The 144,179-nt window shown below is 41.1% G+C and overlaps 2 protein-coding genes and 1 long non-coding RNA gene across 6 annotated transcripts; 2 read left to right on the top strand and 1 right to left on the bottom strand.

The window, feature by feature from the left end:
* Positions 1 to 1,079: 1,079 nt before the first annotated feature.
* RAMAC (RNA guanine-7 methyltransferase activating subunit) lies at positions 1,080 to 4,802 on the bottom strand. Of its 3 annotated transcripts, none has more exons than XM_037910712.2 (3): positions 4,626 to 4,802; positions 3,139 to 3,314; positions 1,080 to 1,477 (listed from the first exon to the last, which is right to left on the bottom strand). In XM_037910712.2, the coding sequence occupies exons 2-3, from the start codon at positions 3,303 to 3,305 to the stop codon at positions 1,285 to 1,287; spliced, it is 360 nt and encodes a 119-aa protein (XP_037766640.1). In that variant the 5' UTR covers positions 3,306 to 3,314; positions 4,626 to 4,802; the 3' UTR covers positions 1,080 to 1,284. The 3 variants fall into 3 exon arrangements, with proteins under 3 accessions (XP_037766640.1, XP_037766639.1, XP_043380390.1); XM_037910711.2 differs by having other exon boundaries at positions 3,139 to 3,342; positions 4,626 to 4,687; XM_043524455.1 differs by lacking the exon at positions 4,626 to 4,802 and adding an exon at positions 3,964 to 4,117.
* Positions 4,803 to 4,924: 122 nt separating this feature from the next.
* LOC122462156 lies at positions 4,925 to 21,933 on the top strand. The gene is made up of 3 exons (XR_006284541.1): positions 4,925 to 5,018; positions 18,706 to 18,834; positions 21,710 to 21,933. It is a non-coding gene; the product is annotated as an uncharacterized LOC122462156 (long non-coding RNA).
* A 13,578-nt stretch (positions 21,934 to 35,511) lies between these two features.
* Positions 35,512 to 142,027, top strand: HOMER2 (homer scaffold protein 2). 2 transcript variants are annotated; one of them, XM_043524454.1, is made up of 9 exons: positions 35,512 to 35,639; positions 80,394 to 80,550; positions 107,773 to 107,904; positions 116,979 to 117,071; positions 121,519 to 121,658; positions 125,381 to 125,537; positions 128,474 to 128,584; positions 134,429 to 134,509; positions 140,746 to 142,027. In XM_043524454.1, the coding sequence occupies exons 3-9, from the start codon at positions 107,803 to 107,805 to the stop codon at positions 140,932 to 140,934; spliced, it is 873 nt and encodes a 290-aa protein (XP_043380389.1). In that variant the 5' UTR covers positions 35,512 to 35,639; positions 80,394 to 80,550; positions 107,773 to 107,802; the 3' UTR covers positions 140,935 to 142,027. The 2 variants fall into 2 exon arrangements, with proteins under 2 accessions (XP_043380389.1, XP_037766638.1); XM_037910710.2 differs by having other exon boundaries at positions 35,561 to 36,060.
* Positions 142,028 to 144,179: the final 2,152 nt, after the last annotated feature.

The following is a 144,179-nucleotide window of genomic DNA, read 5'->3' as shown; positions in this document are numbered from 1 at the left end:
CAGTTCTGCAGAAAAGGACCTAGGAGTTCCAATGGACGAGAAGCTGGATATGAGTCAACAGTGTGCTGTTGTTGCCAAGAAGGCCAATGGCATTTTGGGCTGTATAAGAAGGGGTATTGCCAGCAGATCGAGGGACGTGATCGTTCCTCTCTATTCGACATTGGTGAGGCCTCATCTGGAGTACTGTGTCCAGTTTTGGGCCCCACACTACAAGAAGGATGTGAAAAAATTGGAAAACGTCCAGCGGAGGGCAACAAAAATGATTAGGGGACTGGAACACATGACTTATGAGGAGAGGCTGAGGGAACTGGGATTGTTTAGTCTGAGGAAGAGAAAAATGAGGAGGGATTTGATAGCTGCTTTCAACTACCTGAAAGGGGGTTCCAAAGAGGATGGATCTAGACTGTTCTCAGTGGTAGCAGATGACAGAACGAGGAGTAATGGTCTCAAGTTGCAGTGGGGGAGGTTTAGGTTGGATATTAGGAAAAACTTTTTCACTAGGAGGGTGGTGAAACACTAAAATGTGTTACCTAGGGAGGTAGTGGAATCTCCTTCCTTAGACGTTTTTAAGGTCAGGCTTGACAAAGCCCTGGCTGGGATGATTTATTTGGGGATTGGTCCTGCTTTGAGCAGGGGGTTGGACTGGATGACCTCCTTAGGTCCCTACAACCCTGATATTCTATGATTAGTTAAAACACAGACAGCAATGTCTTTCTTGAACTTTCATGAACTCCAGCAGCCTCAGCTAGCTCCGTAGGAATAGTAGTTCAAAAACAAATCCCACCCAGATTGCATGCTTTTCTTCCATTATGGATGACCACAATAAGCAACACTCCTCGCAAGCAAGGGACACAATTTGCATCAGAATTTCAAGAACACCCTGGCATGTATGCATAGAGTCACTGAATGTGCTTCAGAGACAAAGCAAACTTGTTTCCCTGAACTATTGATTTTTTTCTAGATATAATATAGTGGGATAATGTCAGGGACAGGGTGGGGGAAAACAATGTTCTAATATGCACCTAGCAAAAAAGAATTGGAGGGAGAAACTTAATCATGTTGTCTGTGGGCTCACTAGAGATTGTTTATAGAATTTTATTACTCACAACAAAGGTCACATCTGTGTTAATTTGCATTACAAAAATGACATCAACAGGCTCTCTAAAACCAATATCCATTACCTAGAGTTACATAGAAAATACAAGAAAATTGAGCAAAACAAAACTCAAAATCTGGCATTCAAGTTAAATGGTTTTAGTGGATACTTAACAGCAAAATATCATATTAATAGCGGCCGTAATGAGGCCTTGGATTGTAGGAGTTGTAGCCATATTCATACTGGGGGTAGTAAGACTGTCCTTGTCTGTGCTGTTGGTAGCTGTTACCCCAGCTTCTTCCTGGCCACTGATTAGATCTATTACCACCTTGCCAGTCGTGCCTGTCACCTCTGCCTCTAAACTGCCTGCCATCTTGAAACCTGTAATAAAAAGAAATTTGTATAAACACCAGCTCTGAGATTTTAAAGAGGGAAGGTTTTGAACTCTTTCACAAACAAACTATTTTAGTGTATTCCTAAAATCTGGCTCCAGTTATTTAAACACACAAACAACTGCTAATCCTTTTTTAGGGCAAAATACATGTCAAAGATGTGATTATTCAAATCTATTCTCGGACCCAAGATAGGTCAACTACTTACTGCTACGCAACAAACTACTGGCTCTCTTACAAGGGAAAAAATTTCAGCCTTTGCACAAACCATTCAAAATGAAATAAAAGGAATGAATTACTAAAATTTAGCTTAGAGACTAACAAATTTATTTGAGCATAAGCTTTCGTGAGCTACAGCTTACTTCATCGGATGCATGCAGTGGAAAATACAGTGGGGAGATTTTATATACACAGAAAAAATGAAACAATGGGTGTTACCATACACACTGTTCTCTGTGTATATAAAATCTCCCCACTGTATTTTCCACTGCATGCATCCGATGAAGTGAGCTGTAGCTCACGAAAGCTTATGCTCAAATAAATTTGTTAGTCTTTAAGGTGCCACAAGTCCTCCTTTTCTTTTTGCAGATACAGACTAACATGGCTGCTACTCTTAAACCTAAAATTTAGCTTAAAAATTCACATAATAAATTCGTAAAACAGATTTTTAAAGAATAACTTCCTCAACAGTCATCATTTTTGGTAAATTGTAATTTACAACTTAAGTGTGATGTTACTGACAAGTTTGTAGAATGATGAAAATGTTGGAATTGTTTATTTTTAGAAGAACAAAGCCCCAACCCAGAAAGCACTTACACACCTTCTTAACTTTATGCATATGAGAAAATTCTATTTGTGTGTCTAAGTGTTTGCAGGCCTGGAGCCTAAGTAACTTAATATGAAATCCAGTCCCAGCAATACTAAAAAGAAAAAAAAAATTGCTTGGGCATGAAATGCAGGCATATTTCTTTTTTCAGTTCCAGAAATCAAGTGTCCGTATCCAAGAGTAAGGGAGCAACACTCCCAGCCTGGAGAAAAACAATATAATTCAAAACAGTTTTGGTAGGCATATAATATGATCTTCCAGTGCACTTGTGAGAGGGAGATATATTCTATGGTCCTTACAAATAGACAAAAGAAATGCAATCTAGCCTAGTCACAATATGTCAAATGTTATCTGGGTTGCAAATTATATTTTTTGCTAGTTGTACATTAAAAGAGTCATCATGTCACTCTGCTACTTGGCAGAGTCAGTTTTGTGTTGACAGTTATGCTTCCAAAGACAAGCTGTTTGTGGTTTAGCAGACAAACCTCTGATCTTTCCCCTTTAAAAAAAAAAATCAGTTCATGGCCAAGCAGCAATGGGCCCCAAGGGCAATGATTTAAGTGGTTCCAGCTCATTCTTTAGAGAATAGCAGTTTGCTTCATACTCTTCTATCGAATGAAAAAACAGTCAGTATTAATTTAGAGAAATCCTGTCTTTTACCCTGGAGAGAGGTGAATTTCTTTCAAATCAAGAAACCTACCAAATAACGGGGAGCATACAGCAAACCTACTTCTCTTTATTCTAAAGCCTACAAACATTTTAGAGTGCTAGCTATGACATCAATATGTGTTTGTGAAACTAACAAAGATTTAAAAAATCAGTACCGATCTCTATTTCTTTGGTTACCACCAGATCTGTTTTTCCATTCTTCTACTAGAGGAGGTGGATCTGCTGGGTGTTTTAAATACTCTTGATATTCCTCATCTCCTGATGTGAATCGATGAGAAAACATCTCTTCATAATTCAGAGGAACTTCGAGCGAGGAAGTCATTCTGAAATACTATTAGCATAAAATACAGTTGCAGCAGCTTAAAAAAAAAGACATGAAAAGGACAGCTACCAAATCCACTTAGTGAAAATTGAGGTAATGAAGTGTTACATTTTAAATTATTAGTTACGTATTGGACTGACAATCCTGATACTGTCTTAACTATTCTGTAAATGAAGTACTAACTAATTTCCTTTCACTGCCTCAACTTTGTACTGGACCACTTCTAAAACAGAAAAAGTACTCCTGTCTCCATGTGTTTACAATCTTTGACACCTACAGTGGGATTGCCACCAGATAGTCAAAATGTAATGGGAGGTTTTTGAGAGACACCTGTCTACTAGAAACTGAACTGAAACCATCAACTTATTACACTTCAGACACCTAACAGAGACAGGTTTCAGAGTAACAGCCGTGTTAGTCTGTATTCGCAAAAAGAAAAGGAGTACTTGTGGCACCTTAGAGACTAACCAATTTATTTGAGCATAAGCTTTCGTGAGCTACAGCTCACTTCATCGTATGCATCCGATGAAGTGAGCTGTAGCTCACGAAAGCTTTTGCTCAAATAAACTGGTTAGTCTCTAAGGTGCCACAAGTACTCCTTTTCTTTTTGCTAACAGAGACAGCTATTATAAGCAATTATGTTTAGGTCACTTCTGACCTGGGCTGTATTACAATCAGTCAAATAAAGGCCTCACATTTCCCTCTGAGGGCCACTTGGGAACAACTGGTGGACAGGCATCAGTGTGTGACCTGCCCACAGCAAGGGAGATTTGTTTTGGGTGGGGGGAGGTGGGGGGAGGACAGGAGTCAAGCTGAGAGACAGACAGCAATGCACAGGGCATATAAACTAACAGTAGAGCTCTGGGCACTGGTAGACACCCCCCCACTCCAGCCGCACGCAGAGGCCCCCCCCGCCATCTCTCCAGTCCCCATAGACACAGCCCCTCCGTCCCCACACACAGCCCCCCACCCCCTCCAGTCCCAGACACAACCCCCCACCCCTACAATCCCCACAGACACAGCCCCTCCAACTCCACACACAGCGCCCAGCCCTTCCACAGCCCCCCTGCCCCGATAGGCACCGTTCCCCCCGCCCTTCCACAGCCCCCCGCCCCCTCCAGCCCCAGACACAGGCCCGGCCTCCTCCAGTCCCCACAGACACCCCCTCCAACGCCACACATATCCCCCCGCCCTTCCACAGCCCCCGCCCCCTCCAGTCCCCATAGACACAGCCTCCCGCCCTTCCACAGCCCCCATAGACGCCGCATGCCCCCCCACCCCCCAAGCCTCCTCCCCCTCGCACAGCGTCCCCCACCTCACCCAGAGCCCGCAGCAGCCACAGTCCAAAGCCTTCCCGCAGCACAAGCCCTTCCTCTTCCGGGCCCCGGCCTCGCCCCCTCGGCTTCCAGCTTCCGCCGCCGCCGCCTTGGTGGGAGGGGGCGCCGCAGAAGCGCGGCGGGGGCGGGGGCTGTGACCCCTAAGGAGCGCTGGGCTCAGGGGCCGGGCCGGGCCGAACGGGGGCGCGAGGCTGGGCAGAGCAGCGTTCTCCCGGGGCTGGGCCTCTGCGCCCCGCGCCGGCGCGCGATGTGCCCCTAGCAAGGCGTGCACAGAAGCGTAGGTCATTCAAGGAAGGTTAAAAGGCCCCTGGTTCGGGACACAGCCCAAGCCCCGTCTCTAGTTCCTAGCGTCCTTAGTCTGCAAACACCTGTGCAGGTGAGTGGGAGAGAGAGGTGGCGCAGTGCTAACGTGCATGGAGTTACTGACGGGCATAAGTGTTTGCAGTTGCTAAAGACTTTCTTTGCCATTTGAGGTCTTGATTATTATTCAGTCAGGGCACCTAAGCTAGATCAGCATCTGCCTCTGCTGTGCTTTACCTCCCGGGATAAATCTTTCTTAGAGACACAGAACTACTTAGTTGTTTACTCTTCCTCTAGATCTCTAGGATGTGGAATTTCTCATGCCAGTTCAACCAAGTGTGTTTCCGGCATGAGAAGGCTAGAACTGATGTGAGCAACTTTACATACTCTTCAGGAAAAGTAGTTTTCGCTGTCCGAGCTCACTGAGTACTGTACATGCAACCTCCTCTGTATTTTAATGTATGGCTTTTATTTAGTGTAGGAATCAGTATGCTTCTTACATCAGTGTAGCATTAGTGTGTGTGCTTCTCTTCTGTAAAATAGTAACAATGTTCTAAACAAAAAGCAATGCATAAGAAGATGCCAGTATTTTTCAACTCTGCTTTGTAGTTCTCTAGGCTGAGAATTTTTGAGGCTAACCCTTTTTAGTATCTCAAATTACACCAAAGGACATTCATTACTATTCAGAGAATTAATACATATTTGAGGCTAAGGTGGGATGAAGTGACTTATGTAAAGTCTAGAGGAAAATACTGCAATATTCATTGTCTTGACATGTTTTGAAATCGCACTAAGTGAAGGGGGAAAAATAACTGGAGCCAACTCCTGCAAACAGTTATGCCCTTGATCATAGTTGTTACCCACACAAGGAGTCCTATTGAAGTTAATGGGACTCTGCGTGGGAGTAACTACTCACAGGAGTAACTTTACAGAATTGGGAGATAGCCCCCAATCTTGCAAAGATTTATATATGTGTTGCACTTTATACATTATGGGCCTGATCTGAAACCCCATGAAGTACAAGTAGGAATCAGAGAGATGTGAGTTTTTTCAGGGACTATTAAAGTATATTTTATTTAAAGGGTAATATAAAATACTTGAGCTTTAACAGAAGAACAATATTCAAATTGATAAAATTCACACAGCACACTTTATGCTTACTTATACCAGTTCTGTCTAACTGCATATCTTTAAAAAGTTGATCGCTTTGCTCAGTCCTACAGAGTTCAAAGGCAACTTGATTGCTTTATATATAAAAGTTTTTGAAATTGTGTGAAGTGTGATTCCTGTTTTATGACTAATTTTGTGTTAGTACAGAAGGGTCTCTTCTTTGTGTTGTGTATACGGTCCTGCTTTAGCAAGTTACTTGCACAACAACCTAAAGTTGAGCATTGTGAGTAGCTGCATTGACTTCAGTGTACTTAAAGTTAGACACCTGCTTAAGTACCTTCCTGAATTGCGTCCTAAATGCATAAATATTTCAGGCAGAGAGTTAAGCCTTCTCTTATTGACTAGCTGCAGTTCAAGTAAAGTTATTATTACTAATTTATGAACTGCCATAAATTGACACTGGACTGTACAACAGTAGGTCACTGCCATAATGATCATCGCTTCCTGTCCCTAAGGGTTTGCAGTGTAGTGGTCTGATTTTGCTCCCATCTTTTAAGCATGTGATTTAATTGAGACTGTAAGACACAAGAAATTGTGTCCGTTTCACTGTTTTCCACGTCATTCTGACCATTACAATACACTAACTCTTAGAGCATTTTCAGTGCTTATTATTAGTCATAATTCTTGAGTCCAGATTTTCCCCCCCCCCCCGTCTCACACTCCATATGATAAAGTGTGGGGTTTTTTTTCTAGGACCCCATTAGAAAAAAAGCAATGATTTTTATAAGTTCATAGACCCACGAGTCTTATACTTGACACTTTTCTTTATTGCTCACACACAGTAGTAAAGCACAAAAATTCATAGTAACATAAAGCACTTTAAAAAGTCTTCAGCGACAATGATATTGCCTCCTACCCTCCAGAAAGATCAGTAGTAAAACTGTTCATGGTTTGATGTAAACAGAAATATCACATGTTGCTGTCCTGCATGCACCAAAGAAGGATTTTGCTCTCAGTCACAGAATAAAATGGATGAGCAGGATCCACATAGCCTACTGCAAATATCTTAGTCTGGGGTCTCTGGTTCTAAGCAAGGTGAATTTTCATTTGAATCTGAAAGATTATATCCTTACTATAGTGGCTGCCCTTTTAAATGGGCAGAAATCACTGAGGCTTTTATTTCCTCTCTGTACATCTTTCACTTGAACCAAGGGATATTATAGCTACAAGTATAAACAGAGGACATTTTGTGTAGAAAAATCGTAAGATGGTCTTTAACAAAAAAGCAAAGAGATTATTTTCTTCTTATAGGCCCTTAGAAGGTGTTCAGTGGTAATTGAGGGCTTTCATTAAAGTGCAATGACTTACCTTGATATAGAACTTTTTATCACATAGGATCCTAAAGCAGTTTACCAACGACGATCCCAGTCCAGCAAAACACTTAAGCGCATGCTTAATTTTGAGAACATATGTATGTAGTTCCTTTGAAGTGAATGGAATCGTTCACATATTTAAAGTTAGGCATGTGCTTACTGCTTTCCTGGGTCATAGCCTATGGACCCATCCTACAAGAAGCCCTATTTGGGTGGACCCTATTGACTTCAGAGGGGCTCTGCATGCAAGGTCAGGGTATAGAGACAACATTCTGCATGGAATAACATGCAGCCAGAGTATAGTTAGCAGGTTTGCACAAGGTAAAAGTCAAAGCCCTGTACTGGAGTCACAGTCTTTGCCTGCCTCTGAAGTATAGCCTCCTCCTGGGTAAAACATGGCAACTGCATAAGAGCAGAGGGAAAGAAAAGAATACCTAATCCAAATGAAATTACTGGGGGAATTGTTGATATTGTAGTCAGAATATAAATACCCAAATTAGAGTTTAGCCAGGACACCCTGATTAACTTGAAGACATGGACTTCACAGATGATCTTGCTCTCCTATCACATACCCCACACCATATACAAGAAAAAACAACTGGACTTAACATATTCAGCCAGCAAATTGGACTGAAAATCAATCGCGGTAAAACGGATATCAAGACCTTTAATATTGCCTCACCATCACCAGTAGGGATAGAGGATCATGTTCTCACCAATGTAGAAACATTCACATACTTAGGCAGCACCATCAGCCAGGAAGGTGGAGCAAGCCAGGACATCCAGAACAAAATCAATAAAGCCAGTAACACCTTCAGGAGTTTAAATACAGACTGGAAATAATCAAAATACAACACCAAAACCAAACTCAGGATTTATCAGAGATGTGTACTTTCAGCAGTACTTTATAGTGCAGAATGCTGGAGACTGACCAAGTATGAGATGTCCAAACTGTCTTCATTCCATAGAAGCTGCCTCAGAAAAATCCTCCGTATCTTTTGGCCCAGAACAATCTCAAACCAAGATCTATTCACACAGTGCAGCCAAGAAGATATGAACATCATCATTACCAGGAGGCGTTGGAGATGGATTGGCCATGTGCTTTGGAAGGAAACTGATTCCATCACCGGAATAGCAATAAGATGGACACCTGAAGGCAAGTGAAAACGAGGCTGCCTAAAAACAACAAACCTGGGGCACAGTTGGGGAACCATTGAAAAACTTGTCAGAAACAGACAGGAGTGGAGGAGCTTCATCGCTGCCCTAAATGCTAGAGGTGTAATGGGTACTAACTAACTCTGATTAACCCATCTCCACACAGGAGAAAACATACAGATGATGGGATAGATCAGGATAGCACCAATATTTTAACACTTTATGTTGTATGTAGTTGGGCATTTGTGGTTGAATCTGCGCTTCATGTGGTCTTGTTCTTCAGGCTACAAGAATCCATGAGACTGGACATAGCTGATGTGATCAAGGTGGCAGCAGGCACCTTAGAAGTACCTTAGATAAATACACGATACTGATGCTCAAGCTGAACATAGACAAGGTTTAAGGGCCATATTTTAAAGGTATCTAGGTGCCTATACATGTTGACTGGCATTTTTAAAATCATGAAGGTGCCTAACTCAATGGAAGTTAGATACCTAGGCACTTTTCCAAATCTAACTAGGCATCTGTCTGCATCTTGAGGTGTCTAAATACCTTTAAAAATCTGACCCTAAAGTGTTTTCAGTATCAGGCCCTTGGCAATTCTCTTTCCATTCCTGCTACTGCCTTCTTCACTGTAGTTGTCTCTAAATAGCCTGTATGTTCTCTTTCTACAATCAACCTCACCTAATCAGCAATACTGATTCTTGTACTACTGTTGGATCATATTAAAGAAGTTCCGTATTAAAATCACAAATGAGTTTGATTCCCCATAGTTTAAATTCCAGGGTATTACTAATTAAGAGATCTCTTGGTTTTTGGTACTGTTTCTCTCCCTCTAGGTGTGAAACTTTCAAGCTGCTAATTGCGTTAGTACATTCTAAGACAGAGTCTGTTCTCAAAGCAATTCACACAGAGAGAGACTCAAAGCAATACTCTGTAACAACAGAAACAGCACCCAGAGACTCCCCGCCCTTTTGTTGTATTAACAATTGTGATTAAAATAGAGATAGAGGATGTATGTGGATGGATGCTTGGTGTGGATAATAACTGAATGATCAGGGAGGTGCTAGCCAGAATCCAGTGTCCATCGGCTGAAGGAGGCGTCAAGTGGAAATAACCAGAGGACCCCCGGAGGGCAGACTGGAATCCACCCAACAGCCTCAAGAATGGGAGAACCAAAGAACAAGATAACATCAAGCAGCACAGAGCCGTCAGGAATGTGCTATCTGCTGATTGATTCAGCAACAGCATGATGAAGCAATTCCCATAGACTGGCATAGGAAGAAATTCCTATAAAAATGGACTCTAGAAAGCGAGAACTTTGGGGTCTGATTCTACAAACCAACTTCCAGGAGAATCAGATGAGCATCTGACAAGGCCCTGCTCCCTCCTCATGTCCAGGCCACCTGGCCAGAGGCTTGGCATGAGCAGCTCTAAGGCTGGTAACAACCTTGCAGAACCTCTGTGTGTGTGTGTGTATGAGTGAATGTGTGAAAAAATATGAGATTGAATGGAATGTTATAACTATAACTAACTGCTTACTATGATTCTTTCTGTATTCACAATAAATGTGGTATTTTGCCTTTTCCTCTTTAATAAGATCCTGCTGGTTTTTAATTTATTGGTACAACACTACCATGTGACAAAGCTCCCATCATTCCTGACTATTCTTCGAATTAATTTTAGCACATCAAATAGTAATAATGTTATTCTCTTCTAAACTTTAACTAAGAACTCTTCCCTTCAGTCCATCTGTGCTTAATGAACTCTTACAGAAAGGTGTTAAATGCCCTTTGACTAAACAGAGGAACATACACTGTAAAAAAAATTAATAGTTTAGTTTATCCGGAAAATAATGGGGAGGGAAAATATTTCATAGAATGCCTAGTGTTGTTAACTCTTGCTATTTTATCATGAGTCTTATAATATCTGGTGATCCTCTTAAAGGCCCAGCTTCTGGAATCATGTGATTTCATGAGAATTTCAGTTTTCATTTAAAAGAAAAACTAAGTTTTTAACTCTCATGCTCATGGAGAAAATCTTGAAAATGTGACCTAAGTCTGACGTGATGGCTCAAAAATTAAGAGGCAAATAAAAAGAACCTGAAATTTGACTGAAAATGTTATTTGTTTAAAATCTCATAATTGTTATGCCAATCTCATAAGTTTTGGGGACCTGGCTCATGATTTGGAACAATTGGGATGGTTAGGACAGTCATTTTAATGAAATGTTGACATGGTACCAGGAAAAAGGAAATTGCAATTTTTGTATATTTCTTTAACTTCCAACAGGAGGAGTCCTTTTAATCAAGGCTCATAGGTACTCTGAGAAATCAACTAAAGCAGTGTTTCCCAAACTTGGGATGCCGCTTGTTCAGGGAAAGCCCCTGGTGGGCCGGGCCGGTTTGTTTCCCTGCCGCGTCCGCAGGTTCAGCCGATCGCGGCTCCCACTGTCCGTGGTTTGCCACTGCAGGCCAATGGGGGCTGTGGGAAGTGGCGCGGGCCAAGGGATGTACTGGCCGCCGCTTCCAGCAGCTCCCATTGGCCTGGAGCAGCGAACCGCGGCCACTGGGAGCCGTGATCGGCAGAACCTGTGGACGCGGCAGGGAAACAAACTGGCCCGGCCCACCAGGGGCTTTCCCTGAACAAGTGGCATCCCAAGTTTGGGAAACACTGAACTAAAGAATTAACACGACTTGCAATTGTGTCCGCTCTGACCAAAGGAGAATTTGCTTATATATGGGCAAAGTCTATGCAGGCAGAGAGTCCTCCAAGGAGAGCATCATAGATCATGTTGGTATGAGAAGGAGAAAGAAAAAGCATTTTCTTCTATCAAACATTACTTTATCGTAAGTTTATTTATTATGAAAACTAAGATATCCTCTTGCTTTCCAAATCTTTTCACAGATTTCATGTTAGTTGTTTGAATGCTTTCATTTTCTTTTTCTCTGTTGTAGTCTATCTGATATTAAAAGTTTTCTCTTTTTTGTAAAATCAAAAATGGACTGCTCAATTTATTTTACTGTGGGAAAGGGTAGTGTCTGACATGTTAAAGAGAGCATGACCTTGTGCTCTGGCCAGAGGCGGGTAAAAGAGGTGGGAGTGACAACTTCTTGCTGATTATGAGCTGAGTTTCTTCACATGAGATACCATAAGAAGACCAGAGGGCACCTCAGTGAATGTAAATGACAATAAGTTATTGGTTAGCATCACACAGTGACAATGAAAGACAGCAGTAGTAAGGCTATTTTGTAGCCCAATACCATAAAAATATTCAGAATTGTATTCTTTCTTTAGAGCCTTCTGCACTTACAAAATTGGTTCTCATTGTTGGATGTTATTCCCTTGGCTAGAGAGGATCTTTGCCTGGATGATTCTCATTTAAGTAACAAGAAAAGCTGAGATATGGCAGATGTTACTGACAGATGTGTTAAAGTCTGTGTAGTAATTCTATCAGATCGCTACATTGTCTCTGTGTGTTTAAAAATGTTCTTTCCTCACCTCCATGTGAGATTGTAATGTGGAGCACCCAAAGGAACAGAATGCACGATTCCCATCAACTATGCTCAGCACAAGAATATTTCTAAAAGAGCACTTCCTTCCCTTAACAATGGCCTTTTAGACGTTAATTGCCTTTAAAAAAGCTGCCTTTATAGTAAAAAATACACACATGCGCACACACACGCAAAGCAATTCCTGATGTCAGCTTTTGTTACAAAGTACCCATTTAGACTTTTGAGGGGACTGATTCCTCTTACACTAGCTTTACACCGGTATAATTCTTGACTTGCAGTGAAGTTACTCCTGATTTACACTGATTTGAGAGAAGGATAAGTCCCTTCAGCTTCAGAAGTGCTTTTTTCTTTATCAGTCTTTTCTCAAATACCATCATGAAATTATATTTCTAGCATCTTGTTTCTGGTACTATTGCAGGGGTGGCCTTTCCTTGCTGTCAGTTTTTTATGAATATCACCAAAGTGTTACTGCCATGTCTAATTTTCACCTTTAAGATGACTAAGCCAACTGTGCCCTCCTGGTTCTTTCAGAATGATTCATTTTTATTATTTTTTGCTTTCTAAGACAGTAATTACATACTGCAGCACACTGTCTTATTTTTTCTAAATATTATAGTGCCAGTTTAATCTCTGACGTAATATCAGTGGTTTCAGTGGAGTTACACTACAGTTGAATTTGCTCCTATGAGACTTTTCCAAATGTTAAATTCTTTCCTCATCATTACTCAGTGGAGCCGTGAAGACAAGGGCAAGAAGATGGGTCTTTGACAGAAAGAACTTAGTTCAAACAGCATCCCTGCTCCATATGTTGCTCATTTGAGAGGGAGGTAGATTAGATCCAGTGCTGATATGCACGCTGTGTCTGAAGGATAAGAAAAAGCATTCACCATAGCGTATCTGGTGCACACTTCATGAAACAGATAGATATAACAACGAGGAGTCCTTGTGGCACCTTAAGACTAACAGATTTATTTGGGTGTAAGCTTTCATGGGCTAGAACCTACTTCATCAGTTGCATGGAGTGGAAAATACAGGAGCAGGTATAAATACATGAAAAGATGGGAGTTGCCTTACCAAATGTGAGGTCAGTCTAATGAGACAATTCAATTAACAGTAGGATACCAAGGGAGGAAAAATAACTTTTGTAGTGGTAATGAGAGTGGCCCATTTCAAACAGTTGACAAGAAGGTGTGAGTAACAGTAGGGGGAACTTAGGTTTAGGTTTTGTAATGACCCAACCATTCCCAGTCTTAATTCAGGCCTAATGTGATGGTGTCCAGTTTACAAGTTAATTCCAGTTCTGCAGTTTCACATTGGAGTCTGTTTTTGAAGTTTTTTTGTTGAAGAATTGCCACTTTTAGGTCTGTTATTGAGTGACCAGGAAGATTGAAGTGCTCTCCTACTGGTTTTTGAATATTATAATTCCTGGTGTCAGATTTGTGTGCATTTATTCTTTTATGTTGATAGTCCAAATGAAACTGAGTGGGAGAAGCATTCAGATATTCATGTAAGTATTATGCAGAATTGTTTGAAAGTTAGGAAATGAGGTAGCATGTCCACAAACCAGACTTACCAGATTTGTCAGAGATTTGCTCAAGTTCCAAAAATCAAAATCCAGTTGCAGATTAGATTTCAGGAAACCCAAAGTTTTTTGGATGATCATGATATTGGATCAGCCCATTATAAAGATAGAAGACTTTTGAAAGGTATCTGGATTCAGATTTTGTTCTTGCCCAATATTTGGTTTTATTTGGAGTGTTGATTTTAGTTTGGGCTTGTCGGTAATGTTCATATCCAATCTAATAATCTGCCAGCTCTGTTAGAATATGGAAATACTGACATTTCTGTTAGAGCCAGATTGATAGTTTCAATCTGCATATAATGTGAGTATTTAGAGAAAATCCTCCCATATACTTTAAGAAGGCTGCTGGTATTTGAATGAGAAACTGAGTGGGAGGGCTCATGAGCCCAGTTCTGTGGCTCTCCAGGTACGCCTCAGACTACAGCCATGAGCCAGCAGCTTGCTAATACTAACAGGGAGTGTGGACTGGTGGACCGTAGCTCACCAGAGGCACCACCCACAACACTGCCAATCATAGGCGACACCCAGCCTCTCCAGTTGGCTCAGGCTCACTATTTAAGCCAGAAGGAGGCACAGGAAGTTGTCTGAGAAATTAGTTGAGTTCCTGGATGGCTGCCACATTGGACCCTGCCTTCTCACCTGACTCCTTATTCCTCCTGTCCTGTCCTGATCTAGATTCCTGCCTTGTTCCAGATCTCTGCATTTATGCCCCACCCCTGGCTACTGACTCTGGCTCCAACCTTTGGCTTGATTCCTGACTGTGTCTCTGACCCTTGGCTCTGACTCTGTCTCCCTCTTTGATCTCTACTTCCTAGCTTCTGCTCTGACCACTAGGCCTGACCAGCAATGTCCTGGCCTATGTCACTCAGATCCTAACACAAGCTTCTACTTACCTGTTTTGGAATATAGGAACTCTCAGATGATGATAATTATACTTTATATTATCATAATTTTCATACATCATAAAGGACTTCACCTACATTAAATGAATTTATTAAACCTGAAAGCAGAACTGAGAGTGGTTAAAGTGATTTTCCCAGCAACACAGTGAACCGATGGCAGGGCCAGGAATATATAACCCACGAGACCTGGGTTCCAGTCCTCTACTCTTACGGCCAGACTATACTCCCTGTGGCATGACAGAGGACTAGCTGCCATGTGCACTTGAATTTAGCTGCATTTGTCTTACTTTTAAAGTAAAATTTTAAGTTGTTATTCTCACTTTGGTATTTTAATGTCCCAGCAACAGTTATTTATATTCCATTTCTTTTTGTGTCAGCTGAAATTACATTTGCTTAATAAACAGGATCATTCATAAATGTCTGTCCTTGTTCCTAGTTCAGATACATTAGAAATTTATGTACTGGACATCAATCAGTTCCCTCAGACACAGAGCTTGAATATCAATCACTTAAGAGGACGTCCAGATCGCCCAGTTTACCCTCAGATTTTCACTCCACTGCTTAAAAACATTTTTTATCCACCAAAGCGTTGATCTGAGGATTCAAATGTTGGATTTGACCATTGTATTAAGGGACCCCCTATTTGAAAATAGGCCCTACAGCTAGATGAGTAGCAAGATTAGTTATGAGCCTGCTCCAAACTGATATAGGCTCTAACCCCACCAAATACTTAATCACATGCTTAAGTTGAAGACAATGAGACTTGAGCACATTCTTAAGAGTTTAACTGAATCAAGGCCTTAAATGGGCGTAGAATTGGAATCAACATTTGCTTGAATAAAGCTGCCTACACTAACAAGTAAACATCACCTTCTCCAGCAGACTTTATTGGCAAATACTGTAAGCATAAGAATTTACCAGCTTCTTTTTGCTCTTCCCTCTGTATGCATTTGAGGGAGACTTCCTGAGCATTTCCACGGAGTCCTTCTAATTTTATAAAAATAATAAAAGGGCTGAAGTTGACCTGGTGTAGCTAAGGAGAGCTAAGTGTCTTCTGAATCTGAAGTAACACCATTAAAAAAAATATCGTGTTTGTATTACAGTACTCTCCAGAGGCACCAATCAGGACTGAGACCTCTCTGTGTTAGGGATTATATAAACATATCGACTGAGCTGCAGAGAAGCCTGTGAGGCTTCCATTGGACTGCAGATCATCACTTCTAACAGAACCTAGGTATTTTGTACTAAGTAGAGCACTAAGTTTGTAAAAAGATGTAACTTTACATTTGAGCACAAGCAGTGAAGTCCTGATGGAGCTGACTTCATTAAAAAACAAGCAGACAAAAGTGCACGCACACACAAAATCTAAATGCTGGAGTTTTGGTGATGCTTTGAGTGTGATTGCTCCTTTGGATTACGCTGTAGCTGCTTATTCTAAAAATAATACAGGAACTTTTATCTTAAATGCTGCTTTGGGAGTATTGCAAACTTCCTGAGTAAACACTTCAGTTAGAAAGCAAATCTCAGCGCACTAGCATCTACAGCATATTACAAAGAAAAGACTTTGCCAACCTGAACAATGAAGCAAGATTCTAATTAAATTGGAAAAAATGTTATAAACTAGTTATAAATTTTATTTAAGGATCTCAGTTACTAAAAAAATGACCAAGATCTCACCGTTCCTGTCAGATGAGAAAAGTTACTGTCAGATCTTACAAGCTACATGTTGGGAGTGAAATTCTTGGCCCTCTTGAAGTCAATGGGAGTTTTGACATTTATTTCAGTGGAGTCGGGAATTCCCTCTGGCACTGGACTTGGATAAGAGCACAGAACAATTAGGTGTTGCTGGAAGTGATGTTGGTGATTCAGCCGTGAAATGATACAACAGCATGGTGTGAGCAGATGCTTTACTGCTAGCAGTGTCATTTTTCCAATTGGAGAGAAAAAAACAAGGTCTTGACCATTTATGGTTATTAAAGATCCATGGCACATTTTGTAAAAGTGCAGCCGTTAATCCTGGTGTCCTGGCCAGATTCTATTTTGCGTAATTCCACTCTGGCTATCAGCATTCCCTCTATTGTTTCCATTGGCTATGGTATTTGCCACCACATTCTGTTCTAAACTGTTGTGTTCATGTGTATTTTGGAACGGTGATATTTTTCAGAGGCAGATACTTTGCAGAGGTGGGTGAAGTGATCTCTATATATCCCTTATCTGTCTCACAGGAATGACATGAGGCTTAATTAATTATGGGTGAAGCCTGATCCTGTTGAAGTCAATGGGATTTTTTTCCATTGGCATCAGTGGGAGCAGGATTGCCCCTGCATATGTGTAAAACGTTCATTCTGTGATGAGAGGTATAGTGCTGCAGTGTTACCATGTCAACATACCATCTATGACAGGGGCATCCAAACCACGGTTTATGAGCCACATGGGGCTCTTTTACAGTTATAGTGCAGCTCGCGCCCAGCCCACGCCTCCATTCTCCGTCGAAGCCCTGAGTCACAGCAGGCGCCTCCCACAGGGTTGAAGCCCCGAGACACTCCTCCCTGCAGGTCAGAAGCCCCTAAACCCACCACCCTGCTGCAAGGCAGAAACCCCGAGCCACAGGAGGTGTGCCCAGCTCTCGAACTTCTGAAGATTATCGTATGTGGCTCAGAGGGTCAGTAAGTTTGGCCACCCACTCCTGGTCTTTGACTTTGTGCAAGTGGGTGTATAATTAGAATTTCTTTAGCTAGACACTACATTGCACCCTAGAGGATTTTTTCCCCAAAGTATTTGATAAATATTTGTCACAGGGCCCAGGACAATCAGTGAGGAAATCAGAGATCTTGGAATCAAGCTTTAAAGAACTGATGTTGATTGGACTACTGTTTTGGCTTTGCATGTGTTATGCATTCAAATAATGATTCGTGTTGCAGTTTAAGGGTCTACTACTGACCTTGTCTCATTGAAGTTGATGCTGTCGGATCATATCCGAGAAGCTAAATTCTCTGCTGGTGTAACTCTTAACATCATTGAAGTAACACCAACAGAAACTTTGGCCTTACATATTTTCAGAAAGCTCAATAGTAAACAATTATGGCTGTCAGGCTTGTTCTCTTAGATTAAGTAAAGGTGAATCCCTCTGGGAAAAAAAAATATTTGGAAAACAACCAGATCCTCTAACTCTGACAGACTTTGGCTAGATATGTGAGGAGAATATAATATACTCCTTGCTTACTACTTCTGTCACATGCCATTTATGACTTGTGATATACCACTTGAGATTTTAGATCTGCTGACATGAGGGTACAAGTTATATCCTTGAAACAGAGATTTTAAAGGGTGGTCTAGCTTCTTCCATACACACTTAGAAAAAAATGATCCTGTAGTATTTTGGGGAAAAAATGCTAGCCAGACGGACATAGCAATAGGAGGGAAAAGCCAGGCAGCCACCAGATGGACAGAAGAGCTGGAATGAACATTCTTAAAGGTGAGTCTTAGTAAAGGTTAGTCTATTCCTGGGGGAAAAAATATCAAATTAAACTTACAAAAATGTCAGTTGATACAATAATCAGATACCCTATATTTTTATATAATTTTCCCTTAAAGAAGAATGTGACATTCATGCCTTATAAAATAAAGTCATGTTACTCTCACCCTTGTAAGTATCTAAGAAAGATTTTCAGTAAATGTGTCTGAATATTTCTCCATTGAATAAGGATTAATTTAAAGCCAAAAAGTTGAAATGTTGTTAAATTTATATTGTTCTATAGAATTGTATATATCTTTTGCCAATGTTGGTCATAAAGAGAAGTTTAACTAGTTGATTAAAAATTCAGTTGTACTGAGAAGAAATCGTAGAAAAAAGCAAAAGCCGTATTCTCCTTTTCTTACTTATTGTTTATTCGAGACCAAAAATTTTCTGGTACACTGATGTAAATCTGGAGGAATACTAAATGGAAAAGTAAATAGAGTTACTCCAGATTTATGTGAGTGTAAATATGCAGACTCAATGGGAGTTTTGCCTGAGTGAGGAGTGCTAGATATGAGCCTAATATATGAATTGCCTCTTTGAACAAAGGCAGCTTTTGAGTGGCACATTCAGCATTCTAAAAACAGCTCTTCTATTCTCTCTTTTAAAGGGGAAGCCCTCAAGTTTTGCTGCCCATTCTGGGAAAGGGCTACTAGAGCTGAGATACCCTGAGCCAACTGAAATTCAGCCCTCACACCTCATGCAATCCAACTGGCTTCACTTGGCTTGCATGGTAGAGGTAAGTTAGCATCAAATTTGGCCTGCTTAATGCAGAGTATGACTCCATCTCTGGCTATTACAATGACCCAATAAACTAGTTATTGCCTGGTGTTAAAAGAAAAACATTGTCCCATGATTGACTGGGCGCACTGACTATGGCAGGGGCGGCCAACCTGAGCCTGAGAATGAGCTAGAATTTACCAATGTACATTGCCAAAGAGCCACAGTAATATGTCAGCAGCCCCCACATCCGCTCCCCAGCCCTCAGTGCCTCCTGCCTGCCGGCAACCCCCACCAATCAGCACCTACTCTCCCCTCCCCCTGCAATCAGCTGTTTCACATGCGCAGGAGGCTATGGGCGGGAGGAGTGAGGGCATAGAAGGCTCAGGGGGCAGGTGCCTTGGGGGAAGGGGTGGAGTGGGGGCAGGGCTTGGGGCAGAGGGGGTTGAGCAGCGAGCACCCTCTAGCACATTGGAAAGTTAGCATCTATAGCTCCAGCCCCGGAATCCATGTCTAGGTAAGGAGCTGCATGTTAACCTCTGAAGAGCCGCATGTGGCTCAGGAACCAGAGGGTTGGCCACCCCTGGACTATGAGATTCTTATGATGCCATAAACTTGCACTTCTGTCCAGCAGAAAAAAAACCACAGATACAGGGCTTCTGAAGAATGGAAGATATATTCTAGAATATTTATTCTAATTCTATTCTGTTCTCGAATTTCTAGAATATGTGTCCTTTTGTGTATGTAATTTAATGTTTTATTGAGTTTTTGAAACTTTTTTTTATATAGTCAGCAGAAAAAGAATAGAAAACCCATAACAATCTAGAAATCTAGGAGAGGATAAAACCATCCTATTGGACAATAATGCATATAATTTTTCCACATTAGAGGAAGGGAGAAGACAGGAGCAAGATATGGGAAACAAGACAGCAGGAAACTAATGAGGAAGAAAAGCATGACTATGTGGAACTTCACAAGTTCTTCTCATTGCTTGTATGGTAGCCTCATATTTACTAGACCATTGTACCAGTCCTCCATGTTTTGAGACTATTATTTATTTATTATTATTTAGGAATGAGGACAGATATAGTGGTAGCACCTAGAAGCCAACTATGTTGAGGCCCACTGTGCTAGGTGTGATACAATACATACAGGGACAGACCCCGTCCCAAAGCACTTACAATCTAAAAGACAAGACATAACAGATAGGTGGAGACAACTCTTTTGGATTTCTCTCTTTATAAAGCTAGAAACTTAGCCATAAACGTTGCTTGAAGTATCCAAAGTTTCTATTCCATGAGGCCCATTTTTACTTATGTTAGTCCCAGTGGGTACCCTTCAACCTGTGAACATGACCCGTGTGAGGCTGATTCACCATTTGAGTTTTACTGGTGTGTGATTACCAGTGCTTATCAACACTATTTTTATACTGGTCTGACTCCATTGACTTTGAGGGAATAATGTCAACTTAAAACTGGTGTGGCAGCATAGTCAGTCTATCCAAGGCTTCAAAATATGATTGGGACATAACTGGTGCATTGGCCCTGTGCTGGGATGAATTTCAGCCAGTAGGAACATCTCAGATCTTAACAATATATTTGTATGCAAAATGAAATTGACTATAATAACGTACATCCTTCAAAAAGCCCTTTTACTTTGGGGGATAATGTTAATCAAGGAGCCTAAGGTCTTCCTGGAAAGCCAGCATTTATCATCACTTTTTGCACCTATTTTATATAAGCAGGATGGGTTCTTGTACAATCTAAAGCTTTTGCTGGATCTAACATAGGACTCTGATCCTGTTCCCACTGATTTCAGTGAGAATCTTTCTATTGATTTCAGTGGGAGTTGGATCGGATCTTCAATGCTGATCCATAGCTGATGGCTTAGGGTTGTGTCCTATGGTATTACATTGTGAAGTGTATGGATGTTCCAGGGTCAGCCTCCCAAAGAAACCGTGAGTCAGCTAAGTTCTCTTCAGAAAGTTTCATAAGATATTAATACATGACCTCTGCTGACCTGTCTTATTTTTCTCTCTCTCTTAAAATGTGAGTAAGCACAATGGGGCCAAAATGATGCTCAGTCAGACGCTTCAGCTGCAAACATATCCAGAAAGCAGCTCTTGGACATTTGCAGAAGACTTAATGACTTTGAATCTTGTACATCTGCAAGTGATTTAATGACATTGTGGTGGATTAATTGTGACAAAGTAATAATTCCCTCTCCCTTCCCAGTTTTTTCAAAAGTATGGGTTTATTCTGAATACAAAGTATGTAATTTCCCCATAAAACAGAAGCATGAAATTTAAATTTGGTGGTTAGGTATGTGACCCTACTTGTCTAATAGCTACAACAGCAGGAAACTGGGCATGAGAATGCCTATAATAAATGAATCCTAAATAGCAAAAGATGGGGCTGAGATATAATAGTTTTTGTTCAATATGAACCCATGTGGAGAGGTTACTTGGTTTTCTGACATCAAAATATTGCTTGCATCTGAAGAAATGAGTAATATTATGTGCCTGAATTAGGAAAGCAAAAACTTCCTTTGTACATAGGGAGATAATTGTCTCTGTGTGTGTGTGAGAGAGAGAGAGAAAGAAAGAAAGAAATGTTCCTTTTGGTAGGTTCTCACACTGTCCAGGTCTCTAATGGGCAGGTTGTGAGATCCACATTGCTCTGCTTTTATGAGCAGTTCGAGCAGGTTTCCTTTTATAGACAGGTTACCATTCCTCCCCTCCGCCCGTCAATTGTCTTCTCCCTTGTTTAGCTGTTTCTTCCTCCCCCAGATTCAGGTGGGATGTTTTGGGAAGTTCTTGGCACCACTCGCCCTTTGAGAAGTGGGAGAAATTTAGAGTTGCTCCAGCTAAACTAATTTTGATAACCCATATCCAGGCAGGGTGATTATCTTTTGGAAAGACTTTTCCACTTCAGGAAGGAGCCCTTGATAAGAAGCAAAAGCTCCAAATATTCCTGGCGTTCTGCCACAGATAGGCTGTCCAGGACATTATAGTCACCCAGAGAAAGAGAGAGAGAGGAAGGAAGGCAGAGCTCTCACCTCCACCACCTGAGATTGCAGCCATCTGGGAGGAACTGGAAGTGGAGCTGCTCCTTCCCCCAAAAAAGTAAGTCATATTCAGACCCTACTGTGACCATCATTCTATGTGATTTTTTTTGGGGGGGGGTGGGGGGGAACAAAAACACAGGCAAAAGTAGTCCCAAATTTGTAATATACAGGACAAATACCAGCCTTTACAGGGGCTTGTCAGGAATTTGAATACTGAGACTTGCAGATTTGAAATGAAAATCATACCACTAGGCAACAAGCCACTTTCAGGTGACTGGGTGAGCACCATTTCACATGACTTTTGAAAAAAACACAGGCAAAACTAGTGCAAAAATTGTAAGTCTACAGCAACAAACCAGACGTGTGAAGACTTGTCTGGGATTTGGAACAGGACCTGCTCAAACCTGAAACAAGAATCATACCCCTAGACCAACAAACCATATTTGAATGCAGTGCAACAACCATTCCATGCTATTTTTTGAAAAACGAGCAGGCAAAGGTAGCCCAAAAATGTAAAGGTAGAGGACAAAATCAGGCTTTTGCAAGGGCTTGTTTGGGATTTGAACCCAGGACCTCTCATGCTGTTCAGACAGAAGGACAGACAGTCACAATGGTATTACAGTTTGGTACATGGGGCACCTGTGTTGGTATAGCAGAGAGCAGGGGAGTCCACTGAGAACTCGACTCCTGGTAGCACTGGCTTGTGCACCATGTGGGCAAGAGAGAGGGGAGTCTCCCCAGCTGAGGGAGAGACAGGATCTGCAGAGACCAGAAAAGGGTCCCTGACGGGACTGGAATTTGCCCCACTCCTCCCCCAATAAATAGATGAACTGGAGCTACTGATTATTAGGTCTGTTTTTCTAGGTATTATGATTCCCAGATATCTGACTTAGTTATTAGGCCATTGGAATTCCCATCTAATAAAAATATACTTCAGCATTCTCCTAGAAATTAGGGGAATATCAGATTTGTCTCAATTAGTTTTAAATCCTGACACTGCTCCAAATACCTGTAAAGAAATTGTGAGGGGATCGATCTTACCAGATATCATTGTTCTGCATTCACACTGATGGATTTTTATTTCAGTTATATATATATGTTATATGTATGTATAGGTGGGCATGAGGCGCCATAGGCAGGGACTCAGGCAATATAAAGTATACATAAGAAGAAACCACCTCTGTTGCATGACACAGCTTGGGGAAAAATATTTGAGAAGAGGCTACTTGTTCTGATGGATGACTTGGGTCCTGTGCATAGTTTTAGACAGGATTCAAAGTAAATAGTGAACCCATATTTCTCCAAGCCAAAGAAAGGGAAATCCTAGCCCACCTTATTGAGTGCTTCTTCGGCATCAACTGATTTACTTATGAATGGGTCAACAGAGTCTTGGTATAGAATCATCAGAGCAGTGAGGTTGGAGGTAGGTTGCTTGAATTGTATATGTTGTCGACAAATCACTCTTGGTTAGGGTGACTGATATTAAGCAGAGTAATTTCTAGCCTTCATGACAAGACTTTTGCCCGTGTCTTGCAGGATCATCTGGCTTTAATAAGACAATAATCAGGGCCATTTAGAACATAGGAAGAAGTTCTCTTCTAGTGTTTGCTTCTGCTAATCATCTTAAGTAATAAAAAGAGTCTACTTGGTCTACACATGTTTGGTAAAATTCAGCAAGGAAGCTATCTAAGGCAAGGACTTTGAGGTTTTGTGCTATGAATAGCATCTTTGTCTTCAGTATCAAAGGATGGCTCTAAAACTTCTTTTGATACTATGTTCATAAATTTAGCGAAGGAGCAGGTTGAAGAGGGAAGTCAGATGTATGGTTCCCTACATAATTTTTTAAAATGAGTGCTTATCTGTTGGTGACGAGTGTAAAGTATTTCTATTATTTGATTGTGATGCTTGTATCTTTATTGTGCTTTTGTCTATAAGATAACTTTCCTGCTTTTCCCCACTTTCTCATTATGACTGGTGAAGTCTAAATAGTGAAAATTCTGCTTCGGCTGCATGTAACTTATTGGCTTCGTAACTATTATTAATTGGTTGTAGTTTAGCAGGGGATGGACTCAAGAAATTGTTTAAGTCAAAGGCTTTAATGTTATCTGAACAAGGTATAAGGTCAGCTGGGTAGGGTTCTTAAAACTATTTTTTATTGGAAGCATAAAATATTATTCTGCCTCTCGAACCAGTCTTCATTGCTTCCCATCAGACCGCCTGAGAGGGGCGTGTAGGAGCATGAGTCATCAAACAAAAATCAAGCCCTTCTTCAAAGAATGGTGAATAGCATGGATCCCATAGTAAGGCAGTACTTAACCTTACAAATTGGAGTTATTCCTCTGCATGGAGGGTATTAACGTCCAAGACAGTATTTAACCTTACAAACAGGAGTTATTCCTCTGCATGGAGGGTATTAACGTCCAAGGCAGTATTTAACCTTACAAACAGGAGTTATTCCTATGCATGGAGGCTATTAACCTCCAGATATTCCCGAACTTGATGACTTTCCCCTCTTGGACAGTCTGAGAAGCCAAAAATGGCTTCTCAGACTGTCCAAGAGGGGAGAGTCATCTTTTCATGCTGAGGGTCCAGTCACATCCCCATTGACTTTAATCTGAGCTGTTGGATGCTGACTACCTTTGAAAAACAGGCAGGTGTCTCAATATGGATTTTTAAAGCCGACATTGAAAATCCTGGTCATCGTCTCATTTTCCCATGGCACTTCGCATGCATCACCTAATCCTGCAGGGAATCCATTCAGGAGTTGATACAGACTGGTCCCTTAATGGAGGGTTCCAGGTGCCACTGCCTACAAGGAAAAACATGTTAGCACTGCCAGAGAGTCTGGAGATAGCTACAGGAGCCAGTACAAAGGCACAGGGCCTTGAGGTAGAGGGTTCTGGCCCTTAATGAATCCATGGGAATGCCATTCTTTTTCTGTGAGGGAGGCAGGGAGGAAAGTGGGGTCAAAGTCCACCTCCACTTGTGGAAGAACTGGAAAGAAACTCTGCAGGGAGAACCTAACAGAAAATGTTTTGCACCAGCATGGGTGCGTGATATAAATCATCCCCACAAATCAGCCATCTGAAGAGTGTTGGAGGATAAAAGTGCGTAACTTTGGATCCCTTACCCAGTAAGTACTGTAGCGTACACTTGAGCAAATTAATGGCCTTTAAAAAACTGACTGACTGCTCAAAGCTGTGGACCAAAATGTGACTGAAACTGGGGTTTGGCCATCACTCTCTCTGAACATCTCAATGTTAACAAAAAATTAAAAGATTACTTGACTATTTAATTAAATATTAATATTTGATATCAATTAGACAATGCCTAATGCAGCACGGAGTCCAGTGCAGCCAACACAACAGAATTTTAAATGCCAGTCTCTCTTGGTTGCTTGGAAATGTAACCCAACTTTGGTATTATTTTAGAGATTATTTTTTGAATCTAAAATTCTGTGTGATGAAAGAGATGGGTATTTAAACAGATGTCTGCAATTTTTTAAGAAATAGAGACTGAGTTACAGATGGTGATGAGGTCTGAGAATTAAAAACATTTGAGTTACATGAAAATTTACATGTGAGAAAAATGTTTTATTGAAATGAATGATCCTGAAATTCATGTGTTTGAAAATTAAGCTGCTTGTACCAAAAATGTGAACATCTTTCTCTTTCCATAGTATTCTCTATCTCATTATTTCATTAAATCTTTGTGACTTTAAGACTTCACTGAAGTCTTTATTTCAGTAAGGCTTTTGATATAGTCTCACATGAACCTCCTCATAAACAAACTACGGAAATACAACCTAGATGGAGCTACTATAAGGTGGGTGCATAGCTTCCCAGAGAGTAGTTATCAGTGGTTCAGAGTCAAGCTGGAAGGGCATATCAAGTGGGGTTCCTCAGGGATCGGTTCTGGGTCCGGTTCTGTTCAGTATCTTCATCAATGATTTAGATAATGGCATAGAGAGTACACTTATAAAGTTTGTGGATGATACCAAGCTGGGAAGGGTTGCAAGTGCTTTGGAGGATAGGATTAAAATTCAAAATGATCTGGACAAACTGGAGAATTGGTCTGAAGTAAATAGGATGAAATTCAATAAAGACAAATGCAAAGTACTCCACTTAGGAAAAAACAATCAGTTGCACACATACAAAATGGGAAATGACTGCCTAAGGTGGAGTACTGTGGAAGGGGATCTGGGGGTCATAGTGTATCACAAGCTAAAAATGAGTGAATGAACAGTGTAACTCTATTGCGAAAAAGCAAACATAATTCTGGGATGTATTAGCAGGAGTGTTGTAAACAAGACATCAGAAGTAATTCTTCCACTCCACTTCACTCCATACTGCTTAGGCCTCAACTGGAGTATTGTGTCCAGTTCTGTGCACCACATTTCAGGAAATGTGGACAAATTTGAGAAAATCCAGAGAAGAGCAAGAAAATTATTAAAAGTCTAGAAAACATGACTTATGAGGGAAGATTGAAAAAATTTAGTTTGTTTAGTCTGGAGAAGAGAAGACTGAGAGGGGACATAACAGTTTTCAAGTATTTAAAAGGTTGTTACAAGGAGGAGGGAGAAAAATTGTTCTCCTTAACGTCTGAGGATAGGACAAGAAGCAATGGGCTTCTTGCAGTAAGGGCAGTTTATGTTGGACATTAACATTAGGAAAAACTTCCTAACTACCAGGGTAGTTAAGCACTGGAATAAATTGTCTAGGGAGGTTGTGGAATCTCCATCACTGGAGATTTTAAAGAGCAAGTTAGACAAACACCTGTCAGGGATGGTCTAGATAATACTTAGTCCTGCCTTGAGTGCAGGGGACTGGACTAGATGACTTCCTGAGGTCCAGTCCAGTCCTATGATTCTATTTGTAGCCATGGCTCTGGCACCATCACAGTCACTCCACAATACTAGGGGTCTGTTTACAATACAGAACATCAGAATATATTGGCTGTTACATTTTGATTTTGACTTATAATACAGTTTGTTCTGACAGGGCCAAAAATGTGATCTCAACTAAGTTAAAAAGAAAACTATACTACACCAGCTGAAGAGCTAGTGTCTAACTCTGCCCTAACTTATATTGGTGTAAATCAGAAATACTTCCTCTAAAGTAAATGGAGTCACAGGATTATACAATTGAGATGAATCAGAATGGAACTCAAAATGCTAACTGTAACCTTTTTGGGGGGTGGGGGTGGAGGGGCCATTTCTGTGGATTTGAAAATAAAGTAACCAAAATAAACTTAGAGTAAAAATGCTGACAGCTTAAAAATGACACATGAAAATATAAAATGTGAAATAATTCATGTTCGGGGGGAAAAAATTGAACTACTCATACACCTTACAGGGTTCTAAATTAAGTGTATCAACTCAGGAGAAGTACCTGGGCATTCTTGCGGACAGCTCAATGAAGACCTCTGCTCAACGTGAAGTAGTTGTCAAAAAAGCAAGCAAGATGTTAGGAAGCATAAGGAACAGATGGAGAATAATATGGATAATATTATAATGCCATTACATAGATCAGTGTTGCAACCTCATCTGACATACAGTGTGCAGTACTAGTCACCCTATCTCAAAAAGAATGTTGCAGAATTAGAGTTCAGAGAAGGGTGACAAGAATGAGTAGGGGCATGGACAATCTCTCATATGAAGAGAGATTAAAAAGGTTGGGATTGTTTACCTCAGAAAGGAGACTATGGGTAAAGTGGAGATATGATAAAAGAATATAAAATAATGAATGGTATAGAGAAGATAGATGAGGAGCTTCTGTTCTCAACACACAAGAACAAGGGGACATTCAATTAAATTAAAAGGTGGAAAATTCAAAACTGGTAAAAGGAAATACCTTTACACAACATACGATTAGACTGTGGAACTCACTGCCACATTATGTTGTTGAGACCAAGTATTTAGCAATATTCAAAGAGGAACTGGACATTTATATGGATCAAAAACTCTAGTGTTATAATAGTTAATGCGAATGATTTTTTTGAGGAAGGTTATTAGATCTCACGTATCAGGTTTCAAATTAATCTCTGATGATTAGGGATTAGGATGAGACATTCATGGAGGCAGATTATCCCACATCTACCTACTGTGGTGTTTTTTGCACCTTCCTCTGAAGGTGCCACTGCCAGACACAGAATACTGGACTAATTGGACCATGGATCTGAGGCATTATGGCAATTCCTGTGTTACGAAAGAAATAATAGGAGCTGCATGAGTCATTTCAAATGCAAAGCACTCAGACTAACCCTTGAATCAAAATCCTCTGGGAGCAACATCTGAACATGGACCAAGTAATTTGGTAAACACTATGTACTTTCAAATGATACTTCAGATGTTGAACAAACAAAGAGCTGAATTTGATAGCTAATATATTTATTACTACCCTTGCATGGAGGCTCCTCAGGATAGCCAAGGACAGGAGTGCATTGACTCCCCTGTTTTTGAGTCAAATACAATAGTATCTTTAAAAATAGGTTCAGAGCATGTCTTTGCCTATTGGTTTTGCCTACTCACTTTCGGATGCCAACAGCCTTCTCTGCTGTCTTTGGAAAGTAGCATAACAGTAACATTGATACACAACAAATTTTTCATTGTACAGAGCTTATAAAGAAGAAATGACTTGACAAGAAGCTCGGAAACTCTCTCTCTGACCTCATCTATCTGTACTGTAGTGCACCCATCTCTGGCATATGAGCATAAACCGCATGCAGAGTGAGACAGTCAAGTTCAGGGCACAATGCTTTGTCTAAGTAGGGGACCGCTTTTTAAAATGCTCTTTATTGATTTTTTCAGCACCAGGAACAATGTATTGTAGAACTGTTTATATGTAGATATATTGCACATTTAGTATGCTTTGCTTATTCTCATTTTGTCAGGAATCTTGATCAGAAGAACTGGTCCTTTTCCCCCAACCTTCCCCAAATGTTCAAATAGTAAAACTTAAGCAATGTTCATGTTATCTTAAAAGAGGATAAATTTCATAGAGATAAAAACTCTATTTGAAAATATTGTATCTGGCGTTTCTGTAGCATCTTTTTTAAAGTAAAACAGTAGAGAAAATTGTGGCAATCCAGTTTCAGACTTACTAGGTTCAGCATGTACTCTATGATATGATTTAGTCTGGATTTCTATCAGGCCAAAGTATGGAGAATGCCTGGAAGACCTGTATTGAATTGTTTATTAATGCTGACAGCTGCTCTCTGACTATACTAGAATTATTAGATATTTTGGCAGTCTCTAACACTGTACTGTGTAGTTTCACTCCAGGGTTTAAAGACCTGTGTTGGACAATCTGGCATTATTCTGGCTTTACTGGATTATTTTGTGTGTGTGTGTGTGTGTCTTTTTTTGTTTTGAAGAACTCACTTTTTTTTGGTCATAGATTTTCCTTCATTGCAAATGCATAGGGCCCCAGGGGGTGACTGCAGTTCTTTATATTTACATAAAACTGCTTTGAGCTGATATTTGCATATTTGTACATTTTCCAACATTATCTTTTGAACAGAGCTGGAAACCACTTTGTGGTAGCACTCTGAATCAGGAAACGCCTGGTGCCAGATGATTTTATACAAAAGATAAGATCTGAAGAATAATGAAAGAATCTCCTCAATTAATAATCAATCTCTACTCCAGGGTCCCTGAACTCTGACAAAAAAAGATTAGATTAAATTTCACAACACAATTAGTCTTTAATTTGCTCTTTTAAGGATGACCTGCAAAGGGCTTTTAAGAAACAGGGTTTTTATTTATTTATTTATTTTATTTTATTTTCCTTTTATAGTAGGCCTGAATAATTGGTTTGTTTTTTAAAGTGGGGTGGTTTTTTTCCTGCTTGTTTTTACCTTAGAAATCTCCGGGATGTCAGGTCTGGTTTTCTCTGCTTTTGCTATCGGACTCATTGAAGGTCTCAGCTGTTTAGTGTGAGCTCTGACGTTTTAATTGAAAGCACAAGACTGTTGAATCTTTAACAAATACATCCTTTGTCCAAAATATTTATTAGTCATTGGATTAAATAAATATTAACAAAACCAATCATAAACCAAAGTGTTTAAAACTATCTGATTTAAAATCCTTTCCTTTCTCAGTTGCTTAGCTTTCAGTCTTTTGTTTCTTGTGATGTACTAATTTAACTTGTTCTCCAGTCACCAAAGAATCTTCTAGGGGAGACAAGAACTCAAGTTTCTGACATAAAACACAAGAACTCCTCACCAAAACCTTTTTGACTAAATCTTTCAGGCCATATTTATACATCATAAATAAGGTTGGTTATTTATCATCACAAAAAATCAGAAAAGGCATGGGTCTTGACATGGTGAAAAATACAAATCTTATAACTCTAGTTTTTAAAAAAAGTGAAAGCACACAATATTTTATTTAATATTAAGTTGTTTGTCTTGGGAAATAATGAGAACATTTGTCACCAAACAAATACGTAAATAGATTAAAAAGACTTAACAGCACCTTTTATGGCATAAAAATATACATGTGAAGTAAAATAAAATAAAGCTAAACAGTAAAATATGGCAATAGCGAAAGCTAAACAAAAAGGAGAGTAAAACAAAGAGAGGTAGGAAGGGATGAGCCATCTTTGAGCTCTGTGGAATGCAGACTGACTACATATACTTATTTTTGCTAGGACAGTCTTGTGCGAAGGACATATTTATCTTGGTTTACAGGAATCAGGAATAATATATTTTACAGGCTCCCAGGAACAGTAGTTACTTTACTTTCCATTTGCAGATACACTGATAGAATGAATTTGTTTCACAGGTTGGATAGTGCAGGGGGCTTCTCCACTTTTCAGCACTTGGAGTTTTCTTGAATCTTGCCACAGTAGTAAAGGACTCTCTTATGAATAATATATCATGACTGAATTATCTCCATCCTGTATAGGAGCTATGTCAGAAGAGAAATTTTGTGTCCTATGTGAAAGCTGAGGAACTAATTAATTATGACAGCAGATTTATAGTCCTTATTCCAAGAGATCCCAAAGTGCTTTAAGAACTATGGGCCCAATTCTGCAGACTCCTCCTCATGTGAGTAGTCTTTACTCATGAAAACAATTTGTCAATGGAACTTCATGTAGTTAAGGTCTATTCAGATGAGTAAAGGGATGCAGGATTGGGCCCTATATAGAGAAATTATTTAATTCAGCACTGAAATGTAGCCACCTCTAGGTTAAACATTTCAGGTGAAATCCAAGCCCCACTGCAATAAATGGGAGTTTTGCCATTTACTTCAATAAAGCCAGGATTTCACTCTGTGTGTTTTACAGGGCAAAGTTACAATATGACAGTTTAGGACAGGAAAGCAAGAATATTTTATCCAATTAGAATGATAGAAGGACTTTCAGGGAAAGATAATGCAATATCCCAAACTTAAATTTGGCCAGAATGCTGGAGTTAATTTCCCCTCTCAAGCAATATGTGTCATCGGATCTTTGAAAAGTCAGAACCACAGTTTTATATCTCTTCCAAAAGAGGAGTCTGAACTCTTACCACAAATAAAGCTTCATAGTGGGGGAGATCTCCCCAAACCCAGTAATATACAGTACACTTGCTACCATTATGGTGACTTGTAATGGCCCGGGCCAATCGGGGCCGGGGGGCAGGAGGGCCATTTGGCCTGGGCCTCAAGCTCAAAGGGGGCCTCAAATTTAGACACTTGTTAATTATTTGGCATTTGATAAGTTTCGCAACTTGTTTTTATGTGCATCCCTATCGGACCAAAATGTGACACGCTCTCTCATCTTAGAGCTGCAAATTTAAGCAAATAAGAGATGTGATTTGGTAAAAGACATAATATTTTTGTTAACTGATATAGATTTTGCCACATTCAAGAGTTAAAAATGTTCATAAATATTAATAAAAATATATTGGTTCTGATGGCACAAGATTAGACCGTGATGAACACAAGATTAGACCGTGTCCTCTCAGATCAGCTGATTATATAAACAAACCACTACTAGTGGCTGGTGCTGGATCAAGTGTGTGTTGAAAAGTAGAGAATTGTTACATTTTCGTGTCTTTATAGTTTTACATCTAGTTGATTAAGGAATTATTTATGTGTGAGAATTCCTCATTATTATCTTCATATGGTAGCTAAAAGAGGTGACTGGTTGGTAGGTTGAGCCCTAGGTTGGTAGCTTGGCCATCATCATCGGCTTTCATAGTCTATAGGCCCAGATTCAAGGTGAAAATTTGTGAGGACAATCTTGTACGGTGAGTTTCGTGAGGACACACAAATTTGAAATTTTTGGACGTTATCCCTCTGTCTGTATCTGTGTCTGTGTTTACTATGTATATGTCATCCCTTTGTCTTCAGCTCAGCCTGTTATATTATACCTTGTGTGCTTGAGGTTTGATTCAGTGATAAGGATAATAACTAGTCTGACTGTTTCATTTTGTGTTCTTAATTTGTTTTAAGTCTTTCCAGCATTTGTGTACCATTCAGCATTTATGTACATATATACAGTAGAAGATTTCAAGTGTAGATAAGCTACTTATTTACAGTAGAATATTTCAAGTGTGGATAGGCTACATATTTACTTTAGAACATTTCAGGTGTAAATAGGCTATTTATTTACAGTAGAGCATTTCAAGTGTGGATAAGCTACTTATTTACAGCAGAACATTTCAAGCTGTAAAGGCTACTTATTAACACTAGAACATTTTAAACTGTGGATATGCTACTTATTTACAGCATAACATTTCAAATATGGTTGGCTACATGTTGTGTATTTTTGTCAGTGTGCCTGCATCAGTGGCTTCAGGTGAACTCACCTTCAATGTGTTGAAGCAAGTGAAGAACTATCACCGTTCAACTATGGGACAAGAGCATTTGAATGGGCTCGCAATCCTTAATATCAACTGTGATATTGCACGAAAACTAGAATTTTCCTCAATAATTAGTGCATTTGCACAGAAAAAGGCTAGAAAAGCATTTTTTAAATAAAAAACATTCAAATTATGACTCACTCTTTTTTTGGTGCCTTATTTTGTTTTCATGTGTAGTCATTTTTTATTTTTATTATGGCTGGGGCCTCAAAAGCTGGAAATGGCCCAAGCCTCTCTGGACCTCTGAGAGGGCTTGGCAGTGGCTGCCCTTTTGGCTAACACACCAGGAATTCTCTACAGATTGGCACCTGTAACACACACTTACCAGTCAGTTATATTGTCACACCCATCCCTTTGCTAAATTTGCTTGTGTGGCCTTAACATTTTTTACTGTAGTGCAGTAGTACCAGCTTCACACCTTATATTGTATTAGATGACAGGTTAGAAAAGGTGATAATTTTACATTAAGACAAATGCAATTCCAGTTTCCTTTTAATAGTGAAACACATAAAGCCTTACTCTAATAAATCTGAATTCCATTGGAAATCTGTAAAAGTTCCCATTAAGCCACTTATATCAGTAGCCCATAAAGTGTAACTGTTCACTGAAACAAACTCTTTGAATAGGGAGGGTGTATGACTGCATTGCTTCTATCATCTGCAGGATTGTTCAGGGCAGGAGGGATATGAGTTGAAGGTTTAAAAAATAAATTGTGAGACAAGAATCTCAAACCTAACCTTGAACTGTGGTGAAAGCTGAATACCAAGATGAATTTAAAAAGTCTAATACTGTCTTCTTGATTACCAGGAGGAACTAGAGGGTTTCTTTTAATCTGAGATTGGGAATGAAGAGAAAAAGAGGGAGTGCAGAAAAGGAGATAGGACGTTTTTAGGCTTTAGCTGTCAAATAAAGAGGTGTATGGCTTTCCTGTTAAATCTCCTTCAAGCAAGTTTAGTATCTGGCCCTTGCAAACTGGTAAAACACAATTTAAAATCTACTGTAGTACATTTGGCTGTCATTATAACAAATCTCATGACAGTGAGAAAATCCTTTGGAGTACAGCCGTCCTGAAGTTTAGAATGATACAGCTGCTTATCTTCATGACATTTTTAAAATTTGCTCTTAAATTTTTTAAAAATGTCCTTTTCCATTTTTTTGAATGCTGGAAATGTCTTACAAAGAGGCTTATACGGCTGTAATTCCATCACAGGGTTTTAATGACATTAATAAATGACTCAAGTTTCACTTGAGTGGTTTATGATATCACTAGTACCCCTAGATGGAATGTCAGCCTTGTTTTGTACAGTTGAGACATTGTTCCTTATGTCATTGGCTAAATTTTTCTTCTTTGCTTGGTTTCTAGTTAATGCCAGATCGGCATTTACAATACAGCTATCATATAGAGTACCAAACCAAGTAAATTTAAATAATTTATCCACAGCTCCAATCTTTAGGTTTTGGGGTTTTTTTAAAAAATATAAATTAATGTTCAGTAATAAAATGTTGAAGGTAGTCATTCTTGACAACAGTGTATATCTAAGTTGTCCAATCAATTGTAATTTTGAATGAGAGGGGAAGTTAAAACACAATTGTCACATTGTTTCCCCAGCATAACAACAATGTATGTGTGGAACACAGTGACAAAAAATGGAAGTGGGATAAACAGAGAAAATTAGCTTCAGAACATATTTGCAAACTTACATTTGCAAAGTGAACGTATATTTATGGAATTCATAGACAGTAGTGTGTTTATGTGGTGATGGGGAGGCAAGTACTGGAGAACAGAAGTCACATTATGGTCACAGAAAGACAGACACAGGTAATTAAAGTATCTAGCATAATATAATTAGTAAATGGTAATTCAAGCAGGGTTGTGTATTTTTGGGACTGTCTTGATTTTAACAAGGTGATTGTGTGTCTCACAAGCCATCTCAAAGCTGTTTCAGGGCCTGCAAAAGATCATCATATTGTGATTTTGCATCTTGATGACAGTTTGGCACAATTTCATCAGACTATATTATGAAATGACAGTCAAACTCACAACAGTAGCACTCTGAAAGGACAAATATAGAGAGGAAGGGACTGACACAGCTAGAGCTGTGCAAAACTCGGAAAGACTGGGAGTCAACACTGTTAGTGGGACTCCAGAAACCTGGAGCCAAGTGGAAATAAGTGCAATTGGATGAAGGATCATGAAGGATCAATTTGGACCATGGTATCAGCTCTTGTCACTCACTGACTAATTAATAAGCACTTAGCCTATATGTACTTTAGCTGCCCCATCTGTGAGAATAGTTTTCACAGCTCAAACCACATTCCCTGAATTTAGAGACCAACCTGCGTGCTTAGAGATGGAGCTGAAACTTCCCCAAAATCTGTGGTGTTTGGTTGCAGGAGTTTGGTGTGTCTGTTGGTACAGCTGGTGGAAAGGCCACAACGTTCAGAACCAGAGGGAACCGTTCCCAAACCTTGGGGTGCACGGATCCGAGTGTGTGTGTGTGTGTGTGGGAGCAGGTGGCATTCGCGGAGGCTCCAAACCCTGGGGTCAGAGATCGGGGTTGGCTCATATGGCGGAGCTGGCGTGTGGGGCTGCAGAGTGGATCTCTCCCAGAGTCTTGGGGTGCTGGGGCCACGGGTGGGCCTAGGCGGATCTCCGCCTGGGCTCCCCCCACAAAGCTCGGCTCTGGAGTCGATTTGCCCTGGTTTCCTTTGATCCAAGCCCACGTCCGCCAGGCACTAAGCGGGCAGGGTGAGGACTCAGGGGAGGGGCACGTTTGGCGGCAGGGGGCGCCTGAGGGGAGGGGGAGTCCGGCCGAGTCCCGGGGAAGGCGCCGTGCCCAGCCGCTGCCGGGGGAGCGCGGGCAGCAGCGTGTGGCCCTGCCAGTGGGAGGCGGCTGCGCGAAGCAGGTGGGGACTCGCCGCCGCCTTCCCTGGCTCGGCGGTGCGAGGGAGCTCCCGGGAGAACCCCCCAGCTCCCGCCTCCTGCCCGGCGCGGAGTCTGCGGGAGGCTGGTCGCTGCCCCCGCCGCTGGGAGAGGAGGTTATGTAAGGGGAGGAGGAGGAGGAGGAGCAGGAGCAGGACGGCTGCCGCCGCCGAGCGGGCACAGGGAGAAGCCGCCACCGCCGCCCGCCCGGCTCTCGGGAGAGTCGCTGCTGCTGCCGCCGGGGCCGGCCCGGGATGCGCAGGAGCTGAGCGCGCTAGCAGCCGGCGGCCGCATGTGCGAAGTTGGGACTCGCCCCGCGCCCGCCGGGGACAGAGGCGAGAACCCCGGGGGCCCGGCGGGGCTGCAGGCTGCGGGCGCCGCTGGGGACAAGTACCGAGACATGGGGTGAGTGTCCCCGGGAGCCCACGGCCGCTGCCTTCCCTCCCGCCCCGGGGGCTCAGGTCTGGCTCTCCCCAGCTGCCGCCGCTTCGCCGCCGGGTCTCTAGCGAGCCGCTTGGGGCTCGGCGGGGGGGGCGTGTTGAACTTGCAGCCCGGGGCGCGGCCAGACCCGGCTGCCGGGTCCCGCGGGGCGCTGTACTGCCTCGGGCAGTTTGTATCCGGGGCTCCTGCGCCTGGCTCCGAGCCGCCACCCTGCCCGGCTAACCCGGGGGCAGCGCTGTTCCGAGCTCCTCTCCAGCTGGGGGGCTGAGTCACTCCACGGCACTGGGCAGCTGGAGGGGGCTCGCCAGGGATGGAGCCCGGCTCTGCCACGGACAGTGCCGTTTGCACCCGCGGGGCTGGAGAGGAGCGTGGAGCGAGGGCTAGGGGAGCTTGCCCGGCTCGGACGGGACTCGGGTGCCAGCTGAACGAGCGGGGAAAGGCGCAGCTCGGCAAACGCTAGAGCGAGCGGAGGAGCCCAGCAGTGGGAGACTGAGTGGGGCTGGGTGGAGCGCAAGCAGGTCCCGAGTACTTTGTGCGCTCTGGCTTCGGGGTTTGGTGGTTGTGGCTGAAGTAGCGCAGCAAAGATTAATTTCTGGCTGTTGGATGGCTGGTGGATTTAACCTGGTCCGGGGGCGTTTACACTAGTCTTAGGACTAGGCTTGAGTCGTGGTTTCTTTTTGGTTCCTGTCTTGTTAGTTATATTGGTTAAGGTTCTCGAGGCCTTCGTATGAGAGTTCCTAATTAAAATGTATGTGCAGTGTGGTTGTTGCCCTGTTGCTCCCAGGATACGAGTCTTTCTCTGTTCTTTTGTTTGTTACGTTTTAAGACTATTTTTTTTAAAAAAAGCCTTTTAGTTCAGTAAAACACGTTCATGAAGTGCTTTGAGATCCTCAGATGTGCAAATTATTATTATTCAGTTTAATGTTTTTAAACGTAGTTAATTGATTTTCATGCTGTAGTGGCAAAATAGGATCTTGTACAAATAATATGGATAACCAAAAAATAAGCATAAATGTAAGAAAGGGGGCAGCGTTTTTTAAAATGTGAAGATAAAACAAGCTTTGCTGTTAGCTGTAGAATAAAACTTGAAGTGTGCAGAAATGTCCTTGTAGCAGATAAACACGGAGGTATGATTTAAATGGCTAAAATGACTGAACAAGTGCCTCAGATACAATGTGAAAGATTCCAGTCTTGAAATGAGTAATCTGTTCATGTGTATAAACTCACTTAAAAGCAGAGGATTTCTTTTCAGTGACTCTGTGTTGTAATTCAGTCAGAGCACTGAGTCACCGAAAGCACGCAATAAACTTATCCAAACGTTATTGTTTGTTATATTTAGATAATTGTTTCTGAAAGTTTTCTCTGTTTAAATGTACAAGATTTTGGTCTGAGAACATGCCCCACTGGACAATTCAGTTTGCTAGTTCAGAGAAACTAATAGTACTTTTTTTTCATATCTTGTAATTTGAACAAGAGGGGAGAAGGTGAATACTGTGGTTTAAGGAATTTGTAAACTAAAACCTTAGAAAACGAGAATTTTTTTTTTTTAAAAAAAAGCATATATTTTCAGTGTGAACTATGGATAGACTTGAAATCTTCTTAACAAGCCTGGAAGGTGGTATGCTGGGGGGATTCCAAAACCCACACATCATTTAATTTGCTGTATTTACTGTATGTTCTCTTACATCTTTCCTCTTCTCACCCCCATGTGGTGAGGGATCGTTCTTTAATTTCTCAGTTTACTTATGCCATTTTGTAACTATGCAAGCTCCCACTACAGAATTTATTACAGTATCTCTGAAGTGGCATAATTTGTAACAGTTATATTAAAGGTAAATTATATAAACATGAACAATTTAAAAATGCAATGAATGTGCCTAATTTTGATGTAGAGAACTTTCGGAAAGAAGGTGGGAGGAGGAAATAGGTATGGGGTGATATAAGTGGATATTGACCAGCATGCCACACCAGAACATCTCTGATGGGCTCATAAGTTTCTTCATTAAATAAGCATTCATTTAAAAACAAGATAGCATCTTGCCTTTCAAATTTATAAAAATAAGTTTCAGAATATGAACTGATGCAATGAGACATCACAGATGGACAGAAAAATGGGTCTGAAGAACTGCCCCATTCATCTCAATTGGGTGGCCAAACAATATTTTCAGTGTCATCCTTGTTAACTAACTAGCAGAATATTTTTAGCTATTCTGGGATGAGAGCTTGAATAGAAATTAGAAAAACATCTTTTTAAAAAAACAGTCTGACCTGGAAACATGGAAGTCCTACTCCACAGAAATCTATTCTTTAAAAGTTCCAAAGGATTTGAAGTCCACTGATCCACTTGCAGAGTCCTATTTGTACTTCTTGTGTATTTATGATATTACCTAGGCTATTTTGCTTTAGGCAAGCCTGTGGAAGAAAACAGTCTTCACTCTTAGGTTGGAAGCAACAAAATCAGAGACAACTTTATTCGAGTAATTGCAAGGGAAGAATACAGCTGACAGAGAGCTGTGTCAGTTTCTCCAAAATACAAGCAATATCACACAAGCATTTATACTCTTTTGTGGCATGCATTAATTGAAAACATGCACATTTTGTTTATATTATATCCTGTCTAATCCAGCATTTTCTCACTTTCATTTCTCAAAACATTGTTATCTCAAGGCAAGGTCACACTGACTCTGCGCTGCTGTTTTCCCACCTGCTTCTGACTTGAGCCCTGCTTCTACAGGTCCCATGCTATTAGGCTAAGACTTAGCATAACAGTTGCTCTGTTTCTAACAAATTAAAATGGCTGCACTTAAACCCTCTCTTTCTTTCCTGTTTCCAGCATGCCCTCAGAGTTTCCAAATCTCTCTATCTGTTGCCTGCCTGGGCCTGATCCTTTTTTTTTTCTTGCTGAACGGTTCTTTCCATGGGCACCAACTTGTCCCACTACCAATTAGCAAGGAGAGTGGACTTCTCAACTAGCCCCCACCCCTCCTAGTCTCTTCTTTTAAACATTCTCACTCACTAGGGCTACCCAAGTCCTACCCCGTGAGGCTTGTCACCTGGACAGAACGCACGGCCAATTGGCATTTTAACTATTCAGTTTCCTCTTATGGCAGACACACTGCTGTTACAGGTTTCAGAGTAACAGCCGTGTTAGTCTGTATTCGCAAAAAGAAAAGGAGTACTTGTGGCACCTTAGAGACTAACCAATTTATTTGAGCATAAGCTTTCATGAGCTACAGCTCACTTCATCGGATGCATACTGTGGAAAATACAGAAGATGTTTTTATACACACAAATCATGCAAAAATGGGTGTTTATCACTACAAAAGGTTTTCTCTCCCCCCCCCCCCACTCTCTTGCTGGTAATAGCATATGTAAAGTGATCACTCTCCTTACAATGTTACAGCGTATGCTGAGCACAAATGGTTAAATTTTGACAAGTCTCTGAAGGACTGGTACTTGCTCAGTCAGTACTTCCAGGTGGGTGTGTTCCGCTTTTTCTGCCTGGAAGTCCTGTCTCAAGGCTTGCAACTTGTCCTGGGTGTAGGTTTGAGTTGCTGGCTGGTTCATAATCTATGCTTTTAATTGCTCAATTCTAGCTGTCAGATACACATCTCTTTCCTTATCCCCAACTCCTATTTGTACCCCAGGCATGCTACGGCTAAGGTCGTATGCACCAAGAATTATATGCATGGAGCGAGACTCCCCGAGTCCTCCCCTCCATCACCCTGGACTTCTACAACCAGGAGTACACCCATTTGCACTCTATCACCACCGACAGGGGTGGAGAGAAGAATGCTAAACCCCTCTCCGGTTCTCAGACCTACTGCGGCTGAGAGTGGGGCTCACCTTTAATCATGCAATTCTTAACATGTAATACCAACTGTGCCAAACAAAGCAAATGTGAAATATCAAGGGTAAAATAGATAGATGGTGTGCACTCTGCAGGGTTCTCCCACTCCTCAATTTTCCACTAAAACTGTGACAGATTTTCATTACCAATCTGCCTGTGCCTTAGTTGATCAGGCTAAGACCACAGGATCGTAGGGCGGAGATGAAGAGAACACACCATGTGACTGAATTTAAAGCATTAATTAATGAAATAACAGCAAAGAATATTGGGAATGCTCCCTCATCACTCAAGGGAAGAAAAAACATTAATGTTAAACCCTGACCCCCTTTTATACTCACAAACATGCTTCCTGGGCTTGCCAGGCCCGGGGGTAGGAGAGACAGAGAGAGATGGACGGGAGGTTATTCTGTGCACAGACTGTCCAGAGATACGCTGTAAAAATTTCCAACTTGCTTCCGCTCTTGGGAGGTATTTCAGTCCAGGCCGGCTGCCTGTGGCTTCTTCAGCATCCCCAAACCACACCGGCTCCAGGGTTGCAAAGGCAGACTGTTGGGTCTCACCGGGTGGCCAACCTTCGCAAATGTAATCTCAGTCCTGCAACTTATTTGCCTTTGTTTTACCTCTGTCTATATTTTCTTCACAGCCAGCTGGGGCTGAAAGCAGTGTTTTTGTGCTTGGCATGGTCTGTGTCGATTCTTGACCTTGAATGCAAAGCAGCTTTCTCCTTATCTCTAGGCCAAGCTAACTTTTCAAATTAACCCATTCCATTCCCTCCTGGACTTCAGCCTTCACTTATTGGGAATATAAAGAAGTCGAAGGGGTTAACAAAATAGTTTGGGTAGGGAGGCATCCAGATGCTTTACATTTTGTTTTAAATCCTGCATTTGAGTTTTAATTTTGCCTGGGAGTCCTTCAGACTCCACACTCGAGACTCATGGAGTCTCTTTATGGCTTTCTCTGAGGTGTATGATTTTATCTAAATCAAAGGTACCTTCTAGTGGGAATTATTTAGATGGATCATCACGTGTGTAAAAATTCCAATTTTCTAAATCCCTACAAATCCTAGAACTATAATACACATACATATAATAAGCAGGTGTGCCATTCAGTGGCGCAGGAACAGTCTTAAACTAACCCCCACCCATTTTCCAATCACACAGGAGTGCCCTGTCCACTGAGGTAGCGGCTCATGAAGCTAAAATTATCACACCACCTCCTATTTTCCACTCGGGTCACTCACACAGGAGAGGTTTATCAAGGATGTCCACGACCTTCCTACACCCCCTTTTGCAAAGAGTGTCGGCTTGTCTCAGAGAGAACAACACCACTTACTCCGATTGCTTTCGGTGAGATGGTCAGACCAGTCAGTGGCTCATAACCTGCCTTCAGGCGGGGAGGAGAGAGAGAGGAAAGATATCAAGGAAACGGACATGGACTGTCCGAGGACAGGATAGGGTCACGCAACCCTAGACTCAGACAGGCCCCTTGCCGGTCATGCCATGCAGTCAGCCTTCCTTGGTCAGGACCTTTTACCTGTCCACTAGGTGCAGTCACAGGGCTTGCATTAGAGACATCTCCAGTCACGAGCTTGTGGGCTTCGCAGAGAGCTCTGGGTGTCTTCCTATGACCCTCATTCACTCTCTCTCACACCCAAGGCCTCTGTTCCTTCATACCACAATGCATCAGTTTTTTGTTTTGCTTTTGGGGTTTTTTTTTTTTTTTTTTTAACCTGAGGACATCACCACAACCCCTCCGTCCGGACTGAATACACCTGTGTTCTAATCTGAGGGCGTCACCACAACCCCTCAACTCACGTATGTCTGCCCTAAGCCACACATTGGCTTACCCTGGTTACCACATAACATTGGCTTTTTTTTTGGTTCCTGCCAGTGTATAATTATTTATTTATGTACTAAGTATGATGTACTGTGCTTTGTGACTAAAACTGTATAACAACCCCATCATATTATTACCAAGGGAATATTACTGCTTTTATTGTTGTTTAGTTTAGGATTATGTTGTTGTTGTAAAAGACGTAATAATAACAGTTTTCATGTCCATACTAACCATGCATTGTCATTGCATCCAATCAAAACCCATGAGGTTGAAGCATCTGATGCAGAGTCTGCAATACAAGGTTTAATGAAAATGGAGGTTTAAGATTGATAGTTGTGCTGGAAGCACAACACGGGGGAGTGTGGAAGTGGAAAAAAGCGCAGACATCTTATTCTTCTAGGAAGAGCAAGAGTCAGGCTAATAATGTGAGACTTCCAGGCAGGGCCTGGGTGAGTGGAAAAGAACTGTAAGAGAGGTTGCTTTGACCTTGTGTTAGATAAGAATGGAACGCAGACTATAGCAAGAACTGCTGAGAAAAGTAAGATATCAGGAAGGAATATGTATAAACAAAATGCAGTTGTTGATCATTACTGGATGTGACAAAAGGTATAAATGCTAGCCTTAATTGTTTATCTTTTGGGAGACCTGCCATTGTGCACTCTCCCCTTTTGCAATTGCTTGAGAATAAACTGCCTCTGACATGTTGCAACCAACCTAAGAGCGAAGACTGAGTTTATTCTTCCACAAGCCTACGTAAATACAAGGTGACTTCACCAGTGTGCCTGATTCTCCACCCATTTTTACACCAATGCAACTCAGTTTACACCAGTGAAGTTACTTCAGGCTTATATCGGTATAAGTAAGAGGTGAATCAAGCCCCCAATTCTGTGTTTTCATAGTGTTTGTGGACTGAAGATTCCATCTATATTATCAAAACCCATTGTCTTGGATATAGTTATACCTTAGTAGGGCCTCTCACAGATACACTACAAAAGTGAACTGAAGTGTAGACAGGATTGAACCATGTTACAAATAATGCACTATGCCACAGCTGCTTTAGCGGTGGTTCCCAAACTTTTTCATGCTGCAGTGCCCATTGGGCCTGGGTGGAATGAAAGTTCCAAGTTCTGGGAGGCCCAGGGGAGTGGGGGAATTGCAGACTGAGCCCACTTTGCGTTCACCCTCAGTGGTGCTCCTGTGGCTCTTGTCCTGAAGGGCTGGCTGGGCTCAGCTCCCTGCTCTGGGCATTGCAACCTGGCCTCTGGCCACTCAGATCTGGCCTATTCATTTCCCTTCGCCGCGCCCCCCGCATCAGAAGGGCCAGCCCAAACCTGAGTGGCTCTGCGACTCCATGTACCTGGGGCTAGGTTCTAATGCCTGGAGTTGGGAGCCGAGCTTACTCAGCTCTGTGGGACAGTAGTTACTTCACTCAGGACAGGGGGTTTTGTGGGTCAAAGCAAGATGGTCTTGTGAAACCCTAGGGGGTCACAACCCACAATTTAGGAAATGCAGGTCTAGTGAAATAAACACAGGCTTGGGAGTGAAGATATTTTGATTTTATTCCCAATTCTGTCACTAGCATATTGAGTGACCTTGAGCAAATCATTTAACAGCTCTGTTTCTCAGTTTCTCCATCTGGAAAATGGACATATTAATGACAAGGAGTCCGGTGGCACCTTAAAGGCTAAGATTCATTTGGGCATAAGCTTTCGTGGGTAAAACCCCACTTCTTCAGATGCATGGAGTGAAAATTACAGATGCAGGCATTATATAATGACACATGAAGCAAAGGGAGTTACCTCACAAGTGGAGAACCAGTGTTGACAGGGCCAATTCGATCAGGGTGGATGTAGTCCACTCCCAATAATAGATGAGGAGGTGTCAATTCCAGGAGAGGCAAAGCTGCTTTTGTAATGAGCCAGCCACTCCCAGTCCAGCAAATTTTGGGCTTGAATAGGGACTGGTTCTCCACTTGTGAGGTAACTCCCTTTGCTTCATGTGTCATTATATAATGCCTGCATCTGTAATTTTCACTCCATGGATCTGAAGAAATGGTTTTTTACCCATGGAAGCTTATGCCCAAATAAATCTTAGCCTTTAAGGTGCCACCGGACTCCTTGTTGTTTTTTTGTGGATACAGACTAGCACGGCTACCCCCGATACTGGACATATTAATGCTTATCCATTTTTGTAAAGTGCTTTGAGATGTACATTTTTCCAATATAAAAGTGCAAAGAATTGCCTTGCTGTTTATCAGGGTTATAGACAGTCTGGTTTCAGAATACTTTTCAGTTCTGTCTGTGGTTCAAGAACAAACTTTAAGTGCTTCAGGCACTAGTTGTTCCAGCTACATCCAGTAACATGGCAGGTTTTGATAAATTTACATGGGACCTAGTCAGGATTGTATGGAGGCTCCACACAGCAGGTGGAAGCTTGATGTGAATGGGGGAGGGATGGGTAGGAAGGGGAATGAAGGGAGCTACTGAGACTTGATCAGCTGCCAGAGCCTTGTCCCCTGCCCTGGCAGCCGGTGCACATGCTCCTGCCCCTCCCTGATCCAGTGTCTTGCCAGGGTGGCTGGAAGGTGGGTAGAGCAGAGGTTATTTCCTGCCATCCTGATCTTGTGCGCTGCCACCATGGCTGCTCCAGCCCTTCCTCTGGGTCCCACTCTCACCTCTGTGAGGTAGTGTGAGGGCAAAAAACATGGGGGTGGTGGTGGTTGAAACACACATTGTCTGCTCCCCCAATTTTTTGATTGCGAGGGTACTAGCCCCATCTCGCCACCTGGATCCTCCACCCCTAGTTCCTCAAGTGTAAAGTGTGCGAAGAATTTGGCTCATAGCACTTAAAATAGTTTTTGTGTGGTTGGCCATTATTAATATGTACTGTCCCTGGGTTTGGCACTGAGTAACAGTACAGAAGTATGAAAACTGACAGCTACCTGAACTGTGTAAAACTAGTTATTCAGCTCATTCGCGTAAATCTCCTGTGAAATGAGAGCTCTAAAGAAGTATGTGATGATGCAGTTCAGCTTACTATACTGCAATACTTTTTTCAAATTTTACAAAATTACTAAAAATATATATTCAGCTAGTCATGAGAATGATGCTCTTGTATAAAATGTCTCCTAAACAAAGAGAGCTTGACTCCAAAGTCAATGCAAAGTCAAGTCTTGTTGATTTCCATGGGCTTTGGATCTGGCGCTAATGTTGCTTACGTTGAAGAAAAAAAGTTCTTTTTTCCCCAGGGCTAACTCCCTACCCTTGCAATCCTACAGCTGTGGTACTATTAGCTCAATAGTCTGGCCAATAAATGTTAACTATTCCCAAAACGCTGTATATCAGACTTCCAATTTCCAAGACTTTTTTTTTTAAATCTAAACATACTTCCTGAGTTATGTCTTTTCACACCTCAGCAAAGAACTAACAAACAAAGAAAACGGCTAGCTCATCGGTTGCTCAGATTTCTGAGCTATATCTGCTAATCTAACAAAGAATACCTGTTTCAATTTGACCTCAATTTTTTTAACAACAAAAGCTAACATGCTATTGTAAAGATGGCAGTTTTATTTATTAAAATGATTTTAAAAGGAATTAGATTACAGAAAGGGGAAAATGTAGCTAAGACTCTTTTTACCATTTTAATTTCCACAATACACTTGCAGTTCCCTTTAATTTTTCATATCCCTCAATTACAAAATGTTGCTCATTAGTAGGGAAGTGGCAAATACCCAGTTTGGATTAGAGTTGTACATCGATTCTTTGCCATTGAAGATGTTGTTCATATTTGTTGGATTAAAATTCAACTACTCTAAACACCTATTAGCAATGAAACATAATTTTAAAGCCCTTTTTAATAAAGCATTTGTATCAAAATGAAAATTAACCATCCAAATATTAAAACACACCACAAGGAAACACCATACAAATTAAATGCAAAAAATGAACATACAAAATAAATGGTGAATTATATTATTGTGTGAATTAATGTAGTTTAGTTAATATGGAACTACTTGTTATACCCACTTCTGCGGACTGAGGGGTTGGATTTTGCATAGGGGTGAAGCAGGAAGGAAGAGTGCCAATTCTTCTTTCTTCCCCCACCTCTGGAACCTTGTGGCAGTCCCTCTGTTGAAACTCTTTGTGGACTGAGATCAGTGGGGCTGTGGAGGTGAATGGAGGCCAGGTTGCATTTATTCAGGAGGGAGCTATTCTTCACAGTATGCTCCTCTCCAAAGTCCACTGATATTCAAGCAGATATCTGTGCCTAAGTAATGCTGCTTGAAGCTGTATTAATGTGGGCTCCATGCCTGCACCCATCTGGGAGAGAAAGTCTGAGGTGTCTGGCCAGTGGAGAGAGCCATACTGCCATGGCTGAGGAGGTCAGAGGAGTAAGAGGGTTGATGTCTAGAGCTGGGTGAAATTTTTCAACCAATTTTTTTGTCTGCAAAATGTGCAGATTTGGGTCAACCAAAACATTTTGTGACTTTGTATCAATTTCACCAAATTGTTTTGTCCAGGAAAAAACACTTTTCAAAAATGCTCTGAAAAAATCAAAATGTTCTGTTTCTACATTTTTGAAATGAAACCATTTGATTTTGATTTGAAAAAACTTTTCATTTTAAATTTCCTTCAATTTCATTAAAATGTTAAGTATAAAAAATTCTCAATCTAAATGAAATGTTTTTTCAACCCCAAACAATTTTTTCGACTCCTAATCACCATATATTTTGAATTTTGTTTTGTTTTGGGTCAACCTGAAACTATTATTTTCTGAAACGGCCAGACAACCAAAAAAATCAGTTATTTCCCCATCTCTACATGGGTCTACCATCAATGGGACTTAATGTAAATTCTGGTTCCCCGAAGATCCCCTGGTTTTGTGAGGTTGGGATATGGTACCTCTTGCCCTTTTCCTGCTCCTCAAAAGCCCCCTCCCACTTCAGAGGATAACTAGCTGAAAACTCCATCAGGCAACGCTCATCTAGTTTTTGACATCTCTCCCAGTCTTGTTGGTACGTCTGTAAGAGGGTACAATTTGGTCCTGTTTTTTTTCCATTATGTGATGACGTTTAAGGACACTGTGAAGTGATCTGCCTTTTTGCCCTCTGCTAGCAATATGCCCTTACATCTTTCTCCTAAATTGTTCTTTAACTGATTAAAGAATGCCAGCAGAATGGAGGGAAGTGGCATGAGCAGCCACCTTCTTCTTCTTTCCTTGTTGTCCTTTAATACTGTTGGATGGAATCCTGTGGGTGAGAGTGAATAGGTTGTAAAAAGATATAAATGGAAAAGTTACAGAAAAGGGCAACAAAAATGATTAGGGGTATGGAACAGCTTCCGTATGAGGAGAGATGAAAAAGACTAGGACTTTTCAGCTTGGACAAGACACCACTCAGGGGGCATATGATAGTGGTCTATAAAATCATGAATGCTGTGGAGAGAGTGAATAAGGAAGTGTTGTTTTACTCTTTCACATAATACAAGAATCAGGGGTCACCCAATGAAATTAATAGGCAGCAGGTTTAAAACAAACCAAAGGAAGTACTTCACACAATGCACAGTCAACCTGCTGAACTCATTGCCTGGGATGTTGTGAAGGCCAAAACTATGGGGTTCAAAAAAGAACTAGATAAGTTCATGGAGGAGAGATCCGTCAATGGTTATTAGCCAAGAGATGCTATGGGGTGCAACCCCATGCTCTTGGTGTTCCTCATATCTGACTGCCAGCATGTGGGCAGCAGGGGATAGATCACTCGATAATTGTTGTGATCACTTCCTCTGAAGCATCGGCCACTGTCAGAAGACAGGATACTGGGCTGGATGGAGCTCTGGTCTGATTAGTATGGCCGTTCTTATGGTTGGAGGGTAGAGTTTGTGGCAGAGCATGTGAGAGAAGTCACAAACGGGTTTCTGTTCCAAAATGCTGACAGTTTTACATTTTGAGAGAAAGATCCTCTGATCTTTATTCAATAGATTTACTCCACTTCCAAGAAACAGTGAGGTATCAGAGCTTGTTTCTATGGCATACAGTAAAAATTGCTGGTCAGCCAGACCAGAACCCTCCAGTGAATTCTCCAATGATTAATGTTCTTCCAGCACTTAATAGCTTTCATATTGTTGCTATAGCAGTTATTCAGATGCTCAGCCAAATCCAAGAAAACTATCAGTTCCTGGACACAGATCTCTGATGCAGTCCAAATCTGTATGAAGTGTATGCCAGGAATAAGGCCCAAATCATTTCCACCCAAGTGAATCACTACAATGTCCAGTAGATCATAACATCTTAAAAAAAGTCAGCGGGTTAGGCACTGCAGAGTGAGCAAAACATGATGCCAGTGCAGGCCACCACTCTGCTCACTACAGGGCCGTTTGGATGGAATCTCCATGTCATGGTCTACTCCTTGCTCTCCCACAAACTTTTGCAATCTTGTGATCCAAGAATCCCACAGGATCCACATGTTGGCAACCTTGGCATTACACATATTTCTTTCCCCTCAATAGTCAAGGTGCCCGTGCTGTGGGTTCCAAAACTTTCCACTACGTCTCCTTGGAAACACCACATTAATCTGCATTGAGGTAAGGAAGGAACCATTTGCCCCCTTCCCCCCACCTGGAGGCTAGTAAAATACAGATTTTCTCAAAGAAGCAATCCAAGGCTTGCCTACTAATTGTCCTAATTTCCTGACCCCTCCGCAGCTGCAACCCCTCTTCCCGTCCTCCCAGGCCTTCCGCCACACCTCTCCACACCATCATCTGTTTCTGGCTCCTACCCACCCGATATAACAGAAATTTTGGTTACGCTGCCTGATGAGTATTCTGCTGTGTTCACAGTAAACCTCCCCATAAATAACACATTATAACAGAGACAACTTGTAGCAAGCAACATGAGTTGACACATTTCCCTGATCTACCGAGGCAAGCATAAAGGGGCCGCATAGAAACCTTTTCATGTGGATTTTTTTTTCTTTATTGTATATGGACACTGTAATCCCTCCAGACTGCACATCTGTGCAAGTGAAGAAGTGAACATGTTCTTAAATACCATTCTCAATTTGGATTCCCCAAAGATTTAGTGTGTGCCATGAACTACCTTGGGTAAAAATAAGACAGATTGAGACAACTTTGACCTGCATATCACTAATAGTTTGATCCCTCGCTCTGCACATGCAAAAACCCACCTAGAAACTTTAAAAAATGCCTCTTATCTTCACAACTCCTAAATCAAATGACCCCAAGCTTGGGACACTCACCTGATCCTGCATCCTCCGGGGGCACACCAGATTTAAAAGGAATCTGACCAAGCATGTCGATTTTAGAGGCTTAGAAATGTCAACCTTTACACTGATGTAATGAAGCAATCTTAATTATATTGGTGCTGCTGTGCCACGTTAGTAGGGTATTGCAGCGGAAATTCACTTTGGCCCTAGTTTAGCTCCAACTAAAGTCAATTGGAGACTTTTTTATTTTATTTTATTTTATTGGGAACTAGATTGGGCCATCCATCGATGTCGGAGAGAGCACCTTGCATCACTCTTGAGCAGTGTTCTCTAGCCAAATGACAGAGCAGCATGGAGTGGCTCTTGAAGGAGCCACATCCAGACTTCCTTTGATGGAGAAGGAACGTCAGTGTGTGCTCAAATCCAGCCCAAGCTGGTAATGAGTGATCTGATGGCTCACTGGCCTATGGGAAGTGAACTGGTGGTTTTGGTTCAGGGCCTGTCAGTTCTCACAAGTCCAGTTTGCATCAAATGTCATCCCAGCTGGTGTTCTTATTGGCAGCCTCAACAAAGGGACTGAGGATAGAGTGGATATTGAAGCTGAATTACTCTCTGATTTGGGATGTTGTTTTTAGGTCAGAATAGAGGCATGCTGGTGAGTGCTGTGGAGACCTTACTACCTATACTGCACCTCTTATGTCAGAGGTGGGCAAACTATGGCCCATGGGATAGTCCTGCTTGGCCTTTGAGCTCCCGGCCGGGGAGGCTAGCCCCCGGCCCCTCCCCTGCAGCCTCAGCTCACTGCGCCGCAATGCTCTGGGTGGTGCGGCTGTGAGCTCCTGCCGGGCAACGTGGCTGGCTCCGGCCGGTAAGGGAGCGGGGGGGGGGGGGTTGGGTAAGGGGCAGGGGATCCCGGGGGGCAGTCATGGGACAGGGAGCAAGGGGCGGTTGGATGGGGCAGAGGTTCGGGGGGGGATGGACGGTCAGGGGATGGGGAACGGGGGGTTTGGATAGGCATGGGAGTCCCGGGGGGGGCCTGTCAGGGGGCCGGGGTGTGGATAGGGGTTGGGGCAGTCAGGGGACGGGGAGCAGGGAGGGTTGGATAGGGGGTGGGGTCCCTCGGGGGCAGTTAGGGGCAAGGGGGTTCTGAGAGGGGGTGGTCAGGACAAGGAGCAGGGGTGGTTGGATGGGTTGGGGGTTCTGACGGGGGCAGTGAGGGGGCAGGGGCCAGGCTGTTTGGGGAGGCACAGCCTTCCCTACCCGGCCCTTCATACAGTTTGGCAACCCCGATGTGGCCCTCGGGCTAAAAAGTTTGCCCACCCTGTCTTATGTGAATAGTGGATCTGATTGTCCATAGCCTTGCATCTTGCATAGTCATTTGCATCTGTGCAAAGTGGGCCTGAACTCCTGCCATTCTGATATTGAGCATTTTACGCACACTTTGCACAGATATAAATAACTTACACAAAGAGCAGACCAATGGAGAATCAGGCTCAGAGAACTGTAATCTCTAGGGGTAAATTCCTATCTCCACTGAATGAATGGGAAAACTCCTGGGGCCCAGAATTTCACCCCAGGATTATACATCTTTCAGAAACATTAAAATGGCTTTTAAAAAAAGAGTTGGTAGAGAGGGAAACAGGAAGGCCTTAGCATGGGCTTGTCTACATTTGGGATTTTGGCACTGGTGTAGTTACGTCAGGGTAGCTGCATTTGTGAAAACCCCTAGTGCAGGTACATTGCACCAAAGTGAAAACTGACTTGCACTAGTGTGGTTTACTCTTCTTTCCAGTGCAGGCTACTGTTTGCACCAGTGCAGCACATCTACATTAAGAGTTTGTGGTTGTGCAGCTACACTGATGTTGCTATACAAGTGCAAAAATCCTCAGTATAGATAAGCCCTAAGTGAAGGAGAAACCTGAAATCGGGAAGATGTTGAAACAAGAAAGCAGAAAATGAACAGAAACAAGTGAAAGGGAGTGACTGCATGCTATTCAGAGACAGGAGGAGGCACTGGGAGGGCAGAGTAGAGAGAGAACTGTAGGCAGCGTCTGCAGTAGAGAATTTCAGCAAAAAATTCCCACTGCTAGTACTACTGATTCCACTGCCTTGGTGGGAGTTCAGCAAATATTCCCACTAGTATAGTCAAGGCCATAGAAAAAGAATGAAGAGAGAGAAGAGAGCAATTGAGATATAATTTAATTTTTAGAGAAGAGATCACAACTGAGTTTTTCAGCTACCAAGCTAATTAATTACCACTGTTAATTTGATTGATACCTGAAAGTAGCTCCTAAATAAAATATCCTCCCCAAAAGATGGTATATCCCTTAAATCTCTGCCCACGTGTAAAAGGATGGAAGTGAGATGGGCCCCTGACAAAAATGAAACCCAGAATGAAATGCTGAAGACAAGTGGCCATTTAAAATATTAAAGCATTCCTTTCAGCAGAAAACAGTTTTAAACTAGGTCAAGCTTTGACAATGTCACTTTAATTTCTCAAAGTATAGTCTCTCTATGACCAAGTTGGGCAAAGTGTAGCAATTAATTTGGAGATAAATCAGGATAAGATGATATTAGTCTGTTTCTGTTTATGGATTTTCTTTATCATTCTATATTATGTTCAGATATAAACATTACTGTAATAGCTAGAATAAATAGCCTTAGCCATGAAATTAAATTTATGAAATATACATATTTTTGAAACAGCTGCTGTTGTGTGGGAAGTTCTTCGGTTTTCTGAAGGCTGCTAAATAAATGATCAAATCTCCAACTCTTTTTCGCCCTTGAGTACTGTTAGTCATGTTTGTGGCTATGGGTGTCCTTTCTGCAGCTACAGTGTGTGAGTTGAATTGTATTTTGGAATTCGCTTGTTGGGATGTAAATGTGCTTGAGGGAACACAGGGTGTTAGTACCAAGGAAGGTTATTGAAGCATCATCGCTGCATATCATTCAGAACAGGCTATATAAGGCATGAGTAGGGATTATGTGTAATACTCCTGCAAAGTGTAGATGATTACATTGGATGATGCAGTTGGTCTTTTCTGATGGTATTTTCTGAGACTTACGCTTGCTGTTCTCTACCTGCTATAGAATGAAGGTTTCTTCAGTACTGCCTGCTGCAAAGTCACACTGCTTAGCATGTGTGATGCTAGTAGCCTTCTGCTTACCTCTGACCTTATCGCTGAGGTTGAAACTGTTAGGGACCACTGTGCCCACTGCATCACTCAGAGTTATTTTGTAAGGTTAGTATTACTACCGGGATCAGGATTAAAAGGAAGCAAAATATTTGTAACAATCCACATTTATGAATGTTGGTGTTTTTTTAAAAAGAGGTGTTGGTGGATGACATCACTGTTGCTGGTCTGCCTTGATGACTCAGATGAGAGAACCAGCTCTGCTGTGTAGGTGTGTAGGATTTGCAAGTTTGATGGTAATTTTATCCTTTCATGCTTAAAGCTGGCAGGACTGGGAGCTTTAGCTGGAAAACGACGACAGGTTTATCATGGTGAAGAGGGAGTGGATTTAAAACAGAAAAACAGTGTCTGACTATGAAGGCAGGTTCAAAAGGGGCTACTGCTTACCATGCCAAAACTCGCTCATTTCGCTGTTAACTCATCTTCCTTTTCCCTTCTAAATCCCCCTCAGTCTAAGTCTGATTGCTTTCAGCCATTTGTTGTGACTTGTCAAAATACAAGATTTTAAGCATTTTTGCAGAACTGTTTTTTCAATTGTTTTTATTTTTGTTTTGTCCGGAGCTTTCAAAGGAGCCTACGGGAATTAGGGGCTGTTGTGATAATTGGGCCTACAAAGGTACCCTATTGTGAGATTGTGAATTCAACTGTAAGATATGAGGCAAATGTTCTAAAACGTCACAATAATCTATAAGAACAAATGTTGGTGGGAAAAGGTTCAAAAGGGAAATGGACTGGATTAGTCCAAACCAAAAGGCCTACTGATATAACTCAAGGACTGTGTTAAGGTCATGCCTGGTAAATGAGAGAAGTGTGAGATCAAAAATCAATGAACCAAAATTGGTGTGGCTGGAATTAGGCTTCACTGGTAGACAAAATAACAAGGGGATGGGCTATTCCACTCATCAATCCCATAAAGGAAGAGACTTGGGGGAGAAAATTTGTCTATAGGAACAAGCTTCTCTGTCATGGCTGCCACCTAGGATTACCAACTGACTCGTATTTGACCAGCCTGGCCAGTTTTTTTATGGATTTGCTGGTTGCCAGAAAAATAATTTAATCTGCTGTCTTTTTTTATGTGGGTCTAATGCAGGGATCAGCAAGCTTTGACAGGGAAGGCTGTCAATGGGGGCTGCAGGAAGGGTGGCCAGCACATCCCTTGGCCCGCGCTGCTTCCTGCAGCGCCCATTGGCCTGGGACGGCGAACCGCGGCCAGTGGGAGCTGCGATAGGCTGAACCTGCAGACGCTGCAGGTAAACAGACTGACCTGGCCCGCCACGGGTGTACCAAAGGTTGCAGATCCCTAGTCTAATGATTTGCAGTATTATCACAATACACTGGGATATCTAATGTTAAAAGTTTCAGTGTCTGGCTAAAGATGCTGTAGTGTTCCCATTTCCACAGTTTGTGATAACAGATCAAAACTGTTGGAAATACAGCAGCTAACTAATATGCAAGCGCACTATGCGTGTGTGTGTGCGCGCGCAAGAGAGAGCGAGAGGGTTTGAATCACCCAGGATTGAGAAGATGTGCATGTTATCAATCTTGTCTATATGTGTTGTCTCTCTAGATGCTATAAGTGGCTGTTGGAGGGTGGGAGCTGCGGAGTTGCTTTGTGGTTGGGGTTGCGATGGGCTGTCCTTGTGGGTTGTGTGTGTGTGTGTGTGTGTGTGTGTGCCGATTTGTTTGCATTTTAAAGGTAGTAATCCTCCTGCCACCCCCACCATCTCTTGGGACACTCTTCTTCATCTTAATCCTGAGAGATGTCCTGAGCAGAGAAAGGGACCCAGATGCTGCTGCCACCTTTACCAGCTCTGGCTGAATCCTGAACATCACTTGTGATGTAAGACTTTGTTCTCCACCCTCCCCCCATGTGTTCTTTTCCTTCCTCCACCTTATTTCTTCTTTTTCCAATCCCTCTCCTTTTTCCTTCTGTCTAATAAGAGTCTGCCTTAGCTGTCAAAGACTGGATGTTTTGCAACACTGTTGTAAGCCTGTAACCAGACAGTGGCAGCTAAAAGCAATGCCCTAAACAGCACGATGCTGGTATGGAGTTTGCCAGGTCTCTGAGTGGCTGATAAGACCGTGTGCTGTGCCTGTGTTTTTCCAGCTGTGAGATTGCATGTGAGATTGCGTATGAGTCAACAGCAGAGACAGAAATTGCATCTTCTATCTTAGCTGTTCTTTTCTTTCACCTTTTGTGTGTTTTGTCTTGTCTTCCTGGAAATGGGATCTTACATTTCAAAGAATTAAACTGCTTTTCTTTCTTCTCTGTATCTTTAATAAAAGGTTGAAAGGATTTTTAGTGGTGTATTTGCTCTGGTCCTAAGCAATCTGAGATCTCTGTATACCAAACCAGGTTTAACACTTTTTAACATTGGACAGTGACTGGGTTATGTTAACACCTTTGACTCTTTGGACCCATTTATGCCATGTAAATTAGTACAACAGGGCTCAAATCCCACTGAAATTCACTGAGAGTTGAGTGCCTAACTCACTGGAAAAGCCCAGCTTTCATGTCCGCACATGACCTAGCACAAGGGGACCCTGATTCCCGACTCGGGCTGCTAGGTGTTGCTATAAAACAAAGGACAAACAATAGTAACAGTGGTTCTGCAACCTATTCTGACAAGACCAGGCTTAAAAAAGAAAAGAAAAAAACAAAAGAAAAAAAAGAAAAGTAATTCAGGCAGCAAAGGCCTTTTTGGAACGGGTTCCAAAATATATAGCCGTCTTGTACAACATATTTTCATAGGCTGTCCTCACTCTTGTTCTGGATTCCTGGATGTGGACTGTTGCAATTTTATGTCCCTGATTAAGATTTGTGGGGTTTTTTTTTTTTAATTGGACAAATACTTGTTTATGCAATGTGGTGAAGCAGATGTATAGCTGCAAGTGAAATCAAATGTCCTCATATAGAGCAATGTACTTTTTTCAACACTATACGCTTTAGAACTATCATGTAGTCTAAAAGGAAACAACTAGGTTTATTATTTGGCAGTAGAGAGTATTTATTTTTGTTTTCTATGCTTATTCTTGATTGATTTATCCTCAGAGATAGGACAGGAAGTGTGGTAACAGTGGGGAGTATTCAGTGTATTAAGCCTTTTTCTATGAAAAAGTATTCTTCCAACAAAGTAGAATCCACACACTCTTGTTCACTGTCACTAAAGTTCCATGAAATTGAATCTTTGCTTTTGGGAAGTTACACTATAATCTAACCACACACACAACTTGAACAGTTTATCTCCTTTACTTAGTCCCGTGCCCTTTTTCTTATCCAGATACCTGTAGTTCTGCTTCTCACTAGGAATGTGTTACACATATCTAAAGATGTCTGTCTACAGTCATTAAGCTAGGAGTGTGTGTCCTGTTTTGTGATTTTGCAAAATATCTATATCATCATTTGAAAAAGGAGAAAAAATATTTTAACCCAAATTCTTCAGCCTTTAACTGAGCAAAACACTTAGTGAAGCCAGTGGGAGTACTGCTTCATTAGGAACTGCAGAATTTTTTTTTTTTAAAGTTATGAAGCAGGGAGAAATCCTGCATATCATTATTACATATCATTTCAATTGTGGGAACATCTAAAGACCCCAGTCAGGGATAAGGGCTACAGTGTGTAGGCAAATACTACTAGGATGGCCCTTGCTTCAGAGGGCTTTCAGCATTCAACCTTTCTGCTTCCTCACTAACCCTATCTTATCCACTTTACCGCTCACCACAGGGAGAACATGACTCATACATTCCCCACTGGTGGCCTGCCCTTCCAGGAGAGGTGTTTGGCAGTGTGCCACAACTTCTAGCAGTTTATTTAAAAAATTACACAACTCCATTGAGGGCAAATCACTGGCGAGAAGAAAGCTGAGACATTTCTCACTTGTCCATTGAGGTGCTACAGAACAGGCAAGGTATCACCTAGTATGTTTTAGGGGTGGGAGGGATGTGATCCCACTGGTCACTTGGGGGAAGATGTAGGTCTATATAAAATATGTTCCTGGGGGCCTTTAAAAAATTCAGTATTTGTAGTAATGATTCCTTCACTTCCTTCACCCATCAGAATTGTATTCTCCTTAAATTAAAGGACCAAAGGGATTTAATTGGTTCAGATCTATACAGCACCTACTCAAATGTACTTGTGGCACCTTAGAGACTAACCAATTTATTTGAGCATAAGCTTTCGTGAGCTACAGCTCACTTCATCGGATGCATACTGTGGAAAATACAGAAGATGTTTTTATACTTTAGATAAGCTATTACCAGCAGGAGAGTGGGGTGGGGGGAGAGAGAACCTTTTGTAGTGATAAACACCCATTTTTTCCATGGTCTGTATGTATAAAAACATCTTCTGTATTTTCCACAGTATGCATCCGATGAAGTGAGCTGTAGCTCATGAAAGCTTATGCTCAGATAAATTGGTTAGTCTCTAAGGTGCCACAAGTACTCCTTTTCTTTTTGCGAATACAGACTAACACGGCTGTTACTCTGAAACCTAACCAAATGTGTGCACTCTATGCTGTTACATAGCGGGAGGTTTAGTACCCTCTGATAAGCTTTACTTTAATCACCAGGAATGAGTGTTGATTATTGCAGTTAAAGTGACACTGCCAACATAAAACTCGTGTTAGTCCCAAATTTAGTACCATCCATCATTATAAGCCACACCTAAGGTGACTTGACTTGAAAGAAGTTAGCAGAAAAATATTTTTCTCTATTTTTTCCAGTTTCTTTATTTCATGCATTTGGCAGCCCTCTGTCATATTCATTGTTTCCCATGTGTAGCCCATCATGGGAGTTAGTTATTCCCTTATTGAAAACACCCTTATAAACATCAGTGAGAGAACTGAAAAACCCTTAGAAAATGTACTTTAAAGGGATTTTCTAAAAATTTCCAAACAGACTGTATTAACAAGTGCTGAAAGTGGAAACTGTCGCTTTCAAGCCAAAAACAGAATGGGCTTGACCCCAAACTAGATGTGACACCCTCCAAATTCAGGGAAAGTCAGATCTGAACTTGAACCTCTGTCCCATCTCCATCTAAAAATAAGTGAAATAATAATGAAGTAGGTATCAGACTTGGTGCTCCTTGAGTGTTCAGGAATTGAGCCCTTGTTTGGGAAAGTCTTTCAAAAGAAAAAATTGCAACTACTTCAGAGTTTCAAAACCCATTCTTTGCCCTTCGTAGACAGACGTTAACTGATCAGGGAAAGCTTCTGCCCTTTGGAGTCTAAGCTTCTTCATGGTTCCTTGTGCCTGTTCCACTTTCTCCTGTGCTCAAGGTTCCTGGGGCAATGTCTGGGTATTTGTGAATGTTCTGCAGTTCCATGCTGTATCTTTTTTGAGACGCTTGAAGGACGGATGTCTTACTGGTGAATCAGTAGCTCAGGGCTTAGCCAAGTTTAAGCCTAAAATCCCCATGTGCTCTCTAGGGTTCATAGACAGGATACTCTGGATTCTCCTTGAATGTTGCCTGAGACATTTCTACACAAATATCTTCATGTTTGGATCTTTGGGGACTCCCCCCAACCCCAAGTTAGACCTGAGCATCTACTCCCAGGATCCTCAGACTGATTCAGTAGGAAAGCTAATATATCAGCTTTCAGATGCTGAATTAAGATCCTGTTCAAACAGCAGCTAATGGCTCTCCAGATGTCCAATACAGTGCACGGCCACCCCAAACCTCTTCTCGAAACTATCTAGCTTTCAGAAGAGCTTTTAACATCCGCTAGTTCAGAACCGGGGTATTTAACTTCTTTCAAAAAGATTGTTGTAAATAAACCTCTTGAGGTCTGGCAGCTCCTCTTCCATGCCATCATGGCTACTGGCTGCTTTCCTCTGCTGAGTGTATCTGTTATGAGTTTTTCCCTCTTAATGCAGTAAGCTTGCATGACTATATTTTAAATTTATCACATCTTGGAACTTTTCTCCATGGCTTTAGAGAAGAAAATTTCAAAGTCTTTTGGAGGTATAGTTTATATTTTAAATTTGATATTAGGGCACCAGAGTAAGAAGCTGAAATGAAATGTCGTGTTCATTTTGCATTCGCTGCCAGACCTCCTTCATCTGAATTTTTAATTGAAATCTTTCTGTCTGAAGGAAGTACAGAAACTCTGTGTAACCCATAAAAGACTTCTCTTGTGAATTGTAAATGTTACATTGCAGCGCTTAGCAATGCCTTTTCAAATACCTATTAACACAGCATAAATGACAGAGTATGACACAGGACTGTAACGGAAAGAGGTCAAGATGCTCTATTGCATGACCTCTAAATTATTTGTCAGCAAAGCAAAATAGACACATGACTATTAGAAATAATGTAAGATGGATTGGTAAATATCTACTTAAAAGCATTGCCTGTTGTTTTTTGATGTCATGAATAGGCTCCATTAATTAGTATACTAGATGGTCTAAAATATGGTTTCATACATATGAAGTTTTAGACATTCTGATCCCAAAGACATTCCTGATGCAAGCGGACTAGAACAGCAGGGTCCAAAGTCTTAGAAAGATTTCCTACACCAACTTGGCTCTTTCTGCAGGGCTGCCTTGCTGTGCTTTTATTAGTAGTATTCTAGCAGAGAGATCCTAGAAGGTAGTTTTCGGTAATTGCTTTTCCTCTCCTAAGGATTCTCCCCCACAAGATTCCAACTTATCACCCCTTCTCTTCAATGTGTCTGTGGACCAGTGGGAGGGTTAGTGAGGAGGTGTGGGTTGAGGCATTTTCAATATGCTAATGACACTAGGTGTTACTTTCTGCGTCATGCAAGCCAGAGCATGTGTCTGAAAGCAACTGGGGTGTGGAAGAGAACCTGTTTGGAACTTGGTAGGTGAGAGAAAACATTTTGCTAATAACACCAGGAGCCTGATTCTCCTCTCACTATACACAAATGTTATGACAACGTAATTCCATTGATTTAACTGGAATTACTCTTGACAGATGCTAGTATAACTGAAATCTGAACCTGGTGCTCAGTGTTATATGCAGTATTGTCAACATGAAGGAAAGTTGAGGCCACTGGGATGGTGATCCACAAATAGACCCAAAATCCCTGATGATTCGGAGAGTGGGCAGCTTGAGGGAGGAGAGCTATGAGGAAAAGGTTTTAAAAATATTTAGTCTTATTTCATTTCATTTAAAAAAAAAAAAATCTATGTAGCCCCCTAAAGTGTTACTAGTGACCATTGCAAATAAATTAACACATTTGTTCTGGGATAGTGCCTGGATAGCTCCGAGAATTGTTGATGGGATATGGAGATTCTCGGTTCTAGGTGGTCTGGTTTAAATGTGGACCAGATTAGTAATGACTGATAACTGCCACCATCTGTGGTGTGCCTACAACGTGATTTTGAGGTCTTAGTTAATTTCCTAATGGATGTGTCCACATCATGACTGCCATTTTGTTAGCAATTCCAGCAGAGAAGCCAAAGACTGAATGGGCTACAGAGACTGACAACCCTCATATTTGTAGAGGCGGCCCCGTCTCTCGAGGATAGGACTGAGGCACATCATTAGGATGGTGTGGGGAAACAGGTACTGTGACTGCCCATGTTGTATGTATCCAGTGGGAGGATGGGGAGGTAGAGGCCATTGAGTCTGTTGGTTGACACCTTTCAAGAGTAATGCAATCCACCTAAAAGGCGGGTAATGGTTTGTAATAGTAGAGAACTAAAAGTCTGAATGCACAGGACCATTCATTTCCATGTTTTTCGTCTTCCTTTAATTCTTAGTTGTGGTGCCAAAGTGTGAATTTTCAAAAGCACCGTAAGAATTTCTCAACAATCGGTGCTTCGTCTTCAGTGACTGTGTAATTGCATTCTAACACCAGGCACTAATTTTAGACCATAGTGACTATGACGAGTACAGATTTTAGCTCGTGGTTCGATAGAATTTACTCATGGAAGATGAGGGAAAATGGTGTATAAACTTTGCCTCTCCTGACAAAGAGAAACATCTGCTGCCACTTGTTGATTAAGTGGCAACGATTCTTGTATATGCTCGGCACTTTCCAAACAGATCATTGTTGTTACACAGGACTTGCGGAATTTCCAAATCTGTTTCAGAAGAATGAAGCAAGCAAAAGTTTGTTCTGAAATGTTACATGGAAATTCTCTTGTATAACATGGCTTTACTACTTTAGCATAAAACAAGCCCTATTTAGAATTTGTGGGTCTGACTCTGCGTCCATGTACACTGGTGTAAATAAGTAACTGTAATGAATTGAGTTACAACTGTGGAAAGCTGATGCGAGAGGAGAATCAGGCCCTGTTTGTTTGTTTAGCTCTCTCTTGTGTTTAGAGGTTAAATTCATCCGGGTGCATGAGGCATGTAAAATGTCCTATGTACTCTATAAGCCCCACAATAAAAGCATAAAATCATAGATAAGGTCTTATGCAGGTCATCTCCTTTGGAATGACTATCACCCTGATTTATTATCCAGGAACACTTTGCTTTTGGTAATATGATAAGGAAAACTCTTAATGCTGAAGTAGTTCTGTGGCTTATCAATTCTGCTGTGTACAGATATGGAGGTGTGCCTGAGCAGCACTTGAAGAAGAGAGGCAGGCATAGGTTGCTTTTTGCCACCCTTCTGGCCCCCTGAACCTGAAGACATCGGGTGCCAGCTTGATTCCACAGAGTGGCTGATTTAGCTTATGCTGGCAGTAATACCCAACTAGAGACCGTTTCACTGCCTAGGATTGCTAGAACACAGCACCGTACCCTCTTGCTCGGCTCCTGTGCTGGAGGTGGCAGTGGGGACAGGGGTAGATGAAGTGGAGACCCCCATGCAAGAGGAATTCCCAGCTGGCTGTTCAAGCCAGCTTTCCATCACCTTTGCCCTGCTGAAGCAGCTTATCCATGCTGCAGATTTGGCCCTTAGCGCTTTTAAAAAGAGTAACAGGACTGAAATAATTTGGGTTGAGTTTTAAATCCAGTTCAAGATCAGAGAAGGATTTAGAAAGAATTCTCAGGAAGAGAAAATAAATGTGTAGCCGTCAGAGGACAGCATAAATACTGTGTAGTAAATGTGGCAGCTAAATCAAAGGCAAGGCATCAGTGGTAAAAAATGAGGCAACGTTATCCTCTGGCTGCATCACCACTATTGTACTCCAGCTGAGGACCCAGTGCACAAAGCCAGTTGGATCAATAACAGTTTGTTGCCTTAGGGCCATGGAGTCCACACTAACGCTGGGGGGAAACAGTCATTTCTAGTGTGCAGAAGGTGTGCTCATCTTAGCTCTTTAGTGTTTCATTTATTCTGTGTTTCATGGAAAAATTATTTTAGATCATCTCATTTTAAACATTTTTGGATGTTAATATACTTTCAACAGAATGGAAATAATTACCATATGGCTATAAAATTTGCCATCTGTCCAAACGTACTCAAAGACAGTTAGTCTGTGTAGTGTGTTTATCAATCTATAAGTGACAATATTCAAAGTCCTAGTAATGCTGGTTGCTGATAGTATACAAGTTTTCATTGGCCTACCTGTCTGTCCCTATTACAATCAATATGTAAATGAAATGGAGAAAATTCCTACAGCCATGTCCTTCACCTTAGCCCGAAGGGGGAAAAAAATCTCATACATGTAAAAGGTCTTGATGAAATACTGAAATGCTGACACTCCTCAATCTTTGTTTGTACTAATGCATTTCTATTTTATAAAACAAATCCTAACTTTATTTTCAACTTAAAGTTCACAGCCAAGAAATTATCAGCAAGTCTCTGTGCTCTGTAGAACAATAGAATTTAATAATAGATTCTGCCCTGTTACATGCATGAATCAAATCTGAAAATCCACAGGTTGGAAACACATGGTCAGTAGCATCATATATCTAGGGTTATATTTAAGCTTGTTTCAGTCCTTCAAGGTGCCTTGTTTGGGTTTTAAACACGGAACAGAGCCCTTATTTTCTTACATGAAGTACACTGATCTTTACCAGAAGAATATGCTCAACTATTTTTTTAAGCATATTTACCTGTGAAGAACTAGGGCCAAGGGTTAAGAGAAATGACTAGTAATATTGTTGCCCCACTTGAGACATCTTAGAGTGGTCTGATTTTCAGAAAGTGCTGAAAATCAGGTCCCTTTGGGTAAGTCTACACTGTAGCTGGGTGGTATGATTCCCTGTGTGGATGGACAGACTCACGCAGGCCCAAGCAGCTAGCTGCCTGTGATGTAATATCCACATTGCTATTTTTAGTGCACTAGCTCGAGCTAAGCGAGTAAGCGTCTGTCTATCCATGCAGGGGATTACACCTCTCAGCTACAGTGTAGACATACCTTTTCGGTGTCTAAGTTGGGCACCCAAAATCAAAATTTTTTAAAAAATCTTGGGTTGGATTTCTGATGGATAATATGGATTTCTAATAATACTGTAACTTGTGCTCTCAGTTTTCTCTACAATACACCTAACTCCGTTAGTTGGTATAATACAAATTAATGTCTTTTCTTCTACCAATTTTCTGTCAAGTCACAGTGAGACTCTACCAGCATAGGCATGAAAATCTTGCACATCTGACAACCCATTCTTTCTGGAGGTCAGGAGAATGCCAGAGGACCCACAGTTATGTGCAAATGCAGTTGACAGTCCTTTATACTCATAAATAAATCCACATTTCAGAAATCTGCAGTGCAGATCTGATGGTACCAGATGGTCTTATATTTTTAAAGTTTATCATCTTTGATGAATAAGCTAATGTCTAGCAGCTTGAAACTTCAAGCTATATTTTTTAAATATCTAGCAGGGGAAAAAAAAATCCATCTTCTGTAAATAGAGTGAAATGTTGTAAATTGCTTTTTTTGCTGTATGGATGGGAACTCCTAACTGTGTCTATGGCTGGCTCTCCTTCCTCCCAGCTCTCCATGTGGTAAAACACCCCAGAGTATGTTGCTTCATGTACTGTTGGTTCCGCTGACCTCTGTCCTTTAGGCACTCTTTTTCACCTGCTGAGGCACTTGGGGATTGCTGCCCAGATTTCCTTAGAAAGCATTGATGCAAGTGCAGTTTGGCAGCTTGGTAGATGAAGATGCACAAATAGGTCTGACACAGGAATAGTGTGGGGGGCAAAAAAGCTGTTTTGTGGACATAACCATGCATTTTGTAACCAGGTCTGGCGAGTGCCGAGGAGCATGGCTGTATGTGTAGTGTATCCAGGGCTTTGCTCTCCCCTCCCCCTTTGGTATGGTTTTGTGTACATTATTTTCAGTGATTTTTGTCCTCTAGTTAAGGTGTGCTAGAAGAATCCTGCTAGTTTCAGCCCTATTTACACAAGGCTGAACTGTAACTAGCCTGGTTCTAATAAGGCTGCAAATAGCAGGATTCTTCTATTAGAATGTTCCCCACTCAAACAACGAAAAAACTTGACAAATAAGACTTTACTAATCAGCAGCTTTAGTGTTTACTCCAGCATGATTTATTCAAAGCAAAGAAACTGTGATCAGGCAGAGGGGAAGTGGGGGAGGTGAGCAGTTTACCTATGACTGGCCAGGACACTAAAGGAATGGTACCTCCCACCCTTATGAGGTCAGTGTGTTTTGGTAAGATTCCCTGCTGACCCTGTGGCGGACTGCTCAGCTGCTGGCAGGGCCCTGGGTTGTTGATGGGATATGGAGCTTCTCGGTTCTAGGTGGTCTGGTTTAAATGTGGCCCAGATTACTAATGACTGATAATTGCCCAGGGGGGCCCAGGCCCAGTGGAGTTGGGTGGACCTGGGCCCCCTACTGGGGGCTGCCACCCCCTTGTGATACTCTGAAACCGAACATTTTTAGACAACCTCTTTTTCTTTCCTTCAAGTTTTCTTGTCAGGCTGCAGCTCCCTCCAGTACTTCCCCAACAGGCTCTTCCCCCTGGCCCAATTAGATTCTGTTTGGTCTGAAAACTTGACCAATCTCCCATTTGAGTTTTACATAACAAAAAAGCGTAGCCTAGGAGGAGAGAGAGAATCAATCCTGAGCAAAGAAGGAGAGGAAGGAAAAAGAAAACTTAAGCAGAGGGAATGGGGAGTGAAAAAGGGGAAGGATGTACTCTATACCTGTGCGACATGAAGAATTTGGGAGGAGAATGGGAAGAGTCTGTCTCTCAACCAATTAGGGCGAAAATGAAAAAATAGGGCCTATTTTCAGCCTCAAGTTTTGTCTCCACAAACAAATGCAAGCTCAATATTGAAAGTGCATTTTATAGCACGCAGACATTCAAGTACATGATTTGTGAATGCAAACAGGTTCTTAGATATTTTTGTGCTATAAAGTGTGCCCACAATGGCACATTTGCACAATCGGTGCAAAATTGGAGGGCAAGTTTAGGTGCTTTTGGAAAAAAAAATCAAGGCCACAAGCAGAGGGGGTACACAATACACAGAAAAGGGGAAGCGGTGGGACCTACTTTTTCATTATTTTAATTCAAAATTATTTGAAAGTTCCTATTTGTGACTTTTTCAGCTGCTGAAATTCAAGTGCATCTCCGGCATTGATCTATATGCTTATTAATGATGGCAATGAGGTTACCTACTTGAAAAGAAGTTCTGAACACAGTAATAGTATTCATTAACTGCAGGATCATACGACTGGTTAAAATAACCACAATCCAGAATTCTTCAGAATCCATTTTATAATATTATAATTGCTATTAACTAGCATGCTGAAGATATTAAACCCATGCAAAAAACCCATTTACACAGATCCATTGTAACAGAGGGAAGGAAATTAGCATAGGAGCTCCTTGCACGCATAGGAACTGTAATAGCTCCATCTGGTACTAAGGTAGAGGCAAGAAATAATATAGAAAGAGAAAAGCCGGGTGAGCTAAAGAGAAGTGTACTGGTAAAGCAAGCAATGGTCATCAAATGCATTTTAAGTTAGTAGCTGATTTTTTTTTATCTATCCGCAAGCACAGTTCTTCAGGATAAAAATCATCAGAGGGTGAAAACCATGGCAGCATCTGATCTCACTGCATGGTGACGTCCTGCTTCAAACACACAGTTCAATGTAAACATCTTAATTCATATACTGGCTTAATTATGAAAACATCTCTAACACCGTTATTAATTTTTCAAGATGCCCTATGAATAGATCGTATCAGAAATTATATATATGAATAAGAGGAGCTGAGCTGAAAGGAAACTAAAGCAATCCTCTACAGATGTGATTCCCTGTAATAAAAAATAAGTGCAGTCTGTGGCAGCAAAAAATTGTAAAGTATTTTTATTACTTGGTGAACAAGCCTGTGAAATTGTTGTGTGTATCTTTGAAAATTCTTTCAGACACAATATGTTTATAACCTTGAGAAGACAAACTACTGCTTTAAAAGCTCTAAAATTTGGTTCACTGGTACAGTTCTGTGGAATCTTCACACAACCTTCCACTGACATGGGAGACAAACTCAAACTCCAAAGAGCTGAGGAAGAAGGGATTAGGCTTTACAGTTGCCTTCCCTCTTTGTTAGTGCAGATACAGAGTCCTCTACCAGGATTGTCATATATGGCAACTGAGGCCCTGTTAACATGTTAGGGGACTCCAAGGAGCATCTGCAATTCCATGGTAGGTGGGCAACCATGTTCATGTCTATTAGATGTGCTCAGTCCTCAAAGTTTTCAACCTCATTTGTGGCACTGTGATGTTTAAGGTACTGTTTGTATTGTCACATTTCACTGCAGGGTATTTTTTTTTGTTAATTAGAAGTATGAAATCTTGACCGGATATCACAAGGAGGTAAAAGGGATGGAACCTAGCTTTTAATTGTAATTGATGCTGTGATGCTAAGACAACCCTAGCCAAACAGAATCCAGAAACCATCCCTTTGCTCCTTCCACAACTCTTTTGGCTCAGCAGGCTGATTGCATGCACTAAATAAAAGCCATGATCTGTCAGGATTACTAATTTGTGGGATGAGGATATCTTATTTCCAGTCCATGAATTCTCCACCTCGCAGGCTGCTTCATGCCATTTGGGAACTGCGCTATGCCAGGGAAATTCTCAGTTGACCAGTCATCCAAATTCCAACTCTTTTTATATTGTTGAAGCAGCCCAAAGAGACCAGAACCGGGGTGAGAGTCTGGGCCTGTGTTTCAGCTTTGCAATAAACCTCACTTAACAAGTGAACAACAAGTAATTTCCCTTGGTAATATCCTTCCTCCCCAAACAAAACAAAACAAAACCAAAAAACCCAGACAAATAGCAAGCTAGTTTTTGTAGATTTGTGATTTACTAACTTCCGTAAACATAGCTCACTCACATCTCCTTAAGATTAGGAATGACATGTCCAAACAGGGTAACCAAGTCCATACAAATGTTTAGGCTCTCATCCCTCATGGAATCTTTAGAATGCAGGCACACCTGGGACTTTATTTAGGCACAAATACAGCAGCCTTAGGCACATATCTAAAATCTCTCACAGCACTTGGCACTTCGTCTCCACTAAGCAGAGCAATAGAAGTTCAAAGTCCTTCCAGGGCCTTGCCTATAACTATATTTTTTTCTAAAAATTTTCCATGGTGGTTAACTATGGTGGAAGTGCTGGGGTAGACAAGGAGCAGTGACTGCCAGTATTTTTACTACAATGACGTGCAGACCAGCTCAGCGCAGGTTCAGACAACTTAAACACCTAGACCCTTATCTGCACACTCACCATTACTACCACTGGTGGAGCTGCACTGATGTTAGCAATGGTAGGAAACTTTTAAAGAAAAAGGCTCGTATAGGCACAGCATACTATGTCTTGCCATCATTAAACACCATGAATGTCCTTCTGGAGGCTTGCTGAGCCAATTGGATGGATGCTCAGTGCTCTGCATGGAGGCAGGGAATGTTTGCAGATTGTATGTACTGTTTGGTGTTTATTAAAAAAGCCAAACAAAAGCCAGATTAAACTTCAGAACAGAACCCAAAAGTATTACTAACATTTATGAAGTCTGAAAAATTAATATGTGTGGGGAGGGAGCAGCTGACAGAGGACAAATCCACTGATATTCCCAAGGCAACGTGTTGATGTTTGGAATTTTTTAGTTCCTTTGCATATTAAAAGTTAAAACGTTAGAAGATGTTACCTTTGTATAAATGAATCTGAAAACTTGATTTTAATCAGTAATACAATCAGAGCATTGCTATTGCAAAATAGCATAATCAAATGCTCAACGATTTCAAATGCCATAAAACTAAACAGAGCCTTGAACAAAGATGTACTTTGGTGCATGAATCTATGCATGTAATTATTGATATGCTTTTTCCATACACTATTCAAATATTCTCTCTCAAGGCTTGTGTCAGGGTTCCCTCCCCACTCTGAACTCTGGGGTACAGATGTGGGGATCCGCATGAAAGACCCCCCCTAAGCTTATTTCTACCATCTTAGGCACAAATCCCTTCTTGTCTTTGGACGGTATTCACTGTCACCACCAAGTGAGTTAGACAAAGATTAAAGGAAAAGAACCACTAATGGTGCTTTAGTCTCTGTTAAATTAACACAGACAAACGTTTTCCTGGTTTAGGGAAACTTTTGTTTAAAAGTTGGCCTGTAACCTTAGTAAGTATTACCAAGGAATTGGGATACCTGAGTTGTATTTCCACCCTTGCCATTGATTCTCTTTGTTACCCTGAGCCGGTAATTTCACCACTCTTGTCTTTTTTCCCACATGTACAATGGAGATATTAACATTTTAAGTGCTTTGAAATGAAATTAAAGGTGTGTTTCACATTTGTCCCACCCATCCTATGTCCTTGACTGTTCTTCTTATTCTGTGCCATAGAATATTTTGCAATCTTACTCACAGGTTTAAACATGCATTTCACTTTTGATTGTTAAACATCCTGTCAGCAGACTGTGTAACTTGCATGAAGAATCTGATGGAATCTGACTGAGCTGACTTAATTAGTGTGTGCCAGTTTGGGGCTGGAAACAAGCTGTTTACTTTAATAATGCCTGCATGCTGTTATTCCTGGTGTGAAGTGTATAGATTTCAAAAGTTTGTCATTATGTTGCTGCATTTTGCATTATGGAACTTAAAAAAAATCTTACACTTAATTCTAGTGATCTTTTTCATGTTTAATCCAAAATATTACATATTTTAAAATACAATTCAGTTTAGACATTGGACAGCTGAGTCTCTTCAAGGTGTGATGTCAGAAATTTAAAAAAAAAAACAAGTCTCCCAAATCTGTCAGATAATCAGGTTAAGTAAGACTCTCTTCCTTCTACTACCTAGGGTTGCCAATTTTGGTTGGATGTATTCCTGGAGATTTTATCACGACATCTTTCATTAAAGATTAATCTTTAATTTCTGGAGATTCCAGGCCAATCCTGCAGGGTTGGCAACCCTACTCCTACTCCTGTTTTGTTGTTCTCCAGTGAAGAGCTTTGCTCCCTCCTGAAGTTCATAAATCCACAACAACCATAGGTTTTCCCACATATCCTTTCCAGTATATCTGCATACTAACCTGACACACTTCCTGCTTTTCTAATCTTTGGCAGTAAACAGATAGTTGTGGTACCATACTGTGTGTTGCATTCATAATATCCATGAGGAGTAGGATAAGACCATTAAACCTATTTAATTCATGACCTATGGCATAGGTTGATCTTGCTATCTTAGAAAGCAAGTAGCAGTTTCACTAATGATTTCACTAAGATTAGAGCTGGGCCCTTCAACCCTGGTTGAAGACTATTTAGTGCATTTCTTCAGTGCACCATAAGAACCAGTGAAAAGGCTTGCACCATTTCTTAACTGTAGTCAGAGATTGAAAAATGATGGATGATCTCTTTCTTTTGAACAATGATTAAAGTTTTAGATAAACTTCAGCCAGTGTGCAGAATGCCTTGTGTAAAAAAAAACAAGTTGTAGTTCTCCTCTAAAGCAACTGTGTTAGGGTCCGTGCTTTGATCTTTTAAAAAAAATCATTATAGCTGGTAGCGGAGGGTGGGTATGTGAGTATGGGAACATGCATCTGTACACAGAGACACAGATGATTATGTCTGGGTGAAATATGTCTGAACAAGTCCTGAAAATATATCATTGTGTGTGGATATTTGTCTAACTTAGTGTTTGATATAAGGAGATTGAAGTAGCCAAAGATATAGAAGCTGATGCGTTAACCCGCCTCACCACTTAGCTCTTCAGGGGCTCATAGTGCCAAGGAAGCCTGGAATGGAAGCTAGAGGCTTTTGTTTAACAGCTGTTCACCAGCTGAACAGGCATGCAAGGCAGTCAGTATGCAGAGCTGGGTAACAGAGCTGTATGCAATGCGTGGTTGGACACTTCATATTTTTCGCAAAAACAACACACAGTTATTTTGGAGAGAGAGAGAGAGACACTTACAAATGATTTGGCTGGAAGGTTTGTTATTTTCTGACCTCTTCATTATTATACTTCTGGGTACGTTGACAGGGAATTGAGAATGGGGCCTCCTACTGGGCACTGTTCAAACATAGATAAGAGATAGTCACTGAGGTCAGAACACTGCATTTCTAGGATATTTCATTTTTCTTTGAACAAATTGTTTGTTGTTCTCTACAAAATATTACACAAATTGCTGCAGTTTTTAAGTTGAGGGGAGTGGTGGCCAGCATCAATCCGGGTCAGATTTGATGCCTTAATGGTGATTTAATGTTGGTGGAGTCTGACATTTTCCTGAATCACCTTAACAGATCGACAACCTTTGTAGTAGGTAAGTGCATGAATTAAGACAATCAACCCTACAAGTCCTGCTTACCATGGTTGCCTATGGTTCTGTGTTAACAGCTGGGTAAATTAATACTTTTAGGCTTCAGTCCTGGAGCTTGTTATGCATGGGTGGATTACTGCAGCCATGTGCAGCCTGACTGATTTTGGTGGGTTCCATATGCGTGCCGCATTCTGCCTGCAAGCAACAATTTGCAGGACTGGGCCAGACACAGCAAATCATGTCCCAGAACTGGTAGTCAAGGTTTTATCGTCATATTTCAGAGTGAAGAAATGAAATAGGTTGAGATTACTTGTGTAAGAATTTGCCATGCCTATATCTGCATACTTTATAATAAATTTGACTAGTGGGCAAGTGTTCTGAAATACTACAACCAAGTACTACAAAAGGTTTTTCAGCTAAATTTTGATTTTGCAAGATGCTAATCAGGAGTGCTGATATGATTATCCGAGTTTCAAATGGCAGTAGTTTCTTATATACAGAAATCTGAACTGGATAGGGATGGTGTTGTTCAGCGGGATGATGTGGAAATGGTGTTTTTATGTGTTTGTATAGAGCCTTACATAATAAGGCCCCTTACCTTATTTAGGCCTTTGGTTGCTGTCAGAATGCCCTCTCCCCAAAAAAGAGAGAGAAGAAATTAGGAAATCACCTTAGAACCCATATAACCTATAATCATGTTTTCTCTGCCATGCAGATTTCTGAATTAAAGGATTTGTGTATCACATATGTTAACTAATTATTTCTTAGCTTTAGTGACAATTACCAATAACATCTAAAATATAGTCTTTGAACAACAGGTGCTGTTTATTTGCGTACTGTGAAGAACATGTGAAGTCAATGTTCAAAGATATTCTTTGCTATATTGCTTTAAAATACACTGCAGAAGCTTCAGTGAGAAAGGAATAAACACACATGACATGTTTACCAGGAAACATTTCCTTGCTCATCAATCTCTAAACAAAGCGACATTCTTATTGAATAAGAAGGTGGCTGTGTCAAGATCTACTTTATCTCCATTGTTTTCACTTTCTCTATAGATACAGCCTAGATCGCTTTCTGTGGGAAAAGACTTATCTTGCACAAATATTTGCTTCCTACACTATTTTTCTGGGATATGGTCACTAAAGATGTGACTGTTGAAAAAGATCAATAGCAGTTGATGACGTTGCTAAATTAATATATCGTTAATTTTCTTCGAGGAAAGACACACACTCAAAATAATTCTGTAGTGAATGTGGTGCTTGTGAATGGAGGTGATTTGACAGAACTTTAAAAAAAAAAAAAAAAAAAAAAAACCCCACCCCAAACTTCACATAATGTATGCTGTATGGGCAGTCCAAGACTCCTAATTCTATCTGCAAATATACTTCTCCCCAGATCTGGAAGAGCCACTTCTTAGGATGAAAAGATAGTCATTTTTCATGTGTCCAATCAACCTTTGGCCTCTTGGCTGAGGCAGCCAATAAGCTTGTGCCATAGTGTTATTATGGTGGGGAATTTTGTGGGGCTGTGAGATATGAACACCTGTCCACTAGCCACTGCATTGAGGCCAGAAGTTAATTTCACATAGGCCAGGGGTGGGCAAACCTTTTGGTCCGAGGGCCACATCTGGGTATAGAAATTGTATGGCGGGCCATAAATGCTCACGAAATTCATGTTGGGGTGCGGGAGGGGGCTCTGAGTTAGGGCAGGTGGGATGGGGTGCGGGGGGATATGAGGGCTCCAGCTGGGGTGGGTCGGACTCTGGGGTGGGGCTGGGGATGAGGGGTTTGGGATGTAGGAGGGTCCTCCTGGATGGGACCAATGGGTTCGGAGGATGAGAGGGGGATCAGGGCTGGGGTAGGGGGTTGGAGCCCAGGAGGGGGTCAGGGGTGCATGCTGCAGGCGGTGCTTACCTCAAGCAGCTCCTGGAAGCAGCAACACGTCCCCCTTCTGGCTCCTATGTAGAGGCATGGCCAGACAGCAGCCAATGGGAGCTGCGGGGGCAGCACTTGGGGTGGGGGCAGTATGCAGAGCGGATCCCTCTGGTTACCCACCTGTGTAGGCGCCAGAGAGGGGACATGCCACTGCTTCTGGGAGCCACACGGAGCGGCCCCGAACCCTGCTCCCCAGCTGGAGCGCTGGAATGGGGCAAGCCCGAGACCCCACGGCCCAGCGGGAGCTCGAGGGCCAGATTAAAATGGCTTGTGGGCCGTAGTTTGCCCACCGTTGACATAGACCATCAGACCATTATTGGATAACAATACCTTTCCTTTATAGTCGACCAGGGACTGACTTAAGCTGGTGACCTAGCTGTGAAGAGCTATAATATACCATTACCAATCTGCTGAACTAATCAGTCCACATGAGTCTCACTTTCATTAGCATGAACTTCAGATTTCTCCCCAAAAGTAAATCTGATTGAGCTTGTCTTCCCTCTCGTCCTGCCACATACTGCTGCAGAATAGGAAAGGAGGCTTGATTTTTCATAAACATCCTTTGACATAAGAATGGGGAGTGAGGACATCATTAGTTATGGTCTTACGCTTTATATGATAGTTTTCATGGTAACATTTAATGGCCATGTAAAATACTTAAAAGTAAACATGAATCCTTCTAAATCTTATTAGGAGAACAAAAAAAAAGGCGGGGGGGGGAGAAATGGTTGTAATGAGGCTTGCAGTTTGGAGCTATAGGGCATGATTTTCTACACACCAGCAAGTGCTACTGGAAGACACTTAGGGCACATCTACACTGCAGCTGGGAGCATGCCTCGCAGCCCGGCTAAACTGGCATGTGCTGGCTGAGTGTTAGCTAGCGTGCTAAGACTAGCAGCTCAGGAGGTGGCATGAGCTAACTGCCTGAGTACAAGTCCACCTGACCCTCTGGATCCATACTCAAGTGTCTAACCCATCCCATTGCCCAAGACACAACGTCCACACTGATATTTCTGGCATGCTAGGTCAAGCAGAGCTAGCTTATGTCTGTCTGCTGGGCTGGGAGGAACACTCCCAGTTGGAGTGTAAACATACCCATATGTACAGTCCTTCCAGTCTGAGTAGTGACTGTAAATGTAGCACCTTTGTGCTCAAATATCTCTAACAAATTCCTTTTTATAAATTGGTTCTAAAAGAGGGTAATATACTCATTTTTAGGATTGTCTCAGTCACAAAACCACAGGATCCCATGTAGTACTGAGGAAATCTCTTTGCCCATCCAGTATTCTATTTCAGCAGTATAAAAGAGACCCCCATTTTAAATGGATGTCCTTTAGAAAATAACTTTTCTTGAACACTCCTTGTTATATAATGCTTCTATAGTTTTATATTGAGCATACCACAGCAAACTGTCATGCCTTGCAATGTGCATTTTATTTAAAGAATCCTCAGCAGAACATTAACTGTTCTTCCATTTGCAATTCTGGTAAAATTGATTCTTGATTCAGGTGCCAGAAATCATTACTAAGAAAAAAATTACCATGTGGGTTTTGAAGTGCGGTGTGTTTTTATTTCATTTTTTGCAGTCATGACTACACACATGAATCCCTGATATGCTATTAGCTTCAGGGCTCCTTTAATGCAGTTGTGATCACTTTAGATAAGCTATTACCAGCAGGAGAGTGGGGTGGGGGGAGAGAAAACCTTTTGTAGTGGTAAACACCCATTTTTTCATGGTTTGTGTGTATAAAAAGATCTTCTGTACTTTCCACAGTATGCATCTGATGAAGTGAGCTGTAGCTCACGAAAGCTTATGCTCAAATAAATTGGTTAGTCTCTAAGGTGCCACAAGTACTCCTTTTCTTTTTGCGAATACAGACTAACACGGCTGTTACTCTGAAACTTTTCACATGAGGAGCCTTATTGAGCTCATGTGTGTAAGAGTACTCAAAACTGTAAGTGTTTGCATGATCAAGGGCGTAGTAGCTTAATGCCTGACCCTGAAGGTGACTCCCTGTAGCCAGGCAAGTCAATGCGGCTCCCCGGGGGCACAGCAATTTGTTGTCATCACATATAGAATCAGTTGTGGGAATGGGGCTTTTTTTTCAGCTTCTGTGCACGAAATAAAACCATAGTTTGCACTATTTCAGTATTACCATTAGGAAAGAGTAAGATAAAACAAGAGAAAAAATCATAATGTCACCGTATAAATCCATGGTACGCTCACACCTTGAACACTGCATGCAGTTCTGGTCACTCCATCTCAATAAAAATATATTAGAATTGGAAAAGGCATAGAGAAAGGCACGTAAAATTATTAGGGATATGGAACAGCATCCACATGAGGAGAGATAAGAGACTAAGAAGCGGGGGCATAATAGAGGTAATAAAATCATGAATGGTATAGGGAAGTGTTATTTACCTCTTCACATAAGACAATGAAATTAATAGGCAGCAGGTTTAGAACAAACATAAGGAAGTACTTCACACAATGCACAGTCAACCTGTGGAACTTATTACCAGGGGATGTTGTGAAGGCCAAAAATATAACTAGATTAAAAAAAGAATTAGATAAGTTCATGGATGATGGGTCCATCAATGGCTATTAGCCCAGATGGTCAGGGATGCAAACCCATGCTGTGGGTGTTCCTAAACCCTGACTGCCAGAAACGGAGACTGGACAAGAGGGGATGGATTACTCAGTAATTGCCCTGTTCTGTTCATTCCTTGTGAAACATTTGGCACTGGCCACTGTTAGAAGACATGATGGTGGGTTAGATGGATCACTGGTCTGGCCCAATTGGCCATTCTTGTGTTCTTACCAACCCTAAACATTCAGAAGGCCCATTCAGAAGTTCATGAGACTCTTATAATTTTAGCATCTTTTAGCCTTCTGTTTTTTGAGGTTTTAACATTTGCGTTCTTCAGTGTTTTCTCCATGACCATGATGGTTAGAAATATATTTTTTAATGAAAGTGGTCATTTTCATATAATCATGCACAGGGGCTTTAAGAAAAACACCAAATATCACAGGAGGACTCTCTATAGAATCATGAGAGACGGCAATCCTGTTGCTCGTATTCAAATTTTTAATAACAGCAACATTCCTGACAATGAAATAAATCATCCATAACTGTAGAATCCCCCCACCAATACCCCTACTATTTTTGCACTTGTTTGTTCATTTATAGTTCATGAATGAAGGGTGCAGTTACAGTGATCACAGCTATCTACTGCATAAGAACATTCTGGCCAAGCAGTTTATCATGAATTGCTGGGTTATGCATCTACAGTATTCACAACTGTTTTCTTATATCTGATTGCAGATAGAGCCATCTTTGGAATTCTTTCAAGGGCACATATCCATACACACGGAAGGACTTGATACCCATGATCGTGCTGAGCCCAGAGCTGTGGTCAAGTCTGTGTCCAGAAAGTATTAAAAAAATGCCAATTATTTAATGCAGATTTGGTCATTTATTCACTTGATTTGATTCTGCTCCCACAGCGTGCATGGTTCATAATTCCCTGGGGTGTGTTTAGTTTAGTTATATTGTAATTTTGTTCTGAATGCCATTATTATGAATGTGGCTCATGTTATTCCAAATACTAGTGTACATGAATACAGTATTTATTCCATCATCTGTGTATTTGTATATGTTGCTGTGCCTGTAAATGAATAAAGCATGCAGAAAGCAAACGCATTGGATTTCATGGAGTATGGAGAGAGATTTTATTTTAAACAACAACACAACATTATAAAACAACAAGAAGTTGTTTCTATCTTGGAGGTATATGAGGTTTCATTTACATTACAATATGTGCTACGGAAATTGAAATTTGAAAGTGAGTGACCTAGCATATTTAGTCTTGGGAGTGTATTTAATAATTTACACACAATAAATGTGTAGTGGTGTTGAAATTCTTTGGAATTGAAAACTATTAAGCTGTGCAAAATTAAACTGGCGAGAGTGAAGATATGGTGTAGCTTTGTGTTTGGTTGTTCTGCGACTGTTAAGTGTGAATTAGAGGATTAGAATATTGTAGTGCTTTAGCTATTTATTAATAGGCATGTATCTTGTAAAATGAAAGCTCTGCCATTTTGATATGGAAATAAGTTTGGCAGGTGTGACTGTTAGAAGGCAGGAAGGGTGGACTGGGCTTGCCTCTCTCCCTCTGCTCCCTGTGATCTTAGCAAACCTTGCAGTGAGACAAAAAGGAGAGCATCAGAAGGAAAGGGTTACTCTCCACTGAAAACAGCAATAATACCTGGAGCTTTTGTACGCTTTCAGATGTCACCAGCCACTGCTGGAGTTTGGAGGGGCTGCACATCTTGACTTAACATACCCATTCCGTTTTTAATAATCAGGGGTCAAAGATGGCAAATCAACACTAAATAACATGTCTTAGAGATGTCTTCCTCATACTATGCAGTAGTGAGTGCCAATGCTGCACTCTGCTGTTGGAAGCATTTTGTAGGGCACATAAAATAACTACATTACACCCCAGCCTGGTGTTTGGTAAAATGGTGTATCTATAAACTACAATATGTTGAAATAAAACAGATCTTGGTTTTGCACATTATTATTCTATGTCAGTTGCAGGGCATTTGCACTTGAAATGTGACTAATACACATTAAATATTAATGGAAAATCTGCGGGGGGGGGTGTTAATTTATAATGGGACTGAATTATTCTCTTACACCTTTTGAAGCGGTGTCATGGGTGTAAGTAAGAGCAGAATTTGGCTCTCCCGGTGTACTCCAAATTTGACTGGCTGGTTGTGAATGTGGCTTTTACTTGATGGTGCCAATTAGAAATTAAAACATTCATTGGGGAAGATGCATTGTTTTCAGTGTCTGTTTCCTCTTCTCTTTGTCAGTTCTTGCACTTCTCTATATCTCCTCTTTTTTTTCTTCATTGTGTGCTTTACCCACAAAATTAAAACTAGGGGTCACCTAATGAAATTAATAGGCAGAAGGTTTAATACAAACAAGAGGAACTACTTTTTCATGCAACACACAATCAACCTGTGGAACTCATTGCTGTGGGATGGTGTGAAGGCCAAAAGTAAAACTGGGTTCAAAAAAGAACTAGTTAAGTTCACGGAGGACCAGTCCATCAGTGGTTATTACCTTAAGAGGGTCAGTGTGAAGCCCCTTGCCCAATACAGCTGTTAACCTCTGCAAGAAGTTGGAAGTGGAAGATAGTGGTGGATCACTCCAGAATTACCCTGTTCTGTATGGTCTCCCTGGAGCTCTTGTATTGACTCCTGTTGGAGGCAGGATATTAGACTAGATAGACTATTGGTCTGAGCCATTATGTACCTATCCCCTTTATTTCTATATCTTCCAGGTCTTTCCCCAGAATATTTCCCCTAATTCTGTTTTCTAAGTTTGCCAGTCAATCTCTTCCTCCTCCCACCCCAACATCCACCCTTTTACACACCATCAACCCTGACTTAATGTTGCATACACACCCTCTTCCATGGAGCACCAGGCATCTTGATATGCAGAGGACAAAACTGCAGTGAGGGTCTCACTGCTCAGAAGTCAATACCACTTGAAAAGGCACGACCTTACCCATCACCCCAGTGGCTGGATTCCTACCAGGTTGCTGCCCCTGAATATTATTTGGCAGCTCCATTTATTTTTGTAGATGCCAGCTGGTGTAAGTGTTTTGAGTAAATTGGAATCCCCTCCCAAACTCAATCTGTCACTGCCGCCACCACCACACACACATAACATCCTGGGTGCTGGAGAAGGAGCTTTCTCTCTAGACTTTCCCTCCTACCCAAAGATTCCCGGCAACCTCAAGACTGGAGGTGATGGGGGTATCAGCCTCTGTTTTGGGGGTTTACCTTTTCAGTGAACAATTCCAGTGTCTGTCTGTGCGCAAGACTTTCCCAAGCTGCAAAAGAAGACTGAGTCTTGCTAGTTTGACTGCTCCCCAGAGGGTTCTGAATAGCAGTAGGCAAGACTGGCAAAGCTACAAGCCGCAGCAGAGGTACTGGAACTGTCAGTCTCCAGGCTCAGGATGACTATGTTATGTTATGCCCACAAAAAATACAGAGCAAGCAAATGGGGGAGAGGGGAGAAGATATCTATTCCCTGGCTGCGGAGCTATCTAGTATTTTTTTGTAAGAGCCCAAGAGCAAGTACTTTAAAGGGGAAATTTCTCTGACTTCCCCATTATGGATAAACCGTAGCTGCTTACTCAGGTGGCATTCTGACATGTTTTAATTTGAAGGTAATTATTGGCATAGACTCACTTGTATTTGCTTAATAAAAACTTGACATGTAAGTGGGCTTTAGGCCTCTTAAGCTGAGCATTTTATGGTTGAAGTGGTCTATGTACAGTGTAGAGAAATGCCCCTTTTTTCTAGCTAAGTGCTGCACAAATATTAGCATTTGAAATGAGAGCCAAATTCACATACCTAGGACTGCATATAACATCAGTCTCACAGAGCTACTGATAAGGAATAGCTGGAATAATTTATATTTCTTCACCAACATAGTGAGAAAGTTCCATTGTATTTGAAGTGTCTTCCACATGAGTATTGAATTTATTGAATTTGGCACAGCCATCCATCCAGAAATGTACTCAACAGCTCCTGAAAAATTTAAAACCATGCAGATATCTTACAAGGGAAAAACATTACTACTGCACCTGCGTGGTTTTTGTTTTTTGTTTTTTTTTTTTCATTTTTAGGCCTCATTAGGTTTTTCACCAGCAAACCACCTTTGCCAAGTTAATTCTACAATTAGAGTATCAGATATGCCCAGTGTCAGTAAATTCAATTTGATTTGTATGATCATGTATTATCTAGCACCTAGAGACCTCAATCAGGATCAGGGCAGGTTTGTGCTAGATGTTACCCAAACAGAGCAGAACGCAGTCCCTGCCCTGAAGATCTTACGGCCTAGAGGTGTGTCTGCACTTTGAGTTGGAGGTGTAATTTCCAACTCGAGAACGCACATCCTCACTAGCTCTGATTGAGCTAGGGCGCTAAAAATAAAAGGGTAGCTGCAGCAGTGGGAGGGGCTAGCCGCCTGGAGTAGGATTCTGTCTGAGATGCTAGCTGTGTACTCAGGGCTGTTAGCGCTTCCTACCTCTCTCACCATGGCAGCTACATTTCTATTTTTAGTGTGGTGGGTTTGTCTCCTCAAGCTGGAAATTACTCTTCCAGCTCCAGGTGTAGCCATGGCCTAAGATAACACAACAAGTGGGTGTAACAATCTGCTGGGAGGAGCAAAGGATTGAACATAATGGAAAATATGAAGGCCAGATATGTACACAGATTGATGGTTTTGAGGTGGGTAAATAAAAATATATATAAAACAAATATCCGAGATTCACACTGGTGTTCTACCTAGATATTAATTAGCCTTGTGCAAAACACCTTCTAGCAGCCTCTTCAGTTTGTGTGTTGTAAACATCCTATTTCTCTGAGACTGATATGATGGGTTGTATTGGAATAAACTGACATTTCAGCATCCTATCATAATTATGTCAAGATAATGTCTTAATTATATAATATTCTAAATGTGTTATGTTGAGTGGTAATGTCATGTAATGTTCACTATTTTATATAATCGGTTAGCCCTCAGACTCAAGGAATAAAAAATTATATAAATATAGTAGAGTTTTCTTTACAGTTTAAAATTTAACTTGGATGGAAGGTGCAATTTGAAGTGGAAATAGAATATTTACTGACATTACTGCCTTAATAAATCCTAACTGTAGTCTTCAATCCAAATAACTTCATGTTTATCACATGTATTGTTCTTCTAACCCTGCTTCTTCTCTGCTCTCATGTTGTTTATACTGTCATCTTTAAAAACAAACAAACCTGTACTTTGTGTGGAATTCTCATGTTGGGTAAAATTGTCTGTGAATTGACAGTGCTATAGTTAGGAAATGAAGCTGTGGGGTGGGACCCCAAATACTTCACCCATAAATACAGCTTGTTGAACTAAAATGTAATACAATTTTTTTTCATCATGGTTAGCTACTTTGCAGCTGATTAAATTTTCGTGCACATCCATAGAACAGAACGAAAGGAAGGACTGAGATTTTAGTATGTAAATAGTGACACTGGGCATTTGGTTTGATAAAATTGTAAGGAGAATCTGCAGTGACTTCTGTCTCTAAGTAATGATTCATATGGCTGAGTGGTATGAGGAAGGAAAGCCGTGTGGTTTTAGAAAAAGCAGGTGGATTTGGCAAAGATGTGTGTCAATGTAATTTAATTGAAATGATGTGCTAATCTGAGGAAGAAGGTGCTAATGTTGTAACAGTGTCCAGTTATAGCAACATGGGAACTAAAAGTGCATTTGTACTGGTGGCCCAAGAAGGGAAGAAGGTCAGTGAGTTCAGGGAGCTAAATGTCACATGGTAAGGCTAAGAATAGGTATAGAACGCTGGAGTGTTGATTCAGATAGTAATTTTAGTGCACTGTTTTTCCATTTAGAATTCCAGGGTTATCTCATTTGAACTGTGAGGTTTAGGTCTGCTGTTTTCAACATGGTTGATCAAGAGCGGACTTCTGCAACATTTCATCTTCCACAAACTCATGCATCCATTTCTCCTGTCCCTCCCTATTCCAGAGAACAGCCCATCTTCACCACCAGAGCACATGTCTTCCAAATTGACCCCAGCACCAAGAAGAACTGGGTTCCTGCAAGCAAGCAGGCTGTAACTGTTTCCTACTTCTATGACAGCACAAGAAACAGCTATCGGATTATCAGTGTGGATGGAGCCAAGGTAGGAGGCTGACGGATACATCTGGCATGCTTATTGATTGGAGAGCATCGTGTGATGCTGCTCAACATTAACTGGTAATAGATATGGATGGGCCAGCCTACAGAGATAATTGAATAAATACTTAATTTGTATGTAATCCACTCTGTTTATTTGTACTGTGAAAGCTTCGAGTGCAGAAGTAAGTGCGTGTGTGTGTGTAATAACAAGTGGCTTTCTGAACACAGTCATACTTATGGAGGCAAGACTATATCAATTTAGAATAGCTTAATAATATTGACATCTTGGCAGGCCAGTAGTTCTTAGTGTCAACTTTTGGCGAGTATTTGGCTGATTGTGTCTTAAAATATTGTCCATTAAAGGTACATCTGAATTTTTGTGGCAAAAACCTATTTTTAAAGGGTACAATGGGAGAGGTGCACGCTCGGACTGGAGCTATTAGTTTTGAAGAGAAAGGATTGCCCACTCCTTGGGATAAAATAATATGTCTTCAGTGAGTAATTATGCCCTCCTGCCTGCACCTTGATAGACTGTCACACTGCTGGTCACTTTTTTCAGTCTGCAAGACATAGTCTGCTATTGTAATTCGCAACCCCATGCACCATTCCTCCTAGCACAGTGAAAAAGTGAAGAAACTCCACAATGCTGCAGCCCTTCTCTTGCGCCCCCCTCCTTTAATTAGTTTTTATTGTTTTCGATAATGACTGGTTAAGGCCAAATTCTGCCCTTGGAAGAATGTCTACATTGATTCAGTGGGAGCCCCAGATGTGCATTTGAGGGCAGAATTTACCCCTTGCATGTTTCCTTTGTAAAGGTCTAAACTGGAACAGCTTCAGTTTACCACTTAATTCAGTGGTTAATGTTAGCAAGGCAGAGTTCATTAGCCTTCAGTAGACCAACTTCAGTGACTATTTTATGTAAATTATTTCTCTCTCTAAAATAGATTACAAATTACAGTTTTATTTTGGACTTAATAGAAGCAAATAAACATTTCAGTTACTATGTTTGGGGTGGCGTACATCTCTTGATGCTTGTGTGCTTCTTTGTCATGCTCAGTGCGCTTTGAGAGGAGCCTTGGTATATTCTACCAAAAGACATTAAAAAAGAGAGCAAAAAAACTGTCAGCATTAGGGTGCACATGCACCAAATCAGTCTGAGTCATCTGAAATTAAAAATCTCCTGAGATACGTTCAGCAGAGAATGAATTGCTCACCAGCCTCTGGATTTTCTTTCCTCTTTCCAGAATAGTAGGCCTGTGCTAGCTGAGAAGCAACATAGTGTTTACGCTGGCTTCTTTGGAGTTCTTCATTACCCCTTCTGTGGAGTCCTTCCATGCTGGGCATCCCCCTGTTTGGGAATATAGGCTGGAAAAGGAAGCTCTGGTATTGTGCTGCCAGATTCAGCCAGTATGCTTCACTTTTCTAGCACCTTTTTTCCATCCAAGAATTTCATCACATTTACTAATATCAGTTAATTTAGCTTCATAACTTAGCCTGTGAGTAAGTGCTGTTATCCCCATTTTAAAGATGGGCAAACTGAAGTATGGCTAGATTAAACTAGTTGAGTGAGGAAGTCTATGGTGAAAACAACTTAGATTTCATGACTCTCCATTTTATGCCTTAACTGCAAAACCTCCCTCCTTATAGGCCACTGCTTTGCTTAGACAAGTCAGTGCAGGACATGCTGAGACACTTGCATAAAAATCGCATTGAAATCCCACTTCAGCGCATTTGCTATAGTTTTACCACGCCACGCTGACATTATGTAGCAGCAATAAAATGTTATGAAAACTCTCTAGAGTGCAGTGCAATTCATTCCACATGGGTGGTGGTTTTGGTTGTGTAAGCTTCATTTTACTTTTTTTAAAGCTTTCATTGTTCCTCTGGAGCTACATGTTGAATTGCAAATATGGAAAAGAATGTAGGGTCACTCCAATCGCTTTACTGTTGTTGTCATTCATAAAGTCAGGGACTGGCTGCATAATACTAACTTAATGAATATTTGTTACCCTTCTGATGTGTCACTAGTCTGACAGGTCTTGCTCCTTGAAAGAGTGGTTTGTTAGGAAAATCATGTTTTTCCCCCTAATAATTACCGAGTGTTTAGGGAGCACTTGATGTGTCTGTAGAGGGCTATGCAGTTTTCTCTGTGTGGAAATGCATTGTACATTTATAGAGAACATATGCAGTTAAGAAAACATGAAGTAAAACAGGTTGGAGAAAGAAATGTGAATAGTAGGTATCTCTGGCTGTCTGACCAGCATTTGTCTTCGCAGCAGAATGGTTACTAGAGGTAATGTATCAACTATAAGGATGGCATAGATGAGTTAAACTACATGGCGAATCAGTGATCCAAAGAGACACACGCAAACCTTAGCCACCAGAGACCAGGGTAGTGTCTTTGATGTAACCTCTCACAGAAAAAACAGCTGACACATTCCCCTTTCTGGATAGGCTGTTAGTATTTATATCAAGTGTGAACATAAGAATCTTTTGCAAGATAACATTACCAAGGAAAGGAACAGAGCAATATGTCTTTTAATTACATAATAACAAAGGAACTTTGTAACTTTTTCAAGAAAGTAATTTAATCATAATTCTTGGAGGAGTCATTCGCCAGAGGCCGTCTAAACAGGAAGATACAGAACGCTAAAGGAAGTAATATTGACAAATAGGGCTTGGAATGTTCCAGATTTAATGAGGTGACCATTGGCTCCGCCATAGGAAAACCCCTAGTGTTTTAGGCAAAAGTCAGAGTGTGACTTAAACTGGGGAAAAAACATGAGCTAATAAAAGTGGCTGGTTACTGTGCAGTGTGCGGGGGAAAGCATAGGCCAGACTCCTCATTAAAATCAATCTATATTATTCTACCTTTAGAAACACAGAGAGCTGAAAGATTGCGAATTAAACAGAGCAATAACCTCCATCACCCTTTGGAGTTATGCATGGTACTGCCTGGATTGATTTTAAAACAAAAAAAACCCTTCAAGTTGTAAATATTTGTTAAAAAGGAAAACTGAGGTTGGAAAAATAGGAACCTAACATATTTCCATAGAGAACCTGAGAATTAAAACTGTTATTTTCAGCCCCCTCCAAATATGGGGGCAGTGCAGTCATGACAATAAGCAAGGGCTAGGTCTCTTCCCCCCCGCCCCCATTTCAATCTATTGACCCTGTGTAAGGCTGATAGACCACGGTCGTTGGTGGGTGGGATTGAACCTGGGGCCTCTGGAGCTTAGTGCATGAGCCTCTACTTTATGAACTAAAAGCCATATGGTCTCGAGTTAAGGCTGTAGAGCAGACTCATTAATCTCTTTCTGTCTCTCTAAGTGGTCTCGATACCACTAGATGAGACAGAACACCAAACCAACGAGGTGTGTGGGTTGCATACTTCCCCTAGCCTGAGGTACGTCCCAGCTGAAATCCCGGACGAGCCCCCACTTGTAACATCAACAGACCCGATTGTTGGCAGGCAGGATTGAACCTGAGGCATCTGGAACTAAATGCATAAGCCTTTACTGCATGAGTTAAAAGCCATAGGGCCCCTAGCTAAGGCTCTAGAGCAGACTCATTAATCTCTCTAAGTGGTCTCAGTGCCATTAGATGGGACAGAACACCACACCCAGAAGGTGTGTGGGTTACAACTGCACCAGTTAATCTTTTGAGAAACAATTCTATTCTGTCCTTGGGGAAAAAAAATTGCCCCAAGAATTAAAATCCAGTGATAGTTTGGGATGGAACAGATATTTTGAGACCAGTCCAGCAGAGAAACCTGACATCTCATGTTGTGATTGTGACAAACTGGAGAAGATATTTCTATGAGGACGATCAGGCAGATGGGCAGAGAGAAGAGCAATGAAGCAAGATCACAGAAGGAAAAGACCAGCATGTTGCAAAACTGGCTCTAGTAAATATATGCTACAGAAATGATAACCTTTAGTGCTTTAAGGAAAGCTTTCATTTCAACAGCAGAGTGACCATTCATTTGCAGAGCCCAAGTTTGTTTCCACGTGATATAAAACAACATACAGCATAAGTTACCTTGAAAATTAACTGGCAATGGCCAAGCTGATAACCTTGTTAAAATAATATAGTAAGGAAGAGTCCCAGGATACAATGTTTTGTTATCTGGCAGACCTGTGGATCAAAGTCAATGGGCCTATTCGTGGAGTAAAGTGCAACTCTGTGTGAATAAGGGTGGCAGAATCAGGTCCGTGGGGTATATTCCTCAGAGTGAATAGAATAAACTGAATAAGCCTCTCTGCAAAATACTTGGCCTTAAATTTCATATCCTGTCATATGAGAGATTAGTAAAAATAGCACATGTTGAAAAGGAAATTTCTACTGCTGAAGATGATAGAATGATGCTTGGATTCCTTCAGGGTTTGTTTTTCTAATCCTTTCACCAGTCTGCATTACTAGTTAATACAATAGCTCAGCACATCTGCACAGAACATACATTTCTTTGTTGAATATTTACTCAGTGAAAAGGGGTGGATTTAGGAACCTGAACTCTAGAGTTACCACTTTCAAGGAAACTATCCGCATACTTTTCTTTGTGGATGAAAGTAAATTGGTTGTGAAAGCATGGACACTTTTTTTTGTTTGTTTGTTTTAACGGTTTGGGATGTTCTGCCAAAAGGTGTGTGTTCAGATTTGAAGAATTTGCAGTTAGTGCTGTCAGAGAGTCTGAGAGAAACATGCCTTTCTCTAGATTTTGTTTTGGCTTTTATACCTTTTTCTTTGGCCTAATTTCCATTATTAGAACAGTATTGAATCTTTTTAAGAGAAATATTTAGCGTGACGCTGAGAAGCAATTCCATACTGCTACATTTTTTGGCACCAAATAAAGACTTCAGACCACATGCTATGAAAATACTTTGCTAGATGCTTGCACATTCACCATAGCACTTAACTTTATATCTGAGAATTGGGGGGGTCTCATTTGTAGCAAATATAATGCATGATTTGGTTGCAATTATTTCTATTTCTTGTGAACATATTCCAAGTGAACATGTAGTGATATCCTGATTTAGCAGATTAATTAGCTGGGGATATATATAGTATGGCTAAACATATCTGTGGGAATTGCTAATGGATTCCTCCCCTGCTACTCCCTGCTGCTGTGACTATGACAGTACTGACATGCAAGAAGTCCTACTTTTCCATGCCCTTTATAGATTTCACAGCATTTAACTCCATTGTGAACAGATTGCCAGGAGGCAAATGGCTTCCCACCCCTGCTTTTGCTCCTGCTGACTTATGGACCCTAAGGGAAATGTGTGTTAGCTGCAATTATATGTTGTACAGTGACTGCACATTTTGTCTATGTTTTTGGTCATGTCATCTACTAAAAACAAAACCTATATGCTTGTAATTGGACATTCACCTTTGTCAAACCTAAATTTCGTGTTCCGTTAGCTATACAGTTAAATGACCAGCAGATATTTTATGGTCATGAAATGCAGAGGAGGAGGAGAAAGCAGCTCAGGAGTCTTCAAAAGTGATCTGAAAACTGTGGTGCTTTTGCCTTTTTTTGCTCGTTTTTATAATGTATAAAGAAGGCCTGGAAAAATATTCAGAAAGAGATGGGTAGGGGGCATGCGCATGGAGAGGGTTCTGTTTCCTGGGTTTTTTACGTTAGAAATTCAGGTTTTTTCTAGCTGGATTTTATTTGCTGTCATTATTTATTTGTTGTTGGCTGTTTATATTATGGTAGCACCCGGAGTGCTGGTCAAGGTCCTATTGTGCAGTGCACTCTGCAATTGTGGAGGATGACATGGTCCCTGCCCTGAAGATCCATTAGCGACAGTAGAACCAGTAGGATTGTGACATCCAGATAACTTGTGCCAGTGAAACCTGATCAAGTGAGCAGAAAATGATTCAGACTTTTTAAAACCTTTTTTTGGTCCAACAACTCAAATGTCTGAATAAACAGTTTGGCAGGTGAGAATTTTCTCTCCAACACTCCTTCCCACCCCTTTGGGTAGGAGCTGAGCTGGAGAGAGATTCCAGTCCACGTTTGAGTCCTCCAAGAAAGACCTCCAGCAAAAAAAGGAAAAATTGACTTGATACCACTTCCATTTTTAACATAAATTCAGCAGAAATAAAAATTCAGCAGGAAGAAAACACTTCAGGCCTTTTTTATATTGCATAAAGCTCTTTGAAGGTTAACTGTAAGGTGAATCAAGATAGTATGGCTCAGTGGTAAGGTCAATAGCTTTTTCCTCTGGGCACCTAAGTTCAAATGAAGGTTGACTGGTTTTCCTAGACTCCTATGCAGATTTGTTCACAACGGAGAAACCTCAGCACAATTCTCTTGAGCAGAAACTCCCAGGGCTGGAGTAGTTGGGGTGCTGCAGTTTAGGAAGTTGAATATATTTGATCAACTTATTCTCTTTACCCATGAAATATCAAAACTGCTAACTTTGACATGGTTATAGACACAGAACTTCGTCTGCTTTATGATTCTAATATGTTTTCAAAAGGAATTCCCAACTAAGGAAAACAGCATGAGGTGAAAACAGCATGGCTGGAACTTTAAAGACTCTATATAAAGTGTAATAGTAGAACTCAGTTCTGTCCTCCAATGTGTATCATGCATCCCTATGTCTATTATTATTAACATTTTGTTTTTATATTGGAGAATCAGCCATTGAATTCATGCATATTAGCTGAGGTTTTCTAGTGTATATAGTGATGCATGCACTGTAAATATTGTTTGGGTTTAGAAACTGATAGGTTAAGCTGCTGGAAGCCCACACTTTTTCTTATCATTGTAATCAGCCCTTACTCAGACTCATCAGAACAAGCAGTTTTGCTCTTTGAGACAGCTGTAACTTAGACTGTCGTAGCTTGAGATGTCCTAGCATAGGTTAAAGAAAAATGCTTGAATATAAAGATCTGTGTCCTAGTAGCAGTGGCAGTTTAAATAATGTACTTGTAAAAGCTATCTGGAGTTGCTTCTTGCAGTCTTTTTCCTTTGTAAATAATGAAAATGGATTGGGCTTCAGTTTGAGAGGTAGCTGCTGGTTTTGTTGTGAAGTTCTCCTTCATTTTGCATGATGAACAAATTGAATGAAGGGGAGTATTTGTCCTACATCTGAGGCAGAGTCTGTTACCACCATCCAAAAATGGACCTCGCTGTTTTTTAACCTTATTTTCTAATTACATTGGAATAGTGGAATAAATTATAATGAATGAAATCTGCAGAAGACTGATTCTAATATGCACTTTGTGAGGTCACTGGAAGACACTGACTAGTAGTTCTGGGGTGCAAACTTCTTTTGAAAGGATATTGAAATTGGAAAGGGCTCAGGAGAGTCACAAGAATGATGCAACTTATTAAGAATCTGCCTTACAGTGAGAGGTTTAAGAAGAGGTTTTATCAAAGAGAAGGTTAAGAGGTGACCAGATCACAATCTGAGTACCTGCACAGGAGAAGATTTCTGATGTAGGGGGCTCTTTAATCTAGCATACAAAGGCATAACAAACTTGGCAATGGCTAGAAGTTGAAGCTGGACAAATTGAAACTGGAAATAAAGGACAGATTTTCAGCAGTGAGGGCAATTAAGCATTGGAACAACCTATCAAGGGATGTACCCTATTCTCCATCACATGAGGTCTTAAGGTGATTCTCCATCTCAGAAGGTCATCAAGATATGATGTCTTGCTAAAAGATACATTACATTTCACCCAGTAGCTTGACACAGGAGTCACTGGGTGAAAATCTTTAGCCTGTGTTATGCAGGAGGTCAGATCAGATGATTGCATTGATCCCTTCTGGCCTTAAAATCTATTATTCTAGTTCTGCATTGGGTTAGTAGTAGCTTAAGGTTGTCTGTATTTGTGGTACAACAGTATTAAATGGTATGGTAACCTAGATAGCTTGAGCGCTCTCTAGCTGTTAAAGTTAAGCATAACTATTACAGGTCTTTGGCTGCTACCACCAATTGGCACTTGAAATAATTGCAGCAGCCTGTCTACACAAGGGCTCCCAGAATTGCAAATGCTGGTTCATAGATTCATAGATATTTAGGTCAGAAGGGACCATTATGATCATCTAGTCTGACCTCCTGCACAACGCAGGCCACAGAATTTCACCCACCACTCCCACAAAAAAACCTCACACCTATATCTGTGCTATTGAAGTCCTCAAATTGTAGTTTAAAGACCTCAAGGAGCAGAGAATCCTCCAGCAAGTGATCCGTGCCCCATGCTACAGAGGAAGGCGAAAAACCTCCAGGGCCTTCCAATCTGCCCAGGAGGAAAATTCCTTCCCGACCCCAAATATGGCGATCAGCTAAACCCTGAGCATATGGGCAAGATTCATCAGCCAGATACTACAGAAAATTCTTTCCCGGGTAACTTGGATCTTACCCCATCTAAAACCCATCACAGGCCATTGGGCCTATTTACCATGAATATTTAATTACCAAAGCCATGTTATCCCATCATACCATCTCCTCCATAAACTTATCGAGTTTAATCTTAAAGCAAGATAGATCTTTTGCCCCCACTACTTCCCTCGGAAGGCTATTCCAAAACTTCACTCCTCTGATGGTTAGAAACCTTCGTCTAATTTCTAATCTAAATTTCCTAGCGGCCAGTTTATATCCATTTGTTCTTGTGTCCACATTGGTACTGAGTTTAAATAATTCCTCTCCCTCTCTGGTATTTATCCCTCTGATATATTTATAGAGAGCAATCATATCTCCCCTCAACCTTCTTTTAGTTAGGCTAAACAAGCCAAGCTCCCTGAGTCTCCTTTCATAAGACAAGTTTTCCATTCCTCGGATCATCCTAGTAGCCCTTCTCTGTACCTGTTCCAGTTTGAATTCATCCTTCTTAAACATGGGAGACCAGAACTGCACACAGTACTCCAGGTGAGGTCTCACCAGTGCCTTATATAACGGTACTAAGACCTCCTTATCCCTACTGGAAATACCTCTCCTGATGCATCCCAAGACGACATTAGCTTTTTTCACAGCCATATCACATTGGCAGCTCATAGTCATCCTATGATCAACCAATACTCCAAGGTCCTTTTCCTCCTCCGTTACTTCTAGTTGATGCGTCCCTAGCTTATAACTAAAATTCTTGTTATTAATCCCTAAATGCATGACCTTACACTTCTCACTATTAAATTTCATCCTATTCCTATTACTCCAGTTTACAAGGTCATCCAGATCCTCCTGTATGGTATCCCTATCCTTCTCTAAATTAGCAATACCTCCCAGCTTTGTATCATCTGCAAACTTTATTAGCACACTCCCACTTTTTGTGCCCAGGTCAGTAATAAAAAGATTAAATAAGATTGGTCCCAAAACCGATCCCTGAGGAACTCCACTGGTAACCTCCCTCCAACTTGACAGTTCACCTTTCAGTAGGACCCGTTGTAGTCTCCCCTTTAACCAATTCCCTATCCACCTTTCAATTTTCCTATTGATGCCCATCTTATCCAATTTAACTAATAATTCCCCATGTGGCACTGTATCAAACGCCTTACTAAAATCTAAGTAAATTAGATCCACTGCGTTTCCTTTATCTAAAAAATCTGTTACTTTCTCAAAGAAGGAGATCAGGTTGGTTTGGCACGATCTACCTTTTGTAAAACCATGTTGTATTTTGTCCCATTTACCATTGACTTCAATGTCCTTAACTACCTTCTCCTTCAAAATTTTTTCCAAGACCTTGCATACTACAGATGTCAAACTAACAGGCCTATAATTACTTGGATCACTTTTTTTCCCTTTCTTAAAAATAGGAACTATGTTAGCAATTCTCCAATCATACGGTACAACCCCTGAGTTTACAGATTCATTAAAAATTCTTGCTAATGGGCTTGCAATTTCTTGTGCCAATTCCTTTAATATTCTTGGATGAAGATTATCTGGGCCCCCCGATTTAGTCCCATTAAGCTGTTTGAGTTTCGCTTCTACCTCAGATATGGTGATGTCTACCTCCATATCCTCATTCCCATTTATCATGCTACCATTATCCCTAAGATCCTCTTTAGTCTTATTAAAGACTGAGGCAAAGTATTTGTTTAGATATTGGGCCATGCCTAGATTATCCTTGACCTCCACTCCATCCTCAGTTTTTAGCGGTCCCACTTCCTCTTTCTTTGTTTTCTTCCTATTTATATGACTATAGAACCTTTTACTATTGGTTTTAATTCCCTTTGCAAGGTCCAACTCTACTTGACTTTTAGCCTGTCTCACTTTATCCCTGGTTGAGCTGAACTAGTGTAGGAAATGGAGGGAAAATTTTGAAGAACATTTTTGGCGTAAACAAGACGTGAGGCTGTGAAGGGAACAGAAAATTGGTTAGAACTGGGATATGAAACAGAATGAGCTCTGTTGTGTCCTGATTTGGCTTCAAGAAACTTGATGGGTCCTTTGAGACTCTGTGTGTATTAACTAGGAGTCCTGATATCTGTGCAAGACGTTGTTATTTCAGAATAAAATGTCATCATGTGGAGCTTTGTGATTTGAATGGATTGATCATTTCTACTGTAATCTCTTTTCACATTATTAAAATCCAAGTGCAAGATCCCACATCCCTTCCTTTGACTCGCAGGATATGAATTCTTCAAAAGCAAACTTGTAAACCTAGTCAGACATAGGTGACAAATTATTGGCAGCAGCTGCATGATGGTAAAAGTGAGCTGGACCAGCTCCACATTTGATTATGATCCTGTGCGGCTTGTGTCTGTGTTCCTGTGGACAGCCCAGCTGCTTCTCACTGACTTTGTGAAAAGAGCACCCAGAATTGCATCCAGCAGATTGATGCTGCAAAAACCACTTTTCAGATCCAGTTTGTGGAGTATGTTGGTCACAAAGCATTGTGCCCTACAGACATATTTTAACGGCTCCATTTTCCAATTAATAAGAAAATTGTTTGCTCAAGCCGAAGATCACATTTTAATTGATGGAAACACCTATACTTTAATAATGGAAAAACTAATGACAATTCATAATCACCTCTTATAGATTTTGAGCACTAGCTTCAAGTGTTACCTTGGGCATTGGCATGTGCCAAGACCACTGGCACCAGGTGGTTATCCAAACTGTGTGATGTTCTGATAATGAAACCTGAAACCAGGCAAAGCGCATCTGATTTCTGATTTTTGTTACATTCTCCTAAACTCAGGCCAGGCTCAGTGAGGTTAGTGGATCTTTCAGAAAATCCTGGCCAGGTCTCCGCATGAGCTGGTATGTGGCATCAAGTGAAAAATCACAAACAGCTCAGAGGCTGTTGCTGGGGTCATGAAACCAGGCACAACTTGGTGGGGTGTGCTGGGGCTTTTGGCTATGTTAGATTTCAAAGCAAAGCTTGCAGGGGTGTGAACTGATGAAGATGAGTGTCATATAGCTCTAGTGGTTAAAGTCCCTTGCTTCTGCTTGCTAGAATTCATTGACTATGGGAACACTGCTCATCATGCCTGGATTCTGCATGGTCCTATCCAGCCCTTCTTTTGTAACAGGAATAAAAGCCAGATACCTTGCAGTTTATTCCCAGAGGTTTCCTTGATGAATCAGCAAATGCTTTATTACATAAGCCTTCCTCCCTTCAAACAGGGCATTTTTGCTTTATCCCATTTTTTTTAGTTCAGCCCCTGAAAGTAATAAAGAATAATTGATGTAAGCTGTGACGCTTTTTAAAGCTCTAAGGATTGCTTGTCCAATGGAATAGCTAATTTACATTGTTAGTTTCTCTTTTTCCCCCTGCTGTACTGCTGGAGGTGTCTGTTTGGAAATCCCCACACAACCACTAAAACAATCTGAGAGTTAATGTTTCAGCCATTCTAATCAAGTCAACAGTGCCAGATGCAATTTATAAATAAACTATTATAACATGCACTCCTTAAAATTTGTGCATCAAATGTAATTTGATGCATATTATTTTTTAAAAGAGGAAAAACATGTAGAATAGAAATGATTTTCATCCATGGAGCACAGAGATATTATTTTACACAATCCTATAGATGTATATGTGTATACACAGAGGCATATGCCTTCTGCTGTGCGGCTGTAGAAATTGCCAGGCTGGATCAGACCAGTAAGCCTTCCATGTTACTGTAGCCAGACCAGATGCTTCCGAGGAAAATGGCCAGGAGACATTCTCATCGCCTGTAAATAACTTGTCCATGTTCCTTCCTCTATCAGATATCAATTATCTACCCAACAGTATGACTTTTGCAACACAGATAGTCTTTTTAGTAGAATGTGATTACAAGTTCAGCCTTTCGGGGGCGGAGAGTAAGTTGCATTGATCACTCTATCGTGATCAAGGAGTGGCACTGAATCGCTTCAAAAGGAGTTCTGGTTAATCTTCCTCTGACAGAAGAAGGGTGTCATGAGCTTGGGGTGGGGAAAGGGGAAGAAATTACATGAATTAAAAATATAAAAATATAATTATGTGTAAGAGCTCAGAACAGGATTTTTCTCTTTTATGTGTGCAGTGGAGATGTGGATTTATTGCTGCACTAGAGCAGGCTTAACAATACAGTGATGACTAAATTAGCTCATGCCCCCTAATTATACCTGCTTCCCCTCTCCGGTGCCAGCCCATGTGATCAGTATGAAAAGTTTATGACCACAAACAACCAAGTAGGTAGGGAGAGCCTGTGCAGATTGGACTCTCTGTAGTACCTAATTGCCTTCTATGACGAGATAACTGGCTCTGTGGATGAGGGGAAAGCAGTGGATGTGTTATTCCTTGACTTTAGCAAAGCTTTTGATACAGTCTCCCACAGTATGCTTACCAGCAAGTTAAAGAGGTATGGGCTGGATGAATGGACTATAAGGTGGCTAGAAAGCTGGCTAGATCGTCGGGCTCAACGGGTAGTGATCAATGGCTCCATGTCTAGTTGGCAGTCGGTATCAAGCAGAGTGCCCCAAGGGTCAGTCCTGGGGCCGGTTTTGTTCAATATCTTCATTAATGATCTAGAGGATGGCGTGGGCTGCACCCTCAGCAAGTTTGCAGATGACACTAAACTGGGAGGAGTGGTAGATACGCTGGAGGGTAGGGATAGGATACAGAAGGACCTAGACAAATTAGAGGATTGGGCCAAAAGAAATCTGGTGAGGTTCAACAAAGACAAGTGCAGAGTCCTGCACTTAGGACGGAAGAATCCCATGCACCGCTACAGACTAGGGACCAAATGGCTAGGCAGCAGTACTGCAGAAAAGGACCTAGGGGTTACAGTGGACGAGAAGCTGGATATGAGTCAATAGTGTGCCCTTGTTGCCAAGAAGGCTAATGGCATTTTGGGCTGTATAAGTAGGGGCATTGCCAGCAGATCGAGGGACGTGATCATTCTCCTTTATTCGACATTGGTGAAGCCTCATCTGGAGTACTGTGTCCAGTTTTGGGCCCCACACTACAAGAAGGATGTGGAAAAATTGAAAAGAGTCCAGCGGAGGGCAACAAAAATGATTAGGGAACTGGAACATGACTTATGAGGAGAGGCTGAGGGAACTGGGATTGTTTAGTCTGCAGAAGAGAAGAATGAGCGGGGATTTGATAGCTGCTTTCAACTACCTGAAAGGGGGTTCTAAAGAGGAGGGATCTATACCAGTGGTTCCCAGACTTGTTCTGCCGCTTGTGTAGGGAAAGTCCCTGGCGGGCCGGGCCGGTATGTTTACTTGTCGCGTCCGCAGGTTCAGCTGATTGCAGCTCCCAGTGGCCTCAGTTCGCTGCTCCAGGCCAATGGGAGCTGCTGGAAGCGGCATGGGCCGAGAGACGTACTGGAGCTCCCATTGGCCTGGAGCAGTAAACCACAGCCACTGGGAGCCACGATCGGCTGAACCTGCGGATGCAGCAGGTATACAAACTGACCCTCCCGCCAGGGGCTTTCCCCGCACAAGTGGCGGAACAAGTCTGGGAACCACTGATCTAGACTGTTCTCAGTGGTAGCAGATGACGGAACAAGGAGTAATGGTCTCAAGTTGCAGTGGGGGAGGTTTAGGTTGGATATTAGGAAAAACCTTTTTCACTAGGAGGGTGGTGAAGCACTGGAATGGGTACCTAGGGAGGTGGTGGAATCTCCTTCCTGAGAGGTTTTCAAGGTCAGGCTTGACAAAGCCCTGACTGGGATGATCTGGTTGGGAATTGGTCCTGCTTTGAGCAGGGGGTTGGACTAGATGACCTCCTGAGGTTCCTTCCAACCCTAATATTCTGTGATTCTATGCCTACTTGGCCATGTCTGTCCCAAGATAGGAATGTTTAGGACTGCAACATGAGGCCTTCATCCTGAGGCTTCTGTAATATCGTTACAGGGGTGTAGAAAATGTTAGAGATTTTATAAGACTTCATACAAGTGTTTGTCTGTAATATGGTGGCTGCACAAAAGACAATGTGCTTTTATTAGGTACAGAAAATGTGGGCATTATGTAACCACAAACTATTTTTGTGACATATAATTATAGTTTTTTCATGTTCTCATTTCCAGTCACCAGGAAAATCTTAAAGGGTTAGCTCCACAAAGGAAAGTTAGGCTCAGTGTTAGAATGCTGTACTCTAGGTGCCCTGCCGACCAGTGGAATCCACCGCCCCAGTTGGTCACCCAGGCACCCTATACAATGCATGGGAACAGTTAGGCACCTGAGAATGGGATCCACAAAAGACTGTGTGCTCAGCTAGGCAGAGCTAGCCAGTGGGAAATGCTGAGGAGAGGGGTGTGGCCTAAGCCCTGCCCTTCAAAGGGATTTAGGTGCCTATCTCCACCTGGGATTCACAGTCTCAAACCCTCTTCTGGAGTTCAGCACCTAAGCTGGATCAGGCTTTTCCTTTTTTTTTTCTTTCTTTTTTTTTTTTTTGCAAAGAAGGAATACAGACTTGAATGTGGCTCTCCCACATCCCAATGGGTGCCCTAAAGCCACTGGATCATGGACTCATTCTAGTCCAGTGAATAGTCTATTATTTTATAAAGTGGAACAGCTTCAACAGGAGAGCTTGGGAGAGCCCCCACCCAAAATACCCCATAGCCTCTTGAGTAGGACACTCCCTCACAGGTGGGATACCTGGGTTCAGGTCCCTGCTACTCTCAGGCAGAGTGGGGATTGGAACCTGGGTGGCCCACATTCTCCATGACTGATCTAAGCACTGGGCTATAGAATATACGGCTATGTTTGTGCAGGGCCTGATCCATTAGGCTGGGAAACTCCTAGTTTGTGAATCTCACTGAGGTTTAGGCTCTGCCTGTGCCCACCAGCAGAAATGTAGGCATCTCTGGGGCTTTATTTATGGGAATGTTGGCACCTACAGGATCTGGTGGCAGCTGAGTGAGGGTTTTGAGGTTCTAAATTTTGGATTTGGGCACCTAAATTCCTTTACAGATGTAGCCCCAAGTATCCATTGTGTACACCCCATGGACAAATTAGAAGGCTCCCTTCCCAGCAAGTTAAAACAATACAGAAAACTTTGTTTATATTCCTTATAAAAATTACATTAAATCTATAAATAACAGTTCATATCAAATGATTAAAAGTGCTTGGAAAGACAGGCTGTAGATTTCCTACGTGAAACAGTACTCAGGCTTTTGAATAGTGTGGGTGGCTGGATGTGTGCACTGTGCCTTCAAGGGAAAAAAATTTAGCTGTCAAAGCAGACATTTGAGATTTAGATTGGACCCTCCCCCGAAAAAACCTACCAAAACCAGTGGCGATGTTAATTACCTTGAAAGATATTATATTTGGAGTAGGTGTAGCTGCAAAATTACCTAGTAGAATTCACATAAAGCAGGAACATTTTTTCATTGCATTTAGACAGGTTTCTCAGTAGGGACTTCATCACAGAATTATTTTCTCAGCAGAAGACTGTTTAGTCTTTTTTTTTTTTTTTTTTTGTACTTTTACATCTATTCATAAAATGGGTTAGGAGCCATTTCCAGATGTAAATCATATATGGGTTTTGTTTGATTTGTTTTAACTTGGGGTTTAAAAACACACCCCCATCACTCAACTTGACTATTTTGGCTGGCTGCAAGGTAGATCCATAGGGCAAAGGGATGTGAAGAATAATCAGTATTGAAATACCAAACCTGCTGGGTTAGTTGCACGTACAACAGAAGTCCCTGCAAATAACCAGCCTTGTCAGATACATGGGGCTAAGAAGCTGGTCTTTTGTTCGGCACCTGTAACTAATTATCTGGTGATAAAATCAGGTCTGGTCTCAAGTATTGTCCCACCAACACTCTAAGCCCCTCAATCATGCGTAAGTGATGTAGAGGAGCAAAGAGGAACATGAAGAGAGAAGAATTATAAAGCTCTTCTTTGAATTATGACACATCTCTGTCTAATATATCCTTATCTTCAACTCATCCAAATTAAAGCAAGTGGTACGTGGCAGGTTGTGCAGATGAATCAAGACTAATGCATGCACACAGCTACTACATTCAATTTCCAGCGAATGGGTGTGTCAGATTGTATTTCTCAGGGTGTAGCAGCACTCACAATTTTTAGAAGCATCTCCCACAAAGACTTGGCAGAAAGAGGGGGGGAAAAAAACTTGATCACATTCACTGGTAGCGATTATAACAACTATAATTAATCCGCCTGCATTACAGGCTCATTGCTTGAGCCAGAGTACAGTTCTCAATTTCTGACTCCTTAGTTGCTATTGGATTTTTTCTTTGCTCTACTCCTGTGTTTTGTTTCTTTTTATAGCAGTCTTGATTAACAAAGCTTTTTTTTTAAATATATATATATTTTTGGTGGACCATAGACAAGGAAGAATACTCGAGATCAGGGGTCGGCAACCTATGGCACGTGTGCCAAAGATGGCATGCGAGCCAATTTTTAATGGCACGCTGCTGTCTGCCTACCCCAGCAGACAGCAGCCTGCTATTAAAAATCCTGCCCTGCCCTGCCCGCTCTTCTCCGCCCCCGCCCACCGCTCTCTCCTTGCAGGGCGGGGGAAGCTTGCTGACCCCTGATATATAGACTTCTAGAGAGAGACATTCTAAAAAATGTTAAAATGTATTATTGGCATGTAAAACCTTAAATTAAAGTAAATAAATGAAGACTCAGCACACCACTTCTAAAAGGTTGCCGACCCCTGGTCTAGACAAGCCCTGAGACTTGCCCTTATTGCAGACTTGCAGCCTAGAGGGCTGGGGAAATGAAATTTCAGTTGAGGGGCACACACACATTCAGCTTCACGCCTTTGAGAGCATAATTGAGAAATTATTAGTAGCTTGTTTAGGTAACCTTAATGACTGACTTAATGGTCAGTTACCTTGGCTTCGTTATTTTGGGCATGTCCATATTAGGGTTCCTTTAGACCTCTTCCACTTGGTTCTGCAAGAGCTCAGTTTGACTCCAGTCTCATCACTGTGGTTCCTTTATTTGGCATACAGGAATGCTACGCTGAGTTGGTCAGGCTCAAGCATAGAGGGTGGGAACAGGGCGTACACACATCCAAAGTTACACAGCAGACCTCTCCCTTTATATACATTTAGACATTACATTGCATTTGCCATACATTGCATCACATATTTTTGGATTGGGTTGTAAGAACCTGTACAGCAGGCTCTGTCCACGCACAACTTACTCCTTACCTCAATTTATGTTCCAGGCTTATTTTAGCCATTGTTATCTTAGCCATTGTAAATTGTTCCCTGTGTGTTTCCTCTTATCGTATCTTTTACAGACATTCTGTTTTCAGCCTGCTGATCCATTTACCTGCCTAATTCTGTCTCCCCAAAAATGCCTCCCTCATGTCCAATTACTCATGTCAAGCCAGGCCTACAGTCCATGTGGGGAAGTTATTTCAGATTAAGGATATGAATTTAAAATGCAAGAGCTATTCTGTGTTAACTCCTGTGTGGGTACTCTTAGTGCCTTTTTCCAGTTTAGCTTAATCGACTTCCAAAATATACTGGCTAAAGGGCTAGCTACTTTGCAGCAAAAAGAAAAGGAGGACTTGTGGCCCCTTAGAGACTAACCAATTTATCTGAGCGTAAGCTTTTGTGAGCTACAGCTCACTTCATCGGATGCATTCAGTGGAAAATACAGTGGGGAGATTTATATACACAGAGAACACGAAACAATGGGTGTTATCATACACACTGTAAGGAGAGTGATCACTTAAGATGAGCTAATATCAGCAGGAGCGGCGGGGAAGAGGGGAAGAAAACCTTTTGTAGCGATAATCAAGGTGGGCCATTTCCAGCAGTTGACAAGAACGTCTGAGGAACAGTGGGGGGTGGGGGTGGCAGGGAATAAACATGGGAAAATAGTTTTTACTTTGTGTAATGACCCATCCACTCCCAGTCTCTATTCAAGCCTAAGTTAATTGTATCCAGTTTGCAAATTAATTCCAATTCAGCAGTCTCTCATTGGAGTCTGTTTTGAAGTCTTTTTGTTGTAATATTGCAACTTTTAGGTCTGTAATCGAGTGACCAGACAGATTGAAGTGTTCTCCGACTGGTTTATGAATGTTATAATTCTTGACATCTGATTTTTGTCCATTTATTCTTCTACGTAGAGAATGTCCAGTTTGACCAATGTACATGGCAGAGGGGCATTGCTGGCACATATCACATTGGTAGATGTGTAGGTGAACGAGCCTCTGATAGTGTGGCTGATGTGATTAGGCCTATGATGGTGTCCCCTGAATAGATATGTGGACACAGTTGGCAACAGGCTTTGTTGCAAGGATAGGTTCCTGGGTTAGTGGTTCTGTTGTGTGGTGTGTGGTTGTTGGTGAGTATTTGCTTCAGGTTGGGGGGCTGTCTATAAGCAAGGACTGGCCTGTCTCCCAAGATCTGTGAGAGTGATGGGTCGTCCTTCAGGATAGGTTGTAGATCGTTGATGATGCGTTGGAGAGGTTTTAGTTGGGGGCTGAAGGTGATGGCTAATGGCGTTCTGTTATTTTCTTTGTTGGGCCTGTCCTGTCGTAGGTGACTTCTGGGTACTCTTCTGGCTGTGTCAATCTATTTCTTCACTTCAGCAGGTGGGTATTGTCGTTGTAAGAATGCTTGATAGAGATCTTGTAGGTGTTTGTCTCTGTCTGAGGGGTTGGCGCAAATGCGGTTGTATCGTAGAGCTTGGCTGCAGACAATGGATCATGTGGTGTGATCTGGGTGAAAGCTGGAGGCACGTAGGTAGGAATAGAGATCAGTAGGTTTCCGGTATAGGGTGTTGTTTATGTGACCATCGCTTATTAGCACCGTAGTATCCAGGAAGTGGATCTCTTGTGTGGACTGGTCCAGGCTGAGGTTGATGGTGGGATGGAAATTGTTGAAATCATGGTGGAATTCCTCAAGGGCTTCTTTTCCATGGGTCCAGATGATGAAGATGTCATCAATATAGCGCAAGTAGAGTAGGGGCATTAAGGGATGAGAGCTGAGGAAGCGTTGTTCTAAGTCAGCCATAAAAATGTTGGCATACTGTGGGGCCATGCGGGTACCCCATAGCAATGCCGCTGGTTTGAAGGTATACATTGTCCCCAAATGTGAAATAGTTATGGGTGAGGACAAAGTCACAAAGTTCAGCCACCAGGTTTGCCGTGACATTATCGGGGATACTGTTCCTGACGGCTTGTAGTCCATCTTTGTGTGGAATGTTGGTGTAGAGGGCTTCTACATCCATAATGGCCAGGATGGTGTTTTCAGGAAGATCACAGATGGATTGTACTTTCCTCAGGAAGTCAGTGGTGTCCCGAAGATAGCTGGGAGTGCTGGTAGCGTAGGGCCTGAGGAGGGAGTCTACATAGCCAGACAATCCTGCTGTCAGGGTGCCAATGCCTGAGATGATGGGGCGTCCAGGATTTCCAGGTTTATGGATCTTGGGTAGCAGATAGAATACCCCAGGTCGGAGTTCCAGGGGTGTGTCTGTGCGGATTTGTTCTTGTGCTTTTTCAGGGAGTTTCTTGAGCAAATGCTGTAGTTTCTTTTGGTAACCCTCAGTGGGATCAGAGGGTAACGGCTTGTAGAAAGTGATGTTGCAGAGCTGCCTAGCAGCCTCTTGTTCATATTCCGACCTATTCATGATGACGACAGCACCTCCTTTGTCAGCCTTTTTGATTATGATGTCAGAGTTGTTTCTGAGGCTGTGGATGGCATTGTGTTCTGCACGGCTGAGGTTATGGGGCAAGTGATGCTGCTTTTCCACAATTTCAGCCCATGCACGTCGGCGGAAGCATTCTATGTAGAAGTCCAGTCTGTTGTTTCGACCTTCAGGAGGAGTCCACCTAGAATCCTTCTTTTTGTAGTGTTGGTAGGGAGGTCTCTGTGGATTAGTATGTTGTTCAGAGGTGTGTTGGAAATATTCCTTGAGTCAGAGACGTCGAAAATAGGATTCTAGGTCACCACAGAACTGTATCATGTTTGTGGGGGTGGAGGGGCAGAAGGAGAGGCCCCGAGATAGGACAGATTCTTCTGCTGGGCTAAGAGTATAGTTGGATAGATTAACAATATTGCTGGGTGGGTTAAGGGAACCATTGCTGTGGCCCCTTGTGGCATGTAGTAGTTTAGATAGCTTAGTGTCCTTTTTCTTTTGTAGAGAAGCAAAGTGTGTGTTGTAAATGACTTGTCTAGTTTTTGTAAAGTCCAGCCACGAAGAAGTTTGTGTGGAAGGTTATTTTTTTATGAGAGTATCCAGTTTTGAGAGCTCATTCTTAATCTTTCCCTGTTTGCTGTAGAGGATGTTGATCAGGTGGTTCCGCAGTTTCTTTGAGAGCGTGTGGCACAAGCTGTCAGCTTAGTCTGTGTGGTATGTAGATTGTAATGGATTTTTTACCTTCAGTCCTTTTGGTATGATGTCCATCTGTTTGCATTTGGAAAGGAACTTTGCAGCAGTTATTCTATTCAATTTCCACATGTAGACAAGTTCTTGGTTGGAGCAGGTAAATTGGATGATATTCAGACCTGGTGGATATTCTTGCAGAAGTTTCTTATAGGAAATATTATTACCTTGGAATATGTCCTGCTTGCGAGTTGCCCCACCATATAGGTGTGCCTGCCGCTCTGCCAAGATCCCGGTGGGGTTTTTTTCCTCTTCCTTTGGGAGTTGAGCCTCTGGGATCTTTACTCCGCCCTTATTTTAGAGGAGCAGGGAGGAGTGCTCGTCTGGCAAGCAATGCCTGATGCCACAGGGCATCTGTTCAGCACCAGGCCAACCTAAAGAAACCTAAATCCCAAAGATCCCTTAGCTCCATTCTGTTGATCTTCAGCTGACTGACAATTGTGCTGTTTTTAAATCCCCTGCCCTATCCATGACTTCGTGAAATGGTGACAATACACAATGTAATGAGTGATTCACAAATATCTCTATTTTTTTCCTTTAGCCTTGCTTTTGGGAAGCATGCTGGCATTTTTGTACTGGTTCTGCAAGTTGTACATGAGTAATACATCTATGAATCAAGAGAGCCACTTTCTGCCCAGTGCAGTTCTATCACACAGACCTCATACCTCAGACTTCTTAGATGCCAAAGTCCTACAACTTTAAAAAAGTCTCTATGCATCTCATAAGCATTTTGACAACTTACATCACCCATAGTTTCTCTCTCTTTTTCTACAGGTTTATGCTTTCTTGTAGCCTATACTATTTACTTATTTGGCTGAGTCTCTCTGCATGAAGGCTTTACCATAGATGTCATCTGTTGTATATGTGTCTTCATAGCTTCCAGCATATTTATGTTAACTTTTATCCAACAAACATTCCCTTTTTCAGGCCATTCTGTTAAAGTATCTAGAGTCAAATATCACTTTGAGAACTTGCTGTCTGGGCATTGTAGCACTAAGCTTGTACTGAGATGGGTTGCATCATGTTTTTTTAATTATTTTTATTATACAGGGTATCCATTCGGGTTTTCTCTCTTGCTGAAGGAGGTGCGATTAATATAAATTGTTTTATATAGACATTTCAGGAACAATAACTATCGATACACTTAGTATAGATGTCACAGTAAAGAGTGATTCTTTCTTTTACCACACATACAGAACTTAGTTTGTGTGATAAATGAGTTTATTATTCTTTAAGGGTGCTTATTACATTACTTTCTCCTCTGCCCCGTCTCTAAGGAAAACTCACTAACTATCTCTGGTCTTGATCATATTTGATTAGATTATTCTGCCAAGAGCTCTATGACCATTGAACCTTCAATTCTGGATTAAAGGTTGAAAGATTATTCAAGTTTCTGGCACGGCCATAATTGCATCTAGTGCTTGTATTATATTAGTGCAGCCCAAATCCAAAATTATTACATGTGTCTGTTGGATTTGTTGGGTCATCTTTTCTTACAGAAATAGAATAACAGATCCAGGAAGTTACAGATGGAGAAGTCCTGTCAGATTATTCTGTCCATTGCAGAATTTTTTATTGAAGTGAATTTGCTAATCTAGTGTATAATTTAGCTTTGAGTCCCAAGCAAAGACGTTTCCATCACTTCCCTTCGGAGACGATTCCACAGACTAATGGAGCTAACGGTCAGACAGATTTTCCTGATGTTCATTCTAAATTTATCTTTTTAATGCGTGCCTTTTATTCTTTCTTATAACCTTGTGTCTCTCTGTCCTTTCTATTCTTAGTGTTTACAGTCTTCAAATATTTATAGGCTACAGAAACATAGAAATTAGAGGTGTTTTTCATCTCTAAATATTAAATGACAGGATTTTCCAGGGTTGTGGGTTTTTTTTAACTTGTTAGCTTTTTGTTTAACTATATGATACTGCAGCTGTTAGCGGCAATGCCTGGATTTAAGAGATTTTTGACTTTCTTCTCCTAACAAACCTGTTCAATGCAAAAAGAATGGAAGGATTGTCTGCTGTTTGAAATTGTCCTATGATGTATTGTATTGTATGGTACCAAGTAATGTTGGAGCACTATTACATGACTGCTGCTCCTTTGGGAACCATGTTAAAAACAAGCTGGGTATCTCATGAGGTTATCTTAGTGAGCAACATCTTAAATAAACACAATTTCCCTCCTGCATGTAACATTCAAATTCCAGTTCCCACTTTTATTTCAAAACCCAATAGAATTAACTGTCTTTTAAATCTGTTTTTCCAATAGAGATAAATAACGAATATACAAAATGTTGGTCCCAGCTGTGCGTTGCGTGCTATTAGTGTAGTGGCAGAACAGTTTGGACATAACCACTCTTGCTCTAAGCAAGCTAGTAATGCAGGGACACTAAGATGTTTTGTATTATGTATTTGTGAATACGTAAGGCCTTGTGCCTGCTTCCTCTCCTCTCTCTCTCTCTGTTTGTTTTAAGTACACTCCCTTCATATCCATAGCACACTGGATAGTTCATTACAGGTAATAGCATCTCTGCTTTCAAAAAAACGGAAGAATGTTCAGATAATTGAGTGAACCTGTATGCTGAATATTCTTAGGTGCTTTAACACAGCAGTCTCTTCAAAAGTGGACTTTTCCTGATTGTTTTTCTATCAGAATCCTTCCCCCTGTTTGTCCAATTACCTGACTAGATGGAGATGGGTAGGAAGAACAGGCAGGTAGTAAAATATTGTAGATATGGTTAAAATGGCCCCTAACTTCTCTGAACCAATTTAGTGCATTTCTAGTTTAGTCTCTTACACCTTTTATTCTCTTACTTTCCTGTGCACAAAAAGAAATCTTAATTAAGTAAGTGATTGGCAGACTAGGGAGTAACAGTTAGAGCCAGCTCCCTGGTAGTTTCTTAATTGCAGTTTATAATAAATAGATGAACTGTCAGTTCCTTGAAGATATCTGATCACTGTGCAACATTTCCTTGCATTTTGTCTGCCAAAAAAGCTCAACTTTGCCATGTTTAACAGATAGCACCTAATGTTTTTCACTTCCTTTCCCAAGCAGGTGGTGTTACTTGTCTACAACTCATACTGTCTTAGTCCCTTTATAGCTTATTACACATCATAAATGATACATCTAGCTTTATGGTTCTAGGAAATGTAAATATTTATTGAAGGATCTTTTCAAAGTAGCTTTTTGAAAAATTTTATTGCTCTTTCAGTTTCTGTCCAGTGAGTGGGGCCATTGTCTGTCAGTAGGGCTGCCATTTTATGAATATTTTCCTGTGGGAGCCCAGTTTAAGATGCAGATTAGGATTCAAAGAATAGTTTTAACCACTTGAAAGCCTTGGAAATGTTGAGCATTTCTAAATTCTGAAGTAAATTTTATAATTGAAAAAACTTGATTTCATTTGTAGTTGGTTTAACCACTTAACATAAATGTTTTATTTAAAAAAACAACAACAGTATTTCCCATAAGCAGTTTAGAAATGGTGGCTTTCGTGGCCTTCCAATGGTCCTATTCAGTATCCTCTCATCAAGATGGCATATTCATATTGCATTGATAATTAGTTATATAGATCACTTAACTAAAATCCTTAGGGTTTTGCTCTTCTTTGCATTTAGATGTAAAGGCTTGAATATCTCACATTACACTTGGATTTTCTTTTGAATTGCAGCTGCTATTTCCTTTGCTATTTCTGTGGTAGAGAAGAGTGTATCTGGAAATCTGTTTATATTTGGACCTCTGAGTCAGCCATTCAGAAAAATGTAGTATGAAAGATCAGTTACATACTATGTATATTAGCCACTGCCTCTGCCATTCTGATTCTTTTAAAACAAAACAAAAAAAGCCTCAGAAGAGTAGCATCCCCCCGCCCCGGTCTATTTTAGTTCGTTTGTCAAAATGCAGGGGAATATCTTCAAGCACATTTGTGTTTGGTTGCTATTTGGATCTGTATTGCTGTGCACTTCTTTTTTAAAACTAATTTTGTCGCAAATCGCATGCCATGAAGTGAGGTGATAAATATATCTATGCATATCGCAAAGCATTATGGTATGTATTCAGAAGAGGAAATAGTAGAAAGAGGGAAAGAGTAAAGTTGACTGGTTTATAAGAAAAAAAATAGGAGCACTAATAGCAAGGTCATAAAAAGAAAAGGAGGACTAGTGGCACCTTAGAGACTAACAAATTTATTTGAGCATAAGCTTCCATGAGCGACAGCTCACTTCATCGGATGCATGCTGTAGCTCACGAAAGCTTATGCTCAAATAAATTGGTTAGTCTCTAAGGTGCCACAAGTCCTCCTTTTCTTTTTGCGGATACAGACTAACACGGCTGCTACTCTGAAAGGTCATAAAAGTTAAGAAAGGAGGGGGGAGGAGGAATCATATTGTGAATTGCATAAAACACTTTTTGCTCAATATAAATTATAGTTTAGAAAAAAATTCTGCTTGAAATACATCATAGATGGTGTTGCCAGGATACTTCCTGATCGTGTTAATTAAACTGTCCTGCAGATATAGCTTAATTAGCATATAATTTGCATATTGGACACAATGGTGCATGTTCCTAAAGAAAGCTCCTCTTCTACTAATAGACCATTGTATTCAGATACATTTTCAAGGGGGAAAAAAGTCTTTAGACATAATTATATTTTCTTTTTGCAACCACATGATTAAGATCTGTGCTAATGAACTGATGTATATAAAACCTGTGTAGTAAGATGGTATTTTATGCTAGCTCCAGTACATTCTTTTCCAGATCCCCCTTTGATAGCTTTCCTCTTGTAAAATAGTACCTTATTTCATGAGGTGCCCCATTGCTTAAGGTACTAATCAAACTGAGCAAAAGAGGCAGAATCTGGCTCTTGAAGATATCATTATATACAGTTATTGATGCTACAGTTCACAACTCTCCCAGATCACCTGGGACAGTCCTGAAATTAAGCACGGCTGTGCTGCTCATTTGGGGCTCCCTCCTCTGGAGTTAACTCCTGTAGCACCTCTGGATCAGCTTGCTTGTCTGCCTGAAGTGACATAGTGGGGAGCAGAGCGCTGATCAGAAGGCAGTTCCTTGCTCTGCCTACCTGTGGAGAATGCTTTTCTGATTGGCATTCTGTGGCCTACTCTGCCCAGATGCTTCAGCAGCAGAGATCAAATGCTGCAGGAGCGGTTCCACTGCAGTGACAGAGGCAACCAGGACAAAGGAGGAATGAGAGAAGAACCAATGGGGCAGCGAGCACGCTCGCAGATGGAGGGAAAAAGAGCAAGGGAGTCATTGAGAAGAAGGGGACAAGGAAGGACAGGGAACAGGAGGGAAAACATAAAGACAGTGGGAGAGAGAAGAGTTCAGAAATGGTGGGGAGGAGAAAAACAACAAGGTGGGAAAGGAGAGAGAAAAATGACAATCAAAATATTTTCATATTTTTTGTGTGTGTGTGTGTGTTTGTAAAAAAAAAAACGGTCCCTACAAAGTACATCCTTCCCAGCCCTGGTGCCTGACTTTGCCCAGCCTAGCTCCTTGTGTGGTCATTTATACATGTGCTAAGTAGGTAAATGGCTACACAAGGTGCTAAGCAGCGGAGAATTAGGTTGCTAGTGCCTATGAAATGCTAAAAATGCAAGTGCTGCTGTGAGTTCCCAACAAAGACCCTGCCCTTCAGCCCAGAACTCTTGGTCTTGGATGTGCCTGGCCCTCACACCAGGTATTGGAAGCTGTTAAAAGAGTATGTAGAGGTGTTTTTGACTGGCCATTTATTATAATGCTTACTGAAAGTTTTATGGGAGCATCTAATAAATACATTCATTTACAACTATAGTCATTTACAAAGAAGATGATAAAACAAAGTATGGCAAAATACATTGGTCAAAAGAAATTCCTGGAAATTGGAAGATTGCAGAAAAAATCCAAACAAATTGAAGTTAGCAAGAGAGGGGAATAGAAAAAAGACATCTCTGTCTTGAATCTGTAACATTCCTATAGAAATTGCAGGGACTAATTTTGTATTTTTTCCTTGTATTAATTATTTTTATATCCAAAGATTTTTCCTGTAATTCTCAACATTGCCAGCCCAGCATTCAATCAGTATTTCAGCTCCTCAAAGGAAGCATTTTCCTGATGCTCTGTGAGCTCTCTTTTAATAGTAGTGGATTACAGAGGAAAAACATTTTCACTCATATCATTGCTAAAGTAATCTACTGCCTCTTTGACTATGACAGAGTTCTAATTTCAATGAAATAGTGCAGGAGTAGTAAGCTGTGGGACCACAGTGGCATTTTTTTAAATAAAAAGTTATTGAGCATTGAATCAAGTGACAGTCAAGGTATTAAAGTATTTCATAAGTAAAATCCTTCATGCCTACCGCAAACTCCAAATTTAGACTGGGAACCTGCTAATCATTCTGAATAATGATGTTGCTAGAATATGCATTTCAGATGTTGCTTCCGTATCTAATTCTTTTTTCAACTTTTTTAAAACAGGTGATTATAAACAGCACAATCACACCTAATATGACCTTTACGAAAACATCGCAGAAGTTTGGTCAGTGGGCGGACAGCAGAGCAAACACTGTGTTTGGTTTGGGTTTTTCCTCTGAACAGCAGCTAACAAAGGTAACTGGGCTCATTTTATTTCTGAAACAGCAGCTGTGGTTCTTGTGAATTAGGGAACTGCTGCACTGTCGGTACCAATCTGGTAGGAGTCTCACAAATTGAATTTATCGGTAGCTCATTAATGATCTCTTCTTCTCTATGTGCAAGTTGTTAAACTCCTAACTATCCAGTGGTTGCTTATAGAGCCTCAGTGAAGGTTACAAAGTTCACTGATACAAGGATACATTTTAATTTGATCACCTGTGGCCCTCTATAAAAACAAAAGGCTATGAGATTTTGAAGCTTAGTTTTTTAGATGTTCTCAAATACAGTCTAAGCGGTTTCTTGGCATCTCTTTTCCTAGACTACGTGCTAATTTTATACAAAAACTACATCAAAAGAACATTAAGGATACAAAGTGAAGCACTAAAATGTCAGAAAATGCCAAAGTTAAGGCTGCCTATGCATGCTTAACTCTACATCTATGTTGCAGAGAAGTCTCTATTATTTTAACAGACATCCAACTAATAGGCTTATTTAGAATCCGAAATTGTCTTCCTATGAAGTACATATGGCCTTGGATGTAGTGTAGTGGTGTACTGGTTTGTGTGTTGATGAGTGAATTTGACCCATAATGGCTGGCCCTTCGATGTTAAGGGGACTATTACTACAAGTGACTATAAAGAAAAGTTGTCCTTTATCTCAGCTGGGGTGAGCCTGTGCTTTTGGAGCCGAAGGCTGAGGATTGTAGTTCTAGCTCCCCTATGTCACTTGTCTGCAGAACAGGTTACAATGAAGGCTTGTAAAATATCCAGCCAACTCTGGTAATGAATAACTAGTAGTGTAAACAATACCTCTCACAGTGATTCGATAAATACTTTTCAAACGCAAGTCAAGCAACCAGAATGTTTGTTCTCACAATAAAACAAGGTACTTATCTAACACATAGTTGATGTTTTAAGCATGAACACTCAACCCTTATTGGCACTGTTTTATCAGTTAACCAAATATCACGTCCTTGGGCATTCCAAACAGTCTCCATTACTCTCCTTCTGTCTTCTTGCATGTTTTGGTCTGAGAGGTACTAGTGTTGAAATTTTAAAAGCTGCTTCTTGGGTCTGAAACAGCAAAGACTGACCATTGTAGGGAAAGGAAAAGCCTGTTGGATGTAATGTGTTTACTTTCAGTCAGTTGGGTGACTGAATTCTACCTGAACTTATTTTTGTTAAATTGGTCTTACTGAGTTCATGCATTTTCCATACGACTGCACTTTTTGCAAATATTTCACATTTGCAAAAATGATCATGCAAAATTGTTTTCGCTCTTGGGGTGACTAGAAAAGTGTCCTGGTAACAATCTGGTTCCTCTGGAATGTTATAGGACTAAATCATCCAGTAAAACGAAAAAATATTACCTGCTTTAAAAAAAAGAGAATGTATCTGTGGCAATGCTTCAGGAAACTTATCTCAAAACAGAAGAATCAGTCTTAAAAGGAATGTGTACCATGGAATATCTTTCAGCTCCCATGAAAGAGAGTGTGTGTATTAAGTAGAATGGGAATGTAAAAGGATTAAAACCTATCCAGAAGGCACATGAGGTGGTTGTTGGGTGTGCAGAGGACAAACATGCACCAAGTGTGGAATATACATTTCTTCAGAAATAATTTTGGAGTGATGGCAATGGTCCAGAATTCAAAGGTAATAGTGGCAGGTGACTTCAATAGCTGTCTGGCCACAATGTGGGATAAACTACCAATGAGACAAGGTCCATCTAAAGAAGCTCAAATGCTGGAACTAGTATATAAAGAACAGGACAAAATGGAGATTTGGATTTTGCCTTTTTTTCTCTGAAACTGCGAAAAACACTTACTAGAATAGGTTTAATTTCAGTATCAAAAGGTTTCCTACGTGAAATCTTATTAGAATGGAATATCTCTGACCCTGTTCCTGTCTTCATGAAAATAAAGTCCAGTTCAGGATTATTAAAAGCTGGAGATTTAGTAATATATAAGTTTAGTAATATATAAGTAAGTTTTGTTAAAAGACCCAAACTTTGTGAATGAAATGGATAATTGATAATTATATTAAGGACAATAGCTCACAGGATATACCCTGGGAGCTAGATGGGAAGCATTTAAAGCAGTAATAAGGGGACATACTATCTCATGCCATAGTTATAGGGAAAAAAGACATCGGCAAAACCGGGAAGAGTTAGAGGAACAAATTTTTCAGAAGCAATGTGTCTAATAATGTAGACTTAGTCAAAGAGATTAAGAATGCGAAAATAGCATTAGAAGTACTGACGACAATAAAAAACAAACAGGCAACTCCCTCGTTTGCCGAAGGCTCTATGAATTGGGGAACAAATCAGGCAGATTACATGCCAGACTGCTCTCTAACAGAAGACCCACAGCAGCCGTACCATACTTTAAGGACAAAAATGGGGTACTCCAAAGCAAGCAAACATAGGGATCAATAAAGTACTAGCATTCTATTTCCAAGTGAGATACACTAGCAGATATGTAAAGTGGAAGATGTGGGAGGAAACATACTGCAAGATATTAAAATGCCCAGACTGACACAGAGTGAAAGGGAGGTACTAGATGGCCCAATAGCATAGGAAGAAATAATAAAAGTACCTAGCTCTTATGCAGCACTTTTCAGATGGAGAAACTGAGAAACAGAGGTAAAGTGACTCACCTAAGGTCACTCAACAGGCCAGTGGCCAAGCTGAGAATAAAACCCAGTCCCCTGAGTCCCAGGCCAGTGCTCTAACCAGTAGGCCACAAGTGATTTTTTTCATTAAAATCAGGGAGGAGTCCTGGGCTGGAAGGAGGTACCACTGAATTCTATATAATATTAAAACACAGGTAACTCCCTTGCTAGCAAGTGCACTTCAATCTTCTGAGGCAACAAAGTCCTTACTGGGCACCTTCTAACACACAGATGTAGTTCTGATACCTAAACCAAACAACACTTATCCAATCCAGCATCGTATACGCCTATCTCTTTTTAATAAAGAGAGAGTAAGATTCCATACCTTATTTGTGGAACACAGTAGAGTTATTGAGCATGCAGATATACTCCTCCCATGCATGTACACTTTTTTGCATGTGGACCTTGTCATAAAGGGGTGACAAGAAAGAGCTGATAAGAAACTGTTTTTTATTTCTTGGCCCCAATCACCTGACAATAGGCCACAGTTACAAAAGTTTTTAATAAACCTGTCACATGACACGGGTCAGTGTCTAGGGTTGCCAGGCGTCCAGTTTTCAACTGGAATGCCCAGTGGAGCAGGGACCCTGGCAGCTCTGATCAGTAATGATGACCAGGCCGCTAAAAGACCAGTTGGCGCACAGCGCGGCTAAAGCAGGCTCCCTGGCTTTGCGCAACTCCTGGAACCAGACAGCACGTCTGGCTCCTAGGCACAGGTGTGGCCAGGCTCCGCAGCTCCCATTAGCTGGGAATCAGGGCCAATGGTAGCTGCAGGGGTGGCACCTGTGGCCAAGGGGGCGTGCATAGCCCCTGGCCCCTCTGCCTAGGACTTGGACAAGCCGGCTGCTTCCGGGAGCCGCCTGAGGTAAGCGCCGCCCGGCTGGAGCCCGCAACCGGAACCCTCTCCTGCACCCCAGCCCTCAGCCCCCTCCAGCATCCCAGAGCCCACACCCCCCAGCTGGAATCCTCACCCCCTCCTGCACCCCAACCACCTGCCCCAGCCCTGAGCCCCCTCCTGTACCCCAAACTCCTCATCCCCCACCCCACACTGAAACCCGCACCCCAAGCCTCTGCCCCAGCCCTGAGCCCCCTTCTGCACTCCAAACCCCTTGGCCCTAGCCCAGAGCCCCCCTCCTGTACCCAAAACCCTTCATCTCCATCCCCACCCCAGAGCCCTACCCCCTCCTCCTGCACCCTGAACCCTTCATTTCTAGCCCCACCCCGAGCCAGAGCGGGAGTGGGGCCTTTGGGCAGGGGGCGAGGCAAGAGTTTGGTTTTGTGTGATTAGAAGCTGGCAACCCTATCAGTGGCCACTGACTTAGGTTAGCTGTCAAAAAACAGAGTCATTGTCCTCTGCTTTTGTTTAGCCATCTTTCGTTCCTCCTGTAAGACAGGCTTTCAGGCATGGATTAGATCGTATGAGTTTGGGGTGGATAGTGTAGCTGTTGCTTTTGTGTAAATTATCAGCTACTTTGTTTGGAATCTGATATTCTTGCCATCTGCATAACTTTGTTGTTCTTATTGTAGGGCTGCTTCAGTTCCCAATTCCTGATATACAGCTCTCTTGTAACTACTTCGGGGTTAATTGTTTGCCTAAGGAGCTTATTGGCAATAGGTTTTTGGTAGTTTCTAAGATGGTGATCTCCATAAAGAACCATAGTGATGTGTGTTTCTTCTGCCCACCACAGCTTTTTTTAATTGAATGCTTTGCTGTTTCTCCTAACTTCTCTGCCAATCCATTTGATGACAGAGATGTGACATGGCATGCCTGAACTGGTATATCAAAGAGAATGGCCAGAATGAGCCAGTCATTAATTGTGGGCCATTATCTTAACTCATTCATAAAACATAAATGGCAAATTTCATGCAGCCTAGTTTCCAAGAGCTTCCTGCAAAATGAGCTGGCAATTAAATATAAATGAGACTGGTTGGGGGGTGGGGATAGCAGCTGTTTTATAGCTCTGGCACTGGCGCAACTTATGCTTAGGAGGAATAAAACATAACACCAGAAATGTAAAACCTAAACATGTAAAATGTAAGATCTACTAAAATATATATTTCTGTGAATAACTATCTGAAGATTCAAGTTACTTTCAAATAATTCATATTATGTGACACGTATTAGCACTTTCAATTCCTCATTAAATATCAGCAGGGGAGATTCATAACCAAATATAGCATTTGTATGATACACCTTCTCAAGACCAAAAACACTTGTCAAGATTTGGTAGCAACAAATCCTTCCTTTAATACAGCCTGTGCCCACAGTTTACTGGACTGCTGTGAGATGTCATATATAATTCATAACTGGCTGCAGAAGCTGGGGCTGGCTCTGAAATGTACTTTCAAACCTGCAGCAATGATTAGTTGCTGTTTTCCCTTCCTTCTACCTCCTCCCCTTTCTCCCTTCCTTTGCTAATTTGGGTAGGTTTGTCAGCCCAAAAGAGTTTGTTTGAAATAGCCAGAGCAGTGGAAGTAGGGGAAAAGAAGAGTGAGGATGAGGAATAAGGCTACTTTTTGAAAGACTTTAAATAACTAAATATACCTCCACCCTCAAGAAAATATCACTCTCTGCTTACATTTCTTTATTTTTAAAAATATATTTAGTAGGATCTTACTAAACTTACAATTAGCCATTTTAATTACAAAGTACACATTAAAAGCAACCAGCGGTTATGCTGGTTTAATGACTCATGGCCTGTCTAGATCACAGAAGTGACATACAGGTTTTAATACCAATGGGCTGTGGTCAGGGGGCATAATATATTAACAATTCTCAGAAAATAGGATCCCTGTGATTCTGCAGCCAACGGTGGATTGGTTTAAATACATTACCAATGCCACAAAAGTTCCATAGACACTCTGTAACCTCCCTCAGAAATGTCTTGTCTGTTGCTGATTAGCAATTGGCACTGGAAATGGTGCAGACTTTTAGTCTGCCACTACAGTGGCTACACAGTTAGAAGAACAGTCAGGTGTTAGTCTTTCATTTCTCACAAGAGCTAAGTGCACCTATCAAACAGTGAAAAGCAGAGATTGTTTAGTGGAATCCAACAGGTGTAAATTAGGCAGAAAAAAAGACATTTCTAAAGAGGAAACATCAAAACTGTTTATGCATTTGTTAGCATTCAGTGCATAAAGTAACAAACTGAACAAATAGAGAATACTTTTCATTATAATTTCAGTTACAATAATCTTTAACGCTAGCCACAATAGTGGGTAAAAATAATTCAGAAATGTGACTGTTTTTAAAGTGAAGATGTCCCTTTAAGTTGGTGGAGAATTCCTTTGTTGGTCTTTGCTGCTAGAAGCACATTTATTTAAATAAAATGTATTAGTAAACTTTAGCTTTGACTAAAATCACACAACAGATCATTGTTGATCATTGAGATCATTGTTGGTTATATGTTAAAGAATATATAATTTTTTATATGGAACGGTGGAAAATGTTCTCTTCACAGCGCACATTATTTTTCAGAGCGGTCATCTGTGTCCATTATGAGGATAGTTTCAGAAATCAAATTTGAAAGATTACTTTTTTCCAGTTTTTCATCTTTTTTCTAGTGCACTTAGACTCATGGGAATTTTGATACATAAGATTTATTGTAAGAGAGTGACTCAATATAACATTAATATATACTCTATGCTGACTTAAAGATACCCAAGTTTGGAGCTTATTTTTGACACAATATGCTAGAAATAATCTGCTTGTTATAGATGTTTTGGTAACAACAGTTGCAACATAAAATGTATTTTACCTAGAAAGGTCAGGGTTTCATGACTCAAGGACAAAATATAGTGCAGTTGTATTCAGTGCGTTTTATAGGTCTCCAGATATAGTGGAATCACATATATACTACCTGTACATTCCTTCAAATAGTAAACACTTTTCATATGCAACTCCAGCTGAAGGTGACTGGACTCTGGAGTTCAGAGTTTTCATATGTACCTTCACAGATCATATTCGCAACCCTCTCTATATTATATCTAAAATTCCCCTTGGCTTTAAGCACATGCATGCCCATCCAACGGAATCCTGTGATGACATATGTTTAATGTTAATTTCCTCTGTGTGTGTGTGTGTGTGTGTGTGTGTATTATATAATATGTTATCTACTGATATAGTTTTATCTAGGTTTCTTATTATAGATGGCATACAAAGCAACACCTGTAGTTCTGGCCACCTACTTGGTTCTGTTCTAAAAAGGGTCTGTGGTTACTAACGTTCTCAGAGTTTTACATTTAGGGCTGAAATTTGGCATGCATAAGAGCTGAATTATGGTAATCGATAAAACTAATGATCTTGCAATGTTCTAGCAGCAATCTGCGTGTGTGTGTGTGTGTGTATATATATATATATATATATATATATATATATATATAATCGAATGTGTATATACATAATAGAATGTTGTTCAGGGTAATCCTGTCTCTGACAATGGGCACTACCTGAGAAAGGTGTAAGAACCCCATAGTAAATGTGTCAGCTGCTGAAGCATGTATCAAATCACTATGTGGTCTTGAACAAGTCATCTCTCTCTCTGCCTCAGCTACCATGCTTGTAAATTTGAGGTGATGACAGTACTTACTTACCTGTGTTGTGTGACTGAATTCATGAATGTATGCAAGGACTTTGAGATCTTTGGATGGAATGTGTGATAAGTGCCGAGTGTTAACCAGTGTAATGGCTTTGGATAGACTCAATATAATTTTGAAGAGTTGAATCATGTGGTTTTATTAGTGGTGTAGTCTAAGGCTATATTTGAGCATCTTTTGACCTTCTTCCTGAGGGGCGCTTTTGTTTTGACACCCACTTTTTAGGGATTTCACCATTGTACTTAACAGATGACTGAGATTTCCCTTTGGTACTCCCTCTTTATAATCCATCTCAGTCCATCCCTCCCCTCCTTTGAACAACATCTGTAAACATCTTTCTTTTCAAGATATATTGTTATTGTGACAACCCTTCCCTCCCACCCCCGCTAACTCTTCCCTTGTCCCTTTCTCGGATGTAGTTCTCCCTTCTGTTCCTGGATTTTAGTGTAAGTGTAGTTTTTATCACATTTGAATGTTTGTTGTGTTGTGTTCTATTTATTTATTGTTTTTAATTATATATATTCTCAACCATCATTCTGCCATGCCCAATTGTTTCAGTGGAGAGGTGCTTAATAAATTGATCTATTCAGATGATTTTTTAAAAAAATCAATATTGGAAGGAGGGGGAATGAGCTACACTGAAGCAATAAAATGTGGCTTCTACATGTTGGATGCTATTTAGGGAAGGGAATATACCTGTCTGGAAGGAAATATGGCTGACTGTTGAGCAAGTTTCATGTTGTCTTCCCTTTCCAATATTGGAAATTTCTCCACAATAAATTCATGTACGTTTGAACTGCCTTTGGTAGAAGTGAAAGACTCATTCAAAGTGTTACAGACATCCACCCTCATACTGAATACTTTTTATTTAGATGCCTCCCTTGCCCACCCCTTGAACCTGTGTTTTGGGGGTAGGATCCACAAAATCAAATGATTGGGGTTTGATTATAATGATTGGGGTTTGCATATAAGACCAGAACAGCAGAATGAGGCCTTCAATTTTCACGGCCTTAGGCTGGGCCTTTCAAAAGCACCAAGGTAATTCATAAGCACAAAGCCTACTGGAACTTGGTTTTGAAAATCCCATCTTTAGATTTAACTATAGAAGCTTTACTGCATTTTTTCCCTGGTGATTTGAATGAACATTTTATGTGAACAGAAACAGCTAAAGCTTTTCAGTCTTCAAACATTGTCTAATATCTTTATTTTTAACAGCTATAAGATAACAAGACTTTTAAGAGAGAGGCCATCTTCTCCCACATTCCTGCTTTATTTTTGGGGTGGAGGGTTACCTTAATTTCACCTTCCTGCTCCTTCATGACACCCTGTCCTCAATCCCTCAAAGGTCTCACGAGCTCATTTATATTCTTTCCTTCAGTTGCCTTTCCCTTCAGAACAAAAGACATTTGATAACCGTTAATCTAAACCTACCTCTTTTATCCTCAAACTTTAATAGATGAACATTTTATTTTTAAATCACGTTCACTTTTCCCCCCAGACTTTTTCTTTCTTCAGCAATAAATAATTATTAGTAATTTCTAAAGAAACTATGGAGATATTGCCTTGCTTTCAAAACAGAGTTACTACCATCCCTTCCAAGGGAATCTGTTTTTAATTCAAATCAAGCACACACTTAATGTTTCATATCTAAAATTTAAAAATTGCCATAAGCGATTGTATGGTCATGGGTGTTTGCGGACTACAAAGAAACCATATAAAGATTCTATTCTGAACAGTTAATGTGTCCTAAATGATTTTAATAAATATCTTTCATGCATTTGGCAGTTTGCGGAGAAATTCCAGGAAGTAAAAGAAGCTGCCAAACTAGCAAGAGACAGATCTCAAGAGAAAATTGAGACCTCAAGCAATCATTCCCAGGTAAGTCACTTATCTGTAATATATGTACACACACACACATATGCAGGAAAAATTATTTGAGACTAGATTCAGCAGTGGAATATATCTGCTTCTGGCAGCTAGTTTAAAGTGTCAACAAAGAAAATGGTTAAATATCAGTGTTAACTATTGGTCTTTAACATTGCTGGAGGAATATTCTTTTTCTTGTGTGCTCGCTCTCCTTCTCTTTCTCACTTACATATAATAGTCTTTTCAGGAAGTTACTGAAAAAATAACAAGGTCATCCATATATTCTTTGATATAGTTCTTCATTGTGGTGGCCCCTGGGGACTTTGCCTGAATGCATCCGATGAAGTTAGCTCACGAAAGCTTATGCTCAAATAAATTTGTTAGTCTCTAAGGTGCCACAAGTCCTCCTTTTCTTTTTGCCTCACTGCAGTATTTCAGCAATAAATAAATGGAATCTGTTGTAACACTTGCTTATGCCAGTTGCCTAACCCATTTTTTTGTGTGGTTGGGGCTGTGTTAGAGATCAGTTTATACAATGTCACATAGCTAGCGTAATTTGAGTTCTCATGTATTTCATTGTCCAAGTTGGGTGATCCATAGATGTTGGGTGATTATAGTTTGTCTGCAGGTGAGGCTTTACCATCCATTACTCACGGTGACTGATGGAAAGGGAGTTTATAACGTATGTCCATGGAGTACACCTGTCTGGGACAGTTTAGTTTAGAAAGATGCCACTATACCCAGTGTTAATTGTTTTTGTTAGAATATGATGAAATCAAGTTTTATCACAAGCTTTGTCACAGTCCCTTACAATAATTCATTATAATTGCATGAAGTCTACAGCTAGCTAAGAATTAATCCTTGTTTAATGGGAACTCATTCATTGTGTTTTGCATAAAAGTGTTGCTTTGGAGGAAAATTAGAATAACTTCTATTTAGTGATTACTTCAACTACACAATCAGAAGAGCCTTTATGACATCAGTGAGACTGCTTAGTGTTCATTTCTTCTGAAAATCAATCCCCTTGTTTAGATCCCTAAACCAGACTTAGAAGCCTGACATTAGATGCTTTTTAAAAAAAAAAAATTGTGGCCATTGAGTCTAATGTAAAGCAAAGGAAGTTAATTGACCACTGCTAAAAAGTGTGTGATGTTAATCTCTTGGGAGTAGGAAAGTGTCTTTTTTTTTTTTTTTTTTTTTGGTACTTCACAACTTCCAGTAGTATTTCTTTGCTCCAGTAGCTTAAACTGATTTTAAAATAGTCTTCTGGAAAATTTTGCAAACTTTGTAAATTGTATTTTTTCTCTTTGAAAAGAGCCTGCCTTTTGCCCCCAGGGCACTTCATTGTGATAGTTTTTTTTATTACTGTTCTGTGTTTTAAATGTTCTTCTTTAGATATTACATCTACTGTTACAATCTGTGTATAGTCTAGTATGCCATAAAGATGTGATGCATGTGAGAGCTGATAAGAGACTGGTCTTTATTTCCTGGTCTCACTGACTTGACATGGGACAAGGTTACAAATAGCACAGATGTCAGGGTCACTATTCACCAGTCCCAGTGGCTACTGGTGCACACTGGGGGAATCACTAGGCTCAGGTAAGGAGCTATCTGTCATTACTTAAAGGGAATCAGAAATGTTCTTGCTTAGTGCAAATATATAACACGACATGGTATATAATATGACCTCTTATGATACCTGTATTTACTTGTACCGATAAAGTCAATGTGAAGATAAAGATAGGACTTCATTTTGATTGACAAGAAGAGAAACTTTTTTACTACTTTGTCTGGGCCACAAACAGTGGCATCCCAGACAACAGCATTACCTCAAATAGGCCATGCCAGGTAATCTGCCATTGCATTTTGTGTCACATACCTAGTATGTTATGTCACAAAAGTAAATGCTTACTTCCTTTCAGTGAGTTTTTTTTGAGGGGGGGTAGGGAAGTAGGCATATGTTTTAAAAGGGGAACAAAGATGCTGGGGGGGAGGGGTGATTATAGACCAGTCAGCCTAGCTTCGATACCTGGAAAGATACTGGAACCAATTATGAAACAATCAGTTTGTAAGTACCTAGAGGGATAATAGGGTTATAAGGAATAGCCAGCATGGATTTGTCAAGAACTAATCATGCCAAACCATCTGATTTCCTTCTTTGACAGGGTGACTGGCCTAGTGGATAGGGGAAAGAAGTAGATGTTATATATCTTGATTTCAGTAAGGTTTTTGACATTCTCATAAGCAAACTAGGGAAATGTGAGCTAGATCAAATTAGTGGGTGCACAGCTGGTTGAAAGACTGTACTCAGAGGTAGTTATCAGTGGTTTGCTGTCAAACTGGTAGGGCATTTCTAGTGGGTTCCCACTGGATCGGGTACTGTTCAGTATTTTCATTAGTTACGTGGCTAATGGAGTGGAGAGTATGCTTCTAAAACTTTCAGATGACATCAAGCTGAGAGGGGTTGCAAGCTCTTTGGAGGACAGGATTAGAATTGAAAATGACCTTGACAAATTGAAGAATTTGTCTAAAATCAACAAGATGAAATTCAGTAAAGAGGAGTGCCAAGTACTACAGTTAGGAAGGAAAAATTAAATGCACAACTTCAAAATAGGGAATAACTGGCTAGGTGGTAGTGCGGCTAAAAAGGATTCTGGGGGTTACAGTAGGTCACAAATTGAATACAAGTCAACACTGTGATGCAGTTACAAAAAAGGCCAGTTTCATTCTAGGGTGCATTAACAGGAGTGTCATTTGTTAGACCTGGGAGGTAATTGTCCCACTCTACTCGATACTGGTGAGGCCACAGCTGGAGGACTGTGTGCTGTTCTGGGCACCACACTTCAGGAAGGATGTGGATAAATTGGAGCAAGTCCAGAGGAGAGTAACAAAAATAATAAATGGGTTAGAAAGCCTGATGTATGAGGAAAACTTTAAAAAAAGCTGTAAGACACAGTTCCCCGGGGGTTCCCAGGATTGCAAAGTTCCTTATTACTACCTGCCCTTAGTGTGAGGCAGGCTTGTCTGTGCATGCTGGAGTCAGCTCCCCAACTCCAGGGGCCATGGGCAACACAGGCCCTGCTCTCTCTCTCTTAGGGTTAGGCACACTCTAAGACTCAAGCTCTCAGAGTCCCCCTGGAGTGACCAGCCACTGGTCCACTACACACAATATTCACAGATTTGCTGCTCCCAATAAAGCAGTCCACACCAGCTTACTAGCTTCCCTTCAGGTCACCACTCCATTTGACACACAACAGTTAGATAACGTTTACAGTGAATACTAGTAAGAATTTACTTAATGAAGTATAGAGATTTGAGAAGTAGCAAGTAAAATATTGGAAACAAATGGTTACCTGTAAAATAAAATCATAACATGCATTTTAAATCCTAGATTTAACTACCAAGATATTGTTCTAATTAAATTTAGCTCATCCAAAGTCTTTGCAGTATTTTCCAGCCAGGTTGGCCATGACCCTCCTTTCACAAGGCAGAACATACTGACAGTTTTTTTTCCTTGGTGAAGGATCTGGAATGTATCTCAGTACCTCCAGTTATGCCCCAAACATCCACTGTCTTTACTTGTAAACGGGATACCCTCTTGCTTTTTTGTGTTTTCCTGCAGCTTTCCTCTCTTGTTGAATCTGCAATCTTCTGCTTAGCATCAGGCTCAGTAATGCAAATAGGCCTCCACTGCAAAGCGGACGATACAGAATAGACACATGACCAGCCAGAGAGAGAGAGAAGCGTCTTTTTTCCCTCCTACATGACAGAAGCTTGTTTTATCACCTTCTGGTGATGTGCCTTAACTCACATACCTTACGATGAAAATTTTCAGTACCGATATGCAATTCCTTAAACATTATGCATACATACATTTCACAGTTATTATAATGACCAGTGGGCTCTTGGTCCGTGGTATCTCTCTCACATGCCACCTTCTGGTAAATTGAATATACATACATCTGCCACAGGGGATCCTGGTAAAACTCTATAAACATCCGTGTACCCTCTGCCAGTAGGCACCAAGAGGTTTTTTGGTCACACTGGGCATGCTTACTCTTGGAAAAGAAGCTTGAAGAGGGGTCTGTTGAGTCTTCAGATATGTTAAGGGCTGTTATAAAGAGGATAGACTCAGAGATCAATTGTTTTCCATGTCCACAAAAGGCAGGTCAAGAAGTAATGGGCTTCCTCTGCAGCGAGGGAGACTTAGGTTAATTACTAGGACAAACTTTCTAACTATAAGGATAGTTAAGCTCTGGAATAGGCTTCCAGGAGATTGTGGAATCCCTCTCATTGCAGATTTTTAAGAACAGGTTGGACAAACACCTGTGAGGGATGGTCTATGTTTAAGTGGTCCTGTCTCAGCACAGGGGCCTGGACTTGATAAACTCTTGAGGTCCCTTCCAGCCCTACATTTCCATGATTTTATGTTAACACTAATCTGTGGATTGTGCTACAGGAATCTGGACGTGAAACACCATCTTCTACTCGGGCATCCAGCATAAATGGAACAGATGATGAGAAGGCATCTCATGGTGGCTCTGCTGATGCACATCTGAAAAGTGAGAATGACAAACTGAAAATTGCTCTAGCCCAAAGGTGAATCTCTTGTAATATCTAAATTGCACTGACTGCCTGTGGAGTGACTCTTTGGGAGTGGTTACGTATACATATCCAGGGATGGTTCAATAAGGAAACCGCTATCTGACCTAATAATTACTATACATGTTAAAAGGCAAATACCAAGGTAGATACAGGAACAGCTTACATAAAAAATGGTAAGGCGATCAAAAAAAGTGGTAATAGGATCTGTGTTATTGCCTGCCTATTACCCACATTATTGTAAAGGGAAATAAAAATGTGTCCTATTTTAGCACAGCACATATAGTCATGTGTTGTTTCTATAGCAATAAGGGACTTGTAACAGGGTTCACTCACCACTCTGGCACCTCCTGCTGGCTGTCATGGGAATTAGGTCTGCATGTTAGAGTGCCCTTTTCGGGTGGTGCCTCACCGCCGTTGCTCCTGCTCTAGGACCTACGTCTCTCCAAGGACCGCGGTGTCCTCTTCAGCGACACAGCCCTCCGGGGACCTGCAGTCCGTTGTTCTACCACTTCCCTTAGTGGCTACTTTAGTGAATTGTCTGGCCACTTCCTTGTGGCCCAAGCATCCTCTTTGCCCTTGCCTCAGGGCCTCAGCCTGAAAACCCCAGCAGCCAGCCAGGAGATGACTCTCGCTGCTCTGGTCCCTGCAAGTAGCACTGCTCTGTCCAGAGTGCTGTTTCTCAGCCCTACAGAGACACAGTCCTTCCTCCCTGGGCTCCCAGCAGAGAACTGCCCTCCTCTGCCCTGTAGCTCCCTTTCTATATGGGCCTGCTTGGCCCTGATTCGCTGTTCCCTTCAGCCCTTCTCTGATTGGCTGCCTCCTGTGCAACCTCCCTAGGGCTCTATTAACCCTTTAGAGCCCAGTGTGGGGTAGGTGCCCCATCACAGGGGCATACACATACCAGAGTGAACTGCGTGTGGCTCTCAAACCTCTTCATGAATTTCTAATTTACTTGTGTTCCTAAAAAAAAGCTTTGTTTCACGTGTGAACTTTAAATTGCTGACAGATTGAGAGGCGTTTTGATATACTGCTAAAATGTCTGCTCTTTAAAGGTTTAAAATGTATATATTTTTCATTTACATTAATAAATCATCAAAGGTTTGCTTACAAAATTTAGACCACTGAATATTAAATAGTCATAGCTTACAATATCTAGGTTAATAGTATTAGCAGAAATTATTCAAATGTTATTGCATCAATTTAAAACCACATATTAGATGATTGAATTAGCTGACTTTAGTAGGTACTACGTTTGTCAAATTGGGAGATTTACCATTTCATTTCTTTCTGATTTGGTGCATGATGAGGTAAACTCTTTTAGCTAGTGATACCAGCTCACATTGCCAACCATCGACATGTGGGTTTAAGAATGCAGATAACATTTAGGCCAAAGGGGAGAAATTACTGCTGATATTGTGTGAAGCCAATTTTCTCTTCTCTTCGGTTTCAGTGGATGTACTTTAGCTGTGAAAACAGGTGAGGGTATGTAAAATCACAAAAGATAATTATTAGTTCATCATAAATTTTTTTCATTAATTTTTTAACTTTACGTAGCTTTCTAAAAAACTTTGAGCACCACTTTAAAAATGTGCCCTATGTGCCTTGAAATCACATTTTGTATCATTTGATTTAATAAATTATTTGAAAAGGCAAATCATGGTAATTTGTAGCCATAGTAAAATAAAAAGTTGGAATGTTCTAAGCAGTGACATTAATATGCCATAATTCTCTTCTTGGAACTTATTTGCCACATCTGCCTCTAGCATATGAATATGCCCATGAGTGAAAAAGGAAAAAAATATCAGGGTCACTTGTTGCTTTTTAAAGTTTTTTTTTTTTTTTAAGCCATATGATACAATAAGCCAGGGATCAGCAACCTTCGGCACGCGGCCCATCAGGGTAATCTGCTTGTGGGCCGCGAGACATTTTGTTTACGTTGACCATCTGCAGGCACCCCCCACCCCTCCACAACTCCCATTGGTGTGCTGGCCGCCACTTCCTGCAGCTCCCATTGTGTGGGAACGGTTAACCATGGCCACTGGGAGCTGCGGGGGGCTGTGTCTGCAGACGGTCAAAGTAAACACAATGTCTCGCGGCCCAGCAATGGATTACCCTGATGGGCCACGTGCCCAAGGTTGCTGACCCCAGAGATAAGCAATTCAAAGGTTGCATACAGTATGAATCGTAGAATCATAGGACTGAAAGGGACCTTGAGAGGTCATCTAGTCCAGTCCCCGGCACTCATGGCAGGACTAAGTATTATCTAGACCATGGGTCAGCAACCTTTGAGAAGTGGTGTGCCAAGTTTTCATTAAATTAAGGTTTCGCGTGCCAATAATAAATTTTACATTTACAGGGGCCCCCCGACAGAACCCCAGACTGGCAGCGGGTTGAGCGGTGCTGGCAGCCAGGACCCTGGCTAGCAGGAGCCAGCGGACAGAACCGCAGACCTGCAGTGTGGGCGGCAGACGGAACCCCAGACCGGCAGTGGGATGAGTGGCTCAGCCCACTGCCAGTCTGGGGCTCCGTCTGCCGCCCGTGCTGCCGGTCTGGGGTCCCAGCGACCAGCCTCGCTCAGCCCGCTGCCGGCCTGGGTGGACGGAACCCTGGGCCCGCAGCAGGCTGACCTGGGCCGGTGGCCAGGACCCCGGCTGGCAGGGGCTGGCAGACAGAACCCCAGAGCCACTCAGCCTGCGCTGCCAGTCTGGGGTTCCGTCCGCTGGCCTCTGCCAGCCGGAGTCCCACCCTGCTCAGCCTGCTGCCGGCCCAGGGTTCCGTCCATCCAGGCTGGCAGCGGGCTGAGTGGGGCCGGCAGCCGGGACCCCGGCTGACAGCAGAGTGCCACTAAAAATCAGCTAGCGTGCCGCCTTTGGCACGCATGCTGCAGGTTGCTGACCCCTGATCTAGACCATTCCCGACAGGTGAAGTACATCAACCCTCCTTTTAATTTTTAATAGGATAATTTTTTTATTCCTACTGGCTGTAGTCACTTCTACAGGCTAGTAACTCAGATACTAGAAGCTTTCAGTTTTCTCCATCCATTGTCCCTCACCTCTTTAAAAGGGCACATCACTCACCCTTTACTTCAGGAGCTTGGAAGGTCCTAGGATGTTTAGTTCTTCAACAGTAATATTTTTAAAGCTATATAGATATTTAAAATCAAAGAAAAGAAGTGAAAGTGTATTTTACCTACAGAGTATATATATTTTTCTTGGCTTACTATATAAAATACTATAGTATTATCTTTCATCCTGAAAGATCCCAACATGCTTTATAAACTGATATGTACACTATGTGCTGGTACCACCTGAAATGCAGCCACTGTTTAACTATTCACAGCTACACTTCAGTACAGGACAGGAAGTAAAGAATGCTGTAAAAATTCATGACTGCAAACAGCAGACACCACACATCTAAACTAAACCTCACATCAAAAGCACAAGCTCCTCCTACTTGAATTAACAGAGCATCTATTATGCTAGATGTAGTAGCTCTAGGACTTGTATTGTCTGTGGGCTGTTCATTAGAGATAAGTAATCACATACACTTGAGTAGGTCTGATATTCTCTGTGACAGAGGGTCAATGTGCAGTGGTCATTGCACTAGAATACTGTATCTAATTCAGCTTGCCACCCACCATTGCAATCAGGTGTTCTCACAGAGTAATAAATGGAACTAAAGCATTAGTGACTCTAACTCTAGTCTGTTGTTTTCAGTTCTTCCAATGTAAAGAAATGGGAAACAGAACTGCAGACTCTGAGGGAGAGCAATGCCAGGCTGACTTCTGCACTCCAAGAATCTGCTGCCAGTGTAGAACACTGGAAAAAACAGTTTTCAGAATGTAAGGAAGAGAATGATCAACTCAGGAACAAGGTAACATGAGTGGGTTGGATAGAATAAAATGAACCCTAGAGCACCAGTTGAAATGCCAGAGAACCCTGGCTTGGAGACTCCTCTCCTATTTCTCTTTCCTTGCCCCAAGCCAATGTCCTCACAAACAGCCCAGGCTGTATGATATTTACAAACATAACCAGCAGTACTAGGTTGTCCAAATACTCACCAGAAGCTACTGAGGAGTCTGCAGCCAAGCACTGAACAAAGTGGAGGAGGGCAGTCAGCAGCAGCAGCACCAAGGGTCAGAAGCAAAAAACAAAGTTCAGATTCCCACCGGTTATAAAATCCAGACCCAAACTCTTTGAATGATCATTTTGAAATATATGTTTATTGTAATATTATTAATTAAGCTTAAAAATCCATAATATAGTTCTTTCTAAACCTTTTCTGATGTTCCTCTTCTCTCAGCCTAGGCAGAACAGAGACAGCAGTGGCATCTCTTTTGTACTCATGTTCTTTTTCTCTGTCTACTCTGCTGCTTTGTCTTCTTTCCTTGTGCTAGAAAGCAAAAAGAGAGGAAGAATGGAGTAGAGGAGATGGAGATGGCTACTTCTCCTTGCTTCCAGGATGCAGGAGGCAAAGAACTGGGAGCCAATTTACATATCACCCAGGAGTCCATGCTCCCTGGTTGGTGGAGCTATAATACTGTCTGTCCGTGCTGTTGGGTAGGATGAGAAGAAAGAGAACTGCAATGAAGACAATTACCATAGTGTACTCTTCTCATAAGTTATTTAGCTATAGCATATTGATGCCTTGTGCTCACTCATTGTAGTAAGGTGGCCTGTTTAAACCATTCAATAATGCTAATTAAATCTCAAAATCAGACAGCTAAGTGATGACATGAGTTGTACCCACAATACTGTAAGCACAAAAAGGGAGGAGGAGGAGCCAGGCTGCGAATCAGGCCCACCAGCTTCAAAGCAGCGTATTTCAACTCCATAAGCCTGTTGGAGATTGTTGCCAAAAGCCTTTTTCCCTTCCTTACTGAGCGTGTAATTTCACAGCACTGTAGTACAGGGATTGAATGTGAACCACAAGAGAGAACACTCGGGAGATGTAAATTTAGATTTTTAAAAACCCTAGCTTAGAATAGTAGCTTGTACTATCTCTAAAATAATATGGTGCTATCTATCAAAAGCTTGTTATTGGCCCACGCACTAGTACAAGTCTGCTGAATACAGTGGGAATTCAGTTTCTGTGAATACTGCTTGTAGTGATAATTTCAGCCTATTGATCTTAAGTTACTTTTCAAAAAGCTGGGTCCTGTTGTTGCTGCTGTTTTTGCCCTTCACTTATACAGATCACTGGGGCATTCAATGTACAGAGCAGATTGCAAGTGATTTTTGATTTTCGATTGTTTTCAGGGGTAGGTATGACTTTCATTCCTTTTAGCATGCCACTTGGCTCCAGGTGAAGAATGTCATAGCTGGTGGGAGTGCCATTGATAGGCAGATGTAACCTGATTTACCTGTCTGTCAGGGCACTAAAATGCCTATTGGAATTCACTCTGTCTTTGCAAGATGGAGATTTTATATCTGTTTGTGTGCAGTTTGAGGATGTCACTGTCAGAATGTGGAGATAATTCCAATAGAGCAAATCAGTGCTTCACAACAAGCTTTCACTGTATTTAGACTACCACTTAACCCAGGCTGGGTGTCAAGATTGCCTGAAACTAATTGTTAGCATCAAGGTAATATTAGGTTGTTAGATAAATCAGGTTCCTAGAGCAAAGAGTTAATAGTTCATTGTTAAGGCTAGCAGTGAAGGTTTCTTTTATGTATAAGGGAGAAATAGCTGATCAAAATAGTAGATTACAGTTAAATAGCATATCATGCAACAAAAATTATTTACTCAACATTTGCTTTTGTGTAATGTTACATAGGAAAAAGTTCCTTTCATTAACATGACCAGGTGCAAACGTGCCACTTCTCTCTAAGTGTAGTCAAAAATGAGCAGGTTCACAAAATGCTTCCTAATTCTGGCGCAGTGGTTAAGGTACCTATAGCCCAATTGTCAGATGCTTTCTGTGGTTCATATAGCCCAACTGTCTGCATATGGTGTCATTGATCTTCCTGCAGAGAGAGAGATTCTTCTCTGTTTCTTCTCTCAAGTAGGTTTCTCAATAGGCATTGGTGCTGCACCAAGCATGGGGTGCGGGGAAATTCTCTCTCCTGTGTTAATTGAGTTAGACAGTTTTGCACATTGATCTACCTTAAAATGATGCCAAGTACAGTCCCAGAGTAACCCAACGCTGAGAATTAAAAATATGTTAATGAGAGAGCCTGGTGGCCTAGGAGCAGTGCAGCACACAAGATCTGAGTCCAGAGATGGCTAGAAGAAGTGTGGAATCAGCAAGCTCATTTCCTGTGTGAGAGAACAAAGCACCATCTGTCACACTGTACTAATCCTTCTGGCTAAGTTTTAATGCTGTATCCAGCCCTCTTATTCCTCCTGGAATAATAGACAGGTCTTGAGGAGATGATGTTGGGAACTCTAGAGAGCTTACTTCCTCATACCATATTTGAAAAAACCCATAGATTACTGGCTCATACTTGCATAAAAATGGAAGTGCAAATTTATGCCCATCCGTTGCTCTTCATTACTAATTATGACATTCCAGTGCTTTGCACAGTCCTGTGTAATTACATAAGGCATTACGTGAGATACAATAAATGCACCCTATGAGGCTCCCTAGAGTGTGTGTAATTGGGTTACTTTGTTGTTCTTAATTTTAAATATAACAGTGGTAACTTTGAACTGTTGTACTAACTGGTATATTCTAGGGGGGCAGATCCTAGCTCATGTGAATTGTCGTACCTCCATTGATTCCAGTGGAGCTGGGACAGTTTACACCAACTGAGGATCTGCCCCTAGATTTGCAGAGAATTGGAGTTTGCTATGATCTTTTGTTAAAGATTGAAGAGCTGGAGGAACAATGCAATGAAATAAATAAAGAGAAGGAAAGAAATGCACAGCTGAACAGGCGCCTCCAGGAACTGGAATCAGAACTTCAAGACAAAGAACTAGTAAGTAAAATAAATTTAGAAATGGCACAAATTCTTTAAAGTCAGAGTGGGCCCATCTGCTTTTGACTACACAAAGCAACACATACAATGTGTCACCACAGTCAAAGGGAGTCCAGCGTTTAAAGTTACTGCTCTTTCTAGCTGATGTAAGACTCTTTAGACCTCCTAGGTCAGTCGTGTCCCCTAATCACTCGTTTACAACACTGTAGGTTCTGAATTTTTAATCTGATTTGGCATTTGAGTTTGACAATTGTTAACAAAAATTATACTTTACACTTCTGAGGATCTCAGTGCCCCTTAAAACCATTAATTGGTTAAACAGCATAACACCTGCTGAGACAGGTAAGTAATAGTACCTTCATTTTACAGATGGGTGAAATGAGCTGGAGAGGTTAATTGCCTTGCCCAAAGTCACACAGCAAGTGAGTTGAGAATAGAATCTCGGAATCACTGTTCTCAGTCCCCTACTCCAATCGCTTTACCATATGGGAGGAGGGGAGCTGTTGACTTTCGGGTGTTTGTCAGTAAAAAGACATCCCTTACAAGAGAGTTTAGTATCTTTGTTAAAACAGGGGAGGCTCTCTTTCAGTGGAGTCTTATATTTTACCATTTTGTCACCCATACCTTCTGATTTTAAGAATTAAGTCCAAGATGGAGATTAAAATTAGAGGATGTTACTGACAGTTTCATTCAGAATTCCTAAATCTCTCATCTTAGTTTAGAGGTATCATAAATATAAAGGGAAGGGTAAACACCTTTAAAATCCCTCCTGGCCAGAGGAAAAACCCTTTCACCTGTAAAGGGTTAAGAAGCTAGGATAACCTCGCTGGCACCTGACCACAATGACCAATGAGGAGACAAGATACTTTCAAAGCTGGAGGGGGGAGAAACAAAGGGTCTGGGTCTGTCTGTGTGATGCTTTTGCCTGGGACAGAACAGGAATGGAGTCTTAGAACTTAGTAAGTAAACTAGCTAGATATGCGTTAGATTCTGTTGGTTTAAATGGCTGAGAAAATAAGCTGTACTGAATGGAATGGATATTCCTGTTTTTTGTGTCTTTTTGTAACTTAAGGTTTTGCCTAGAGGGATTCTCTATGTTTTGAATCTAATTACCCTGTAAGGTATTTACCATCCTGATTTTACAGAGGTGATTTTTTTTTTACTTCTGCTTTTAAGAAACTGAATGCTTTTTTCATTGTTCTTAAGATCCAAGGGTTTGGGTCTGTGGTCACCTATGCAAATTGGTGAGGATTTTTATCAAACCTTCCCCAGAAAAAAGGGGGTAAGATTTGGGAGGATTTTGGGGGGGAAGACGTTTCCAAACGAACTCCTTCCTAATAATAATAATAATAATACCAGTGTTAGACGTTTGGTGGTGGCAGCGAAAGTCCAAGGGCAAAGGGTAAAATAGTTTGTACCTTGGGGAAGTTTTAACCTAAGCTGGTAAAAGTAAGCTTAGGAGGTTTTCATGCAGGTCCCCACATCTGTACCCTAGCGTTCAGAGTGGGGAAGGAACCTTGACAAGAGGGTATTCATTTTGCTAAGACGAATGATGTTGGAAACGTATAGCCCCTGACTAGGGGGAAAAAATAATGGAATCTTTGAGGTTCTCCCCCGCCCCCCATAGTAGAAACCAAATGTTCTGTGCTGACTCAAGAGCAAACGCAGACAGCAGATGTAGTGAAGCTTGTCTAGTGCCATTATAACTTCTCAGCTGGTACTCCTAAAGAGCAGTGCTATTAAGGAGTTTTAAGATGGTACAAGGAGATAAGTTAGGGAGATGGATTTTAATGCGCAGTTAAAAATATCATGTAGTTTTCAGCACCAAGTTTCAAAGGAAAATGTCATGCTTTTTTCCCAACCTTTCTGCTCTAATAGCATATGTAATAACCCCTACTTTGTGCTAGCATTTTCCTTGAGGTTCACATTCTCCAGACACCACATCAACCAGAGAATTGATTGACTCATGAATATTACAGGCCTAGCTTCCATTCATTTTTGAGAATGAACTGCACCAGCCTGATTTCAGACTGTTTCTTACATTAGTGGATTTCTGATTAGCTCTAAACCACCCTAAACAAGCTGCTCTTGGCTTTGCAAGGCAAACCAGCATGGAGCCTGCTCACAAATGCAGCCATAAAAGAAGCACCTCTGAAATTCAGTCCATTTGAGGAACAATAAAGGGAGGAAAGAAAAATAAAGGGATGGAAAGAGGCGCAGAGGCATTGCGAAAAAGATATATAAGCCACAGACCTATACAAGGGAATCAGAATGCTTAAAGATGTATAGGGGTTCACATCTCAAAATAAACATAGGGAGTTACTGTCACACTGTTCTGGGTTACACCCTAGAACTCTGAGTTGTCACTACTTGCTCTGCAACCCTTGGGTGCCTCACAGTGCTTTGCTTCTGTAGCTTCCAGTCTCAGATGCTCACAGCCAACCTACAAGTATGCAGGTCACACCCTAAGTGTCTGTGTGCTAGACATCCCTAGTTCAGCAGCTCTCGCCCCAACCTGTCTACCACCCTGCAGCCCCCTCTGGCTTCCACCAGCCTTGCTTACAACAACAAGGTGACCCCATCACATTCCTAGTCCCAAATTTCCCCAAACCATGTGCGTTTTGAAGTATCTAGCCCTCTCCTGGACAGCTCAGAGAAATAAGGTTTGTTTCTCCTTTAAAGAGATCAAAGCACATTACAGTTTATTAACTGAGGTAAATTCACCTTTCTTTCAAACACAGCACTGAGTTAGTTTATGGTAAAAAATAAAGCAAATTTATTAACAACAAGACATAGGTTAACTGATGCCAAGTAAAAGGATTAAATTTGGAAAGGGTCACAAGCAAATAAAAGTGAAAATCTGCACATAAAACTCTAAAAACTTAAACTAGAAAAGTACAGGCTTTGTTCAAGATGGTTTCTGTCACCAGTCTTCCTTCTTTTCAGCCAGGGCTGACTTTCCTTCCATCAGGACCTTTTACAGAAGTACAAGATGCTGGCTTCCCTTGTCTTCCTTGGTGAAAGATCTTTGCCTAAGCAGATTTCTCACTCATATTCAGTTCCTAGAGACTTCAACCCCTCCTTGGTAGAAGGACTCATCTTTCTCACTTCGCATGAGTTCTTGTGTCCATCTAGTGATGGATGCTAAAGATGGCTTCTGTCTTTGCTTATAACTTCCAAAGCTCAACAATCTTGCTTAAACAGGCAGGATGACCTCATGCTGTGGGGCTTCCCACGCCCTGGCATGTATATAAGGCTTCCGTTGATTTGCTTAATTTACATAGGAGACAGGTAAATAGCTGCTATGTTCCCTCCTGTCTGGGAAAGACCTGTTTCTCCCTTGGTTTGGACATACTGTAAGGCCTAATATCAATAAGTATCCATATATAGTGTTAATATATACATTTTTACGATAATATTAATCACCAGTGAATCTTAGGCTTTCATAAAATACCTCACTTGATAAACTTTTATAGTACAGTGATATTGTTTACAATCAGTTAATTCAGTTGGTTATCATGTGAGGTTCAGACCCCTTGTCTTTATAAACCAGTAAATCTTTGCAGTGTATTCTTTGAAAAATAAATCCCGGACCACGCTTTTTTCCTGCTGGATGTAGATGCCATGCTGTCTCCTCCCCTATTTGTTACCTTGATAGCTTTCTTTATCTAATATGTAAATTGGACCTTCATTGTGTTTGTCTGATGATGGGGCTGGTCAGAGAAGCAAACATTCCTTTGTCTAGGACAGACTTGTTTACCAACTACCCCTGACATGCCTGGCTTAAACATATTCTAGTAATCATTCCAACATATATCCATAACTCTTAATACACACTGTATATATCCATCACACAAGTATATTAATGATCAGTGTGGTGTTCGTTTTCCAATGACCTATTACTTGACACGTTTTAGATACAGATTATAACTAGAGTTGGGGAACGCTGAATTAGTCAGGCCAGCTGAAACTCATCACCTGATACTAACACAAATCCTTGCCCTCTGGCCCTGGATGCTCGTAGGGTCACACTTCCCCCCTTACAAAGCTGCAGCAGGGCTAGCCACTGGCTGCCCAGATGCAGCATGTCAGAGTCCTCTTCCCTGACAGGGCATCTGCCGCCATATTTTTATTGTCCTTTATATTTAAAAAAACCTGTTTTGTCATCTTTGTTTACAGTTTCCAGGACATAATATCAGAAAGTATCCATAATTTCATCTACAGAGTTGTTACAAAGCGTTCACCATGACTGTAATAGCCGTTGTGCTGTTAGATTTCAAACAATCTATTACATGTCATCTTTTAAATCAATATCATGACCCACTGTGGGAGGTGTAGTGATTATGTCAGGCCTGACAAGACTTGTTGACACACCGTAGTAGAGCCTCTGTGTCACAGTTAGCAGCTTTTTTGCATATCTGGGTCAGTGCCTGCTACACTTGCATTAGAAGCAGCTTTTAATTGATTTCAATGTGATGGTCAGAAACAGGCCATGCTAACAAGCAATTTGACCCTTTACGTTAATACTGTAAAATAATGGTCACAAAGTTGGAGAAGAACACACAGAATATTGGAGATGTCCTGGATACCAGAATCGCTCATCGAGAAAGCTCAATGTCTCTGTGTAGTGGTATTTTTGGCAAAAATTTTGGAAGCAAATAAAAAAAAACACTCTGGAATAGACCAGATTCTTTTAAAAGTTGGGTTGGAACTGAAATTTGAGAAATGGTATTGTACCTGGGGGAACAAAATCTGGAGCTATTGAGGAAATGTTTTTTGTTGCATAATTTTATGGTAGAGTGTGGGATACGTATACTCTTATTCTGCTGTGAGATCACCGGTACCTGGAAGACAAGCTGTCACATATCCCACAACTCTACTTGTGATGTGTGATATGGCTTGGCTATCCTATATCAGACTAGACCGAGAACTGACGAGGCTGGACACGTTTTGTCTTTATTTATTTTTTTAGAATATTTGAGGAAATAAAAGACATGTTTGGAGGCAGATCCTGTAGCCTGCTCCACAGATTGCAGCCTGCCTCCTCCTGGACTCTAGGGGAAATCTCCAGGAGCAGATCTTTGCGGGTGTTGTCACTCAAAGTCCATTTCTGCAGCTTTAAATGAGGGAGGGGGGATGATTTGGCCTTGGTATTTACATTCTTCAAATATGTTCCCCACGTCACCACTGCCTTTGCTGTTAGCAGAGCAACAAACTCTTTTTAACTTTCCTCTTCAATCCATCTCTAGCCACCTATGTGTCTTGTTGCTCATTTCTAACTCCTTTCTGTTTGTCCATATTATTCTGGTAATGTGATGCTCAGAGTTGAATTCAGTATCCCAGGTGGTGTTGCTCAGAGCTATATATGTATATGCTTAGGTCTGTTATCTCCGTGCTCTGTGATGTTTTACATTTACAGCTCAAAATTCCAGTGACCTTTTTCACTGCCATATACCATTGCAAACTCGTATCTAATTTGCTGCGTGCTAGGTCTCTTTTTAGCATTATTGCGTTTCAGATTTCCCTGTCTCATTGAGTGTGTGTCTATGTGTAGCGAGAATTCATAAACATAACTAGCTGGAGATTAGATTATGTTCAGATGTCGAAACTATGTAGTCAAGAAATGATTGATTAAATGTGTTGCAAAAATGAATATTATTATATTTAATTTATTAAATTAACAACTGCCATTTATAAAGCCAAAACATTATTTTCAGTTATTTTTAAATCCCAATGTTGTGTGGCATACAATATACTTGTGCAAAGTAATTTCACAGCTTCAAATTACCATTTTTTTTAAATTGAAGCTTGTTATAATTTTCCTTTTTTTTTTTTTTTTTATAGGAATTGGAGGATCTTCGAAAACAGGGTGAAATTATACCCCAGCTAATGACAGAATGTGAATCTGTATCTCAGAAATTACAGGTACAGTTCAGCAAAGAAATTGATCTAAATACAGTGGAAGGGACATTTTGTTTTGTATTTCTCATGTTTATATATTTTTACCTGTTTGTAACTTAACTGATAAAGAGACCCCCAATTCATAAAAGTTAATGCTGATTACATACAAAATGAACTGTGGCTGCCACAGAATTAGAAGTAATTATAGATAGCTTCTATCTCTCCCTGGTTATCTGAAGAAGTTGCTACTCTGGGATCATGTTGCAACTGTCACCTGGCAGACTCCAGGATATTCTATATCCAGCATTTATGCCACCCTTGCCTTGCATTGCCTCATATGCAGTGCTACTAGAAGTGACTGCTTCACCTACAAGAGCTGGCAAGCATTCACCAGTCTCCTTCCAAACTGCCATTTTGAATAGTCAAGTCAGTTAAACTAACATCATGGTGGCAGCTAAAGCTAATTATTATAAAAGAAAGAGAAAAGAAGAAAAGTTATTTGTTTAAAAAAACCAACAACTAAGTTACATAATGTTGGGGAGAAGTTCATACAAAAGGTATTTATATGGTGGGTAGCCTTTTTCAACACAATACATTGTCTGTATTTTTATGTAGATATTTATATAGTCCCCTATCACCAAAGTATTTGAATCTGGTTGGTTTTAAAGCTTTTGAACTCTGACTGTATATATCAAAATGATGCATTCAAGAATTTGGACCTGGGGGGTCCCCGTCATGGATTGGGCCTCAGTATGGTATGTACCATACTAACACAGAACAAAGAGACAGTCCCTGCCCTGTACAATAAAAGTATGAATTCAAACAACAGGTATATAAGAACAGCCATACTGGGTCAGACCAAGGGTTCATCTAGGCCAGTATTCTGTCTCCAGCCATGGCAAGTACCAAAGTTTCAGGGAGAGTGTACAGAACAGGGCAGTTGTCTTCCCCATCTTCCCCCTCCTAGCTTCTGGGAATCAGAGGTTTAGGGTCGCCCAAGCATGGGGTTGCATCCCTGGCCATCTTGGCTAATGGCCATTGATGGACTTATCCTTCATGAACTTACCTATTTCTTTTTTGAACCTAGTTATGCTTTGGCCATCACAACGTCCCAGGGCAATGACTTCCACAGGTTAATTGTGCATTGTGTGGAAAAACTACTTCCTCCTTGTTTGTATTAAATCTGCTGCCTGTTAATTTTATCAGGTGATGCTGGTGTTTGCACTGTGGGAAGGGGGTGAATAACGCTTCTCCCATCATTCATTTTATAGACCTCCTATAATATCACCTCCTAGTCATCTCTTTTCGAAGCTGAATAGCCCTAATCTTTTTAGTCTTTCCTTATATGGAAGCCACTCCATACCCTTCTTCATCTTTGTTGCCCGTCTCTGAAACTTTTCCAGTTCCACTATATCCTTTTTGAGATGGGGCAAACAGAACTGGACAGAGTATTCAAGTTGTGGGCTCACCATGGATTTATGTAGTGGCATTATGGTATTTTCTGTCATCTTTTCTATCCATTTCCTAATAGATCCTAGCCTTTTTTGACCACTGCTGCTCATTGAGTGGAAATTTTCAGAGAACAATCCACAGTGACTCCAAGATCTTTACGTGGTAACAGCTCATTTAGAACCCATCTTTATTTATGTGTAGTTCAGATTATTTTTTCCAATGTGCATTACTTTTCACTTATCAATGTTGATTTTCATCTACCATTTTGTTGCCCACTCACCCAGTTTTGTGAAATCCTCCTGTAGCTCTTCACAGTCTGCTTTGGACTTAACTCTTGGGCAGTGGGTATAATAGGCCAAGGAAGGGCTTGGTCTTCCCTGGCACAACCACCCCTACCTACATGCACTCCACCTTCCCGCCCCCCAGGTCCCTGCTGCTCACTGCGTTGCTTCTCCTCAGGGGTGGGGGAGTGAGGAGAGATCCTGCGAGCAAACAGTGAGCACTGGAGCCACCAGCTGGACAGGGGTAGAGGTCGCTGCCTCTGCCTGGCACTCGGGCAGGGGGCGACTTGGCCCGGTGCTCGCGGGGGGAGTGGCTCGGCCTGGCGCTGGGGTTGGGGGGACCGGCCTGGGGTGGTGGCTGGGGTGGCCTAGCCATGGCTCTTCTGGTCGCGGTGGAGGGGGCCCCTCAGGACTCCTCCTGTTATGGGCAGGTTTTAGGGCTCCAACATGTGGCGGGATGGCGATGGTAGGTTAGCCTCCCCAAAATGGGGGCTCACCCACCGCCCATGACTTAACTATCTTGAATAATTTTGTGTCATCTACGAACTTCACCACATCACTGTTTATTCCCTTTTCCAGATTATTAATGATTATGTTGACCAGCACAGGTCCCAGTATAGGTCCTTGAGGGACCCTGTCGTTTACTTCTCTCCATTGTGAAAACTGACCATTATTCCTACCCTTTGTTTCCTATCTTTTAACCAGTTACTGATCCATGAAAGAATCTTCCCTCATATCCCATGACTGGTTAGTTTCCTTTAAGAGCTTTTGGTGAAGGAACTTGTCAAAGGCTTTCTGAAAATTCAAGTACGCTACATCCACTGGATCACCCTTGTCCACATGCTTGTTGATTCCCTCAAAGAAATCTATTACATTGGTGAGGCATATCTTCCCTTTACAAAAGCTGTGTTGACTCTTCCCTAACAAATCATGTTTATTTGTGTGTGATAATTCTGTTCTTTATTGTAGTTTCAACCAAATTGCTTGGGACTGAAGTTAGACTCCCTGGCCCGTAATTGGCAGGATTGCCTCTGGAGCACTTTTTAAAATTGGTGTTACATTATCTACCTTCCAGTCATTTGGTACAGAAGCTGATTTAAATGATAGGTCACAGACTACAGTTAGTAGTTCTGCAATTTCACATTTGAGTTCCTTCAGAACTCTTGTGTGAATACCATCTGGTCCTGGTGACTTATTACTGTTTAATTTATCAGTTTGTTTTAAAACCTCTTCTATTGACACATAAGGGTGGGGCAGTTCTTCAGATCTATTACCCACATCAGAGATATCCTTCTTGGCATCTCCCCTACATCCTCTACAGAAAAGACTGATGCAAAGAATTCTTTTAGCTTCTCTGCAGTGGCCTTGTTTTCCTTGAGTTCCCCATTAACACCTTGGTTGTCCAGAGGCCCCAGTGACTGTTCATGAGGCTTCCTGCTTCTGATGTACTTAAAAAATTCTTACTGTTAGTTTTTGCATCTATTGCAAATTGCTTCTCAAATGCTTTCTTGGTCTGCCTTTTTATACTCTTACACTTCATCCGCCAGTTTGAGCACCTTCCTGTTGCTCTCATTAGGATTTGACTTTCAAATTTTAAAGGATGCCTTTTTGCCTCTGATAGCCTTCATTACTCTGCTTTGAGCCATGGTGGCATTCTTTTGGTCCTCTTATTGTCTTTTTTGATTTGGAGTATGCACTGAGTCTGAGTCTCTAATATAGTGTTTTTAAATAGTCCCCATGCTGCTTGCAGGCATTTAAACCATGTGACAGCTTCCTTTAATTTACGTCTAATAAGTGTCCTAATTTTTGTGTAGTTCCCTTTTTTAAGTTAAATGTTACTGTAGTGGGATTTTTGGGGTATTTTTCTGCCCTACAAGGACAGTGGCATTGGAGCAGTTTTTATAGTGGGGATGCTGAAAGCCATTGAATAAAACTGTAAACCTTATATATGATGGAAATCACTTCAAGCTACCGTACCCCCAGAACCCCTACTTCCTGCACCCCTGTACAAGGATGTTAAATTTAATTATATTATGGTGACCAAGTGATTTAGGTATCGTTATCTCTTGAACCAAATCTTGTGTTCCAAATAGGACTAAATCAAGGATGCAACAAACACATGGGGGAAACACGAGAAAACAGTGAGACAATACTGATCAGTCTGATAAACAGAGGTAACAGTACATCAGCTGTCTAACTGTAATCATTTTGGCAAAGGAAATGGCCAGGGAAGGTTTTAAGGAGGGATTTGAAGTAGGATGAAGTGACCTTTGTGAATGTTTATGGGAAGCTCCCTCTACGCACGTGTGTTCAAAACTTAAACAAATGGGTGATGAAGACTGGCATCACTGGTGGAGCAGATTCCAGATTCGACAGCTCAGTAGCATGTAAGAGATGATCGATAGGGCAGGGATCAACTGTGTAGAACCTTAAAAGCAAAGACTAGTAATTTGTATTCATGCTGCAGGGATGGGAGAGCCTACAGGGGGATGCAAAGAGAGGGGTAATGTGGTCAAAGCGACAATCTGGGGAAATGATTTTTGCAACAGTTCTGAATGGATATAAGTGAGGTGAGATGGGACATGTCAAAGCTGGAGAGGAGGTTGCAGTAGTTGAGAAGTGGATGAAAAATGGAGCTGTTTTGAGGGAGAAGAGAAGTCAGATCTTAGAGGTATTATACAGGAAGAGGTGGCAAGATCTACACATGGCCTAGATGTGAGGATCTAAAGGGAGGGGTGAGTAAAAGACTCTGTTTAGAATTAATTTAGCTAAAGAGTTTCTCCCTTTTCCCCACATCTCTTTATATTCTTCAATGCCTCCAGCTTCTTTGTAGAGCTCAGAGACAGCAGTATGGTTCCCTGGTTAAATATACTATGTCCAGATTTTATGAATATTTGGGACAGTAAAACTAAAAAGCATGTGGCCATGTTTTCAGCAATGAATTATTTTTCAACATTTGAGACCCCCTGTAAATATGGATAAGGAAAGTGTGGAAGAGGAGGTCAGTTTTGTTCTTGTTTGAGCAAAGAGTGGAGAAACATTTTTAATAGTGAAATCTCACTTTGTAGTTAGTTATTTGTGTCTAATCTGTTCAGTGATATTAATTTTTGATTCATCAGTCACCCTCAGTGCTTAGCCCTGTACAGAATATAGAGGAAAGTCTAAAAAACCAAATCTGTTGTCGTCTTGAATATTTAACTGGAGAAATGGCTTATGCACTGAACTAATACTTCAACTGAGTCTTTTGTGTGTTGGCCTTTCTTGAATAGATTTTGCTTTTATGGAAGGATACTCATCCCTCTTGGCATCAGTTAAGTTGTGGTGGAGGCAAGCTTAGCAGAGCTCACAACAAAAGGAACAGAGGCTAAGGGGTAAATATACCGGAAAAAGTAAGAACCAGAGGCACTTTATAGTTCCAGGGTTTGAGATAGGAAGTGTCTAGATAACTGGTATGGGTTTGGTATAGGGTGGTAGTGACCAAGAAGACATTGCAAGTTGATGGTTGTTTTGGCCTGTGCTATACAAGTGAGTGCTTTCATTTGAGTCCAAGTCACCATCATCATTACCACCCTGAGCAGCAAAATCAAGAACTGCAAGGGCATGGAAACTGAACTACCCTCTCACTTGGAAATGATTACTTATGGCTGAGGCACCTTGGTAAGGTGTGTGTTGGGAGCTGTTCCCTGCTTGTGCTATATCTGTTCTGGGTATAAATAAAGGTCTTTGGACTGGGGCTGTCAGTCTGACACTTTCACAAGCTTAAACCGCCATAAACATAACACATGAAAAAAGAATAAATGAAACAAGGTCATCTAGGTGAAAATAGTGGAAAGACTATTGAAGAGGTGGGAGGGAAATGTGAGCTGTGGGAATAAGATATTAACATAGGCCATTTCTACATGGTAAAGCTCATTATTTAAAGTTTTAAGAAGACTTAAGTTTAGATATGTACACTGTCCTGAAATGAGGAAAAGCAAAAGGAAAGCTAATGAAATAAGAGAACATGGTTTTCTAAAAGAAAGAGCAAACTGCAGTGTGGGAGAGCATTAAGTTGTTTTCGCTGACTATATGCTTAAGTATTCAGCCAAGGAGTTTAAAAGAAATCCTGCAGAACCTAATAAAGCGACATTATTTCTCAGGGGATGTTTGTAAAAGCTTATTTTTCAAAGCTAAACCACCATAGATAATTTTGTGGCACAGAGACTAATTTTGCAACTGTAGCAATGTATGCACAGTCCACAATTTAAATTCAGCAGAATTTAAAGATATCAACCAAATGACAAAATCTAATGCAAAGCATCTTTTCCACTTAATCTGTATCCTTCCCTGCATTAGTCAGATTAAAAAAAAAATAGCCCTATCATGTTAAAATTGCTTCCAGAGGTGTTTGTATTAGGCAGACTAAAATTAATAGAAAGTCAAAGCAAAACATTTAAAGTCTGCGTGGTATTGTTGCTTTGCTCTAATAAATGTTCATCCATCTTCTCTAAGATGCATGTTGTTTTTTCTTTCTATTCTTTTTTTAAGGCTGCTGAGAAAAAGAACAGAGACCTGGAGGAGAAAGTCAGAACACTAAGGACAGATGTTGAAGAGAACAAACAGAGACAGAACAGCCTTAAAACTGAATTAAAGAATTTTTTAGACATACTAGATGGGAAGATAGATGAACTACATGACTTCCGACAAGGATTGTCTAAACTGGGAGTTGACAACTAGATGGCAACAGATTTTTGTAATCTAGGGTCTGAATGTTTGGTGTTTTGTTGATCCCAAATGTGTATTTTACAAAATTTGACTAGAATGTTCCACTTGTTGGTATTGTTTCTGTACATACAGGCTGAAAATTTGCTGTGTTTTTTCAAACCAGTTGTGCTGCTCACTGAATTCTGTTGAGAAGAGAAATGATTTATATGGCTGCTCTGGGTTTGTGAAGAGGTGGAAGATTCTGTCTCAGGAATCTGGAACTAGATCTACCTTATATGAATATGCAGTTAGTTGTTGCAGGGAAATTTATATCTTTCTTAAGGGCTGTTGCAACCATAGAAACAGAAAACAATACTATCAGTACTCCTAGCAACGTGCAGTTTTATTTCTTTTGTTGAGTGGAGTGGAGTTAAGATTAGAGGGGGCTCCTGCCATGTGTAAATCAGCTAGGTAAAATGTGTCTGAGTTGAGCTGCAGTCAAGTGTAGCAAATCCCTCTAAGTAGATATTAAGATCCTTAGGAACAAATCAATAAAGCCTAATTCACAGAAAGAAACCAACCGATTTTATACTTGTGTGACCTCTGATACAGGGTTTACCATGTAAATGTATGTGCACTTACAGCACGTAATCTGCAAAGTTGCAGTCGGTCTCAGCTCTTGTACTTCATATAAATCGTACAACAGCTGATGAGAACTTCTCATTTAACAAGAGCATCTTTTTCCTCAGCCCTAGTGTTTAAATTCATATAATTAAGTTAATCATTACGTCTTTGGAAAAAACCACACTCTCTTCCTGGGACCAGATATACAGCAATAGGGATAGGTTATTGTTTCACATATAGGTCTGGGCCCTCTAATTATCTGTATAACTTAATAACTGCTGTGAACATCCACTGAAGTGATTTCAGAGACGTTAATCTAAAAAACATTAGTTCATTTCACAGAACCGCTGGGGACAGTTTTGTACAAATGCAAGTTTCTGTTCAGGAGACATCCAGGGCTGAGGTAGCATGAAAGCAAAACCCTTTTCTTTGAAGTAGACTTTCCGATCTTATGACATATTAAAGCGGATGAGTTAGAAACCAAATTGCCCATTTAGAATGACAAAAAGAAAGGCATTGCAGAAAGACATTGTAACTCGTATTTGATTATTCAGCAGCTCTAAACACATTCTGAGTAAAACAAGAGAATGCTTGGGATTCCAGGACCATGAGAATAAGAAGCAGGCTTACTTCACTACAGGCGGTGACATAAACAGCAACACTGGTTCAGAATTCAATCTAACTCTGCTTTTGTCTCCGTAACTACCTTCATGGGCTCTTTTGTTTTTGTTTTTATTTTTTTAATAAATATTAGGGAATAGCCTGCTCTGAAGTTATTCTGAAAGCCCACGCAAATAGAATTTGGGCAAGAAGTTCTGTTTATGTCCAATACATTGATGGTATTGCCTCTTTTTTTTTAATCTGGCAAAGGCTACTGAAGTGTGAAATTAATGTGTTCCAACAGGACGAACTAGAGTGGCCATGTCACAACATTCATTTCACATATTACAAATTAGATTTCTAATTCTTAATAAAGCTATAATCAAGGGGTTTTTGGTCATTTAAATATTTTAAGTGAAGAATACATTGAATACCTTTGCACACAGATCTAATAATCCAGATGCTGGAAGTCTGTAGAGATACTCTATCTGCAATAGTTCTTTAATTTTAGATTGCATCTACCACTGAAGTATTGGCTATCTAGCCTTGCCTTTTTTGTATGTGTGCTTTGTAATCCTTTTATACAACTGATATTATGAAGCTGGACTATTTCGGTATATAGTGGTCTTTATAAAAATTGTTGTAGAGTGCCAGTATTAAAAAAAAATAAAATAAAATAAAATATCAGGTACTTGGAAACATAATATAGAATGTAGGCATGTGAAAATAAGCTTTCACCAGTGCAGAATATACATGTGTAACATAATGTGGGGTTAGATAATGTGATCCGACTACTCAAAATTGAAAGTGACAAAGGATACACAGTGTATTTTCTGAACAAATAATTTCAGTATTTAGTTTGCATCTATATAGTTCACTTTGAATAAAGAATCATCAAAAAGGCAGATGACCTACTTCTCCTCTACTCCCATCCTAGTCTTAAGGTTAGTTGCACCAACTGTGAAGCAAGGAAGTAAAACAATTGTATGTCACAAACAGTATACATTGCCAGGCTCCCTACTCTACTTCCCATTAATGCTTTTACCTCCTTCGTACTGAGAGCCTTGCTCAATCTTCTGTTTCTTTTCTTTTTCTTTTTTTCACTACTAGCGAGTCTTAGGGCTTGTCAGCCTAAGAGAGTTGTATTGGTTTAACTTAAGGTGTGATTTTTAAATGTATGTAGTTAAATTAGGTGCAAAGGGCTGTGCAAACACTCTTATTTTGGTTTAATCCAGATTTATTTTGGGTTCATCCAGTTATTTCAGTTTATCTTAAACCATTTAGGAATCAGATTAAAATAAATGAAATAAGCCACTCTTAAACTGAAATAAGAGGGTCCACACACGGGGTTGCATTGGTTTAAACTAAATTAGTTTAAAAACTGACAAGTAAAACCTGTACAATTTTCTGATGTAGACAAGGCCTCATAAAGAAGAAATAAGGGTAAGAGGGAAGGTGTGGAGGCAGAGTCTAGAAAGAAAAGCATTTATTTCTGGACCTGCTACTTGTGCTGCATACTTCCGAGAAACCAGGGGAACAAGGCGGATACCCTTTGAGCAATCTCTGTTCTCTCTCCTGTAGTCAGGACCCCAGTGTTCACATTCCTTCCTTCTTTGGTAGGTGTATTCAGTTCTTACATGGTTGAGGCTCTGGGGGAGCTCAGCACACAGTTTGCAGGCTCAGACATTCTGGCTGTCTGCATCCTCCACAGGATTGACAGCCCGGTCTAATTAATTTCTGCTCTCTCTTTTTCCTGTAACAAAAGGTAAATACTGGGTCCTGGGATTCAAGGCCCTATTTGTTGCCTGTAAGGATTATGCAAATTGGTCTTCTCTCACCTTTGCCACTCTGTCTTCTTCTAGTAATTAGAGGAGATTATAAATGTTGCAAGCTCCCAGTCCACAGGAACTTAATACCTCTGTATCTTGGATACTTACAGGCATTTCTTCCTTGAATCTTGATCCCTACCGGATAGGCTCTTTCATTAAGAGTGGCTGATACGTACCTATGTCACACGGCTGTTGTGAGGGTAAATCCATGTTGGTAAAGCACAT

The sequence above is a fragment of the Chelonia mydas genome, chromosome 10, assembly GCF_015237465.2.
Source record: "Chelonia mydas isolate rCheMyd1 chromosome 10, rCheMyd1.pri.v2, whole genome shotgun sequence".
NCBI classification, from domain to species: Eukaryota; Metazoa; Chordata; order Testudines; family Cheloniidae; genus Chelonia; species Chelonia mydas.
This window is presented reverse-complemented; position numbering and strand designations above follow the sequence as displayed.

What these genes read in the sequence shown, in the direction of transcription:
- RAMAC (XM_037910712.2), bottom strand. Translation starts at nt 3,305, where the DNA reads ATGACTTCCTCGCTCGAAGTTCCTCTGAATTATGAAGAGATGTTTTCT. An exon ending in AACCAAAGAAATAGAGATCG is followed by an intron (nt 1,478 to 3,138) that starts GTACTGATTTTT and finishes TTTTTATTACAG; the next exon opens with GTTTCAAGATGGCAGGCAGT.
- HOMER2 (XM_037910710.2), top strand. Translation starts at nt 35,948, where the DNA reads ATGTGCGAAGTTGGGACTCGCCCCGCGCCCGCCGGGGACAGAGGCGAG. An exon ending in TCAGTGTGGATGGAGCCAAG is followed by an intron (nt 80,551 to 107,772) that starts GTAGGAGGCTGA and finishes TTTTTAAAACAG; the next exon opens with GTGATTATAAACAGCACAAT. An exon ending in CTGAACAGCAGCTAACAAAG is followed by an intron (nt 107,905 to 116,978) that starts GTAACTGGGCTC and finishes TGCATTTGGCAG; the next exon opens with TTTGCGGAGAAATTCCAGGA.